The 142,879-nt window shown below is 45.7% G+C and overlaps 3 protein-coding genes across 11 annotated transcripts; 2 read left to right on the plus strand and 1 right to left on the minus strand.

Annotated features, from left to right (window-relative positions):
* The first annotated feature begins 1,310 nt into the window (after positions 1-1,310).
* Positions 1,311-48,333, plus strand: CASS4 (Cas scaffold protein family member 4). Of its 6 annotated transcripts, none has more exons than XM_064276236.1 (7): positions 1,311-1,899; positions 24,342-24,764; positions 31,005-31,106; positions 33,551-33,631; positions 34,985-36,298; positions 38,280-38,354; positions 43,875-48,333. In XM_064276236.1, exons 1-7 carry the CDS (start codon positions 1,864-1,866, stop codon positions 43,899-43,901), a joined length of 2,058 nt encoding a protein of 685 aa, XP_064132306.1. In that variant the 5' UTR covers positions 1,311-1,863; the 3' UTR covers positions 43,902-48,333. The 6 variants fall into 6 exon arrangements, with proteins under 6 accessions (XP_064132306.1, XP_064132302.1, XP_064132303.1 ...); XM_064276232.1 differs by lacking the exon at positions 43,875-48,333 and adding an exon at positions 42,126-43,394 and having other exon boundaries at positions 1,312-1,899; XM_064276235.1 differs by having other exon boundaries at positions 1,314-1,899; positions 38,277-38,354; positions 43,875-48,332.
* Positions 48,334-53,224: 4,891 nt separating this feature from the next.
* RTF2 (replication termination factor 2) lies at positions 53,225-107,708 on the plus strand. 4 transcript variants are annotated; one of them, XM_003419907.4, is made up of 10 exons: positions 53,225-53,363; positions 57,256-57,350; positions 58,826-58,919; positions 60,600-60,739; positions 63,365-63,443; positions 96,665-96,778; positions 99,182-99,236; positions 99,511-99,606; positions 101,217-101,433; positions 107,366-107,478. In XM_003419907.4, the coding sequence occupies exons 1-9, from the start codon at positions 53,295-53,297 to the stop codon at positions 101,393-101,395; spliced, it is 921 nt and encodes a 306-aa protein (XP_003419955.1). In that variant the 5' UTR covers positions 53,225-53,294; the 3' UTR covers positions 101,396-101,433; positions 107,366-107,478. The 4 variants fall into 4 exon arrangements, with proteins under 4 accessions (XP_003419955.1, XP_010597748.1, XP_064132314.1 ...); XM_010599446.3 differs by having other exon boundaries at positions 101,217-101,441; positions 107,366-107,477; XM_064276244.1 differs by lacking the exon at positions 107,366-107,478 and having other exon boundaries at positions 101,217-101,748.
* LOC104846833 (beta-1,3-galactosyl-O-glycosyl-glycoprotein beta-1,6-N-acetylglucosaminyltransferase 7) lies at positions 74,880-81,782 on the minus strand. Its single transcript, XM_010599472.3, has 3 exons — positions 80,343-81,782; positions 79,189-79,284; positions 74,880-75,695 (listed from the first exon to the last, which is right to left on the minus strand). Exons 1-3 carry the CDS (start codon positions 81,301-81,303, stop codon positions 75,469-75,471), a joined length of 1,284 nt encoding a protein of 427 aa, XP_010597774.1. The 5' UTR covers positions 81,304-81,782; the 3' UTR covers positions 74,880-75,468.
* Positions 107,709-142,879: the final 35,171 nt, after the last annotated feature.

A 142,879-nucleotide genomic window follows, 5' to 3' on the forward strand; every position in this document is an offset into this window, starting at 1 on the left:
TAGTTTGTGTTCATTGTCTGGGGTCATTTTTTCTTCCCTCTTAGCTACGGCACCTCAATTACTCGGCCCCGAAGTTAATTTCCAACCATGGTAAAAAACCAAACCAAACCAGTCGCTCTCACAGCAATCCCATATGTGCAGAGTAGAGCTGTACTCCATAGGGTTTTCAAGACTGACCTTTTGGAAGCAGGTTGCCAGGCCTTTCTTCTGAGATTCCTATGGGTGAACTCGAACCAACAACCTTTCGGTTAGTAGTTGAGCACTTAAAGGTTTTCACCACCCAGCAGCTCCCCCTAACATGACAGCATTTTAACATACGGATGTCTCAGCTGGAAGTCAGTCAGCGGTTCCATTCAGTACATACTTCCTGGTGCTCAGACTCCTGGGGACTTCACCTGAGACAGGCGGAAGATAAGACAGCAAGCGCTGTAATTGCAAGACTGAAAGCTAAGAGGAGACTGATCTTGCTAGAGAGGGAAATTGAGCCTGGCTGGGAAGGATGGATACGATTTTGTTTAAATGAAATAGAAATGCGAACGTGCCTAACAGAGGGTCTGTTACACTGTAAGAAACAAAACAAAAACAAACCCATTGCCATCGAGGCAATTCCAACTCATGGCGACCCTATATGTTACAGGGCAGAACTGCCCCATAGGGTTTTCTGGGCTGTCATCTCTACAGAAGCAGATCACCAGACCACTGGGTGGGTTCAAACCTCCAACCATTAAGTTAGTCAAGTGCAAACCATTTGTGCTACCTGGGCACCTTAGCGATACTAGGTCCTCTCTAAATGGTGTGTCTAAATTCTGGTAAAAGTAAAAAGACTTAGCAAGTCCTGGTGAACTGTACGAGCTAGGTGGAGTCTAAAGGACAGCCCACAGTTTGTGAGATTCAAGAGAGGGAACACAAGTCCACTGCTCAGCATAGCACCTGGTGCTGCGTCAGCGCTCAGAAAACACGAGTTAGCCATTAGGTACAGCGAGCAAAGAACAGAGGTCCAGAGCAGGGAGAACTGGGCAACCGAGCTGGATAGACGTGGTGGGAACTGCGTTGCTCTCCACATCCTACTTGACTGGCTTTTTTATCCTGGCTGTTGTCAGGCCAGTGTTGGTGAGCAGGAAGGAAGGAAGGAATGTTAACCAGTATCAGAAAGTTGAAGGAGCCCTGGTGGCCCAACAGTTAAGCGCTCAGCTGCTAACCAGAAGGTTGGTGGTTTGGACCCATCCGGTGCTCCATGGGAGAAATACTTGGTGATCTGCTCCGTAAAGATTATAGTCTTTAAAAAAAAAAAAAAAGATTATAGCCTACAAAACCCTCTGGGGCAGCTCTACTCTGTTGCATGGGGTCGCCATGAGTCAGAATCTACTCAACAGCACCCAATGAGAACATCAGAAAGTTGGCCTCTTGGCCTCTCCTCAGGGAAACGAGCTGGGTCTGTTCCGTGGGGAGCTGCTCACAGGGTCCGAGGGCTGAGCGTGCCGTGAGTTTTGACGCTCAGCTTTTCAAAATAGGAACTTCACCCTCTAAAGCAGAAGGGTGTTTTTTTTTTCTTCTTCTTCTCTTGTGGTTTCATAGCAAATGTGCGACATCCTCTACTTAAAGACCAAGCAGATGTCGGGCACTGAGGGGTGAGTGTGGCCGGGTTTCTGGTCCCCCTCCCTCAGCCCTTTCATTTCACCCGGTCATGCTTGACAGAAAGCCTGCCTGCTGGGAGAATGGCTCTGACAATCTCCCATGTGTTGTCAGATAACGCCATAGAAGTCCGCTTCTTAGAACCAGTCAGAGGCAGGCAGTGACACTGCAGAGCCGCCCCTGGGGCCGTGGTAGTCGGCGCACTCTCAGGAATCTGTTCACATCACCGGCATGAAAGGTGCCAGCATCCTGGACCGGCCGCCCATGGTGAGTGAGGGGCGTCCGAATGGGCGGGGGGCAAAGTCGTCACCCTTCGTGGGTTAAGTTTAGTTCTGGATTTCTAATGAGCTCAGGCATGAATACTAGTAACATCCAAGTGTGAGAGGGAACATTTTAAATGTCAGCTTATTGTTGTTAGGTGCTCTCCTGTCGATTCCAACTCCTGGCAACCTCATGGGACAGAGTAGAGCCATGCCAGAGGGTTTTCTTGGCGGTAATTTCTGTGGGGCTAGATCACCAGGTCTTTTTCCTGCTGAGCACCTGGTGGCTTTGAACTGACAACCTTCAGGTGAGCAGCCAAGCATTGAACTCTTATGCCACCAGGGCCCTTTTGGGTGTGGGAAATGTATGTGCTGCAAAGGTCCTTGCTAGTTTGATTTGGAGATGGGCGAAAATTACTTTCCAGTGGAACCCAGCTTGCCGGGATGACAGCACAATCCATCACGCTGTGTCCATTTGCCTTCCAACAAAAGAGCAAGACACGAGTCTCTGCGCTAGTCAGCCCTGGGTTCTTCTAGCTCTGAGGCCCGATGACACTCAGTCAGGGTCACTCCCCAGCATCTTCTGACTGACTTCTTGCTGTGCTTGCTTCTCAAGAGCCGAGCCCCGACCTGGGCTTCAGCCTCCAGCTTGAGTCCACAGTGGGCCATTTTCACAGTCATTTTTTATTGCTCTGTGGGAACAGAGCTGAAGCTTGAAAGAGTTGCTATTTAGAAAGCTGAAATGGCTACCCAAGAAAAAAATTATTCAGACACAAGGAAAGTGAAGCTTAAGGTTGATCTTTTTGATCTTGCTACACCTTCTTTAAATTTTAAGTAGAAGAAGAAAAAAGAAACGGAATAATTATGAAGTGAGGCGCCTGCTTACATGAATTAAATGCTATTTTTTATTAGAATAATAATAATAATAGAAGTCAGGATGGAATTTATGGCCAAGCAACAATGATGTCCTTTTTCATAGAGACTGTGTGTGTGAATATCTTACTTACCCTAGAATTTTGTCCAGAATTATTTATTTTGAAAATTTTCAAACCTTTGGAAAAATGGCAAAAAAATAATTTAGTAAACCCCTGTGTATCCTTCCCTGGACTCACTAGATTACTAGATTACTGCCATTTTGTCCCGTTTATGTGCACAGATTTGTATATGTTTAGACACAGGCACATACTACTTGGTGGTTGTTAAAGTATTTGAAAATGAATTGCAGGTATCATGACACTTCAGCCCTAAATATTAGCTCGTGTGTCTAAAAGGGCAAGGGCCTTCTAAATAACCACAGAGCCATTATCAGACCCGAGAAACATTAACACTGGTTTCATGTTGTCATCTAATATCCAGCCTACGTTCACATTTTCCCAGCTGCCCCCAAAATATCCTTGCCCACTTCTTTGGCTTGTATTTTTTTTTCCAACCCAGGATTCAGTTCAGGTTCACGCACGGCATTGCTTCTCAGGTCTTAACCATGGTTGTCACGTTGATTCCAACTCATAGAGACCCTATAGGATAGAATAGAACTACTTCATGGGGTTTCCAAGGCTGTCAGCTTTATGGGAGCAGGCTGCCACATCTTTCTCCCACAGAGCAGCTGGTGGGTTTGAACCACTGACCTTCTGGTTAGCAGTTAGAGCCCTTAACCACTGCACTACCAGGGCTCCTTTGTCAGATCTTAACCATAAAAAACCAAAAAGACCAAACTCAATGCCGTCAATTCGATTATGACTCATAGCGACCCTATAGGAGAGAGTAGAACTGCCCCATAGAGTTCCTAAGGCTATAAATCTTCATGCAAGCAGACTGCCACATCTTTCTCCCGTGGAGTGGCTGGTGGGTTTGTACTGCCTGCCGACCTTTGGGTTAGTAGCCAAGCACTTAACCACTGTACCACCAGGGCTCCTTTTTATACAATAGTAATTGAACAACTATTAAGCTCCTTGCCTTTTACTACTAGCCATACGTATTAGAATTTAGTTCCTATTAGCACAGTGGATCCAGCTCATTATTTTGCATGCCTACCTAATCGTTTAATTGCTTTTTAAACAACACAGGCTTCAGGGAGTCACAGTGTGTAAGCGGCCCTCAGCTTTGGTCCAGCCCTCACTTTCATACTTTCACACGGGGGCACCCCAGACCACCTCCTCTATGCTGAAGTCAGCCTTTGGACAGTAAACAGTGACTAGTCTTCCAAGCTCCTTCTTAGCGTTGCTCTTTCCAACATCAGCCCCATGTCAGTAGCGCGTCCGCTTTTGTACACAGCAGATTTTGTGGAATTGCCTGTTTTATTATGTTCTTCCCTAACTGTTTTATAAAACAAGAAGAAAGCAAAAAAATAAACATGTAATTAGTGAGAGGACACGCTGGCTTCAAATGGTACAATTGCAACAGACCTGGAAGTCATATGCACGGCAAAAATAGCAAACTCGACCTCTCGGTCATCCGCTTGTTGGACTCAAGCCAGCCGAATCCATGTTCCCACTCCAGAAATGCCAGAAAATTCGGTCTAAAAGACGAGCTGACTCAGTGATTTTTGTATATGTAAGTGCTTGTTTGGGATGTTTGGCAGGTTCAGAAATGCCTTATGTTTGGAAGTACAGTCTGCATTTACTGCAGTGGTTGATCTACCTGGGGGGCATTTCGTTGACTTCCAAGTGTGTGTGTGTGTGTTTGTGTCTCAGCCATTGAAGACGATACTGAAATTACCGTAACTTCACAGCAGTTTTCTCCCCCGTAACATTGTTTTCTCGTTTTGGTCAATGTCCAGGAATTGAAGAAGGTTTACTGAGTCAGATAAGTATTGGCATTTGTTTTCCATCATTTTCTGAGCTCTTCCGAAATTCTATTTTAAACCTGCTTTCCACGGTGTTCCCCCAACAATCTAGACTTTCTCCTTCTTATAAAGACAGCTGTGTGCTCACTTGGTTTTCCGAAAGGAGCTTTCAAACCAGTGTCATAATCACATCGTGGAGGGTGGACAACCCAGGCAGCCGACCCCACCAACATGTCTGTCAAACCAGCGTCATGATCACATTGTGGAGGGTGGACAACCCAGGCAGCCGACCCCACCAACATGTCTGTCAAACCAGCGTCATGATCACATCGTGGAGGGTGGACAACCCAGGCAGCCGACCCCACCAACATGTCTGTTTTAAGCACTTTTAATTTCAGATTCAGCCCCAGTTAAAAATCAAATCTCTTTTGGTCCACTTTCCTCTCAACTCAAAGTGAAATGGGTCTAGACTCACTCAAGGAGGTCAAGGTAAACACTTAGAATAAAAATTAAAACAAACAAACCTCTAACACCCCCAGCGCTGCTCAGAAGTCGCCCTGTCGCATGCTGTGGCGTGGCCTGCCTCGGCGCTCCCGGGCCCTGAAACTAGCTGAGACCACTTTCGTGAGAGAGCAGCAACTCCCAGCTCTCCTTGTACCGTTAGCGGCTCTGAGGTGGTAAAACAAGACGTTGTAAACCCAGTCTTTGTCCAGGCAGGGCAAGTGGGGTCCCATGCAGAAGGCTGACTGAGGTCACAGGCCTGCCTGGCCCAGCTCCCGCCAGCCTCCGGCCTCAGCCTCTTCCACATCTCCGCTTCTGTCCCCTGCCTTGGAGTGCCCCTCCCAGGCTGCCGCTACGGGGCCACCTGGGTTCTCTGCTCCAACACCTGGACTGCCTTGTCCACATGGCCTCCCCTTCCACACCCACCCCACCATTCTCCTCATTTGTCTTCCTTCACTTAGCAAACTCTGAAATGGTCTCGCCTTTGTCTGCACGCTTGCGGGTAGTCTGTCTCCTCCTCTAGAAAGTGGACCTGCGAGGGACAGACCTCTTCTTCCGAGCTGGTCTCCAGGGCCTGGAGTGGAGTGTGCATGAGATAGGTGCTCACTGAACGCTGTGTGAGTGACGGAGGTGGCAGCCATCAAATACAGCTCTTGCAACATCGCCCTGCTGCGAGGACCGGAACAGCACTTCCTACTTGTCAGATGTCTGGGAACAGAGGTTGTCCCTGACTCTCAGCTTCCAACCCTGCCTGGCCCCGACCTGACCTGCCGCTCAGCCTGGACTAGTGGAAACTGGCCTCTTGCTTCCCCCATGGTCGGGGTTGCCTTAAATTTGAGCCATTGGAATTGAAATCAAGGTCACAAAGACCTGTGGCCTCTCTCTGACCTTGGCCAGTAACTTCATCTCTTCACCTGCCTCACAAGGAAAAATGGCCCAGCCCCAACTCCCAATTTGAAACGCAACTCACTGTCCACTGCTTAGTCATTCACCCAACAAATAGTTATTGGGCTTGGGGGCTTCAGGTGATCAAGACAGAGCCGGCATTCCAGGGGAGTCAGTAAGACAGAGAGTGAGTAAATGGCCATGATTTCAGATGGTGATAATTGTCACAAAGGAAACAAAACAGGGTGATCTGACGGAGCAGACGGGAGAAAGAGCCTGTCTGTGGAGGTGACTTGTGAACAACAGGAAGGGCATTCCTGGCAAACGGAACAGCAAGTGCAAAGGCCCTGTGGTGGGAATGAATTAACCACAGCAGAGTATCAGTGGCAGCACTGGTGGTTCAGTGATAGAGTTCTCGCCTTCCACACAGGTGACCCAGGTTCTATTCCCAGCCAATGCACCTCGTGCACAGCCACCACCCATCCATCAGTGGAGGCTTACACAAGTTTCTAATCTAAAATGGATTAGGAAGAAAGGCCTGGCAATCTACTTCTGAAAAATGAACCAACATAAACCCTATGTATCACAACGGTCTGATCCGCAACTGATCCTGGGGATGGCACAGGACAAGGCAACATTTCATTCTGTTGTGTGTAGGGTCTGCTGACTTGACAGCAGCTAACAGCAAGAGTATCAGCAAAGAGGCCAGGGTGGTTGGAGCCAAGTAAATAAGGAGAGAGAGTGGTTGGGAATGAGATCTGAGAGGTGAGCAGGGTCCTGTTCACATAGGGCCTTGCAGGCATGTTGAGAGCTTGGAGGTGCATCCCCATTGCAAAGGGGAGCCACTGACCCATTGAAAGCAGGGAGGACATGAGCTGACCTGTTCTACAAAGATCACTCGGGCCACTGTGTGGCCTGGTGGGGAGGAGAAAGCAGAAGCAGGGAGAGGAGTTAGGAGACTCCAGTGTAGATGGCGGCGTTTTCCATTTTGGATGGTTCCATTCTGCTCTCAGTGGGCACAGAGAACAATCATCTGCTCTGTCTTTTGAAAGGAGCCCTGGTGGCGCCGTGGTTAAGAGCTAAGCTCCTAAGGAAAAGGCCAGCAGTTTGAATCCACCAGCCACTCCTTGGAAACTCTATAAAACTTCTGGTGTTTGAGACTATCCGGGCAAGGATCAGAAAGAACAGTGAATTAAGAACTAAATTGATTTTATTTAACTGCACGTGCTATGTTTGGTTCAGGGAGATACTATATCTTTCATTCATGCAACAAATATTGAGTGCCTACTATGTGCCAGAAGGAGCCCTGGTGATGGTCCTAGTGCTTGGCTACTAACTGAAAGGTCAGTGGTTCAAACCCACCCGGTGGCTCCTCAGAAGAAAAATCTGACCATCTGCCCCCATAAAGACTACAGCCTAGGAAACCCCATGCGGCTGTTCTACTCTGTCCCATTGGGTCTCTATGGATCGAAAACGACTTGATGGCACCCAACAACAACAACTATATGCCAGGCACTGTAATAAATGCCACAAAGGACAACAGTGTCTAGTTCCATTTCTCAATATTTAATACATTGTCATTCCAATTAACAAAAAAAGAAGTATCCCATTACATAGTCATTATTCTTTCCCCTGTTAAATAATCCTTATTCTTTTAACATTTATTTCACTAAAAAAAAAGCTAAATGGAACACCATCCCCATCCCCCCAAAATTCCAACGTCTGCTACAATTCCAGTCAAAGGAGAGTGGCCAACGTGATAATGGAATGGGGAAGCGGCCATAGCTACGTAACATGGCCATTTTGGAGCAGCGGTGACTAAGGGAGGAAATGACAAGGGCCCAGAGGGAAATAACTTAAAGGAGGAAGGTGGGAGGCTGGTAAAAAAAAAAAAAAAAAGATGCTGCTCAGGGTGATATTAGAATACTCCAACTTGAGTGCAAAAAGGGGAAATAGATTTTTTAGGAACTATTTCCAAATCTGTTGCTCATGAACCATTTGTTCAGGAGAAGGGTACTTTTGTATACACGCCCACGAGAAATCGAGTAAGACTAAGAAGAGTGTAAGAAGACCACTGTGTGCCGCCCTGTGCCCGGGGGGGCATCTTCCTGCCCTCTGCCTCTGGGGCTCTGCACTCTCTGAAGACTCTCCTCGGAGATGTGTGCAGACCACTAAAATGTCATTCACGGGCAAGTCTGGGCTCCTCATCTGCCATTCCAGAGAGAACTTCTCCATGACTTTATAAGTTAGTGGATGTGAAAACCCGTCGTCACTGAAACGATTCTAACTCGTAGCGACCCCATGTGTTACAGAGTAGAGCTGTGTTCCACAGGGTTTTCTTGGCTGTAATCTTTACAGAAGTACATCGCCAGGTCTTCCTTCCACAGCATCATTGGGTGGGTTTGAACTGCCAACATTTAGGTTATGTAGAGCACAAACCATTTGTGCCACCCAGGGACCTAGTAAATGTGAAATATCTTTCTTTTTCTTTAAATTGTAGTTCTTTCTCCTTGGAATCAAGAGCAGCTTTTGTTTGCTCCCTGTCTGCTAAGCACTGCCCAGGCAATCTGCCACTTGGGGGGCGAAAATAAGCTAAAGACAAAAAAGAGTCCCTCTCCTTGCAGGTGTTTGCTGTCTGGTTGACAAGGAATAAAGGATGCTTTGCGAAGTGCTTGCTTCAGTTTCAAAATTTAAACTCACCCCCTGCCCCCCGTTGAAAGGGAAATAAAAACACTAGAGTCCATTACTACAAGGGACATATCAAGTTGCTTCTCTCTCACATTGATGTTTCCCAAAGCGAGGGGATCAACAACCATTGGGAAGTAAGCAAGGCCATTATGTAAGACATGCTCTTTAACCTTCCTTCTAGAATCCCAAATATGGCTTGGGATGGACTTATCTGTTGCCCATTACTGACAACAAAAGGAATAAACCAAGTGAACTGGACTAAATGCCAAGAGAAGGAGAGGGGGGAAGATGGAATAACTGGGGGGTCCCTTGCCTTACTGCCATCTCTAAAAATGGCGCTGGAAGAAAACAGAGAATTCTGTGAACAAGCGTGAACCTTCCCTCACTTCCCTATGATCCCTTAAAACAGCTTGAGCTGGCTTTGGATTCTTCCTGATCATTCAGATGGAAAAACCACACACTTGCAGGGACCTTGACCGCTGGTATTCAAGGTGATTTTAGGCGGTACACAGAACATTTTCTTACATTATGTCCGTTATGTCTCCCAATGTCCATTAGTGAAAATTAAACTAGCATATTAAACCTGTAAATTCATAGGCAGTATTGCTTAGGGAAGGAGCCCTAGTGGTGCAGTGGTTAAAGCACTCAACTGCTGACCAAAAGGTCGACGATTCGAACCCACCAGCTGCTCCAAGGGAGAAAAATGTGGCAGTCTGCTTCCATAAAGATTACAGCATTGGAAATCCTATGGTGCAATTCCACTCTGTCCTGTAGAGTCGCTATGACTCGGAATCAACTCGACAGCAATGGGTTTATTGCTTAGGGTGAGTCTTTTTTTTTTTTTTTTTAATTGGCTCATTTTAGTATTTTACTTTAATTAAAAAAAAAATGTGGTACATGGATATGACAGAAATCACACAGTTGCTAGACACAGGAAGTTTGAGAAACACAGTCTTAGACAACACTTTCTCCTAATTGAAATTGGTATAATTGCATGTTGTTGTTGTTGGGTGTTGACGAATCGATGCCAACTCAAAGCCACCCATGTGACAGAGTAGAACTGCCCCCATAGGGTTTCCAAGGCTTAATCTTCACGGGAGCGGATCGCCAGGTCATTCTCCCACAGAGCCACTGATGGGTTTGAACTGCCGACCTTTCAGTTAGCAGCCGAGCACTTAACCATTGTGCCTCCTGGGCTCCTTACTAGAAGGCCTAGGAGGGCTTTATTGTTGCATTATTTCGATTCTGAGCATATAGATGAAGGAACCTCGTTCACCACTACGCTTACCCCAGCACACATCGTCAGACATGCAGAAGGTACTTGATAAATGATTGTTGAATTGATGAGTCACTAATAGTGCATTTTAGCAAGACTCCCATGAACCGAAACCCAAACCCGTTGCCATCACTTTAATTCCAACTCATGGTGACTCCATGTGTTACAGAGTAGAACTGAGCTACATAGGGTTTTCTTGGCTATCTTTACAGAAGGAGCTCTCCAGGCCTTTCTTCTGCGGCACTTCTGGGTGAGTTCATACTGCCAATCTTTTGGTTACTAGCCAAGCTCACACCGTTTTTGCCACCCAAGGGGTTGTTACAGCGAACAGAGAAGTATATTCAAGCCAAGACCTACACCTACTGGAAAACCACAGTATTCAGGCATCAGGGAAGGAAATTGGCACTGGGTAGCTTTGGAATTTTTTTCTGGCCACAGCCTCTTCCTCAAAGTCCCACTAGTAGGTCACGCCTTCTGCCGTTACAGAGGTCCCTGTAATGTGTGATTTTTTCATCTGAATGATTAGAAAGAATTCAGTGCTGGATCCGTCAGAGTCCAACATCATCATGGAGAAGTCAGTTACGATTTGTGCTTGTTCCAGAATCTTCCATCATCCAGGGGCATTTTTAGAGGTGTTAGGAAAACAAGGAATCACCCTATTTTGGGCGTTTTCTCTTTTTCTCTCATGCCCTCCTCATAGCCAAAGTTCACCAGGTCTATTCACCTTTTTGTCCATGATGGATTATAGATAAACCGCCCCCCATGGCTATTTGCATCCAGATAGATGGGAGGGGCTAGCGGAAATGGTGAGAGAATGCATTATGACACGGGTGTCCTTCCCCAGGGCTGCTGGCTTCCATCCAAATGCCTGGCGTGGACATCTGCAGAAAGCTGTGCCTGGACACAAGTGTTGTAGACCCCATACCTCATGGCACTCCAGCACAAACCGTGACAGAAAGCCTTCCCTCCCTCAGTGGCAGAAGCTGGTGTTTTCCAGGAGATGGAATAGCACACCTTTAAGAATAATTTCTTAAAGCATCAAGATGAAGGCGGGCATGAGTATCTGAGTTTCTGTCTTCTGACATCCATTTTCTGCAACCCTTTCATTTCTTGGGACTCGGAGTTAACTATAAAACTAAAAAGTTTTGTTACTTCCAAATTTTCCCATTACTAAAAAAAGTAGTAGGTATAGATGTTTTCCAAACAGCTATCACACCAGTGGAAATAACAGAGGGGTTTCATGCCCCAGGTTTGGAAGCAAAAAAGAGAGAATCCTTATTTTGTTTAAAAAGTTACATTCTACTCAATTAAGGCTTTTTTCTTAAGCTGAAGTATTGGGTATCTCGCTTTCAGTTAAACGATCTTGGATCATTTTCTACACATCCGAAGCCTTTCGTTCAAGAATTTTCAACTTTTTCAAAAGGAACAATGAGGCAGAAACTCATTTCCTAGTCTACTTGGCGAATCAGTATTAATCACAAAAAAGCAGCAGTTTTCCATCAGCACCTCTTGTTTAACTTTTTTTTTTTAAGCCAGCTCCAAGAGAAACAACTTTACATTAGAGGGTGATGCAAGAAACCACTCAGCTGTCACCTCCTTTAAAAGATTTTAACTATTTCTGGTAACAAAACACAGATTATCGAAGCAAAGCTGTCTCAAGTTTTTCAAACCTGCCAACAAATTCTCTCGCTACATTAGGCCTGACACATTAAACAATTGAACAGTACTTGCGAGTTCTGAGGGCAAGTTCTCGTTATGAAATATCTTTCCATTTTTGCTACTTTAAGCGACTCTCGGTTCCCCATCACTCATGGAATTTTAAATGTAAATGTGGCTGTGGAAAGCCACTGAAATTGAGGAGCCAAAGTCAAAGTAAAGAGAACAGCTCCTCTCCTGGAAAGGAGGAGAGAGAGAAGAAGGGACAAAAGAAGGGCAGACATGGGCTGGAGAAAACGAGGCCTGCCGGGAAAGGGAGAAAAAGGATGCAGACGAGGGAGGAAAGAAAGAGGAGGTGCATAGGCTGGCTGGCGCCCTTTCTGAGCTGGAGACCCCACAGGGAAGTGGCTATTCTTAGTGTCTTCCTCAGTGTCCCACATTTACAGTGGAACCTCTGAGAGCCAGAGCCCCACAGGACTGCCTTGTTTTTCCAGGTCTCGCAAGTTTTTCGCCTCAGACAGGGTGCAGTCTTAACACTTTTCTCTCGCTCATTTCATGGAAAATATTTGAATGTTGCTTTTCTGACAGGTTTCTGCCTTACATGGGTTCTGGCTTTTCCAGGTTTTACTGTACATCACACAGCTGGGGTGTCCTGCTACTGTGCTCCTAATTCTGGCTGTTGGTAACAAGTCCTGTTGGGGGGACCCTCCCCTCTAGTCACGACGTTTGCACACAGGACCCAAATCATTCAACTACCAACCAGCTGCATCTTGAGGCTGGAAGTCACTTCAAATGGTATCAAGGCCAGCTCCTGTCTCCTACTCTGCGTTCAGTAATCAGTTGCATCTAGTTGACTCCAACTCATGGAGACCCCATGTGTGTCAGAGTAGAACTGTGCTCCACAGGGTTGTCAAGGCTGGTTTTTTGGAAACAGATCACCATGCCTTTCTTCTGAGGTGCCTCTGGGTGGACTTGAACCTCCAGCCTTCCATTGAGCAGCCAAGCACGTTAACCATTTATACCACCCAAACCAAAAATCAAACCCATTGCTGTCGAGTCAAATCCAACACACAGCAACCCTATAGGACAGAGTATAACTGCCCCATAGGGTTTCCAAGGAGTGACTGGTGGATTCGAACCGCCGACCTTTTGGTTAGCAGCCTAACACTTAACCACTGCACCACTAGGGCTCCTTGGGGGGGGCATGAGCCTTTCCCAGTGGCTTGGAGACTCGTTAGATGCCTCCCTAACTTGCACAGGCCTGAGTCAGACAAACCCTTAGACCTTCCTCCAGCCCAGAGTTCTGTGATTCTTAGTGTACCTCCCATCAGGTCACGTTTAAATTAAAAAAGAGAGGTCTGCGTCTTCTGTGTGCGTACCACTGCGTCCCTGCTCTCAAGGGCTGGGAAGAGAGAAAGGCACACAAAATCAGTGTTTTCCCGAGCACTTTTTGGGATCTTCCATGCTGTCAACAACATAAGTCCTTAGATGTATGGGCAGTGGGTGCTGGTTTATGCTGTTAGTCATCCCTGAAGTTCATGGAGGGTTTCCCGGGATTCCAGACATGTTCCTTTGTGCAGCAAGCTGCTTTCTGACGAGATAAGGTAAGAGAGTCAGGCTCCCTTCTACCTGATCTATGAAGTGAGGACTGAGGACTTGAACAATCATGAAAAGTAGTTGCTTAAGTTCACCCAAGGAACCCTGGTGGCTCAGTGGTTAAGCGCTCGGCTGCTAACCAAAAGGTTGGCAGTTTGAACCCACCAGCCGCTCCTTGGGAGAACGACGTGGCAGTTTGCTTCTGTAAAGATGACAGCCTTGGAAACCCTATTAGGGCAGTTCCACTCTGTCCTATGGGGTCACTATGAGGAGGAACTGACTCGATGGCGATGGGTTTTAAGCTCACCCAGGCAGGAGTCATTCTCTCTCAACAGAACAGAATCCTTTTTTAAAAGTGGATTTTTATATTGAAAAAGCAAAACAGTTACACACGGTTTAAAAAAATTAAACCATACAAATCAACATGAACTGAAATTATGTTTTCTTCTCACCTCAAGTCTCCACAGGCTCCTCTTCTCCTGCCCAGAGGAGGGGTCCCAAACACTTGTATAATCTTCCAGAGAGATCCTATATTTATAAAAGCATACACGGGACATCCCATATACACAGTTTCTCATCTTGCTCTTTTTTAAAATTTAATACAGTATTTGGGGGATTGTCCACTTCAGCTCATATAAATGCCACCTTATCGTTTTTAATGGCTGTACCATATTCCATAACAAGGCTTAGTGACAGAATGGTCCCGCACTAGGCAGCTAACCAAAAGATTGGCGGTGTGAACCCACCCAGCAGCTCCATGGGAGAAAGACCTGGCGACCTGCTCCCATAAAGGTATGAGCTGAAGTCGACTTGACAGCATACAGCAACAACATGGTATTCCATGATACAAATGTGTCATTATTTGCCATTAATTACGGTATTTTATACAAATAACGCATACCTTCTAAGTCTGTTAGCCAGTTGTTCTTCCATTTAAAAAAAATTCACATAGCATGCTTACAGAAATACCTCAAGGTGGGGAGGGATCAGCTGGCAAACAAACATAGAAGGTGCAAGTTATTTGCATAAAAATACAGTACACTTAAGTTGTTCCCTGAATTTTCAGTGCACGATCTAATTGAGGGGAAAACCACACAACTTACCCAGTTTTCTATCCGTCTATCTGGAGGCATACTTTGTCATTCACCAGCCAAATATCCACTGAGATGCACACGCCATCTTTCGAAGGACTCTGGGCTAAGCAGTAACCTCGTCAGGTGGAAGGGCAGACTCTAGACCCAAAACTGCCTCTGGTTCATCTTAGCTCTGCCCCTTGCTTCCTTGCTTAGCGACCAGACCACTTACTCATCCTTTCTGTGTTTAGCTTCCTCAACTCTTAAATGAGATCTTAGTAGCAGTCTCTGCTTCATGTTGTACTTAGTAGCCATCGAGTTGGCTCTGACTCATGGTGACCTTGTGTACAACAGAAGGGGACGTTGCCTGGTCCTGTGCCATCGTCATGACCGCTGCTCTGCTCGAGCGCATCGTTGTGACTATTGTGTCAAGCCATCTCACTCAAGGTTTCCCTTGTTTTCGCTGACCCTCTACCAAACAGAATGTGCTTTTCTGGTGACTGATCTGTCTTGATAAAGTGATCAAAGTAATGGAGCTGAAGTCTCACCATCCTCGCTTTGAAGGAACGTTCTGGTTGTATTTCTTCTAGAACTGATTTGTTCATTCTTTTGGTTGTTATCGTTAGGTACCTTTGAGTCAATTTCAACTCATAGTGACCCCGTGTGACACAGTAGAACTGCCGCATAGGGTTTTCTAGGCTGTAATTTTTATGGGAGCAGATCACCAGGTCTTTCTCCCTCAGAAAGGCTGGGTGGGTTTGAACCACCAACCTTTCGGTTTGCAGCTGAGTGCTCAACCGTTGCACCACGAGGGCTCTTCTTTTGGTAGTCCATGATATATCCAATAATCTGCCAACACTACAGTTCGAATGCTTCACCAGGCTTCGCAGGACTATGAAGATCAAGTGAGATAATGCATGCAAATTACTTATCACGGTGCCTGCACAGAGTTCAAAACACATAAGCTAGCCATATTAGCTAGCGGGCACTGGCTAAACAGTAGGCAAAAAACCCAACGTGGTTCCTGGCTTCTTGGAGTGCCACTGGCCTACAAACTGACGGGTTCCGTTAAGGGTTACTGCGCATCTGAAAGCTTAAAGAGAATTTCTTTCTTTAATTACAGAAAAATAATATTAGCTAACACACACAGTCTGTAAGAAGTCTATGTTGTTATGTGGGTGGTTGCAAAGTGGGGACCCTTTCTAGATCATTCTTTTCTCCTCTGCCATGTTTCTTTTGAGAAAGACGTTACCCATCAAAACAATCTCACAAAAGAAGTCTAACGTAGATGCTTTGCTACTTCCTCAGGCCTCCCTCCTCCTCTCCCTCTTCTTCCCTTTTTGGAGAATGTGGGTGGGAAAAATGGAGGTGGTGAGGGGATTTTTCCTATGTTCTTAGAAATTTTCTTTCTTTTTTCCTTCACATATGTGCGTTAGAAAAATGATGGAAAATAAACACTCGAGAGCCAACAGATAACACTGTTCTCTCTGCTTTGATCTCTCCAAGCCTGTCTTTGTATTTACTTAATGTAAAGTCCTCCCAAAGACATTCATCTTTAAAGATGATCAAAGAGCCTCCTCCCCTCGGCTTCCACGCCTGACGTGCTGAGCGTGTGCCCAGCTCCCACATAGGGAATCCTAGAGAACAGTCCACTGATCACGAAGCACAAGTCCCTACGTGCAGGGAGCCTTTCAGGAGGACCAGGATTCATGTTTCCCATGCATCAAAGGCTTTGTCATATTTACAGCCTATGCTTTTAAAAAATGTGGTTTATGTATAGCGAATTATTTTCTCAAGGAGCCCTGCTGGTGCAACAGTTAAGTGCTCGACTACTAACTGACCCATCCAGTGGCTCTAGGGGAGAATGACCTGGAGATCTACTCCAGCAAAGATTACCAAAACCCATTGCCATGGAGTAGATTCCGATGCCTGGTAACCCTATAGGACAGAGTAGAGTTGCCCCGTAAGGTTTCCTAGGCTGTAATCTTTGTCGAGGAGCCCTGGTGGTACAGTGGTTAAAGTGCTCAGCTGCTAACCAGAAGGTCAGCAGTTTGAACCCACCAGTCTCTCCAGGGGAGAAATATGTGGCAGTCTGCTTCCGTAAAGATTTACAGCCTTGGAAACCCTACTCTGTCCTATAGAGTCAGTATGAGTTGGAATCAACTCAACCGTGGAGTGCCTGGTGGTTTCGAACTGCCAACCTTTTGGTTAGCAACCAAGTGCTTAACCACTGCACCACCAGGGCTCCTTCCAATAAAGATTATGACAAAGAAAACCCTGCGGGGGCAATTCTTCTCTGTAACACGGGTAGCTATGAGTCGGAATTGACTCAAAAGTAGAAACCAACAACAATTATTCCCTCATGCCCCTCAGAGGGGAAGTTTGAACAATTCCATCACCTTCCCTTTGAACTAACTAAGAATTCCTGAAAGTTAGAAGGGAAAAATGTTAAACACAGACATTTTCCAAGAAGGATTTTAGGGACAGGAACGCACCCTTCTGGTTGATGATGGAGCTGTACGGCTCTGTACAGAGCAGGGCCCAGTGACTACTCGCCTGTACTGGTTTCTCCCACCTCGGGATTCCTTCCACATTGGCGATCTCCATAAATTGTTTTGGGCATTTAATTATTTCCTGCCTGGCTGTGGCCTGGTGACCTCATGCTATGATTTACCTTTCCGAGGAGATTAATGATATTGCCTCGATGGAAATTGGTCCGTGACCTCTATGCTTCTATCCCCTGGCTACTTTTTTTTAGGAGTCCAAGAGTTTTGTTACTGTTTTGTTTTGCTGGGGAGGGGGGGTATAGGTGTGAAAGATAAAAGGAGGAGGAAGCAGGGTTGGGCCATGATGCTGATCTGACCCCTGTGAAAGGAAAGGAGGAAGGAAGCAGGGTAGGGCAAGGAGAGCCTCAAACTGGGATGCAGCTTGGACACAGTCTTAGGCAACCCAGGCGGGGGGCTTCAGGGCAAAGAGTGCCTTCTAGAGGAGCCTGCATTGTGCAGAATGCTCAGTAGGGAGGGGGCTCTAAGAGCCCAGCACTGGGCTGTACTCAGCAGCAGAGTGCTTCACTCGGCCCAAGGAGTACTATTTTAAAATCTGTCTGAAGTGAGCATCTTGGCCCAAGTAGACACATGAGACTATGTGGGCAGCTCCTGTCTGGAGGCGACATGAGAAGCCAGAGGGGGACAGGAGCTGGCTGAATGGAGAGGAGGAGTGTGCTGTCACATTAGGGGGAGAGCAGCTAGGGTTACATAGCAGGGCGTGTATAAGCTTTTGTATGAGAGACTGACTTGAATTGTAAACTTTCACTTAAAGCACAATTAAAAAAAAAAGTATATGACAGTACAGGCAAGCCTGGGACCACTTTCAGTTAAGTAAAATCAGGGGAGATTTTATGGAAGGACTTGCATTTTAAACTGGGCCTTAAAAAAAAGCTGCCTGAGCATGGCATGATCTCCACCACTCCCAAATATCTTATACCCAGCCCACCTCACTTATGTGTAATTTTGCTCAGTTCTTATAACCATTTATGTTTGCTACTCCTGCCCTGTAGATGCCCTTAAACCAGTTCCCTCTAAATTTACATGCATTTAGACTTAGAAGTCAGCAGATTACAGTAGGACATTGACTTCAACTTGGGGAGGCAATGTGGTACATTGGCAATAGCCAGCTTCCGAGTCAAACCAACCCAAGTTTGAGTCCCTCCTCCCCTACCTGCTACTGTGTGACCTTGGGCAGGTCATTTAACCTCTCCTAGTCTCAGGTGCCTCAGAGCTCCAAATTAGGGCCACCAGAGCAAGTAATGTCTCCTCCCATCGACCCCATACAGCTTTAACACTGAACTCTCCTCCCACCCACCCCATGCAGCTTTAACACTGAGCTTCTACAGCTTTGCCCTATCATGTCAACTGAAAAAAGATGAAAATGGAAAGTAAAGCAGAGGCAAGCTGGGCTGCTGGAGAGACGGAGTGGGTGCTGTCACTGAGGAACTCTACCCACCCTCTCAACCTAGAGAGGGGATTTCCATCCTAGTAATAGGGATCAAAAAATACCCCATTGGCGTCGAGTCATTTCTGACACAAAGCAGCCCTGGTTGCAGAGTGGTTAAGCACTTGGCTGCAAACCAAAAGATCGGGGTTCAAACCTACCAGCTGCTCCGTGGGAGAAAGACCTGGCAATCTGCTCCCATAAAGATTACAGCCGAGAAAACCCCATGGGGAAGTTTTACTCTGTCACATGGGGTCACTATTAGTTAAAACGGACTTGATGACACCCAACGACAATAGGGATCGTGGAGCTGCAGCAGGTGGCATTTCTACAGGGTCGTCGCAGCTGGTTTTGCTTAGACCCGTAATCAGTGATGACGGGTCCTTCGCCACTGCAGAGGAAAGGAAACACACAAGCCGAGCTTTCTCTGTCTCCTACTTACCTACCTGCCCATTCATAGTGAGACCCCCCTTCCTTCTCTGGTGGATATAATTCTGCTCTTCTTTCAAGGCCTACCCCAAAGTCTACACCACTCCTTTATCAACCTCTGTCTACCACCATCCCAAGTCCACCTCCACCTCGTCCAGCCATGAGCATTTCCCACCTGGCCTGGGCAACTGGCTTTGGTTTGCCTCTTTGGCTTCACATTTGACCCCTTCAATCTATTTTCCACCCAGCAACCAGATGTAAACAGATCTATGTCTAAATCAGGACCCAGACCCTGGGTTTACTTCTCTCCAGCCAGCCTGATCAGTTTTCAGTTCCTCCAACTCACCACACACTATGGGCAGGCACAAACACGCGCACACACGCACACACACACACACACTGGCCTTCACACGTTGTTCTTCCTCTGCCTGAGGGCTCTCTCCCACACTCTTGATCCAACTAACTCTTACCCCCAAGTCTCAGCCTCCACAGACACTTTCTCAGGGAAACATCCCTGAAGCCCTCTTCCTCCTTCACTTCCCAGCAAGACTCATAATTTCTCAGGACTTCCTGTGTTTGCAACACCATAGCACTTAGGACAAGTATAAGCCCTACATTTATTTCTGCAAATATTTGGCTGAAGTTTGTCTCCCCCACTAGAAAGGAAATGCCAGGAGGTCAGACACTGCTCTGTTCATCAGGGTATCTCCAGCAGATAAGTCGGTTCTCAATACAGTCTTTGTGAATGAATGAATGAATATATGAGTGAATGATTCCTCCAACTACAGCTACTTACTCCTTTCTCTGTGCTCCTACAGCTCATTGCTGATTGAATATAGATTGTCGTTGTTGGCAGCTGCTGCCAAGTGGCCCCCAAATCATGGTGACCCTGTGTACAACAGGATCAGACCGTTGTGATCCATAGGGTTTCCATTGGCTGATTTTTTTTTTTATTTTATTATGCTTTAGGTAAAAGTTTACAGCACAAATCAGTTTCTCATTCAAAAATTTATATAATTGGCTGGTTTTTGAAAGTAGATCACCAGGCCTTTCTTCCTAGTCTGTCTTAGTCTGGAAGTTCTGCTGAAACCTGTTCAGCATCCCAGCAACACACAAGCCTCCACTGACAGACAGGTGGTGGCTGCATATGAGGTGCACTGGCCGGGAATCGAACTGGGGTCTCCCGTGTGGAAGGTGAGAATTCTGCCACTGAACCATCAGTATCCACCTCCCCACCCCCGATCCCCTAATACAGATCAGCACACTGCATTCCAGCAATTGTTTAAAGGTTTCACCAACAAAGTTATCCCTATGATAAGCAGGCATTCCTTGTTCTTTGCCTTTGTTTCTCCAAGCTCCTCCCCCTTCTTCCTTCCAAATGCTTATTACTCTCTTACTTCCCTTCTCCTTGGAAACTCTGGTGGCATAGTGGTTAAGTGCTACAGCTGCTAACCAAAAGGTCAGCAGTTCACATCCACCAGGCGCTCCTTGGACACTCTACGGGGCAGTTCTACTCTGTCCTACAGGGTCACTATGAGTTGGAATCGACTGGATGGCAACGGGTCTGGCCGGCTGTTGTATGAAGATGGACATTTGGGTGAAATGGCCTTTTTGGACATTGCTTAAGGATCTCGCTTCCATTGTACCCAGAATCCAACTCCCTGCGTGCCCACCAGGAACAAAAATATGAACATATGCTGTTGTCTTTAAAGAGGTGAGCTCAGGCCCGGACGTGGAAGTGCACAGTGCCTGTCTGCTGCTGCTGCTGTTTCTCATTCTCCCCCGAGGCCAGCCCGTCCGTAAAAGCCTGACTTGCTCCAACTGGACTCCTTCAACATGCCTCGGGCTCATCCTCTCCAAGTCTTGCCATGATGAGGGAAAGGAGCCTAGTGATGAACTAGCTGCTGTGGATAGGATGGTCAGGGACAATCTCTCCAGGAGGTGACTCTTAGCTGAGACCTAAAGATGGGAAGGAGCCAGCCATGCAGAGATCTGGGGGGAAGAGCATCCCAGGCAGAAGCGACAGCAAAGGCAAAGGCCCTGAGGTGGGAGCTGGCTTAGCGCCTCTAAGGAAAGTGAGAAAGCCAATATGGCGGGAGTGAAATTAACGAGGGGCCTGAAGCCGCAGTGAAGAGCTTCGGTTTTACCTACATGCGGTTTCACACCATTGGAGGTCTTTCCAACAACAAGCCAACGCGATCTGACCCATGTGTGTAAAATATCATTCTGGCTGCTGTACGGAGATCACAGGGGGAAGGGTGCAAGAGTGGATGTGAGCAGACCAGTTAGAGCCCAGGTGAGCTTGGACAAGTCACTTGATTCCCCGATCCTCAGTTTCCTCATCTGTACAATGGGGATGAGAAAAGCTACCTCCAAGGCTTCTGAGGATTAAATGACATACTAGCTTCAGTGTACCCAACCCAAAACAGGCCCTATTCAATACTAGGTCATTGCTTTCCCATCCTTCTGGGTTGGAAATTCCCCCAAGACTTCCCATGTGCATTTGATTCTTCTTTTGTAAAACAAACTTTGATGGTCTCTGCTATGAAGACTCTTGAGACAGTCAAGGTTTACACAAGAATGTCCAGGGATGCTCCCTCTCGATTGTAATGAAATACCATAGCAAAGGGAATAGTGTAAAAGCAAAATATTTAGGATTTTCTCCTGCTGGGAGCTTACGTCCTTTGTAGGTGTGGGCAGCCACACCAAGAAAAACAGGACGCAAGTGCTAAGCAAACCTCTCTCAAGAATGAAGCCTGTTACGGTCCATCTTGGACAGCTTTGGGCACCCAAAGGGAAGGATGGCTATAAAGGCCCGTGCTCTCTGGGGAAATGTCTCTGCCATTCACAACAGGCAAATCCACCTGCTGAGCTGCTGCCACTTGGGTCACACCAGAGCAGCTGCCATATTGCAGCAGCTGCTCTTGCTCTGTCTGAAGACACTTGCTTATCTGATTTCTAGACAGATGCAAGCATATTTCAGATGACGAGCTTTTCCTCTTAAGACCACTTTCTTTTCCCTATGGCTTTTTATTTTATTTTTTGCTATTGTTGAGAATATACACAGAGAACATACACCAATTCAACCATTTCTACACGTACAATTCAGTGACACTGATTACATTTTTCAAGTTGTGCAACCATTCTCACCCTCCTTTTCTAAGTTTTTCTCCCCCACTAACATAGCCTCACTGCCCCATAAGTTTCCTATCTAGTCTTTTGAGTCGCTGAGGTCAATTCGATCCCATCTAAATAGTTCTTAAAAGAGCATAATGCTCAAGGCAGATATTCTTTACTAATCAAGCTAAACTATTGTTTGGTTTAACGAAGACTTCAGGAGATATTTTGGGTTTAAGGTTTAAAGATCATCTCAGGGCAATAGTTTTGGGGGTTCATCCAGCCATAATGACTCCAGAAAATCTGGATTCCATAAAAATGTGAAATTTTGTTCTGCATTTCCCCTATTTTGATCAGCATTCTTCTAGAGAATCTTTGATCAAAATGTATTCCATGGAAATTGTGGTGACTGGTCGAAGATGGTGTTTTCATTTTGCCTTTCCTCCCCAATGTAAATTGTTTAAATATAATTTCCGAAAGGCAAAATTGCGACTCTCATGCAAATATAAAATGAACGTATGTCAAAGATTTTATTCAACTGATTAAGTAAGGAGAGAATCAGTAACATGTTAAGATCAGTTCGAAAAGCATTTGAGGCCCCGGCATTTAGAGGCAATGTGATAAAAGAATATTAGGATGTGATGGCAGGGTTGGATGCAAAAGTAGCTAAAAGGCTACAGGATAATAAACCATAACTTTGGCGTTACCTCTTACCACTGAATGGAAATTATCTGCATCTTTACTGGGACAAAAATCTACAAATTAGAGTGTAATTTCACTAAGTCTTGACTTCTAATCAATAATCTCTAAGATTCTAAAACTCTATTCCCTCTGAATGCTCCATCTCTGCTGGAATCTCTGAGTTGGCCACCCACATGCATGTGAAACTGACTGTAAACACAATCAAGGGATAATCATTCAGTGTGAGACGACTCAGGCCTCGAGGTCCATCTTCTGGACAAATTGGTAGTCATTCTTACTGAAGGCCACTAAGAGGGTGGGCAGAGAGCCAAAGAAATTTTCCATGACCTTCTCACCCAACTCTAGAAATAGGAGCTCTTACTTTGGTGCTGGAGTCCCTGGGTGAATGTGCTCGGCTGCTCACCAAAAGGTTGGAGGTTCAGTTCTACCCAAAGGTACCTCGGAAGAAAGGCCTGGCAATCTACTTCTAAAAAATCAGCCACTGAAAACCCTATGGAGCACAGCTCTACTCTGACATACATGGGGCCATCATGAGTTGGAATCAACTCAACAGCACCTGGATTACCTAGATGCCGTGTGCCTTTTTACCTCCCAAGACTTGAAAATGGAGGTATTGCATTACTCACCTTTGTACCTGTACTCTATCCATCCATTAACCCAACAGGTACTTAATAAACATGTACTAGTGCTGCCCTGGGGATGCAGCAGAGAGCAAGGGAGGTGGGGGTCCTGCTCTCCTGGAACTTAGGTTCTAACCGGAGAGACAGACACCGAGTAGGTGATTGTCACTTAATGAAAGAATAGAAACGTGCTACTTACTGACATGGAAAGGTGTTGAACAAAAAAACAGGGGGAAGCAGTTGAGCCTGGGGGTGGATGTTGGGAATTCTTTTCTAAGGAAGTGATGTTTAAGATGAGCCTGGGAAGGCTAGTGGGATTTCACTGGGTGAAAGGTGGCCGACTGTTTGGGATAGAGGGAACAGCCTGTGAGGAGGACTCAGGCCCTCAGAAAGCATGGCGCTCCCAGAGGCTGATGAGGAAGCGATACCCATGAGGCCGAAGATGTAGGCGGGAGGAAACTCATACAGGGCCTCGAAGGTTTGGGCAGGGTTTGGGCTTCATCTAAAGTGTACTGGGGAGCTATGGAAGGGTTGTAGAGTGGAGTGAGTCTTCCCTGAGGTTGGGATATTTAGGCTGAGACTCCAAAGATGGGGTAAGAATATATCAGGCAGATAGTAGAGGCAAGGGCCTCTGGGCTGAAGGAAGGAAATGCAAGGCAGCTGTGAGTTTGCTCTAATATTTGTAACTGAGTAGTGTTGCTGTGGAGCCCCAGTGGGGCAGTGGTTAAGAGCTTGGCTGCTAACCAGAAGGTTGGCAGTTCAAATCCACCAACTAGCTCCTTGGAAACCCTATGGGGCAGTTCTACTCTGTCCTATAGGATCACTATTAGATGGAATTGACTTGACGGCAATGGGTTTGGTTTTTGGTCAGTGTTGGTGTGCAGTCCTTGAGTGGTGTGAACAGTTAACATGCTCAGCTGCTAACCTAAAAGTTGGAGGTTCGTGTCCACCTAGAGGCACCTCAGAAGAAAGGCTGGCAATCTACTGCTGAAAAATCAGCCATTGAAAACCCTACGGAACACACTTCTACTCTGACACGCATGGGGTCACCATGAGTTGTAGTCAACCAGACGAGAGCTCATTTTTGGTCGTTAACGATGGTAATAACAAAACCTCTTCTCCCCTCCCCCCCAGGCACTCTTGGCCAAGGCACTTTATGACAACCAACCCGACTGCGTTGACGAACTAGCATTCTGCAGGGGAGACATCTTGACCATTCTGGAGCAAAATGTGCCAGAAAGCGAGGGCTGGTGGAAGTGTGTGCTCCGCGGCAGGCAAGGCCTGGCCCCTGCCAACCGACTCCAAGTGCTCTCAGGAGCCCCTGCAGACAGGCCCTTCCCCCCTCTCCTGGGAGGCCCAGAAACAGCTCTGGCCAGCTCAGAGGAAGCCCACCAGATGGCCTCGCTGCTGTCCCCTCCACTTCCAGGCCCCGTATACGAGCACATGAGGAGCTGGGTTGAGGTCCCCCCACCATCCACTGCCCAAGTCTATGAATTCCCTGACCCACCTCCCAGCGCCAGAATTGTCTGTGAAAAGACTCCAAGCTTTCACAAAGAGGTAAGCATATTTCCAAATGAAATAGATGGGTCAAGGGCTATGGAAATATCTCCCAGTGGTGTCTACTGGGAGAGCCAAATATGCCAGACAGGAACCAGATCCCATTTGGGGTTGGTGTGATTGGGTGAGCTGTGTGCTTGACTGGGGCAGGGAGCCCAGTGGCCCCCATTTCAGTGGTCATTGTTGCTCTCAGCTCTCCGGTGAACCCTGGCTCTCCAAGGCACGCCACGCTTTGCAGGGAGCTGAAAGCTTGATGGAGCTGTGTGCTGTGGAGCAACACCAGGACTACAAGTGAAGGATGTTTTTGTTGTTGTTGCCGAGAACCTTCAAGTCAATTCGGACTCCCAGTGACCCTATAGGACAGAGTAGAGCTGCCCATAGGGTTTCCTAGGCTGTAATCTTTACAGGAGTCCTGGTGGTACAGTGGTTAAGAGTTCAGCTGCTAACCAAGAGGTTGGCAGTTTGAGTTCACCAGCTACTCCTAGGAAACCCTACAGGGCAGTTCTACTCTGTCCTATAGGGTCTCTATGAGTCAGAATCAACTTGACAGCAATGGGTTTGTTTTGTTTTAATCTACACAGGAGCAGATCACCAGGTCTTTTCTCCCTCAGAGCCATTGCGTAGGTTTGAACTGCCAACATTTCAGCCGAACACTTAACCATTGCACCTCCAGGGCTCCTATAGTGATGAACAAACCCACTGCCGTCAAGTCAATTCCAACTCATAGTGACTCTACAGGACAAAGCAGAACTGCCCTATAGGGTTTCCAAGGCTGTAATCTTTATGCAAGCAGACTACCACATCTTTCTCCCGCAGAGCAGCTGGTCAGATTTAAAATGTGTATTCCCTTGACCCAGAAATTGTAGTTCTAGAATTGCTACAGACAGGGGCAGGTTAGCCAGTAAGCAAGGTACGACGGGCTTACTTGTGTTTACTTCCTAATCTGTAGTGCAAAATTTCACATTGATTTGACCACATCTCTGGTCATTTATGTAACCAATATCCCAACAACAAACTCCTGTGCAGCTGGGGGATGGGGGCAGATATCTAAGGTAGTTATAAAGAGAGGCATTTAAATAAAAACTAACAACAGCAAAAAAAATTGTGTGTGTGTGTGTGCGTGTGTTCACACGTGGAGAAAGATCTAGAAGAACACACACCCAGCTGCTACCAGTGGTTACCCTTGGGAAGTGGCATTGGTTAAGGAGAATGTCAAAGGAGGAGTTAGGCAGGAACCTTTCCTTTTTTTCAGTCATATGTCCCCAGCACCCAGGGCTGTGCCTGGCATGGGGTACTCAATAAGTGGGTGAAGAACCAATAATAGGAAATCTGGCTGACTGTTATATTGAATATATATTACATCTATAATTTTTTTTAATACCAGTTTAAAGGAAAAGAAGCGCTCAGTAAATGCAGAAGGAAAACATTTTTGAAAGGAGAGGAATTAAGAGAAGAGAGGGGAAACGATGTGTCCTTTTCCCCAAAGCCCTGGCCTTCAGGAGGTGTTACGAATGCAGAACAGATTGCATGGCCTTCGCTCACTGCTGGCATTTCCTGCCATCAGACCCTTTGCTTTCCTCTGAAATGACACATCCCACCTGTCCACAGCACTGGGCAGAGGTCGTGCTAACATCTGTGTCCAGAGAAAGGCCGCTCCCCATGATGGAAGTGCTGTGGGGCCCCAGAACAGGCATCTAGCCCCTCGGGCCTCACGCCAACTTCCAAGGTTTCCTTCAAACAGGAAGGTGTTGATTCTTGAAACGATTTTGAGAACTTTAGATTGTCTAACTCCCTGTGCTGTGAGGCACAGAGCTAGACAGCTGTTACACAGAACAGCTGCCCCAATAAGGCGCTGCCTGCAAACACCAGAAGGAAGCCTGGTGAGTCTTCCGAAGGAGTCCAAAGGTGGACTTTTCTGGAACAACTGGCCCAGCTCGGAGCCCGCACGTACAGCGGCTGCCTGAGAAGCCAGCTGAAAGCCCAGGCTGGGCTGTTTCCTCCAAGAGCAACAAGCGACTTCAGTGGAATTGTTCTTTTAATTTGAATTTCTTTTTAAAACCATTTTTAAAAATGACGCTCATTTTCCCCTTCCCCTCAAAGGAAACCAGACACAATGTCTGCTGTTTGCTGTGTCTGCCTACCACTCAGCCCAGAGCCAGGCTCCTCCCAGGTGCCCAATAAGTAATTATTGAATACATGGAGGGACCGGATACAATGTGAGGCTTCATGACCTCGGACTGCCAGACTGACAACAGCAAGAAAGGAAAGATGAGAGACAACTATTGAAACTTCACTCAAGAACAGTCATACATTCGCTTTGACTTGTTCTTGACATGAAGTCCACAACCTGAGCCCTGCTGGTGAGGGGTGAGGCAGCGCACAGAAACCACAGCTGCCGGGGGAATTCAGAAACCAGGGGCTCTTTGCCGCTGGAGTGTGGTTTTTGAGGTGGCCAAAGTAAAACACCTGGGGAACTTTCCTGCCCTTTAGTCCTGCGTTAACTTCCGTCCGTGTCTCCCCTAGCTACATTCTTGCTTCCTCCTTACCCCACCTTTTTTTTTTTTTTTTTTTTCTTCTCTGTGTTGTGATCACTTAAAGCAAGAGATGTTGTTTGTGGCTTAGAAGTCAGGGGTCCTGCGTTCCAGGGCAGCCACAAATATGCAGTGACATTACATCCCTCTGCTTTTTCTTCCTCTGCATCATCAAAGGGGGAGTCCCTGGCTGGTGCAAACAGTAGATGTGCTCGGTTGCTAACCAGAAGGTTGGAGGTTCAAATCCACCACAGGCTCCTCAGAAGAAAGGCCTGGTGATCTGCTTCCAAAAGACCACAGCCATCGAAAACCCTCCAGAGTGCAGTTCTGCTCTGACACACATGGGGTCGCCAGGAGTTGGAATTGGTTTTTTTTCTACCTCTAGAAAAAGCCATGGTATTTTCAGTCACCTCATGTGCATGTGAAAGCTGGACAGTGAATAAGGGAGACCGAAGAAGAATAGATGTCTTTGAACTATGGTGTTGGTGAAGAATATTGAATATATCGTGGACTCCCAGAAGAGCAAACAAGTCCATCTTGGAAGAACTATAGCCAGAGTACTCCTTAGAAGGCAGGATGGTGAGACTTTGTCTCATGTAGATCGGACATGTTATCAGGAGGGATCAGTCCCTGCAGAAAGATATCATGCTTGGTAAAGTAGAGGGTCAGTGAAAGAGAGGAAGACCCTCACGGAGATGGATGGACACAGTGGCTGCAACAATTGTGAGGATGGCACAGGACTGGGCAGTGTTTTGTTCTGTTGTATACAGGGTCACTATGGGTCGAACTGACTTGAAGGCACATAATAATAATAATCATAATCATAGATTAAAAATCAAAACCAAACCCACTGCCATTGAGTAGATTCCGACTCACAGTGACCCTATAGGACACAGTAGAACTGCCCCCATAGGGTTTCTAAGGCTGTAATCTTTATGGAAGCAGACTGCCACATCTTTCTCCCTAGGAGCAGCTAGTGGGCTTGAATCCCAGAACTTTTAGTTATCAGCTGAGCACTTAACCACTGTGCCACCAAGGCTCCTCCCTCTAGATTAAAGGTAGCCCAAATTTAAACACAGAGAAGGTTGAAGCAAGTCACCTTCCTCCAGGTCTATAGCTAGAAAAGCCCTCTGTGGTCCTCCAAATTAAAAAAAACACTCTTCATTTTACAAATGAGGTCATTGGTTCCCAGTTAGGTGAAAAGACCCATCCAAGGTCACAGTGCTAGAACTGGAACTCAAGCTTCCTGTTTGCATCTGTGCAGATCCATCACTGTCACCCCCCATGACCGACCATGCCCTGAAGACACAGCCCTTTTCTCAGCCATCTTGGTATGGCCTTGGTCTTCACTTGGCAGCCTCTTGTGGCTGAAATGTCTTTTCTTTCCTGTGAAGTTTTTATGGACTATGACATTCAGGCCTTAGGGGCACAGCTCAGTGAACATCCGCAACACGAGCCCACCCGTGTCACCAGGATCCAGGTGAAGAAACACACAGCTAGCACCCTAGAAGCCCCCTCCTGCCTTCTCCCAGGCACTTCCCTCCCAGGGTAACCATTCTCTTGAGCTTTGTTTTACTTTTTTCTTCTAACTTCCTTAATGTAATATTGCTGACCTGACTGTCAAAAATAGGCATCTAAAGAGCATATTTGATATTGGTTTAAATTCAGAGAAGGGAGTCTTTTGTACCTCGAGTGACCAGGGACAGATTTCCTGATGAAATTGTTCTTGGACCCACTAGTTCTTCAACTGGAGTTTCCTTCTATCTCCCTAAACCTTTAAAAACCATGTTTCTAAAAAAATAGAAGGTTCCTTAATTGTTTGCCACCTTTAACCTACATTTTCCCAGAAACGTTGGGCATTTTTGAATGGGCTTCCTTCTACCTGAATTTCCTCTATAGTGGTAGGAAAGTCCCTTTACTCTCTGAAGGTGGTCTTGTGGCTGTGCGTGACCCAGAAAGTCACCTATAGACATAACTGGGTCTGAATTAACAGGGGCCCAGGAGACGATGGAACAGCGTTTGGAAAGGCTCTACAGTGGGAGAGCGTTTGGCGTGTTGGAATAAGTCGGACCGTGATGGAGGAACAGCATCACATGGGGCTGGAGGAGATGGTCAATGGCCAAAGACATGGCATCATGGCCCTGGAGGGTGGACAATGCATGGCCTGTGAAGGCTGATAGGGACCAAAACCAGTTGTCAAGTTGACTGCAACCCGTGTGTATCAGAGTAGAACTGTGCTCCGTAAGGTTTCGGATGGCTGATTTTTGGAAGTAAATAGCCAGGCCTTTCTTCCAAGGTGCTTCTGGTTGGACTTGAACCTCCAACATCTCAGTTAGCAGCCGAGGTGTTAACCGTTCGCACCACCTGGGGGACTTCAGCCTGTTAAGGAGTGTGGATTTAATACAAAGTACAATGGGGATCCATTGAAGAGTTTGTCCCAGACCAGTCAGCCTAAGGCCACCAGGGCCAGACCCACACTCTGACCAAGTCAGGTTCATTGTCCCACTGCAGTAGGGGACACTGCAAAGAGGAAAGTGCAGGATGTCTCACAAACAAAGAAAAGGGGGCGATATTTTGGGACTGGGGAAGGGTGGAGTTTCAGAGTTTGAAGCACTGTTTCCATTGGCTCAAAGCAAAGCAGGGCCGTAGATATAAAGGGCCAACATCAGGTCTGAAATGCAAAGTGGACCCAGGCTGTTGTGTCCTCAGGAACAACAAAGTTAGGAGAGATGAGGACTGTTGTATCCAAATACCCGCTATTTGAAGCCCCATACCAGGGCTGGGAATCAAGGCTGCTTCTCGACTCAGCGCCTCCAGGCAAGAGTACACGTTCAGTTCTTCCTGGTATAATTCGTCAGCGATGCTTCTGAGAAGTGTAGGAGTTTAGAGAAGGAGCCCTGGTGGTGCAATGGTTAAAGCACTTGGCTGTTAACTGAAAGGTCAGCGGTTCAAACCCACCAGCGGCTCCTCCAGAGAAAAGGCCTGGAGATCTGCTCCCATAAAGATTACAGCCAAGGAAACGCTATGGGGCTGTTGTATGTACGATGTCCTGTAGGGTCACTAGGAGTGGGAATCAGCTCGATGTTCCCCAACAGGAACTTAGAGAACGGAATTTCTTTGTGAGGAAGAAAGAAGTCGTCACTCAAAGAACAGGGTTGCATTGACACTCTGTAGCTGCAGCAAGTCCTTGGGAGAAATCTCCTTCCTGTCCACATTGCATCTGGCTTCATCTGTGTCCATTATTCCAGCCCAGCGAGTGGCCAGCGGGTTTTTACGGTCCGAGTCCACTTTTACTATCTCAAGCGGCGCACACTCCATCATCAGCCAAACACACAAGCACGAGCACTTCCCGCATGCCGTCCCAGGGCTGGGTCCTGGGGACACCGCTGCAAACAAGGGGTCCTGTCATGGGACTGGGTCCTGGGAATGCAGCAACGAACAAGGGGCCCCGTCATGGGGCTGGGTTCTGGCGACACCACCCCAAACAAGGGGCCCTAACCTGATCCTGGTGAAGTGCCACCTGGACTGCCCTTCCCTCATTGCCACAGATTTAAATCCAGACCCGGAAGTGAAGGGCCTGCCACTTAGCTAGGTTAGGCAGCAACCCCTCAGGAATGTCTGCCACTGTCTGTGTTGTATGAGATGATTCTAGGCACAGTTGTTATATCCACAGTGACATTTCCTTTCCCTTTTTTCTCTTCTCTCCAAGACTTTCCTCACACTTCCCAGACCCATGCAGTCCTCATTGTCAGCTCTGCCTTCCCAGGTGTATGACATACCTACCCAGAGCCGGATCCTCCCAGCCATTAAGGTGAGTCTCATTCCCAGACCGTGATCCACCCAGGCTCGTTGGCATCCAAGCCGCCCCCAGACATTACCTGTCCACTTTACTGGTAGGGGGCTGTCTGCTGGAGCTTCACCCCTCCTAGCTCCACAGGACTCACCGCCCCTTAGAGGCCATTTTGTAATCTCCTCTGTGCCCCCCGGGGCCCAGACCACCTCAGGAGAAAGATGCAAATACTTGATTTCTGAAATTTAAAAAATGTTACTTCTCACAATCACACACGTAAGGAACGTGCTTCTTAGTTCCGACAAATATACAAGACCAAGTGGGCAACTCCTGCCCAAAAGCAAGATGAGAACGCAGGAAGGGACAAGAACTGGACAAATGGTCATAGTGAACCCGAGGTGAAAAGGGGGAGAGTGCTGTCACATTGTGCGCATTGCAACCAATGTTACAAAACAATATATGTATAAATTTTTAAATGAGAAATTAACTTGAGCTGTAACCTTTCACCTAAAGCACAATGAAATTTAAAATTTGTTTTCACTTCTCATTTACAATAGATATTTTATATATGTATGGTATATACATAGGAGCCCTGGTGGTGCAGTGGTTAAGTGCTCAGCTGCTAACCAAAAGTCAGCAGTTAGAACCCACCAACTGCTCCAAGGGAGAAAGATAATGGCAGTCTGCTTCCGTAAAGATTTATAGCCTTGGAAACCCTGTCGGGCAGTTCTACTGTGTCCTATAGGGTCGCTATGAGTCAGTACCGACCCGACAGCAATGGGTTTGGTTTTGTTTGTTTGTTTCAGGGCACTTAGCAGCGTGTCCAGCCAAATGGAGTCTATCACCAAGTGTTAACTGGTGTGATCAAAAGTAGTGATGGAGGCAGGGCTGGCTACGTAATTTGCGAGTCTCAGTGTAAAATGAAAACGTGGGGCCACTTGTTCAAAACGGAGCCCTGACGATGCAAGGGTTAAGCTAATCAAAAGGTTGGGGTTTGAAAGCACCCAGCCACTCCACTGGAGAAAGACCTGGCAATCTCCTCCTGTAAAGATTGCAGCCAAGAAAACCCTACGGGCTTTCTGTCACATGGGGTCAGAATCGACTCGATGGCAATGGGTTTGGTATTGGTTTATGGTATGTGTGTGAGTGTGTGTTGTTGTTGTTAGGTGTCGATTCTGGCTCACAGCAACCCCATGTGTGCAGAGTAGGACTGCTCCATAGGGTTTTCAAGGCCTTTTGTAAGCAGATCCCCAGGACTGTCTCCCAAGGTGCCTCTGGGTTGGTTCGAACCAACAACCTTTCGGCTTGTAGTCGAGTGCTTATCCATTCATGCCACCCAGGGACACCTGTGTATATATGTGTATATATTAACAGACAGACACACACACATTTATTTGTTAAGTCTTGTATGTACCAACAAAAACCCATTGCCGTCAAGTCAATCCCAACTCACAGAGACCCTACAGGACAGAACAGAACTGCCCCATAGGGTTTCCAAGGAGTGGCTGGTAGAATCAAACTGCTCATCTTTTGGTTAGCAGCTGGGCTCTTAACCGCTGTGCCACCAGGGCTGCAAGATACATACCACAGGCTTAAAGCTGATCATATCTGGGGAGTGAGATTTTAGGCTTCTTTTCTTTTTTTAACTTAACTGTATGTAACTAGGAAACTCTGGTGGTATAGCAGTTTAGTGCTACAGCTGCTAACCAAAAGGTTGGCAGTTCAAATCCACCAGGCACTCCTTGGAAACTCTGTGGGGCAGTTCTACTCTGTAGGGTCACTATGAGTCTGAATCGACTCAACAGCAGTGGGTTGTTCTTTGTTTGGTATGTAGCTGGTACATCACATTCGTAAGACATGCATTACGTAGCCAGAAAACAACTTCGCTCACTTCTTAACCCATCAAAACTCCCCTGTGGCATTAAGCTCCCCTGCCCCTGTCCTCAGGCTAACTCACAGTAGGAAGAGAATCACTGTTTTAAACTCAGGCTCCAAACCAGCTGCTGTCAAGTCCATTCCAACTTATGGTGGCCCCATGTGTCTTAGAGTAGAACTGTGCTCCACAGGGTTTTCAATGGTACATTTTTTCAGAAGTAGATCAATAGACCTTTCTTCTGTGGTGCCTCTGGGTGGACTCAAACCTCCAACCTCTCCATGAGCAGCCAAGTGTGTTCACCCTTTGCACCACCCAGGGACCTGACTCGGGTGATTGCAGTCAGCTCTCTCTATAGTTTATCCTCCATCTCCAGTCAGGAAGGTGCGTTTTGAAAGCACAGAGTCTGCTGTTGAAAACACGTCCACTGCAGCATACACATCCCACCGTAAGAGCACAAGGACTGAGAGCCCTAAAATCTTCCACAATTTGTGTTTTCATTTGGAGAAAACATTGGAGTGGGGAGCATTTGTGACGTGCAGCCACCAAGCAGGAAAAATCCAAGTTGTTCTCCTTTGCGGTCTCTTCCCAGATGCCGGAAAAGCAGCAGTTATATGACATACCAGCCAGCCCTCAAAAGGCAGGACTGCAGGCTCTGGGCAGCCAAGCCAGTGTAAGTACGGAGAGGGCCTGAGACCCGATGCTAGGAGAACCTGACCATGCTCTGGGGAACTGAGTAGCTTGGTCAAAAATAGGAACACAACTCCCTCAAAGCAGAGACCTTATTTGAGGCCAAACCAGTTACCATTGAGTTGATGCTGACTCATGACGATCCCAAGTATGTCAGAGTAGAACTTTGCTCCATAGGGTTTTCAATGGCTGTGACCTTTCAGAAGTAGATTGCCAGGCCTTCCTTCTGAGACACCTCTGGGTGGACTCCAACCTTCAACCTTTCAGTTACCAGCCAAGTTAATAACCATTTGCACCACTCAGGGACTTCCTCATTTGAGGCAAAACCCCTTAATTCCAATGGTGTTCTGGAATAGAACTAGGTATGTGGTTTTGAATAAGACGTTCAACTTCTCAATGCCTCAGGGTCTTATTACAGGCTTCTTAGGAGTATTAAATGAGATAGTCCCTCCAAAGGATCTAGTACAGTGCCTGGCACAGAGCAAAAACTCAATAAACAGTAGATAATTTCTTCTTGTTATTGAATACTTCATCAACCCATTATGGTAAAGTAGGCTTTTCCTTGTACATAGGGGAAATATGTGTGGTTTGATTTGAAGTCTGTGTAATCCATGTTTATTATTGCATTCTACCACAAGTACACCCTAGTCTTATTGCTGTGTGCCTTGAAGTCAATTCTGACTCACAGGGACCCCACATGACAGCGTAGAACTGCCCCATAGGGTTTCCTGGGCTGTAATCTTTATGGGAGGAGACTGTCAGGTCTTTTCTCTCACGGAGCTGCTGGTGGGTTCAAGCCACCCACCTTTAGGTTAGCAGCTGAGCGCATAACCGTTGCACCACCAGGGCTCCTTTAAATAGCCTTAGGCCTGAGGTTACTCAGAAAGGCTTTACAAAAGAAGTGGCACTTCAGCTGAGTGTTGAGGCATGCCTATGAGTCGGTTCAATGAAAAGGAAAGGATTGGAAGGGCGCGAAGGGCACAGGGAGTCATTTGGGCAAAATTAAATTAAACAAGCACTCTGTGTCCAGGGAAAGGTGAGCAGCCAAGTGTCTGGATCTGCAAGGAGGCCAGTGGCGGATGTAGCAGGGGCAGGAGTGCTGGAAGTAGAGAGAAAAGAGGCTCAGGGAGGGTGGGGCTGGATTGTGAAGGGCCTTGAAGATAACGGCAATGGCGAGCACTGAAGAAGCTTCAGCAAGGGAGTGACAACTGAGTTTTTAAGAGGCACAGTGTCTGGCACTCAGTAGGTCCTCGGTATAACACGTTTGCTGTATAAGTCACGCAAGCCCTCTTTTTATCACGACTAAACTGGGCAGCTTGGTGTGGTTTCTCCACAGGAACACAGTGCTCCTCTGACATCACTGATGGCTGGAAGAGGCAGCTACAGCACATTACCAAACCCTCAGAAGGCAGAATGGATTTATGACACTCCGGTGTCTCCAGAAAAAGCCAGTGTGAGAAACACGCCTCTGAGCAGCTTGGGGGAAGAAACGAGGTCCCACTCTCTTCCCAGGCTTGTCCCCACTTTCCATGGTCCTTCCCTGGATAGCAGGGCAAGCTCCCTCAATCAACATACGTACAAAAATGTGTCCAGGCAGAAGAAACTCAGTCTTCCAGAAATTCCTGCTTATGGTCTTCAGGTACCTAGGGACACGGATGCCCTGGATGAGGGTGTCACCTACAAGGTTCCCTCAAGCTTTCGGATTCCCCGAGTGGAGCAGCAGAACACCCAGCCAAACATTTACGACATCCCTAAAGCGATGGCCAACATTCCTCCAGGTGTGAAAGAGCTGGAGAAAGCAGGCAGGGCCACCAAGACTTGCGTGGACCACAGCTCCTCATGGTTCTCTGGACAGGCCACATCCACGTCTCCTGAACTGGACTTGCCGTCCGTTTCCAGTTCTGACAGCAGCAGGGCCAGCGTGGTTTCTTCCTGCTCCACCATGTCCACAGATTCCTCCTCAAGCTCGTCCTCAGAGGAGTTGGCAAAGGAGCTCTCCATGGACCTGAACGTGGCCAAGGAGACAGTCACAGCCCTGCAGCACAAGGTGGCCAGAGCCGTGGCAGGCCTGATGCTCTTCGTAAGCAGGAATTGGAGATTTAGAGAGTATCTGGAGGCCAGCGTTGACTCTGTCCATAGGGCCGTGGACCACGTAGAAGAATCTTTAAGAGAATTTCTGGATTTTGCCCGAGGGATCCAGGAACTGGCCTGTCACCTCACTGACAGTAACCTTCAGGCCAGATTTAAGGATCAGCTCCAGACAATCTCCCGCTCCTATCAGACCCTGCTGGAAACAAAGGAAAGCCTGGATAGCTGCCATTGGTCCCTGGACGTTCTTGTGACGGACAAAGTGCAAAACAACCCAGATGACCTGGAGAGATTTGTCATGGCGGCACGGATGGTTCCAGAAGACATCAAGAGGTTTGCCTCCATGGTCATTGCCAACGGGAGGCTCCTTTTTAAGCAGAACTGTGAAAAGCAAGAGACCCTACAGTTGGCCCCAAATGCAGAATTTAAGCTTAAGAAATGCATCCAGCTTCCCCAGAGGGAAAATGAATCATACCAAAGGAGCACTCCTTTTAATAAACAAAGGGAAAATGACCACTTCCCTGAACTAGTGAAGAAAAACAAGACAAATGTCTGTGGACAGGTGAGTTCAGAGTCCCCGGTGGTGGAACAAGGGGGTTGCGGGTGTTACCTACAGTGGTTACCGCAGAGTTAGATGCTGAGAATCTTGCTGTGTGGGAGTTTGGGAGACCATGGTTCTGTATTCTAGGTGCAACCTATTAGCAAGTGAGATAAATAATATTAAGACAGGTTAAAAGAAACAAAAACAGTTGCCATCAACTTATTTTTGATTCATGGCGACCTCATGTATATCAGATTTTTTTTGTTGTTGTTGTTGGAGGTAGATCACCAGTCTTTTCTTCTGGGGCACCTCTGGGTGGACTCAAACCTTGAACCTTTTAGTTAGCAGCCAAGTGTGTTAACCGTTTGCACTGCCCAGGGACTCCATTAAGGTGGATACCAAAACCCAAAGCCAAGCCTGTTGCCATCGAGTTGATTCCGACTCATAGTGGCCCTATAGGACAGAGTGGAACTGCCCCATAGAGATTCCAGGGGGCACCCGGTAGATTCGAACTGCTGACCTTTTGGTTAGCAGCCATTACACTTAACCACTACACCACCAGGCTTTCCACCGAGCCATCAGGGTTTCCATTAAGGCAGATAGGTCAGCGTATCTGGAAATGTTTGGAGTTCTGGTTTACCTCTGGTGCTGGGAATTAGAAATGATTTCTAAAATACATTCTTTGAATAAATTTTTAAATCTCATCCTTAGGTTTCCTTACATTTTTGGAGGTCATAAATTTACTGGTAGTCAATGTGTTTCTAAGAATCAGAAGAGAAAGTGTAAGCACTCTTCCAATCTCTCATCAGCCTCCAGACTCTAGTTACCCTTAGACATTCCTTGCTGGCTGCATTCAGACGTTATAGAAAGAGAACCTTTACTTCAGGGATTGTGAGCCTCAAGAGGTAACTCGGAGGCTTGGTCTCTGTGTCAGAGAGACAAGATGGTGCCACAGGCCCCAATAAAAAGGCAGCCTTTCTCAGCCCCAGCCCTGGTGTTCGATGTAAATGCTTGGTGGAATAAGAGTGTGAACACATTCTAGAGAAGCTAGAAATGTGAGTTTTTTAGCTTCCCAATTTTTAAAGTGTGTGTGTGTGTGTGTGTGTGTATAGAGAAAGAGTGAGAGAGCCCTGAATTGACTCTATGGCAATGGGTTTGGTTTTGGTTTTTGGTGGCACAGTGGTTAAGAGCTTGGCTGATAACCAAAAGGTCGGCAGTTCAAATCCATGAGCCACTCCTTGGAAGCCCTATGGGGCAGTTCTGCTCTGTCCTATAGGGTCACTGTGAGTCAGAATTGACTCAACAACAACAGGTTTGGTGTTTATATGTGTGTGTGTGTGCACATGTATTTCTATGATTTTTTAAGATGCTACGTAGGCCATTATATTAGGCTATGTTGATAGGCAGCTACCAACAAGTTTGGGGTTGTCTGTCACCCAAAGTCTCCAGTGGTTGAAAAAAGGCATCAATAGGCAGAACCATTAACAAATATGTAAGGTGGAATGCTCAAGTTTTAAAGCGAACTTAAAGAGCTATAGGTTGTTGTGTGCCATTGAATCGATTCTGACCCATAGCAACCCTATAGGATGGGGTAGAACTGCTTCACAGGGCTTCTTCGGCTGAAATCTTTACGAGAGCAGATCGCCAGGTCTTTCTCCTGAGGAGCGGCTGGTGGGTTCAAACCAATGATTAGCTGCCGAGCACTTACCCGTTGTGCCACCAGGACTCCTTAAAGAGCTATACCAAAACCAAGCTTGTTGCCGACTCGTAGCTACCTGTAGGAGAGAGTAGAACTGCTCCATAGGATTTCCAAGGCTGTAATCTTACCAAAGCAGATCACCACATCTTTCTTCCGTGGAGCAGCTGGTGGGTTTGAACTGCCAACCTTCTGGTTAGCAGCTGAGCGTTTAACTGCTGTACCACCAGGGCTCCTTTAAAGAGCTATATAGTAGTATACAAAGCATTCGAGTTGGTAATTCAAAAGGTTTCTATTTTTCAGAAGTTACCCAACCTAGAAGAGAAAGAAAAGCACATCTCGAAACAAAGGGTAGATAAAAACAAAGACTTAAGAACAAAGGTAAGCGCCAACGGTCACTATCCAATAGCTCTGATTAAATTGCTTGATTCCTAGAGATGGCTCATCATGCTAAATTATCATGCTACAGCATTATCACCAAGGGGTCACCCACATAGGGGAGATGTGCTGTTTGCTTGTTCGTTTGTTTGTTTGTTTTCCTCTTTTAGCAGTAAAAGACGTTCTGGGGTCCTCAAGTCAGTGACCCTCAGAGTGTGGACCGTGAACCACTGAACCATCAGTGAGGTGATTCTAGGTGGCGGCTACCGCTAGTGTGTGGGGGGCATCCAGGTGGCAGCAAACAGCATTGGCTCTCACCCTTCTGACCTTCTCTTTTCATGCTTCTATTATCATTTTGGTTTGGGGTTTGTGCATCTTGAACACCTCTCTGATGCTTGGTGTTCTTTTTTTTTTTTTGTAAATCAAAGATGCTATCATTGTGCTCATTTTTTAAGGCAGATATTCTTTACTAGACAAGCTAAACTATTGTCTGGTTGTAAGTAGACTTTTGAGGGATGTTTTTGGTTTAAATTTTAAAGATTGTCTCAGGGCAGTGGTTTCAGGGGTTGAGCCAGCTTCCATGGCTCCAGAAAGTCTGGATCCCATGAGACTTTGAAGCTCTGTTCTGCATTTGCCCTTTTGATCAGGATCCTTCTATAGAGATCTTTGATCAAAACGTTCAGGAATGGTAGCCAGGCACCAAACAGTTCTCCTGGTCTCACGGCAAAGGAGGAAGTTGTTCACGGAGGCAATTAGCTACACATTCCATATCCTCCTCCTAGACCTGACTCTCCTTCTCCCTCTGTTGCTCCAGGCACATAGAGACCAATTGTCATGCCTTAGATGGCCACTTGCAAGCTTTTAAGACCCCAGGCACTACACAACAAAGTAGGAGGTACTACCTCCGGGTTCATTGTGCTTATTTTTATTGGTTACCTTATATTTGTGAGAAATGAATGTGATTTTCCATTTACTAATTACAAAAGTTTCTTTTAAAATTAATTTAAGTGAAAACAATGAGTCCATTTAAAGAAAAAGATTAAGCAAGTGGAAGTTTAAGAGGGAGGCGGAGAGGGCATAACATGTGAAGGTTGCCTGTGAATAGCTGAAGCCGTTCAACAACCTGGGTTACAGGAAGGGAGTACGGAAGGACAGAGATGTTGAATGACTTGGACAAGATCATGTGACTTCTCAGAGGCAACTCAGGATGAGACCCAAGCCTCCTGATGCTCAGTTCCCCAAACCCCAAATATTAAACGTTGGGCCTGCCATATTGCTGAGTCATGCTATTTTGTTCAACATAAAGTATACTTTAGACCAGTGGTTCTCACACTTATAAGACCAAAAAGCCTAACTAGCTGCAGTCGAGTCAATTTTGACTAATGGCGAGCCCACGGCTATAGATTAGAAATGCACACCATGGGGTCTTCAAGGCTGTGGCTTTCAGAAGCAGATCATCAGGCCTTTCTTTCAAGGCACCTCTGGTGAGTTCAAACCACCAACCTTTCAATTAGCAGCCAAGTGCTTAACGGTTTGCACCACGCAGAGACTCCTCAGCCACCTATTAAACTATTATTAAAACACAGATGGCTGGCACCACTCTGAGTTTCTGATTCGAGAGGTCTGTGGTGGGGCCTGAGAATTTTTACTTCTAACAACTTCCCAGGTGGTGCTGATATTGAAGCTGCTGGTCCAGAGGCCATACTTTGTGAACCACTGCCCTCGACTGACTGGGTATCTTAGTGTGGGGCAGAAAGCACTGTTGACCTTTTAGTGGGCACTTCTCCATTGTGTGGGATGCACTGGTTAGCACCCTTAGCCACCTGTCCACTGTCTCTGCTGCTCTCTTGTCAATGCGCTAAGCAAATATATCTCCACACATTTCCAACACGCCAGGTTGAGAACGATGGTACATTTTTTTACTTACCCGTAGTTAATATTTTCAAGCTGTTGTTGTTGTTAGGTGCCATCGAGTCGATTCCAACTCATAGCAACCCCATGTGACAGAGCAGGACTGCCCCGTAGGGTTTTCTTGGCTGTAATCTTTACGGGAGCAGATCGCCAGGTCTTTCTCCTGCGGAGCTGCTGGGTGAGTTCAAACCATCAACCGCTCTGGTTGGCAGCTGAGCGCCTAACCATTGTACCACCAGGCTCCTTATTTTCAAGCGAAGATACCAAATATTCCAAGATCTAGGTTAGTATTTCTACCCCAGGCAGTATTCATCTCGTCCCCTCTGCCCCCATAGAGTTCATCTCAAAAGACACCAGGATCTTTTCTTCATATTATAAAAATAATACTTTTTTTTTCATTTTCCAAATATTGAAAATTTAATTATGAATATACTTCTCCAAAGAACACTTTCCTCCTCCTTCTCTGACTCCACCTCCAACGCTATCATACCTGGGAACACAGCCTCTCCTGAAAGATCTCTGTTTTGTATCACACTTGTCCAAGTGCTCTTCAGGCTGTGAATTCTGAGATCACAGGTAGAAGAGAGAGTTATGCAGTTTAGTAGATGAGTGAGTTTCAGACTTAGCAGATTTGGCTTTGAACTCTAGATTTAATTCACTAATCAAATGAGCTTTTGGCAGTCACTTATCTTCTCCACCCTTTCATTTGCTCCTCTCTAAAATAACACAGGGGTTTCGATTGTTACCTGGAGTGGTCTCCACTCAGTTAGATGCTGAGAATCTTTCATAGTGTTTAGGCTCTTAGGAGACATTGGCTCCATGTTCCAGAAAATAAAATTCATGTAAGTGAAAATCTAGATGGAACCCATTAGCACGAAAGACAAATATTTTAATGTTAAGGCCAAGAGGTCAGCATATTTGGATTTCTTCTAGAAATTTTTGGAGTTTGGGCTCATCTCTGATACTAGAATTAGAAACGATTTTTCAGATATTTTTAAAGATGTTCTTTGAATACATTGTTAAATCTAACTATCTTTGCATTTTTAAAAGTTGTAAATTTAGTCATTGTGAATGTGATTTTTAGAGTGGGTTTTGTATGTTTTGTTGAGAGAACTGAATCAGTATGTACATGTATACACACACACATATATATACATGTATGTACACATAATACATATTAAAAAAAAAAAAAAAAACAGTGACGTCAAGTCGATTCTAACACATAGTAACCCTCTAAGACAGAGTAGAACTGCCCCATAGAGTTTCCAAGGAGTGCCTGGCGGATTCGAACTGCCAACCTCTTGGTTAGTAGCTGTAGCACTTAACCACTATGCCAGCAGGGTTTCCATTTATATATATAAATGTGTATATATATATTTATATATAAATAACCAAACCAGTTGTCTTTCAGCTCATGGTGACCCTATGTTTTTTAGAGTAGAACTGTGCTCTATAGGGTTTTTATGGCTGTAATATTTTGTAAGTAGATCGCAAGGCCTTTCTTCCGAGGCACCTCTCTGTGGATTTGACATATATATATGCTAAATATATTTTTGATACATATATCAAACCCATTGCCATCAAGTTGATTCTGACTCATGGCAACCCCATGTGTTTCAGAGTAAAACTGTGCTCCATAGGGTTTTTACAGCTGTGACCTTATGGAAGTAGATTGCCAGGCCTTTCTTGTGTACTTTGAAAACTTTAAAGTGCTAAGCAAATGTTGCAGTATTGGGCTTCCTAAACACAACTGTGCTTTTTCTTATAGACAGTCTTGCAAATTGAGCAAAAACAGGAAAAGAGAGGCAACCACGGGCTGCTGATTGAATCTCTTTCTTATCTATGTTTTCTGCCCTCGTCTAGAATCCCAGCACTCTTCTACCCCAACCTTTGAGTCTGCAGAATCCGGAGAAGAAAATCCACCTTTCTGAACACTGCCGGCTCTATTTTGGGGCTCTATTCAAAGCCATCAGCGTATTCACCAGCAGCCTCAGCAATAGCCAGCCCCCTGAGAACTTCATCACACAGAGCAAGCTGATCATTGTGATCGGGCAGAAGCTGGTGGACACTCTGTGCAAGGAGACCCAGGAGCGGGATGCACGCAATGAGATCCTGGGCTGTAGCAGCCACCTCTGCAGCTTGCTCAAGAACCTGGCCCTGGCCACCAAGGACGCCGTGCTTCAGTACCCCAGCCCCGAGGCCCTGCGGCACCTCCAGGCCGAGGCCGAGACACTGGAGCGACACACACGGCAACTCCGACAGGCCCTGGAATGAGATCTTCCCACCTCCCTCCTTCCCGTTAACCTCAGCCTCAGCTTCACGCCCATCACCTATTCCACTCTGCCCCATGGGACAAACCACGCTGGGGACACACCAACTGGCTACCACAGCCACTGTGCCCAAAGCCTGTATTACAAGTGACTAAGCAATCCCAGAGGAGCCCTGGTGGCCCAGTGCTTAAGCACTTGGCTGCTAATGGAAAGATCAGCTGTTCAAACCCATCCGCTACTCCGCAGGAGAAAGGTGTGGCAGTCTGCTTCTGTAAAGATATACAGCCTTGGAAACCCTATGGGGCAGTTCTACTCTGTCCTATAGGGTCGCTGTAAGTCAGAATCTACTCAATGGCAATGGGTTTAAGCAACCACAGGGCACTGACTTACCCACAGGAGTCAGGGAAGACAGCTGGGTATGAAGTAAGGACCCTGCTAAGTTTGCACAGTGTCAGTGTTTGAAGTGACTTTTCGGAAATCAATTTTTATCTTGGTGAAATGTGTGCACCTTTTCAATCCATTCAACAGTTATTCACTGAGCACCTACTACGTGTCGACTTCCAGGTGCTAGAGGTGGAGCAGTAAACCAGAGGTCCTGCCCTCATGGAGTTTACGGTCTAGTAGAGGAGACAGTCAGTAATGATGAAGAAATACATAAACAATATGCCAGCTGATGATAAATGCTAGGGAGAAAGTAACACAGAGGAAGGGGAAGAGGGCTTATTTTCAAATGATTCATTTCTGTTGCATCTGTTAGAAAACGTAATGCGTTTTTCATTGTGGATAGAATTAATTCTGTGATATTGGTATGAATTATGTACCTGTCTTGCATCAAAAAAAAAAAAAAGAGAAAGAAAGAAAACGTATATATATACCTAAAAAAATATACCTATGTATATGTATATATACAGTGAAACCTGTGAGAGCTGAAACTTGATAGAACTACCTTGTTTTTCCAGGTCTCGCAAGTTTTCTTGCATGGTACAGTCACCACTTTTCTATCACTCGTTTTAGTTGAAAATATTTGCGTTTTCCTTCTCTGACAGGTTTCCATGTTACACAGATTCCAGCTTTCACAGGTGTTACTGCATATATATATATATACACACACATACACACACACATATATATTATTTGCTATTTTATCATAACCTAGTTAAAGATGTATATTTACAACTTAATGTGTTTGTTGGGTTCCCTATTAATTTATTTTTGTACACTATACATTCCGTGTTGATAAATTCAGTATGCTCAATCAGACTGTTGTACTTCAACAGTCTCAAATCTTCTGTTACAGTTTATAATATTATTTAAATATAATTGGTTTCAACTTCATCTGCAGCACCCCTTTCTTTGGAAAAGACTTTGATCCACGTCACCCGTGTTCTGACGCTAAAGTAAGGCCTCCAGTGTTCACTTTTGTCATTCCAGCACTTCTCCCTGAAGCCTGCAGAGAGCTGCAGTAGAGGCCGAGTTCTGTGCACAGCTGGCAGGGGAAAAGCCAGCTGCCTGTGGTACCGCAGCCAGGAAGGTGCTGCATGGACAGGATGCCTCTCTCTGGGCACAGGTCTGGAAGTGGCACCGAGCTGCCCTCAAGTCAAATCACCTCCTCTTCCTCCCCTGACAGCTGTGCCTTTAGCTCAGCGTTGCTATGGTTACATCATCCCTTCACTTCAAGTGAAGGTCCACATCTCTGTGCTCATGTCAGCCACATAAACAGCTTTGCGGCCTGCAAGCGCCACCACACCTCAAATGGCACCAAGTCCAGCTCCCATCTGCTGCTCTGCATCGGGTCAGCCCTGACTCACAGCGGCCCCACGTGTGTCAGACTAGAACTGTGCCCCACAGGGCTTTCCTCAAATGGCACCAAGTCCAGCTCCCATCTGCTGCTCTGCTTCGGGTCAGCCCTGACTCACAGCGGCCCCACGTGTGTCAGACTAGAACTGTGCCCCACAGGGCTTTCCGTGGTGATTGTTCAGAAGTAGATCACCAGGCCTTTCTTCCAAGGGGGCTCTGGGTGGACTCAAACCGCTAACCTTTTGGTTGGCAGCTGAGTGTGTTAACCATTCACACCACCCAGGGACTCTTGCACTTGGTCCCTGAAACCCAAACACATTGCCATCGAGCCTATTCCAACTCATAACGACCCTGAAGGACAGAGTAGAGCTGCCCCACAGTGTTTCCAAGGCTGTGTATCTTTATAGAGACAGACTGCCACATCTTTCTCCCACTGCTGCACTTGGTAAGCACTTTTAAAATACGGTTATTTTTATTGTGTTAGTCTCAGGGTCCTTAAAAATGAATCCTCTCTCCATGAGGCTTGCTTCTCTATGATTGGACAGAGAGACCCTAAAAGACCACGTCCTTTGAATGGCTGTGGTCTGCATCAGTTAGAACTCCTTCTGTTACAAGTGATAGAAAACCATACCCAATCTATCTTCAGCAATAAAGAAAATTCATTGACTCAAGTATCTTAAACTAATCCAGAAGTAGACTGGTTTCTAGCCTGATTAGTTTCAGGGGCTCCAAGAGTGTCACAAAGACCATTTCTCTGTCACACTTTCTCTAGGTTGACACCTATGATTGCAAGGTGCTGTCCCAAGGTATGTCCTTTTGGGTTTATGTCCACAGAAGAAGAAAGAACAAGAGACTTCTCTCTGCAGGTGCCTGTCCCTGAAATTTCCATGATGGGCAGTGGCATGCAGTGCCCAGGCTGACCTAGACCTGAAATCTACCAGACATACAGACACACACTCTCCCATGTGTCCTGAGAGAGACAAAGGGATGGCTCCGTCAAGAACCGTGAACTGTCTCAGATTTTATGCTACTTCAGGCTAATAAGTGAGCTTGCCACAGTTTCATGGATGCTGATAGAAGACAAGAGATTCTGGGGTTGGAGACTAAGGACTCTTATTCCTCCCAGTGTAGCAAAGAGCTGGACCTTTGTCTTCACATCAGTTTCCCACGTCCAAGTCCCAGGGGGGCGATGCAGAGGTGGGCTCAGGTGGATCCTATGCTTATGTCAAAGCCAAGAGACCCAGCATAGGAAACTCCAATCTTTTATAAGGGGATTCAAGCAAACCTGACCAAATTTTGTCTCAGAGGGAAACATTATCTTTATTATATTGGATTGCAAACAAACCTGCCCTTCTGCTCTTGAGGGGTACTCTATCTCTGTCTTCCAAGGGTGTTTGCTTGCTACAAATGTTCTTGAAAAGACAGTCCAGAACAAAATCCTGTCAGTGCATCTGTTCAGCAGACAAGCAGAAATATGAGAAATCCATGGAGAACTGTCTCCCAACAGGATCCTCTAGCAAAAGTCTAGACTGTCGTTGGGAGAAGGAGGGATTGTTGCAGGGAGACGGACAATACATTTTTACTCCTCTGGGCACAATTATTTTTCGCATAATAATAGCCAACATTTATTGAGGGATTACTGCATGCTAGGTACTGTTCTAATGTTTTAGATGTTATAACTCAATCCTCCATTAGTAACCTGCTCTCTAAGAGATAATGAAGAGGTCCTATTGGTTTTAGAACTATACACACACACATATATACATATATATATACACACACATCATGTGTACATGTATACATTTGAAATGAGTTAAAACCAAGGACATTTATTCACAAAGTACAAAACCATTAGGTTTAAATTAATGAAAAATGCTGCTCTTAGCTAAATGTACTTCCTTCCTTTTTTGAAAGAGAGAGTTTATGGGAGGAGTTCCCTCTGATTAATTCAGTAAGACAATTACTTCTGAAAATGTTTAAAACATAGAATAAAACCTTTTTATTTATTTATTTATTTGCTTTTGGCTAAGCCCTTTTGTTTAAACGCTGGAGTTGTGTACCATTTCCTCCCAGTAAGGAAGAGGAAATGGTGGGTAGTACGGTGGTATGGTGGTGGTAGCAACTCGACCACAGTTAAGGTAAACTTCATCAGGAGGATGGTGGTGAGGAGCCTGTTTAACAGATCTTACAGGGTGACAAACCCAGGAGAGTCATGTTCCTGTTTGGTGGTTACTATTTTTTGACAAAACATCTTTTTCTTTTTTTTAACAAGATTTCTTTTTAAATTTTTTGTTTTTCCTGAATGTGCTCCGTGTCTCCAAATGTTACCCCTTTGTGTTTGCACTCACAACAAGGTGAAAAGATGCTATTCCCTTCTGCCTCTTTTTGTTTCGCCCATTCACTTAACAATATTTATTGATCTGCCAGCCTGTAGCTGATTGCTGGAGATGCTGCAGGGAACAGAACAAAGGCTCTGCCCTCATAGCGCCTTCATTCCAGCTGGAAGAGACAGGAAATCAGGGCTGGGACAGGGTGAGGAGAGTAAGGCACTCTCCTCAGATGCAAGATTTGAAGGGTCAGCAAAAAACTCAGCCATCAAGATAAATATTACCAAGATAATATTCTGATGCAATACTTCAGAAAAACAACATTAATGCAAAATGGAATCCAAACTTCCTGGAACCATGAAGGCTGGATGAACCCCCAAGACTACTGCCCTGAGATAATCTTTAAACCAAAAATATTCCATGAAAACAAAAAAGAGCAATGATGAATCTGCAAAGCATCTCACAACATGGATGAATCTGGAGGGCATTAGGCTGAGTGAAATAAATCAATCACAAAAGGGCAAATATATAAGACCACTACTATAAAAACTCATCATAAGGTTTACACACAAAAAGAAACAATTTTTGATGGTTACGAGGGAGGGGAGGAGTGGGAGGGAAAAGCACTAACTAGACAATAGATAAGTGGAAACTTTGGTGAAGAGTAAGACAGTACGCAACACTGGGAAAGCCAGCACAACTTGTGCAAAGCAAGGTTATGGAAGCTCCATAGACACATATGCAAACTCCCTGAGGGACCAAATTACTGGGCTGAGGGCTGTGTGGACCATGGTCTCGAGGAACATCTAACTCAACTGGTGTAACATAGTTTATAAAGAAAATGTTCTACATTCTACTTTGGTGAGAAGCGTCTGGGGTCTTAAAAGTTTGTGAGTGGCCTTCTAATATACTCCACTGATCTCACCCTGTCTGGAGCAAGGGAGAATGAAGAAAACCAAAGACATAAGAGAAAGATTAGTCCAAAGGACTAATGGATCACAACTACCACAGCCTCCACAAGACTGAGTCCAGCACAACTAGATGGTACCCAGCTACTAGCACCTCCTGCTCTGACAGGGATCACAATAGAGGGTCCCGGACAGAGCTGGAGAAAAATGTGAAACAAAATTCTAACTCACACACACACAAACACACACAAAACAGACTTACTGGTCTGATAGAGACTGGAGAAAACCCAAGAATACAGGCCCCGGGTACCCTTATAGGTCAATAATGAAGTCACTCCTGAGGTTCACCCTTCAGCCAAAGATTAGACAGGCCCACAAAACAAAATGTGACTAAATGGGCACACCAGCCCAGTGGAAAGACGAGAAGCCAGGAGGGGACAGGAAAACTGGTAATGGGGAACCGAAGGCCAAAAAGGGAAGTGTGTTGACATGTCGTGGGGTCGGCAACCAATGTCACAAAACAATGCATGTATTAATTGTTTAATGAGAAACTGTTTTGCTCTGTAAACTTTCATCTAAAGTAAGTATAATAAAAAAAAAAAAATTCCGAGATGTCTTCTTTAAACCAAGCAATAATTTAGCATAACTAGTAAAGAATGTCTGCCTTGAGCACTGTGTTCTTTTAATAACTATCTATACGGCATCAAAATGACAACAGCAACTCGAAAAGTTAGATAAGCAAGTTGGGAGGGCAGTGAGTTTTTGCTAATGGGGGAGGGACAATTCGGAAAGGGAGGGTGAGAACGGGCGCACAACTTGAATGCAATCAGTGCCACTGAACTGTACGTGGAGAGACTGTTGAATTGATGCATGTGCTCCTGTATATATTCTCAACGAAAACAAAAAATAAAATAAATTTTAAAAATTAATGTATAAAATACATGATGAACAAAATACAAAAATTAAATTTATAACAGAATGTATGGGAGTGATAAGAGCAATGAAGAAAGATGGAACAAGATGGGGGAATACTGTGATGGGGGAGGGGTGCTCTTTTCTATGGAGAAGTCAAGGGAAAGCCCTCTGAGGAGGGGACCCGGGAGAGTCGCTCAAGGGAGCTAGCCTGAGGAAGTTCGGGGGCAGAGTGTCCCCCAAGAGGAAAGGGCAAGGCAAAAGCCTGTGGAGCCATCAAGGCAGAGGAGGGAGGTCATGTGGCTGGAGCCAAGGAAGGGAGGAAAAAAATGGAGGACATGAACTGGGAGGAGTAGCCAGGGATCAATTCATATAAGGCCTTGTATGTCATTATGATGTGCGTTGGAGTCAATTCTGACTCACAGCAACCCCACATGACAGAGCAGAACTGCCCTGTAGGGTTTTCTAAACTGTAATCTTTACAAGAACAGATCGCCAGGTCTTTCTCCTGCAGAACTGCTGGGTGGGTTCAAACTGCCAACATTTCAGTTAGAATGAAGCACTTAACCGTTGTGCCACTGGGGTTCGTTAAAACGTTAAGGCCTTGCATATTCCTAAAATATTTTGTTTGAATATTTCCCAAAACGACAAATTAGAAGTCATTTTTGTCTTGAATTATCTCAGCAATTGCCACCATTTCCCCCTTTATTTTTAACCCTCTTTTTATGATAGTCTAAGTGTTAAATGATGTTGTACAATTCTTTATAAATCCTAACACAGTTTTTTTTTATGCTAACTCTTAAAATGAGTTACTCTGCATGTCAGATTTTTCCAGACAGAATTTTAAACTGTACCTATGGAAGAGCACATGAGCAGAGCTAACAGGAAATCTAGCCCTCAACAGTTCAGAAGTCTGAAATATGTCAGAATTATTCTGACAAACAGTAGACTACCCTGGGGAAGCATGTGAAGTACTGGTTCTTAGCCTGGGCTTCAGGAGGCTGTGAATGAATATGCGTGTGTTGGTGCAAACAGTTAAGCATGCAACTAACTGAAAGGTTGGCAGTTCAAAACCACCCAGAGGTGCCTCAGAGGAAAGGACAGGCAATCTGCATCTGGAAGGTCACACAGCCTTGATAACCCAATGGAGTGTAGTTCTACTCTGTACACACAGGGTCACTGTGAGTTGGAGCCAACTCAATGATGACAAGAATAATAACTGTAAAATTTTCTCTACGTCAACGGACATTTTTCTGGGGAGTAAATCCGTAGTTTTCATCAAATTCTCAAACAGCTCCGGTGACTCCAAAATGGTTAAGAAACACCGATTCTACTAGAAGGTGGTTGTTTTGGCTTTAATGATTTCTTTCCTTTCCCACCTCCTCAAACCCGCACCTCTACTACAGCCAAGCTGTCTCCTAGGATTCTTGTGAGCGAATATCCTTCATTAGTTCACACAACAAAGGCCAGTGGGAGGATGAAGCCAACAATAAAGACACCTGCTTCCCAGCGCAGCTGTGAGAACCAAATGGCTCAAATGCAACGAAAGCCCTGAACACTGCCTGCACACAGCCAGCCCTTCACGGAAACCAGCTGCTACTGATGATCCCAGGAAAGCATGCCAAAGTCTTAACTGTCTGAGGCACAGAGCAGCCTAGAGACTGATATTCTAAAAGAGGAAACCAAAGAGGAAGAGAGACAGAGGAAAAAAAAAAAAAAAATCCAGCTGCCCGAACACAGCTGGCACCACCAGGTCTCGTCAGCAACTTTTGGAGGTGAGGTTTGTAGCCAGATGGACCTCCATTGAGAAAGTGTCTCATCTTTCACTCACCCAGCTGGGTGACCCTGAGACAAGATCCCTGTGTGTCTGAGTCTTAGGGTTTTCATCTGTAAAGTAGAAGGCAATTATACCCATCTCTTGAGATTGATATGAGGACAAAGTAAGAGGATGCTCCCAATTTGCCAGTGCACGGTGGTGATTTAATAAAGAGCAGCTGTTTTTTCTCCCCAAATAAACTAGGTGAGGGACAGATTTACTTGCTAGAAAAGAGCACTGGTTTAAGAGTCTAAGTATCCTTGCATTTTTGCTATACTCTCTCTATCAGACAGAACCAATCCCAGAATCCATTCTAAGCTCTCACACTTACTAGCTATGTAACCTTGGACAAGTCATTTGACCTTTCCAGGACTTTGTTTCCTTCATCTGTAAAATGGGATACTAATAGTACTTAGTAAGGGGCCCTGGTGGTACAATGGTTAAAGTGCTCAGCTGTTAACCACAAAGTCAGTGGTTTAAATCCGCCAGTGGCTCCACAGGACAAAAGATCTGCTCACATAAAGATTACACCCTATGGGACAGTTCTACTCTGTCATGTATAGGCTTGCTATGAGTCAGAATTGACTCGACATCACACAACAACAACAGTACTTAGCAGTTTTAGGGTCCGCCAAAACTGGGGCCATCACCATATGAGTACTTTCTTTGTGTTTACTGGGTAAGTATGTATTAAGTGTTCTAAAGACTTTTCTAGGCCCTAAGTATGTTATTAGTTGCTGTCAATTCAGCCCTGACTTGTGGAGACCCCACGTGTATGGAGTAGTAGAATTGCACATGGGTTTTCAAGGCTGTGACCTTTCAGAAGCAGACTACCAGGACTGTTTTCCAAGGTGTCTATGGGTGGATGTAAACTGCCTTCCTTTTGGTTAGCAGTCAAGTGCTTCATCGTTTGCACCACCCAGTCACATTGATGAATGAAAAAATGTCCCTATCCTCATGGAGGTTACAACTTGTGTTACTGGCATTAAAATAAATCATAAGCCAATGAGAACCTCTGACTGATTAAAGGATTTATTCTTTTAATTTCCGTTAAATGCAGTAACAGGTAGCCCAAGCTTATAGTTGTTGGACTTTTCACACCCCTGTTTTCTTGGGGGCATACTGGGCAATTGTCACCAAGTGGGGAATGTTATGTTTTCACCTCTTTTATTGTTTCACTTAGGTAAAAAAAAATGAAAGTCCCATGGTAGCATCCGGTCATAAAGGTCTGCCTTATTTGCAGATTAGGAGTCCCTGGGTGGCGCAAATGGGTAAGTGCCCGGCTACTAAAAAAAGGTTATTGAGTCGAACCTACCCAGAGGTGCCTCAAAAGGAAGGCCTGGTGATCCGCTTCTGAAAAGCTGTAGCCACAAAAACCTTATAGAGTAGTTCTACTCTGTACACACGGGGTCACCATGAGTCGGAATCTACTCTGCCACAACTGGCTGGTTATTTGCAGACTAGTAGACACATTTTCCCTTAATATTTGTAATAAGGAACAGATAGAGAGAGGCTCAAGGGCAAGAGAGCAGCCAATCATGGACTTTAGCAGAGGTTTTGCAAGAGATATGTGTTCTCCTCATTGTAGATACAATACAGCCCATCTCTTGTGTAGGCTAATGCTATTCAGCTATATGCATCCTCTCCTAATGGGAGGCAGCTTTGCCTTTCCCTGAAGCATGCTGGGGATGAACCTGGGATGGACTCGGGCTAAGATACAAGGCCCAGAGTGATGTGACTGGGCCAGTTGCCAAGGCCAAAGAATGTCTTAGCAACAAGAAAGAAAAACATCTGGGCCTGGACGTGCAGTCTCTGGGAATGCTGGCTGCCCAAGGACTTGGGAGCAAAAACAATGAGCCTTAGCCCCAGCCAGAATGGCATATAAGCTTATGTCCCCTGCTAGGCAGTTGCAGAGTGCTAAACTGGTCCAGCCACCACCCTGGACCGTCCTGTAAGTAAGCTCCCCTGATAAACCATATGTCACAATCACTGGTCCCAGAGTCTTTCTTTGGTCTCTTAGAGATGCCAACGTTGGGTCCAGATGCTGCTAGGTTGTTACTCAACATCTTGGAAATGGCATGGAGACAGCTGTGAACCTTTTGTGAGAAAAACTTTAATACTATAATTATACCTGCTTCTTACTGGGGGAAAAAGTCATTCCATGGCAATATCAGAACGTTTGAGGGCCACCCTAGTGGCGCAGTGGTTAAGTGCTCGGATGCGAACCAACAGGTTGGCAGTTTGAATCCACCAGCACCTCCACGGGAGAAAGATGTGGCAGTCTGCTTCCATAAAGACTCACAGCCTTGGAAACTCTATGGGGCAGTTCTACTCTGTCCTATAAGGGTCACTATGAGTCAAAACCAATTCGATGGCAATGGGTTTGTTTTTTGTGTTGTTTTGTTTTGTTTTGTTTTGAAAGAGGATTTCACTCCCCTCAATCTCCTACAACATCATTTCACAGATTTGCTGTGACCAAAGGTGGCGCTCCATAGAGAAACGTTCCTTTGAAATACATGATGTGAACTGAATTAGTCGATTCTATTAATATGACTCATTCATCGTGCTGATAAGACGTGGCCCTTTTCCCCAAGGCGCCCACCTTCTAGGTAGGAGCCAGGTCCACACTCACACGAGGTTGGGGGTATGCGGCCATGGAGCGGTGGGCGCCCTGGCCGCCCTCTTGGAGCGTGGGCGAACGACTGTGATTAGGCAGCAGAAACCCAGGGCCGCCGGAAAGAGGAAGGGACAGGCCAGCCCCGCAGCGACCGTACTTGGCGCGAACATTCACCCCGGCTTTGGCTGCCCACGCCGCGGGGCCGCGCCCAGCTCACAGCAACGCTCTCCATGGCAACCGGAGCCTGGCAACAGCGCCACCACGCCCCGCTGCATCGCGACGGGTTGTACGTCACCGCGGCGCGCCGGAAGTTGTCGCCCTGTCGGCCGCGACCCCGGAAGTGCTGTTTGCGGGGTGTTGTGGCTGCTGGGAGTCCCAACTTGCGATGGGTTGCGACGGAGGAACTATCCCCAAGAGGCACGAATTGGTGAAGGGGCCCAAGAAGGTTGAGAAGGTCAGCGACTGGAGAACGATAGGGCGCGGGGGTTGTTGGGGAGTGCGGACGCCTCCAGGGCGCTACGGGGGGCACGAAGGGGGAGCCAGAGGGGTTATGCACGCAGCTGCGCTCATTTACCCCGTTCGGGAACCTCGAAATTAACAATAACTTAGGTCTCCGGTGGTGTAGTGGTTAAGAGCTCGGCTGCTAACCGAAAAGTCGGCAGTTCAGATCCACCAACCGCTCCTTGGAAACCCTTTGGAGCAGACCTAGTTTGTCCTGTAGGGTCGTTGTGAGTCGGAATCCACTCGACGGCAACGGGTTTGGTGGGTAATAATTACGTTTATCAAGTGCTTACATTTGCTAATCACCGCACAAGACGCTTAACATGAGGTGTCTCATGTAATCTTCACAACAGCTCCATAGGGTAGGCGCTGTCGTAAATCCTATCGTTCAGACATTGATACAGAAGCTTAGGAGGGAAAGGTTGGAAGCTATTAAGTGGCAGAGCCAGGATTAGACAGTCTGCAGTTAGTAACCGTCTTCCAAAAAATCTGTCTATTGAGGTTTTCGGGAAATCCAGGTGACGTAGTGGTTAAGAGCTATGGCTGCTAACCAGAAGGTTGGCAGTTCGAATCCATCAGGCGTTTCTTGAAAACCCTATGGGGCAGTTCTCTTCTGTCCTTTAGGGTCGCTATGAGTCGGAATTGACTCCAGGGCAACGGGTTTTGTTAAGCTTTTCATACACTAACTTCATTTCCACCGGATGTATATACCACCCGCATGTGCCAAGCACTGTATTAGGTACTTTACAGACTTTCTAATATTAAAAAATAAAAAGTTTTTCCAAACCTTCTCTTTTCCTGCCTTGAGATTTGGACCTTCTGTTATAAAGTTTCTTACCACCCGGTACACTGCGTTCATAGTTGATTAACGTCTGTCTCCCTGACTGGCGGGTAAGCCTTTGATGGCAGAGGCCGCCTTTTTATCTTTCACAGCTGCCATGGTTTTTGGCACAGTAAATATATTGAACAAATGAATGAGTAAAAAATCCCTCATCCTCACAAGAAATCGAGCAAATTATGTGTAATCATCTCCATGTTACTGCAGGGAAATTGAGTACAGGGAAGTTAATTAACATAACCAAACTCACAGCTTTTAGGTGGTGGAGCTGGGATTCCCATCCAGTTCTTCAGGATCCCAGAGTTAGCACTGGTAATCACTTTTTAATAATAGAAAGTTTGTAAAGTACCTAATACAGTGCTTGGCACATGTGAGTGGCACATATATTCTTAATTAAGCAGCCAGAGAAATCTTTTTAAATGGTAAATCACATATATGACTGCTGTATTCAAAGCACTCCAGTGGCTTCTCATCACATTGAGAATAAAATCCCACAAGGCCCTTTGTCATCAGACCCCTGCCTCTCTTTGCAACCTCACCTCCTGTCCTTCTCTAGCTTTTATTCTGTTCCAGTCACACAAGCCTTTTTGCTCAGCCTGGAGCATTAGTTCCTCAACCTGAAATGGTTCATTTCTTTATTTCATTCAGTTCATCTCAGTTCACTGGAGCTGAAATATTCCTCACTGTATCCTCTTCTGCTGCATGATTTTTCTTCGTAGTGCTTATCATGATATCTATTTTTTTTTTTTTTTTGTCATTCTCTCTCCCATGTGGACCAAACCAAACCAAAAACCTGTTGCCGTCAAGTTGATTCCGACTCCTAGGGACCCATGTGGACAGAGACCTTTTATGTCTTCGTCTGTAACCCCTACTATGTGTCTGGCACATAATTGTTGCTGTTAGGTGCTGTTGAGTCAATTCTGACTCCTAGCGACCCCGTGTAACAGAGTAGAGCTGCCCCATAGAGTTTTCTACGGTGTAATCTTTACAGGAGTAGATTGCCAATTCTTTCTTCTGTAGAGCTACTGGGTGGGTTTGAACTGCCGACTTTTCAGGTAGCAGCCGAGTGCTTAACTATTGAACCAGAAGGGCTCCCTAATAGACTCCTCATAAATGTGTGTTGTATGTAAGAGTGCATGGAAACCCAGAAGACTTCAGGTGGACCCTATAATTGTACCTACACAAGAGGATGAAGCGCTATGCCCTGTAATTGTACCTACACAAAAGGATGAAGGGCTGTGCCCTCTCACCTGACCTACATGTGCCTAGGCTAATTGCAGATAGTTTGCATGGATGGGAGCTTTTACCAAAAAGATATTCAGCTCAGTTTTAAGCTCAGGGCTGAAGAGGAGGAGATTAACAAAAGGCTTGGCAAGAAACAGGTGTCATAAGCTGGCAGAGAGGAAGGAAGAATGATCTGACAACTGGAAATAGGATGGCTTATCACCGTTCATTGAGCACATGTTTCTTGAGTGCTTACCATGTACCCTGTTCTAGGCGCCGGGGCTACAACAGCAAGCAGAGACAGAGTCTTGCCCTCATAGAGCTTCCATTTCTAATAGATATGGAACAACGTACGTAATCACTCATACGGCGTGTTTGGTCTGGCCCAAAATATTGCTCTAGTTTAAGACCTTGCCCTAAAAAGAAAAGAGACCCTGAGGAAAAATGTTTTTCAAAAGTTTTTTGGGGGAAGCAATTCTTAAATCTTTGCATAAGAGTAATTTATCACCTTTCTCCCAATCCCCAGCCCTCCCAACTGATTTGAATCAGTAGAGAACTATGCCTGAAGTAGGTGGGGGAGCCAGAAAGTGGGTCCTCGAGTTCCTGAATGTGGTTTTTTGAACCTGCAAAAAATGTAGTTGGTCTACCTGGTTTGTCGGCAGCCTCTCTTTAGGCTCTACCGTGTCCCTCTTTACAGTGTGGTTTTTGATAAAAGCCATTTCAACTGCCAGACTGGGGACTGAATAGAGAATCAGTTGTAGTAGTGTTTTTGATGTGGCAGCCTGCTTCCGTAAAGGTTTACAGCTTTGGAAACACTACGGGGCAGTTCTTCTCTGTCCTGTGGGGTCACTAGGAGTCAGAATTGACTTAGCAGCAACAGGTGTGACAGAGAGTAGTGATTTGGAAAAAAGAAGAAGCATGGTCTCTAGAGCCAGCCAGCCTAGGTGCTTTATTCCTTTGCTCTGTGACCTTGGGCAAGTGAGCTAACCTCTTGGTGCCTTGGTTTCCTCATCTACAAAGGTAAGAACACTAACTCCTTGGGTTTTTATGCAGATTCAGAAGGTTAAGGTGCAGAAACTGCTTAGCACATTGCCAGGCACATGGTAAGTACTTTAGCAGTTGTTGCTGCAAAAACGAAAACTTAAGGAGCTTTTCTCTTCCTGTCTTCTCCCAAATGTACCATCCTGTTACATTTATTCAGGCCTGGTGTTTTAGGAACGGGACATGAAATAGCATGTAGCTTAAAATGTCATTTGAGGGCTGTGGAAGGGCCTATCTCGATTTTCATAGCGTGGATAAAGGTTTGATGTGCACCCTACTGAACAATTTGCAGAAAACATTTTTGTTAAATTGACGATTTTATAAAGGATTTAGTCTCGTGCCGAACTTTTTAAAAAATGCTTATCTTTTCAGTTCTTAGTCTTTCAGTTCTGCTACAGCTCTGAGCCTTTCTCATCGTTAGACTGTGCTTTTTTTCCCCTGGGCAGCCTCCCTAATTTCTATTAAGACACAAATGTGAACATTTATAAATAGTTTGCATAAACAATTTAGTGCTTTGATGTAAACTGTTTCTTCGTACTTGTCATGTTTTAAACAGGCCTTTATTGGATATAATATCAATTACTTAGGGCTTAAAATTGCAGTTTCATGTATCCCTATCTTTGATTCGAAAAACGAAAGTCACTGCAGTGTAGTATTACTGAAGAAATCTTCACACGTGGATCTGTCAAGCCTGTGCCTTTCAGAGGTGGAAATTAACTGAAAGGAATTTTTCCCCCCTTAGGTTGACAAAGATGCAGAACTGGTGGCCCAGTGGAACTACTGCACTTTAAGTCAAGAAATATTGAGGCGACCGATAGTTGCCTGTGAACTTGGCAGGTATGTTTCATTTAGGCAATCAGAAAGAGCTGGTTAAGCGATTTTGAAGGCAATTTTAATGTGTAAATGCAGTTTTTGACTAATCAAATGTGAATTATCCCAGGCAAATTGGTGAAGCCTGGGTTAACATTGGAAACCCTGGTGGCATAGTGGTTAAGTGCTACAGTTGCTAACCAAAAGGTTGGCAGTTCAGATCTACCAGGCGCTCCTTGGAAACCCTATGGGGCAGTTCTGCTCTGTCCTATTTGGTCACTATGAGTCGGAATCAATCGACGGCAACAGGTTTGGTTTTTTGGGGGGTGGGGCGGGGGGTTAACATTCCTTGTCTCTAAGCATATTTCTGCACTTCCCTAATCGAGTTGACTCAGTGAACCCATGGGTTGAAAACTCAGGTGCCAGTAGGAGCTAAGTCATAAACGTAAATGGACAAAGGAGCCACGTGAGGCACAGTCCAGAATGGCAGCTGCCACCCAGCTCCAGACAGTTCCTGCTTTTGAAGAATGTGGGCCTAGTGTTCCCAGGTCTTCTGATTTTGTCTTGTTTTTTCAAGAAGAATTGAAAGTATGTACCTTTACATTAAATCTTCCAGTTTTTAAGCACTCGTTGAGGTCACATCCATCCTTCAGACTGGAGAATAGTTTCTTTCATTGTATGCTCTGGAAGTAGTTGAGACAGAGCGAAATTCACTTAATTTTTTATTTTTTAATTGTGGTAAAAATATGCACATCAAAACATTCTCCAATACAGCAGTTTCAGCATTTACAGTTCAGCGACGACACTGATTACTTTCTTCCCATTGGACAAGCGTTATCACTGTCCTTTTTAAAGTATTAACATAAAGTCAGTACACCCCAAGCAAAAGTTTCCCCTTGTCCCCTCTCTCCCACCCCTGTAACCATTATTAGTCTTTATGTATTTGCTTATTTCATGTGAGATCACACAGTCTTTTTGTGACTGACTTATTTCGCTCAGCGTGATGTTTTCAGGGTTCATCCATGTTGTGATATGCATCAGGACTTATTTCTCTTTATGGCAGAGTAATACTCCATTGTATGTGTAGATCATGTTTTGTTTATCCACTCATCTGTTGATAGACATTTTGGTTGTTTCCACCTTTTGGCTGTTGTGAATCGTGCTGCAGTGAACATCGATGGACAGGTTTCTGTTTGCATTTCTGCTTTCATTTCTTCTGGGTGTACACCAAGGATTGGGATTGCTCAGTCATGTGGTAGTTCTGTGCTCAGCTTTCTGGGGAGCCACCAAACTGTTTCCCACAGCGACTGTACCATTTTCCATTCCACCAGCAATGAATGAGAGCAACGTTGACTTTGCCATAACGCAGGGCATTTCTATTTCCAGATGTAAATGACTTTGGGTCATGGTCGACATTGCATCGGTTTTTTCTTCCTCCTTTGGTTTGGTTATTTGCAGGTTGATTGTTGCCGTCATGTTTTGATTAGTCCTTCTTGTTGCAGACTTTATAACAAGGATGCTGTCATTGAGTTTCTGTTGGACAAGTCTTCTGAAAAGGCTCTTGGGAAGGCAGCATCTCACATTAAAAGCATTAAGGTAAGACTCGTGATTCCAAAGTGTCCCAAGAGTGTCAGCAGTTGAGGCTTATTTTATATAATTTGTGTACATTAAAGACGGAACCCAGAAATCTGGGGTTCCAGCCCTGCTCAGCCGCCTAATGAAGATGGAATCTTCTGCAAGTCACTGAAATCTCAAGCCAGAAGTTTCTACACCTGTACTTTTGCATTGTAAAGCTGCTTTGATATAATAGGTGGGAAATTGCTTTGAAACTTCCTAACGTTCTATGTAAGTGTTGGGAGGCGTTGTTTTTTTTTCACTTGTAAGTCAGCTACTTGAATTTTTGATTTGGAAGACAGTTTCATAGAATTAGAGAATTTTAGAGGTACTTGTTGTTATGTGCTGATGAGTTAATTCTGATTCATAGAGACCCCATGTGATAGAGTAAAACTGTTTCATAGGGTTTCCCAGGCTGTTATCTTTGTGGGAGCAGATTGCCAGGTCTTTTCCCCCATGGAGCAGCTGGTGGATTCAAACCGCTGACCTTTCAGTTAGCAGCTGAGCAGTTAACCTTTGCACCACCAGAGCACCTTTAGAGGTTGGCTACCTCCTGCTGATTAGAAGCTCGATTGGCAGTTAAAGTTCTTTCATAAAAGTAGAAAAAAAATTTTAGTAAGTGAAGTTTATTGAAAGGACAAAGCGTTTTAAGTCTGGTCAATGGGAAAAATACTTAGAAGAGTATCGCGAAGAATTTGAGAACACCACGCCAGTCCAGCCCTCCATCTCCCAGGTGAAGTTGCTGCTGTGCGTGACTCACCTGAGCCACAGGGCTGCTTAGTAAAGTGCCTGAACCAGAACCCATATCCTCGGATTCTAGTCTAAGAGTGTGGGTTCTCGCTTCCCCCCCCCGCCCCCCCTTTTTTTTTTTGGTTTAAACTATATCAGACCTTCTGCCTGGATTCTTGGGCTAGTTACAGGATATAGGAGATGTTCGTTTCAGGCAAATTCAAAGTTCTTAAATGTAGCTCATGGTCGTCCTGTAGAAACAATCGTCCTGTAGAAACAATCGGTGATTTTAGTCACCGTTTCCTCACTAAGAAAAGCTCTGCATTAGCTCCACCCGTAAAGGAACTCCATCTTTCCCTGCTGACGAATACTGTCTGTAGGAAGGATCCACCTCCATGAGGTCGTCTATGGGCAGAGCTGATACAGAGCTTTTTCTTAGTGGGAAACTTTTCGTGTCAGAAGTTATTTCTCCCCTTCAGCCAAGGATTGGACAGGACCATAAAACAGAACGAGACAAAAGGGGCACACCAGCCTAGGGGCAAGGACTAGAAGGCAGGAGGGGACAGGAAAGCTGATAATAGGGTAGGGAACCCAAGGTCGAGAAAGGAGAGTGTTGACATGTCATGGGGCTGGTAACCAATGTCACAAAACAATATGCGTACCAATTGTTTAATGAGAAGCTAGTTTGTTCTGTGAACCTTCATCTAAGTACAGTAAAAAAAAAAGTAATGTAAAAGAAGTTGGTGGATTAAAAACATCTTGGTTTCTATCAGAACTTATAGTTCAATTTTATATCCATATCAATTGGTGACCAAGGAAAAGTAGCTAGGAATAAGAGGTTCGCTTGGGAGGGCACTCAAGTAACAATTCTCTGTTGACATAGGTGATCATTAAGGCAAAGGATGATCCACTTACATTGATGCTTTTTCACAGAATGTCACAGAACTAAAGCTTTCTGATAATCCTGCCTGGGAAGGGGACAAAGGAAACACCAAAGGTGACAAACATGATGACCTCCAGCGGGCACGTTTCATCTGCCCCGTCGTGGGCTTGGAGATGAATGGCCGGCACAGGTCAGTGACAGGCGGAGGGACAGATGACGTGGAAGTCTGCTTTAATAGCAGTGGGCTCATTAGGGTTTGTGAAGTGGCTTAGCAATCACATGGATTCTTACCGTGTCCCTTGGTTTGGGCAGCGCCTCAGGAAATGATGCCAAATTCAAGAGTGCATTCATTCCCCATCAGCCATTGGTGATATGACTTCTGAGCCCACTCAGCTCTTTGTTTTCTGTGGCCTCCTGTTCCTGAGAGCAAAAGAACCCAAAATAAAGCAGGCTTTTAAAAATCTCACGGGTGACAGTTAGAGAGGAGACCTGAGTGTGGTCATTGGATCATGCTTTCCTGTGGGAGAGGAAGCAAAGGACACATGTTCCACATCAGACAAATCCCATTTTCCTGCAACTGCTGGAAAGTGTATGATGGGAAGCAGTGGCATCGAGTCTGTGGTCCATCATTTGGCCAAGGGCCCAGCTGATAGTGACGACTTGCTCTGAATTTGTAGCTAACCAGCCCCGGGGTTGGAGCGCCAGAAACCTCACCATTGAGCTGGCTGTAGCAAATGTAAGTGACCTGTACGTTTTCCTCTTTGAGAAATAGAGTGTTGAGTGTGCAAGTGATCTGTTGTTATAGGATGGCTCCCACTCGGCAAGAGCTTTGTGCCCCTTCCCCGACTGCTCGAACTGGCTGTAGAAGTGTCTTTAGTAGCTGGTAGTCCACACTGCCCTCGAGAATCATGCATCTAACACCAAACCTGAACCCACTGCTGTCGAGTCGATTCTGACTCATAGTGACCCTACAGGACAGAGTAGAACTGCCCCATAGAGTTTCCAAGGAGTGCCTGGTGGATTTGAACTGCCAACCTTTTGGTTAGCAGCTGTAGCTCTTAACCGCTATGTCACCAGGGTTTCCGCATCTAACACAAGACGTACTAAAAGATTGCTTTGGTTTTTTTTTTACTATTTTCATTCATAAAAGGGGGGAAAAATCATCTCAACTAAGTAAAATCTTTTATTGGCTGTAAGCAGCCACATTTAATCTTCAGCGTTCTCGCAAATTTGTGGACACTGGTTTAAACCTGTCACCATCCAGTTCCGACTCATAGGACCGAGTAGAACTGAACCCTGGGGTTTCCAAAGCTATAATCTTTATGGAAACAGGTGCCACATCTTTCTCCCATGAAGCAGCTGGTGGGTTTGAACTGCCAGCGTTTTAGTTAGCAGCTCAGCGCTTAACCACTGCACTACCAGGGCTCCCTATACATTGATTTAGTAGGTGTATTTGGGCAGCTTGTCATGTGCCAGGCACTGTGGCCGACTACACCAGAGAGACTGACCGCCGTGCTCTGAATGGAGTGACTGAATAATGTAATGATTTATGGATTTGGAGAGGAGTAAAATTTAAGACTGAGGACCTTTTGCTTTTAAAGATTATGGCCTTCTGCAGATAATCTGAATTTAAACCATTTAGGGCTCTTTCTCAAACTTCAACATTTGGATCAAGCAGGAAATATTCTGGGGAACCAGATTCATGCTGCTTGACCTTGTCCCACTTCTTCCTTTGGAAAACCATGGTTCATCCCAAAAGAGGAAGTTAGCGGAAATGGACTCAACTATGGAGTCTTGAATAGGGGTTCCCTGTTGACGCTTGATCCAGTTGTGGCTTTCCCCAGGTTTTTCCCCCTTAATTTGCTGGTTAGTCTCCTCCCCTTTTCCTCTTCCCAGGTAATTGCACTTTGGATGCTTTGGGTTTGTCCACCTGCTATGTGTAGAGCCTTGGCACTAGAAAATAGTTTTGGATTGGTTTACTAGTAAAGTTCATGTATTAAAGAATTAAATACACAGAAAGAGAGAAATTGCTGATGCAGTAAATCCTTTGGACCTTTGTTTAAAAAAACAATTTGCTGATTTACCAGTAATTAGCGTCTAAGGAGCCGTGGTGGCACAGTGGTTAAGTAGTTAAGCACTAGGCTGCTAACCGAAAGGTTGGTGGTTCGAACCCACTAGCTGTTTCATGGGAGAAAGATGTGGCAATCTGCTTCGATAAAGTTTACAGCCTTGGAAACCCTATGGGACAGTTCTACTCTGTCGGGTAAGGTCACTGTCAGTCAAAACCTACTCAACAGCACTGGGTAGTAAGCGTTCATAAAAAGGGATTTGCTTTTGGTACTAAGCAACATTTAATGAATCTGGTACAGTGCTCCTAATTGAGTTTTTGTCAGGCTATTCTGCATCTATATTAAAAAAAAAAAAACTAATTGCTATGGAAGTCTAGTCCAACTCATACGGAACCTATAGGACAAAACTGCCCTATAGGGTTTCCAAGGCTGTAGTCTTTATGGAAGGAGACTGCCACATCACTCTCCCACGGAGCTGTTGGTAGGTGCCAATCATTGACCTTTCTGTTAGCAGCTGAGTGCTAAGCAGGGTTCCTGTGTCCACTGTAATCCCTGGGAGATTAGATTTTTTTCTACATACTTATTTTTTTTTTTCTTTAATGGAATCTAATGTAATGATTTTTAACTTTGTGGTTCTTGGCCTTTACATAAACTGAACAAATGTTAATTGATAATGTGGATCATTACTTGCAAATTATTTCTGAATTGTTGGTGACGTTGTGTTCCGTATTGGATTATCCCTCCAGGTTTTGCTTCCTGCGGTGCTGTGGCTGTGTTTTCTCTGAACGAGCCCTGAAAGAGATAAAAGCAGAAGTCTGCCACACAGTGAGTTCCTGACATTTGTCATTCGTGCTTTCTCAGTAGCTGAGGAAATCAGGTGGCTTCGGGTCCTTCCTCCAGTTGTCATTTAGACAACCTCCAGTTCTTCCTGAAACACACATCTAATAAGTTGTCTCTCTGTGGAAAACCCTTCTAGGGCTCTTCACTGCTGAGAGTCCAGACTCAGACTGCCTCTTGTGACATGACCCCTTCCTGCCAGTTCAGGTCTCCCTTGTGCCTCTGTCCACTCTACCCAGACCTGCCTGCCTGGAGGGTTCCTACTCCCCCCAGGAGACTTAGTTCCAGAGTCGCGACTTCCTCCCTGAAATCTGGCCGCCCAGTCTCCTTCCCTGGTCCCTGAACACCTTGTTATCTCACTCACCTCATGATAATGTAACTGTGTATTGATGTGTCTGTTTCCCCCACTGGACGGGGTTGCGGGCAGGGAGCCAGACTTGTTTGTCTCACTCTCTCCAGGGCTGCTTATCTCCAGGGCATTTAGCATACCCTCAGTAAGTGCTCTCAGTGTAGCCGAGAGCCTTTTCAGCTCTCTTGTAGGAAGTACTGGTGACATTGCTTGAACAGGTTTCTGCTGAAGCCAAGAACATTTGTATGCCTGCCACTCTGCTGGCCCTTGGAAAACCTGGCATTTAGCTTAACCCGGTGGATGCCAGCCAGCTCCTCCTTTCACCTGTGCAACTGCGTACATCTTATTAGGCCTTGCTATAGGGCTTCTATCTGTGGAGAACTAGTCTTTCATTTGGCAGCTTCTTTGAGTGTCTTTGATGGGCCAGGCCCTGTCCTGGGCATCTTAAGGTGGGTTATTATGGTGGACAAGACAGGGGAAGACCCTGCCTTCAGAGGACCCACATTCCAGCTGGGAAGACAGCCACTCACACGGTGAGCAAGGCAGCTTCAGATTGTGACCAAAGCTGGACACGGGGATGGGACGCGAGGGAGGCAGGCTGCTCTAGCCATGGCTGGCAAAGGCCTCTGGGAGTCAGGGTTTGAGCTGAAACCTGGAGGGTGCGCAGGAGCCAGCCATGGCCAGCATGTGCAAAAGCTCAGAAGTGATAAAGGACTTTGCTTGTTCAAGGGACAGGAAGTGGGGCCATGGGATTGAGGTTGAAGAGTTAGGTGGGGGTCGCCCCTTGCAGGGCTGGGTGGCCACACTGAGTCTTGTGCATTTTGTTCTGAGATCAGTGCGAGACCACGGGGCTGTCTGAAGCCAGACCTATGTGCATCTGTTAGAATGATCCCTCTGTACACTGAGCTGGACACAGAGGAGGGCACACTGGGTGGTGCCGTTTAGATGGGGTTCAGAGACAGGCAGAAGCTCGTCAGAGGTGGTGAGGTCAGCGCTTATCTCTGAGAAGAGCACTGGCTGTATGTAGCCTTTTGAGCGTCCTCTTCCTCTTGGCACAGTGCACCCAAGAATCGTCCGTGTGTGCACATCTGTAGTTTGCTCCTTTTATTGGCTGGGAGTGTCCCACTGTGAGGATGTGCCACACTGGTTCATTCGTTCCCCAGCTGAGGGCATTTAGGTTGCTCTCCGTTTGGGGCAGTTAGGAATAAACCCCTTGTAGAATTTGGAATCCATGTCGCTAAGCTTTTGAAAAAGAAATTCATAGAAAAATGTACTTGGGATTCAGTGTATGTCATTTATTCACCAGTATTTGTCATGTCTCCTGTACTAAAGACAATGTCACAAGTGTTCCCAGGGAGCATTCCTTGCCCTCAAGGCACCTGCAGTCTTGCAGGAATCATAACTTATGTGGAAAATTCTACTCCATGTTGTTATTGGAAGCCAGCTATCAAGTGGGTGGTAAGATGCTATTGGAGTTCATGGGCCAGAGGGCTTTCTTTGGTCTGTGCTGGTGAGAAGTGGCTTATGAAGGAGGAGCATTTGCCCTGGGTCTTGAAGGAAGGGTGTGATGCTCAGTCCCCGGATTGGGATGGGACTACTGGTGGGAGGGGTGCTGCTTTCGGCTGGTCCACAGACAGGGCAGGAACTGTCTGTACGAGACACCATGGAGTGAGACTGCTTCAGAGCTTCTGCTTGCTTCAGGGAGAAAGTCTCAGTTTGAGCCTAGCCTGGCTTTAATACCTCTCTGTTGTTGTTGTTATTGGGTGCTGTGGAGTTGATTCCCACTCATAGCAACCCCATGTGACAGAGTAGAGTTGCCCCATTGGGTTTTCTCAGCTGTAATCTGTGGGGAAGCAGATGGCCAGGTCTTTCTCCCAAGGAGGCACTGAGTGGGTTTGAACCACCAACCTTTTGGTTAGCAGCTGGGCACCACCAGGGCTCTTTAACAGCTCTTTAACACTCTCAAAGCTCCCAATGCAGAGTAGACCTTAACTCAGAGCTGGGGCAGGCGGGATCTAGCAAGACTTTGTTTTGTGTTCTCTGTTTTTATGGTTACTTTAAGGCAAAAATTTATCGTAGAAATGTTAACTTTTAAAGTAAATTTAAGTAGAAACAATGGGTAGATTGGAAGAAGAATATTAAGATAATACATTACAGGGGAATGCCTGAAATTTGTGAAATGCTGTCATAAGTGAGGGTGTGTATATTGGGAAGCAAGGGACAGGTGGGAGAGGAGGAGGAGAGGCATCAGCAGAGGGAAAGCCCCTGGCAGCCTTTTGGTGATAGAGGGTCAAGGTATAGTCAAGGCACCCAGCTGTCAGGACTCGGGTGGGGGTACAGGAGCAGGGAGAGAGGCCAGAGGTGAGTGTCCGACTGGGTTGTGGAAACCCGCGGGTGCCGTACAGGCACGTGAGTAGTTGCAGCGCAGATTAGGAAGCTACTGAAGACTCTGCAGCAGGAAAGCGCTTCCGGGACATAAATGGGTAGGCTACAGAGGATGAGCAGAGAGACGAGAGGCTGACCAACAGCAGGCCTGAGAAAAGGAGACTGTGTGAGAACCCTCGAAAGGAACGGAACCTCAGCGCCCAGGGCTCCTGCGGGGAAAGGAAGGAACAGTGTTGGAGTGTGTGCCTGTTTTAACAAGCAGCACGTAAGATGCTGGGTAGGTATTAAACACAGTTACGGGGACACTCAGGAAGTCTACGTGAGGGTGGAAAATGAAGCTGAGATTTATTCCAGAGACCAGTTGACCTAGATTAGCAGTTCCCAGACTAGGCTGCCCCTTAGAATCACCACTTGTTTCCATTCCCCACCTCAGATCCCCAGGAGCAGAATCTGCAGGGTTGGAGGAAAATCCCGTGGATTTCTAATGTCTAAAGGTTCCCAGATAATTCTAACAACCATGCTTGGCAGACTCACGGATTTAAATCCAGCTTTTTTCATAACCATAATGGCAGCTGTCTCTGACATTGGCGTGCAGTTGTCCTTTGCACTGGCTGACTTAAAACATCCCTGCTAGTGACCATGTTGACAGATGTGCAACAGAACAGAACTGTCTGCACAGATGAATGAATAATTTATTTTATAAGGACCAGCACAAAGCTGGTTGCTATGAGGCAGAGGTTAAAGATGTCCCAAATGTCCAACTCTTCCAAACTGCTGTCCCACTCCATCATCTCTAACGTCAACTCCCCGCCCCCCCCATACTCTCCCTCCCAGCTTTAGGCTCCATAATTTGCTGCAGGGTCTCACAGAACTCACAAACGGTGTCTTAGGGAAATGGCTCACACAGTTGTGGAGGCTGGCAAGTCCCAAATCCATGGGTCAGATGTCGGGCTGGAGGCTTTTTCTGACCCGCATGGCTGCAGGGGCTGACGAACCCAAACTGGCAGGTCAGGGTGCTGGCTCATGAGGCTGTGGAAGCTGGCGAATCCCAGAATCAGCAGGACAGAAGGCAGGCTGCTGACTCAAGCTCTGAGAAGCAGAGGTCAGGTGATCACGAACCAGATGCAGAATCCATACTAAGAAGGAGAGAACTTCCCCAGAGCATTCATGTGCGTTTGATGCAGACCACACCCTCAAGGAAACTCCCCCTTCTTAAGTCACACCCTTTAGTAAGATACATCAAGATACATCCCTAATCCTGCCACATTAACACAGCCACAGGCATAGAGTCTAGGATTCATTGCACATTGCAAAATGGAGGATAATTACATCAGATCACAAAGTGGAGGACAACCAACCACTGCTGGGAATCATGGCCTAGCCAAGTTGACACATAACCAAAACCATCATAGGTTCCATATACTTCATTTGCATAGCCCGGTTCAGTCACTGTGTGTGAGTCATAGAGACTATGGCTAGAAGGGCCATATTAAGTGATTCATTGCACCACGACTGAGTTTAGCACAGAAGGTGATTTTATTTCACAGAAATACAACATTGCAAGGGAACTCCAAGATCATTTTGCTGACTCTTGGGAACGTATGATGAAAGCTAGTAAACTTTTGAAATTCTATACCTTGAACAAGGAAAGAGCAGGAGGCAGAGGAAAGGGGAACAGCGCTACAGTTAGCGGGTTGCATGAGAGGAAGCAGAGACCAGGTGATAAACAGAAACCCTGGCTGCTCCGACCGCCTCGAGTAGAGGCTGCCTGGTTATCAAAAACTCCCACAGTTAAAACAGGATGCTCGATGTAATTCAAGCATGCCTCATTTTCTTAAAATTTTCTTTTAAATTTTTCTTAAAAATCAATTTCCTGCCAGAAGAACAAGATGATGAGTGCTTTTCACTTATATAATCTGCATACAAATTGCCTTTGCATAGCTCACCTAAATACTGTCCAGCTCAGAACATCATAGAGAATGGGACGGCCAGTGGTACGCTAGAGTGGGGATCATTCGTTCCTTCACACAACCGATGTTGAGAGCCTATTGTCTACCAGTCTTGGCTCGCACACCTGATCTGGCCTTGGGGCTGTCACAGCACCTCTCTGGGCTTTAGATTCTAGTATATAAAAAAAAATTCAGAAGGAATTATAGTAAATTCTCTGACAGCTTTCCTTCTGGATCTAAAATTACTAGCAGTAGTATTTTAAAATGAAGAAACAAATGATAAATTTCTATACTGTTATCAGAATTTAAACTCCTATTTCTAATGTAAAGTTTTTTAAGGTTTGGTAATACCAAATCCAGGTAGTCCCTGACTGAGCACGTATTTGAGTTATGATGAACCAAACTTAGGACTGTGTGGGCTGTTTTTTGTTTTATATCTTATCATTAGTAATATGTACTACATACAATGTTAAAATGTATCCGTAAGTTTATATGTAATGTTTCCAACCCCCGAAGACAAAGATCAGATTTATAAAGATCCTGATAATAAGAGGCAATAATAATGAAAATTAAAAAAAAAAATTTGACCTAGGTCAGAACCAGCTTACAGTGGAGCTGTCAGAACCAAACCACCTCGTAAGTCACGAACTACCTGTATGTCAGTCAGGGTTGGCTGGCTGCTGTAACAAAACCCCCCCAAATTTAAGTGGCTAATGCAGTAAAAGTTCCTGGTTGGGCAGCTTTCTTCCAAGGGTAAGTCTGGGGCCATTTTAAAGCTCCAGCCTCTTCTAAATTATGGGGTCCCCTCCATTCAGGTGGTGTAAACAGTTAGTGCACTCAGCTGCTAACCAAAAGATTGGAGGTTCAAGTCTGCCCTGAGGTGCCCTGAAAGAAAGGCCTGGCAATCTACTCTCAAAGCATCAGCCATTGAAAACCCTTTGGAGCACAGTTCTCATCTGACACACGTGGTGTTACCGTGAGACAGAATTGACTTGATGGCAGCTAATTTTTTTCTCCATTCAGTTGGCTCATGGGGAAATAGAAGAGCAGATGTGTCGTGGGTAATTTTTATGAACCAGGCCTGAAGTGATGCTCATCGCTTCTACTCACATCTCTTTGGCTGGAGCTCAGTCACATGGCCATGCCTAACTGCAAGGGAACCTGGGAGACGTAGTCCAGCTGAGTGCCCGGGAAAAGGGTTGAACAGTAGCCATTTCCTCCAAACTCTGCCAGAGTAGCCGTTTCCTCCAAACTCTGCCAAGAGGAAGAGAGAAATGCTGTGTATCATGGTTGTGAATTTCTCCATGAAGATGTGGATGACAGTGGAATAAAACCATCAATGTCAAATTAAAGCCTAAAACAAACTTTCATTTTTTAGTTTTTTTATTTGAACGTTAGATGTTAGTAACCTCGGTGGTACTCAGGGTATGTGTTTTCTCTGCTTTTCAGTCTGTAGTTCCACCCAGATTTGTTTTTTTCAGTTCACTAGAAGAGAGTAGAGGGTTTGAGACGGCTCTGTTCTGTGCTCTGAAACACATGGCATGCGCACTTGGTTTCAGTAAACAGAAGCCAAAGAGATGTAGTTGCTAGGCTTTTTTGTTTTCAGCCTAAACAAATCACTAGCCAGAAAAATAAATTGTATTCCCCACTGGATTCTTTGCCACTTGTCATAAGAAGAAACATGGTGGAGTAATTACCGGCTGAAGATAAGTGATGCTGTGTTCTTGGCTCAGTGAGCCAGACCTGCACTGCTGGCCTCACCTGGGAGGGATTTGGTGTTTTGTTTCTTTTTTAAGAAATGCAGAAGCTCAGGTCCTACACCAGACCTACTGAGTCAGAATCTGCATCTTTACAAGATCCCCAGGTGATTTTCTGCACAACCAAGTTTGAGAATCACTGGTTTGGATAATATTAGAGGTGTGATCAGTAGCATTTGACTTGTTAGCTTCTGGCTTCATTTATTCAGGCTTTATAGATAGGTGAGTGTAGGGTGTGGGTATTTCAAAGTCAAGAATGCGTATTCCTACTGATATGTTTAGTTCTTTTCTTGAAGAGGTTGGGGTAGGAATGGGGGAGGTTAACGGGTGAGGGGGGTGAATGTCTTTACAGGTGATCAGGTCAACAGCTAATTCTGATTCCAGGCTCTGGCCTCCTTTAGGGTATTTTGGTTTTCTCCCATCTTTATGGTCTTAGTGAATCTTAAGACTCAGGGAATCTCATTGTATACAGTACAGGCAGCCTTAAACTTTTACATGTAAGGAAAATCTAACAGAAAAATCAAACAGTAGACTTTATATGTTAGCAGGCAGGCTGTATTCCCAGAGAGCTAAAGACATTACCTTAAGATCCCTATTTGTACGTCACCTTTAAGATGCAGTCCTTAGCAGTGTGTTTCAGACCGTTTTTACGTGTGATTTAATTTTGTTCTTTTCCTTTACGATTGAACACAGTGAGAGAGACTCAGAGTAGAGAAAGCACCAGGTGGATTAAATGGATGAGGCCCTCCTTGTTGTTGGTTCTCATACTAACACGAGACGCTGCTCTGTCTTGGCCGACCTGGCCCTGTCACGTCACAGCGGCCGCTGCCTCTCAGCCCCGCTTCCTTGCACTTCCCCCAACACTCCACAGATAGGCACCAGGTTGTTCCTCTGATCTCGTGCTGCTTCAGTCCACCAGGCCTTTAAGTTACTTTTAATATTTTTGTTGGATCACCCTGTTACTGGAATTCTTTATTATTATTATTATTATTATTATTATTATTATTATTGTAATTATTATTACTCAGGTAGCTTATTCCATACCTCGGGGCAGGTATGCATTTCAATTGATCCTTCTTTAGTGTGAGGAAAGGGTGTGATAAGGGCCTGGCCTCTGGAGCCAGAGTTCTGGACCCAACTCCCAGCTCCACCCACCTGGCTCTGTGGTTTTGGGAGACTGCCATTGTCTCCCCATACCTCAGTTTCCTCATCTGTGAAAAGTGTCGACGCCATCCTGAGTGCTTCATCCACATTAGCCACCATCCCGGTGGGTAGGCCCTCTTGTTAGGCCACTTTCAGAGTGAATGAATGTGCTGTGAATAGACACTGGGTGAAATGAATGGAGGCATGTGTTTCAGATAATTGTCTTAGTTACCAAGTACTGCTATAACAGAAATACCACAAGTGAGTGGCTTTAACAAACAGAAATGTATTTTCTCATAGTTCAGAAGGCTGGAAGTCTGAATTCAGAGCACTGGCTCCAGGTAAAGCCTTTCTGTCTGTGTTGGCTCTGGAGAAAGGCCATTGTTGCTTCTGCTTCCTGGTGCCTTGAGATCTCCATGTGTCTTGGCATCTATCTTAGCCCAACTCTCTCTGTGCTCACTTGTTTAGTCTCTTTATAGCTCAAAAGGATTGACTCAAGACACACCCTGCATAGAGGTTAGGATTTACAACACACATTTTATGGGGACTTAATTCAGTCCATAACAGATACAGTCCAAAGACTTGAGCTTTTTTTTTTTTTCTTTTTTATCGGGTTTGCACTTAGCTGCTATTGAGTTGTTCTAAAATATAGGGGACAGAATTACGGTAAATTTGAGCGTTCTGAACAGCCCGTCAGAATGTGTACCTGCCGGGGACACTGCGTGTTTGGCTTCTCCTGTGTTTTAGCTACAACGATGTACAGAAAAGCAGTAGTGTGCAGCCAATCAGACCCCTGTGTGATAGTCTTTGACAGTCTCAACACTCCAGTGTGTGCTTTCATGACAACTAAATACCTCTAATCTACAATTCACTTAAATTCCGTGTGTGATCTCTGCCTCCAGAACTCATCTTCCTTCTCTTCAGCCTCGTGCTCTTCAAGGGTGATTTCATTGGCTCTGAGTGGGCTTTGATTTCATTTGTGTCTGAGAGGCTTCAGTTTACTGAGGCACTGACACTTTGCCTTCGAATTATACAGCTGTTTCTTTAGTTTCCTCTCCTGTGGTTCCTGGTCACCCTTTAGAGAGGGAAAGTATATGTAACTCCTCAGAAGAAAAAAGGTCATTGTTCTGGATTGAACTGTGTCCTTCCAAAATATGGATTTTAAATCCCAACCCCTATACCCGTGGATGTAATCCCATCCCAGAATAGGGTTTCTTTGTTATGTTAATGAGACCATATGGAGGGTGTGTCCTAAACCTGATGCCTTTTGAGATATAAAAAGAGCAGATTAGGCACAGAAGCAAGCAAAAACAAACGGGGGAAGATAGATGCCCTGTGAAGAGCACCAAGGAACCAAGGAACAGAAGCTAAAAGAAACAAAGATCTTCCCCCAGAGCCAACAGAGAGAAAGCCTTCCCCTAGAGCCGGTGCCCTGAATTTGGACTTCTAGCCTCCTAAACTTTGAGAAAATAAATTTCTGTTTAACTAAAGCACAATAAAAAAAAAATTTTTTTTTTCTATTTGCTAAATCTACGCACTTGTGGTATTTTTTTTTTTTTTTGTACTTTAGATGAAGGTTTACAGAACAAACTAGTTTCTCATCAAACACTTAATACACATATTGTCTTACAACGTTGATTAACAACCCCACGAGATGTTAGCACTTTCCCTTCACAACCTTGGGTTCCCCGTTACCAGCTTTCCTGTCCCTACTGCCTTCTAGTCCTTGCCCCTGGTCTAGCGTGCCCCTTTAGTCTCGCTTTGTTTTATGGGCCTGTCCAGTCTTTGGCTGAAGGGTGAACCTCAAGAGTGACCTCATTACTGAGCTGAAAGGGTGTCTGGGAGCCATACTCTCAGGGTTTCTCCAGTCTCTGTCAGGCCAGTAAGTCTGGTCTTTTTTTGTGAGTTATAATTTTGTTCTCCATTTTTCTCCAGCTCTGTCCGGGACCCTCTATTGTGATCCCTGTCAGAACAGTCAGTGGTGGTAGCTGGGCACCATCTAGTTGTGCTGGACTCAGCCTAGTGGAGGCCGTGGTAGATGTGGTCCATTAGTCCTTTGGACTAATCTTTCCCATGTATCTTTAGTTTTCTTTATTCTCCCTTGCTCCTGAAGCGGGGAGCACTTGTGGTATTTCTTTTATAGCAACACTGGGAAACTAAGACAGTCATGGACATTTAGAGGAGCCCTGGGCCAGTGAGTAGAGATAACCTAAACCATTTGTGTCTCAGACCTATGCAGTTAGCACAGTAGCTATCAGCCACATGTGACTATTTAAATTTAAATTAATTAGAATTTTCTTAATTAAATAAAAGCGAAGATTTACTTCATCAGTTGCACTAGCCGCCTTTCAGGGGGCTGACTCGTCCTGTGGCACTGGCTGGTGTTGAACAGCACAGATGTGGAACATTGCTGTCATCACAGAAAGTCTTCCCAGACAGCACTCACTACATGAGTAAACAGGCTTGACGCATTACCCATTGCCATCGAATCGATTCTGATTCATAGCGACCCTATAGGACAGGGTAGAACTGCCCCATATAGTTTCCAAGGAAGGCCTGGCATATTACAGGCTTAAGGCAACCTTTTTAAGAAGTGTTTCCAGAGGAAAATATTCTTTGTTACGAGGATGGCGAGGGAGGGAAAGGGGAATTCACTAACCAGGTAAACCAAAAAAAAAAAACCAAACCCACTGGCATTGAGTAGATGCCGACTCATGGCGACCCTATAGGGCAGAGTAGAACTGCCCCGTAGAGTTTCCAAGGAGCGCCTAGTGGATTCAAACTGCCAACCTTTTGGTTAGCAGCTGTAGCACGTAACCACTACGCCACCAGGGTTTCCACTAACCAGATAGTAGATGAGAATTACCTTAGGTGAAGGGAAGGAAAACACACAATACAGAGGAAGTCAGCATAACTGAACTAAATCAAAAGCTAAGTTTCCTGAATACAACCAAACACTTCGAGGGATAGAGTAGCAGGGTTGGGGGTCTGGGACCATGGTTTGGGGGAACATCTAGGTCAATTGGCAAAATAAAGTTTATTAAGAAAATGCTCTACATCCTACTGCGGTGAATGGTGTCTGGGGTCTTAAAAGCTAGCAAGCAGCTACCTAACATTCATCGATTGGTCCCAACTCACCTACAGCAAAGGAAAATGAAGAAGAGCAAAGACAAAAGGAAAATATGAGCCCAAGAAACAAAAAGGACTACATAAACCAGAGACTCCATCAGCCTGAGACCAGAAGAACTAGATGGTGCCCAGCTACCACCAGTGACTGCCCTGACAGGGAACACAACAGAGTCCCTGACAGAGCAAGAGAAAAGTGGGGTGCAGAGCTCAAATTCATGTAAAAAGACCAGACTTAGTCTGACTGACACTGGAGGAACCCCCGAAGACGTGGCCCCTGGACTCTCTGTCAACCTAGAACTAAGACCATTCCCAAAACCAACTCTTCAAAGAATAGACTGTATTGTAAAACATAAAATGATTCTTGTGAAGAGTGTGCTACTTAGTTCAAGTAGATACACAAGACTAAATGAGCAGCTCCTGTCCAGAGGTGAGATGAGAAGGCAGAAAGGAATAGGAGCTGGTTGAACGGACATGAAAAATATGGGGTGGAAAGGGGGAGTGTACTGTCACATTATAGGAATAGCAATTAGGGTCACATAAAAATGTGCGTATAAATTTCTGTATGAGAAACTAACGAGCTGTAAACTTTCACCTAAAGCACAATAAAAATAGTTTTTTTTAAAACAGCAAAAAAAAAGGAAATAGTGTTTCATGTCAACTCCAGAGTAACTTCATTTTACCCAAAAGAAATAGACTTGTTGCTGTTTTTCTGGGATTACCAGAACAACGTATTGTTCCTGAACCAAAGAGGACCATTTTAGAGAAGCATTTTCCGTTGCATTCCAAATTTATTTTTTATTCATGTCTCATATATACAATAATATACCAAACCTGTTGCTGTCGAGTCAATTCTGACTTATAGCAACGCTATAGGACAGAGTAGAACTGCCTCACTGGGTTTCCAAGGAGCAACTGGAAGATTCCAACTGCTAACATTTGTTTAGCAGCTGAGCTCTTAACCACTGTGCCAGCAGGGCTTCACATACAGGCCTTCGAAATAAGGTGCGTTCTTACTGCATCTTGACCCTGGATCTCCATCCAAGATCCAGGAAAGGTTTGGTTGGCGACAGCTGTTGGCTGAAGCATCGGCCTTCCCGCACACACCTATGTGCCACAAGTGGTAGCTGGAGTTCCTTCTCACTCTCTTTTATGCTTTCCTTGCCGCAGCTGTAAAAGTGCCCTGGAGTCACTGGCAAAGCATGATTTTCCCATCCTTTCTTCTCTGGTTAGACGTTCCCTTATTTCAAGTCAGGGCAACAAAGATATGCTTAAGAAAACAGACGCTCTGTGTAACTTCCAGCTCAGTGGTTCAGTTTCATGTTGAAGTGGGTGTTCTGGTGAAAGTGCCAGCGTGGGTCTGCAGGAGTGTCCGCCTGCCGTAGGACCTTAAGCCTGTGCCGCCTCTCCAGGCACGTAACCGCCAGGGGGTCTGTAGAGGACTCGAATTTGTGGGCAAACAGAGAAGGCGTTTGAATGATCCACGGCAGGTCTCCTGGTCCGTAGACACAGGTGTCTTGGTCATAACGACCTGCAAAGGGAAACACAAAAACTTAGCTGTCTTTGTTATACCACCGGTTTCCATTCACGCAAAAAAGTGCCTCCCGCTTCTCCTGTGTCATCTGTATGGCCTCTTTGCTTCATGAGGGTTTAAATTAAACATAATTTCCTTGATTGCTTTGACAGGGACTTTTATGTTGAGTTTAATTTACGATGGGGAGGGAAGTTGCCATTGTTTCTGTTAGTGATTTTTAAAACATACTATGGCTGCTGCACGCGAACGCTGTGGGGTTAGTGTTTGGCCGTGAGTACCGGAAGGCAAGAGGACACTCGTTTGTCACGTAAAGTCTAAATTCTGACAGCTTTAGTCTTTAGTTCCACGAACTTTTAAGCTTTCCTTAGTTTTGGGCAAGTCATAAGAATTGTATTGGTTTTAATAAATCATTGTTTCTCTTACTGGGTTTGCAGAGTGAGCTTTTGCTCCAAGGGTAGGTAGCTAGAAGGGGAATTGCAGTTGGGATCCAGTGCCGATTGGATTCCTTTGACAGGAACTCAGCAGCTCTGGTTATGCGCTGAGCACCGCGCTTCATCCTTGTCTGCTCTCTTTCAATCCTCACAACCACCCCAAGAGGTGGTTTCTCTCATCCACCTCTGCTTGAAACTGAGGAAACTGAGACTCAGAGAAGTGAAGTCTCAGCTTGTGTGGAAGGAGCTGGGTACCCCCACCGTTCTGTCGACCCCAGAGAACCTGGCCCACTCGCTGCCCTCCCCGCCACAAAAAAAACAAGCTACCCCATGTGTTACAGGGTAGAACTGCTCCATAGAGTTTTCTTGGCTATAATCTTGAAGGAAGCAGATTGCCAGGCCTTTCTCCTGCAGTGCTGCTGGGTGGGTTTGAACTGCCAACCTTTAGAGACCACTCTCCTCCCACACCCTGCAGCTCACACCAACCCAGTAATCCTACATGTACAGCTTACTTTATGGAAAAAAACTTTTTTAAAGGGGAGGAACTGCATGCACAAAATGCCCAGTGTTGTTTGTGAGACTGGTAAAAACGAGCAGCAACTTTCCCTATTGAGCAGACCTTCCTCTGTGTCAGAGGTTGTTGTACAAGAGGCTGCCATTATCGTCATTAAAAACTGTTAACTGACAGGCACTCCCAGTGCAGTGAGATCGAGTCTCCACGGAATGACGTTTAGCCGGTTAAAAATGATCAGTCTGAAGTCGAGCAGTGTGGAAAAACTTAGATCTAGGTGAAGAGAGAACCACAGTACCCCCTGGCTGGGGCAGAATTTATGTGCACGTGGATTCAGATGAGGAGGGAACACAAGCAAAGGCAAGGCTTCCTGGGCTGTGCAGATGCCGTTTGGGTGGTACAAGGGCAGCTAACTGTTGCTAACTCCACGGGGCAACTGTGGGCCTGCACTCACCCGGCGTGCTGGTGGCAGGCAGAGGCGCCTGGTTTTGAGACCCAGCATTGCCACTTCTGTGCCACTTCCTGGGACTTTGGGAGTGACCCCACTTCTCTGAGCCGGGGCTTCCTCATCTGTGAAGTGTGAGTAATGATAGTTCAGGAGGGCCTTGCCCACAGTCACCACAGCAGGGTTGGGACTCTGTCCTGTGCTGACTCTAAATGCTGGCAGAGATGACCTTGTTACCTTTTACTATTAGAACAGTTCGCACCTTGAAGCCAGCGATAGTAAGAACTTTCTGGAGTGTTTACTTTTACAGAATAATAAGATGTACGATAACTAGATTTCTTTTCAAACGTTATTTAAACCTGGTTTCAAAACGTTTGTCACTGTAAAAACTCTGACTTACAACTTCATCATTGGTAGCAGCAGCCCTTCACGACTTCTTAGTCCGTCCGCACACCTCGGGGTGTACGCTTTCAGGAAGAAGATGAGCCCCCTCCTTTTCTGATCACTTGTCTCATCGTCCTGGCAACCCCGGCATGTGTGTGACAATACCTGCTTTGTAAGAAGGTGAAGATGCCTGCTAGCTAGTGTTTAACTATCCCCTTCCTACTGTGTGAATAGCTACCTGAGTGGATCACATCTGCCTTTCTTAAAAGACTTCACTAGAAAACTGTTCCAGCCACCTGAGCTGGTTCTTGTTGGAGGAGGGCAGCTGGAACTACTAGTGTGTGAACTATTCTCCTATCTCATTTTACATTTCTTATTTGTCTACAACCTGTTTACTTTAGGTCAGTCTTTTAAATGGCTTGAAAATTGGGTCACCCTGTCTTACTTTGCATATCCAGTCTATTCAGAGCTGCGGACTGTACTCAAGTGCAGTGTGCAAATAGGTCATTGTATCTCTGTGCCGTCATTCCTGCAGGTGGATAGCAACCTGCAGGAAGCCAGGAATGGCAGGGGCCTGACCCTTGAAGGGTGATGCTCGGAATAAAAAACCCCAACCCATGGCCGTGGAGTCGATTCTGACTCATAACGACCGTATAGGACAGAGTAGAGCTGCCCAGTAGGGTTTCCAGGGCTTTAAATCTTTATGGGAGCAGACTGCCACATCTTTCTCCTGAGGAGCGATTGGTGGGTTCAAACCGCTGACCTTTTGGTTAACAGCTGAGCACTTAACCATTGCACCACCAGGGCTCCTGATGGTCAGAGTGGTTTGGCTCCAGTCTCCCTGCACTGTCAGGCGCCCTCCGTGGTCCCTCCCTGGGGCGCCCCCAGAGCACATGCACAGGCTGCTGGGCTGACTCCCAGAGGGAAAGGGCGTCTCAGCTCAGGTGGTTTGACCGCGAGGACTGCCTTTGCCAGATGTTCTCCCTAAACTGAAGGAGCTTAATTAAACCAGCAGCTCCAGGTTCTGATGTCACACTATTCAGTACCCGTATATAACTGAGAGTAGGCTGGCAGATATACCTTTGCAAAAATTAAAGCTGTCATTAAGAAATTCGGATTTCTTTTAGGGGGTGTGTAGGCAGAGCAGCTGTGAGGACCACCGCTCTGGAGCAGGCAGAGGGAGCTTTTCCTAGAGAGAGCCAGAGACTAAATAGTTTTGGCTTTACAGCCCAGAAAGTCTCTGCCCTTTGTTGATAGAGACAATACTGTAAACGAATAGCTGTGGCTGTGTTTCCATAAAATTTGATTTACACAAATAAGTGACGTGTAGCCCACAGGCATTAGTTTGCTGGGCCCAGCTCTGGAGCATATACCCTGTGTTACTCGGTTTTGTATTCTGATAGATGGGAGAGACACGACACTCATTTCTAATAAATGTTTAAATATTTTAAAACTTTAAAAATTGCATCCCTGCTGTGTGTGTTCACCTTGTGAAAATTTATCAACCTGTATACTTAGGATTTGTGCACTTTTCTGTATGGATATTCTTCAATAAAAAGTTTTTTTTTTAAATTAACACCACTGCTAATCAGATAATCACTAATTCCAGATTACTTTAAACTATTGCATGGTAGTCAGTCTTCTCCCTGCGTTATTGGGGCAGCAATTGCGTAGTTTTTGTACAAGGTGAAGGTTTTGTTGTGGCAGTTTTTGTTTTACCTTTGCACCCATCGTGAGCATTTCCCTCCTCGTGTTTCCATTTAATGGCGTGAACATGTCCTTCCCAGCCAGCATTTGGTGTGGCTCCTGGAGCATCTAAGGGGAAAACAGAGCAAGTAGACAGGGTGGACTTCAGGTTCCCAGTTCTAGAACAAGAGCTTCTGTGCTGTGACTTCCACCTCCTCTAGATGGGGGGATCGGAGTGAGTCATGGTGGTCTTCTATTTAACTGAGAAAGATGGCTGGAAAAGCCCCACCTTGTCCAAAATGTTTAGGTCATTATTGTCTGATAAAAGGCTACAGCTGTGGGAGAGTGTGGGGCGTCCACATTGGCAGTGGTGTTGGGTTTGACCAAGGTCTTGAATTTCCATCTTTGTATTTAGATTTCATTTCTCATCCCTTTCTCCGCCCCTTGCAATTTACTTGATGTTTACAGAGTGCTTTTCATGATTAGATGTTTTTTGGATTGTGTTTTCTCCGTTACTGCCCTCTGAGGTGATTTGAAAATAGGATTATCAAGGGATATGAGAGATTGTAAAATGTTATTAGCAAATTTCTGCTAGATTCATTGTTAATACTGTTAGCTGGACTGACTAGTTTGTTGTTCAAGCTTGAAGCCATGTTCCTTACAGGAGCCAGTCAGCCTTACACAAGAGATATTTAATTCCACTTAATTAAGCCCATCGAATTTCCCCCTACCTCTCAGAGAGCTATCTGAGGGATCATATTTGCAACAAAGATGACTAGTTCTACATGGTATCATTTCCATTCTTAAAGAGCCCTTCGCACAATGGCTAACACCAGCGGGTATCCAGGAATATTAAGTAAATGAATAAATGAAGAACTTTCCAAAAATGGGTGCTTAGAATTTGCGGAAAGCACAATCTGAGGAGTTGCAGCACACTAGCAGTTCTCTATGGACAGGGAACAGACACAGCCAGGCTGGTGCGGGAACAGGACTTTCAGCTAACTTCAGAACACTACAGGACCAGAGAGCCTCCTTTGTACTCCCCAAGAGGAAGGTTTTGCAAAACGAAGCGAAAATTACAAAGCCATAGAAAAATAGCTGTAACCAAAAGAAGCCTTCGTTGCGAGTAAAACTACCATTGTTGCTTCTGACCTGAAGGGACACCCATGTTTCTGGATTGTTCTTACCTTTTACACGGTTCAGGGTCACCCAGTAATGTCGCTCTGGGCTGTGGACATCTTTGCACCACCGAAGCAGGTCTTTTGCTCGGATGTCAGTTAGGACAAACTCGACAAACTTCCTTGTCAGTACATAGTAAGCACTTCCGAAATAGATTGTCAGGTTATGGGGTGGTTCCTCTTTGAATCTTTTATTTGGAGATACGTAGATGTTTGTTTCAGGGGTGAACCTGGAGAAACTTTGATTTGTGCTGGATTTAGCACTCGGTGGCTGGATTACTCCAGGAGTGATATTTTTACCATTCCATTTGCTTCTGAGGTAGTATATGATTTCTTTGTTGGTTTTGATGGGAAAATCCTGTCCGCAAAGATTAACGACATAGTTCCATTGAAATTTGGAATGGACTAGGTCTTTCATGCAGTTAATATCTGCGTGCAGTCTTGTAAAGCCAGCAGAAGCCACCTTTGATGAAATAAAAATGTTTTCAAAACAGTTGACCAGAGTTTGCACGGCAGTCTTATACTTCTTCAGGGCCTTCTCATCAACGTGAATACAGTAAACATTTTGAGGTACGTAAATAGCTCTGAGAAGCCGCACAAACAGGGCCAGCTCCTTGTGAATGGTTATAATGTATGCCAAGGAGAAATTACCCTCTTCTGCAGACAGGGGTCTGGTGATGAAACGTAACCCCTCAGAAATCCTGGAGCAGTTTCCCGGGGCGTGTAAGTGAGCGAGTATTTCAGATCGATGAGGGTTTTTACAAAATTTTGCAATTTGAGGGGCCGCCGCTTTTCCTTCAAATAAAGCTGAGCACAGTTCATCTGGGTAAAAGCCACATTCCACTACGACTGGGTAGCTGGGTTCCTCCTCTGGCTCCTCGGGAGTTGGATTCCTTAAATACAGAAAAACGAAGATGCAGATGGCAGTGCACACGAAAAGTCCAGACTTGGTGGGTCGCAGCTGGCTCATGTTTCGTGCTCCAAAGGCCTGCTTATTACCATAGTTTGGAATGTTTCCCTTTTAGCTTCCTAAAAGAACAACAGATAGAGTTTAGGGCATTGTAACTTTTCCCCAAAGCTTCATTGAGATATAATTGAAGTATACTGAAGTATATATATTTAAAGTGTATAATTTGTTTGGTTTTGTTATAAGTATACACCATCACCACAATCAAGAAAACAGACATTTCCCTCACCCTCACAAGTTTTCTTATACCCCTTTTAATCCACCCCTCCTTCTACCCCAGTCTCTGGACAACCAGATAAGCTGTAGATTAGTTTGCATTTTCTGTAATTTTATATAAATGGAATCATGCAGGATGTATTTTTTGCCTAGCCTTTTTTTTTTTTAACTCGGGATGATGATTTATTCATCCACATCCTTGCATTTATCACCAATTTGTCCCTTTTTATTACTGAGTAGCAGTCTGTCCCGTGGACATGCCACGATTTGTTTATCCATTCATCTGTCGACGGACATTTCGGTTGTTTCCAGTTTGGGATATTACAAAGAAAGATGCCATAAACGCTGGTGTACAAGTCACCGTATGGACATATGCATTTGCTTCTCTTGGGTAAATACCTAGGAGTGAAATGGCCAGGTCGTGTATAGATGGATGTTTAACTTTTTAAGAAACTGCCAAAGCGTTTTCCACAGTGGTTGTACCATTTTACCTTCCCACCAGCAATGTGTGAGAGTTCGTTAACTCCATATCCTCACCGACACTTGGTGAATTTTTTTTTTATTTTAGCCATTCCAATAGGTGTATAGCGGTAATTCATTGTGATTTTATGTTACATTTCCCTACTGACTAATGATATTGAGCATATTTTCATGTGGTATTGCTCTTATCTAGGCAGATACAAAAAAAAATTTTAAATGTTCATTTTGGACGTAGACACTGTCCCGCATCATTCATAACTCATTTTATACCACTATTCTGTGTTACGTTATGAGAACAAATTGTTCCAATAAAGAAAGTGACAAGAGAGATTTTGTGATTATACACTTCTTGTTATTGTTGTTGTTAGGTGCCTTGGAGTCGGTTCCGACTCATAGCAACCCCATGTACAACGGAACAAAACACTGCCTGGTCCTGCACCATCCTTGCAATCGTTACTATGCTTGACCCCATTGTTGCAGCCACTCTGTCGGTCCACCTCGTTGAGGGTCTTCCTATTTTCTGCTGACCCTGTACTTAACCAAGCATAATGGCCTTCTCCAGGGACTGATCTCTCCTGATAACATGTCCGAAGTATATAAGATGTAGTCTCACCATCCTTGCTTCTAAGGAGCATTCTGGTTGTATTTCTTCCAAGACAGATTTGCTGTTCTTTTGGCAGTCCATGGTATATTCAATATTCTTCACCAACACCACAATTCAGAGGCATCAGTTCTTCTTCTGTTTTCCTTATTGTTCACCTCTCACATGCATATGAGGCGATTGAAAACACCATGGCTTGGGTCAGGCGCACCTTAGTCTTCAAGGTGACATCTTTGCTTCTCAACACTTTAAAGAGGTTGCAGCAGATTTGCCCAGTTCAGTGCGTCTTTTGATTTCTTGACTGCTGCCTCTGTGGGTGTTGATTGTGGATCCAAGTAAAATGAAATCCTTGACAACTTCAGTCTTTTCTCCATTTATCATGATGTTGCTCACTGGTCCAGTTGTGAGGATTTTTCTTTATGTTGAGGTGCAATCCATACTGAAGGCTGTGGTCTTTGATCTTCATAAGTAAGTGCTTCAAGTCCCCTTCACTTTCAGCAAGCAAGGTTGTGTCATCTGCATAATGCAGGTTGTTAATGAGTCTTCCTCCAATCCTGATGCCCCGTTCTTCTCCATGTAGTCCAGTTTCTCGGATTATTTGCTCAGCATACGTATTGAATAGGTATGGTAAAAGGATACACCCCTGATGCACACCTTTCCTGACTTTAAACCACACAGTATCCATTTGTTGCGTTCAAATGACTGCCTCTTGATCTATGTACAGGTTACTCATGAGCACAATTAAGTGTTTATATACAATTGTTAATACAACTAAGTGATTATACACTTAAGCTTGTTGAAATTAGTTTATGAATTGTTTTTGGAAAAGGCTACTTCGATTAAAAACGAGACACTTTTATCTAATAAAGTTAGTAGGTGCCTGTCTTGAGCTATACAGAGGTACATGAGTAGCAAAAATGACCAAAAGTATTTTTATTTTTTTATTATTATTATTACATACAAGGACCATCCTTTGGAATTTAGGGAAGAAAAATTGATCAGGTAAAACATCAGGCTTATGTTTTTAGGACTTTTTTTTCCCCCGTTTATGAATCCTGACTTTTGGTTTCCGTGAAAAGATCACATCTTATGGGCTGCTCCTACTTTCTGGCCTTAAAAAGCCCATGTACTTCTGACCGGTTTTACCTCTGACTTGACGGTAGCCCTGTGCCTTCCGTGCCATTACTACAAAGGCTGTTTGGATAAAGCGGTAACTGAACAGCCCTTTGCGTTATCTTTGTTTCTTAAACTTCGAGCCAGTAAACTACAGATGCCGTTTGTGGATTTTTAAAATGTTTTTATTTTCTTTGTACATTTCCTTCTGCTCCCTGCCCCCTGCCCCATGCTTTGAAAGTAAAAAACATCCACTCCCCAAATATGCCAGGTTACAGCGTTTTAAAGCTGGTTCAGTAAATGTTGATGACCTCAAGCATAAAACCTAATAATTCAATTATAAGGGTATTTTTATAAATTACGTAATACTTCGTTTTGATGAACACAGAACCATCATTATAATTAACCCCAAAACCAAACCCATTGCCATCGAGTCGATTCCAACTCATAGCAACCCTATAATTAGCACGTTTTATATCTGGTCTCTAAAATAACCAAAAAAGCCTATCATAAAAGTAGAAGTTCAGTAGGAAGGAAACATCTTAAAATGAAGTGAAACTAAAACTTTTAGCTACTTCTTTGTAAGAATTCCGATTACAGGTCAACTGCCGTATCTTGTTACATCTTTTTCTGTAGTATATAGCTTTAGTATAAAAAGCCAAAACCAAATCGGTCCCATCGAGTCAATTCCGACTCATAACGACCCTATAGGACAGAGCAGAACTGCCCCATAGAGTTTCCAGGGAGCACCTGGTGGGTTCAAACTGCCTACATTCTGATTAGCAGCCGTAGCACTTAACCACTACGCCACCAGTTTCTCCCAGCTTTAGTATAGGAAGGAGTTTTGGGAGCTTTTTGTTTATCTTGGTTTTTGTTTCTAAACTTATCATCAAAGTAAAAGATTCCACTCCTATCAGAAAAAGAAGTTAGTCCCACTTCGCTGACAAATTGCACCACATGTAAGCTTAGCCCCAGGCAGAGCCTAAGAAATTGGGTATTTGTAGTGGTTTATAATAATTAAATGAAGACAAGTCCCCTGTGTACTCACTGTCCTTCAGGGCACTGCACAGGCTAAGTGTCTCCCTCCCTTGTGTAGAGGCAGGCACAGGGACTTGCTTAGGTGTTCAGCTGTCACCCTTGTACTTCTAGCTCTGCTAGTCCAGCTTTCACAGGTGCCCGGCCAGCTCTTCCTTCCGACTCAGCTTCACTGAGACTCAGAAGCAGATGCGGGCTAGGATGTCATCACGCAGAGTGGGAGCTTGTGTGGCCAGCAGCTCAGCTTTCTGCCATTGTCTCACCCTGAGTGTTTGCAGGCAGGCAGGTCAGGTGTGTAAAAGAAGCCTTTGGAGTCTCCATGGCTGTTGGTTATAGATAGCTCTTGCCATTGCTTTAGGGTAACATCTACCTGATAATATGGAAATTCCCAGAAGAAGAAAGCCTTTGGGACCCGGCAGTTTTTCCCTTAAAATAGTGATGAGCCCCATTTTCAGTTTTGGAGATATGTCCTCTCCTGAGTTCTTGGTGAGTTCTGTTTGCTTCTGTGTAATGTGAGGTCAACGTTTTTGGCCCTCATAAAACTGTACTTATTAAACTTTTAAATTTGGATCACTAAATTGATTTCCAAGAAATTTAAGTGCTGTTTCCAAGTGTGGATAATATGCAGCTCAGAAGTGCAGTTCTGACTGATTTTTGAGCCATTTTTTTCTCCATAGGAAGTTGTATTTAAAATATTTATTTTAAAGGCTTTAGAAAGAAGTCACAGTCATCCTGAGTTTTATGGAGCAGGTGAGCAAGTTGTTTGCCCAAAACAGGCCCATTTCTACCATCCCAAAGTTCTGTTTCTTCATGTTTTACTAAAAATCACAAATGATTTCTAGCAAGTTATTAAAATGTGACTTTTCCTTTGTGAGAGCATTTTAAGGCTTTTTCCGTGTACTTTTTAAGTTATCTTTCCCAGGCATTATATATTTTTGTGATCCTTTAGCCTTTTCAGTTGAATTTGAAACCACCCAGCTATGCCGCAGTAGAAAGGCCTGGCAATCTGCTTCCATAAAGATACACCCAAGAAAACCCTGTGGAGCAGTTCTGCTCTGCAACACGTGGGGTCAGTATGAATCAGAACTGACTTGATGGCAACAGGCTTGGTTTTTGGTTAGTCCTGGGTTTCATATCTGCAGCCCTTTGATGGGTGGCTTTGTTTTAAAAAATACACACGCATACATGCACACACATAAATAGTGTATCGTAGAATTAAATAGCTTCCAAACGATGGGTAATGTTTTTAAGATTATATGCAATTTACTGGAATTTATGACTTCTGAGAGGTATAGAACATCTTGTAATAGAAATAATTATCAAAGTTAGGGTTAGGGATAGTGTTTTACATGGTTTCCCCTTGACATGATGATAGAATATTTACAGTAACAGAAATCACTTCTCATACTTTACAGAATGGGAATGTTTTTGCCCAGACATAAAATATTCCCAAGGAGTTGTTTCAGAACACATTACTCTTGCTAATTAGAGCCAGCAAGTATGTTTTTCCTCTTTTCTTCTTCTGAATCATGCTACAGTCCCCCTCTCTCTGTCCCCAACAAGCCTTAACAACCAAAACTAAAAGTCAGCAGTATAGGTTTGGTGTCATGTGTTACCACTAGAGCACCTTATTTAAGGAGGGTCATTTTGAATTTTTTTAAATGATGGAATTTAATTTGTTATGAAGACTTTGCGGGGAGAGGTTGGCAGCATCCCAGAAAAACTACCACCCTTTGCTGAATCGTATACATTGTCCTAGAAAAGGGAATTCCTGTGGGTGGATAGAGAATGGATAGGCGTCTTTAAAGGTGAACATAAAATATTTTGCTTTATATTCTAGAACATCACCGTTTTAGAACATTAACACTAGTTTAAGCAAAATAAACAATATATTTAATACCCAAAGAAAGTTTTTCAGAGCCTTAACTTAAAAAAAAAAAATGAAACTCATTATTGCATTTTACCTTATACCAAAAACAAAACAAAACCCAGCTGTCGTCAATTTGATTCCATCTCATAGCAACCCCATAGGACAGAGTAGAACTCTACCCCGTAGGGTTTCCAAGGAGCAGCTGGTGGATTTGAACTGCCGATGTTTCCATTAGCAGTTAAGCACTTTAACCATGTGCCACCAGGGCTCCTATTTACCTTATAAAAAAAGCCTAATATTTAGTTTATAGGAGCTCTGGTGACACAGTGGTTAAGCACTCGGCGGCAAACTGAAAGATTAGCAGTCAAAAAAACGCAGCCAGCAACCAACTCCATGGAAGAAAGACCTGTTAATCTCCTCCCGTAAAGATTACAGCTTAGAAAATCCTATGGAGAAGTTCTCCATCACATGAGGTCACTATGAGTTGCAAAGTGACTCGATGGCACCTCAGTAACATTTAGTTTAGAGGCTAAGGAAATGGGCTTTGCCTCAGGGGCCCCTGTGTTAGACTCACAATCCCGCCATTTACTAGTTGGATTATCTTGGACTGGTAACAGAACCTCCCCAAGTCTCCGTTTCCTCAACTGCAGATGGGGTGTAAGGTAGTACCTATCTCGAAGGGGCAGGGAGGTAACACAGGAGCCGCTGGATGGGTCGCGTGGGGCCTGGCTCCAAGGAGGTGCTCGGTGCTCTGCCAGCCATCTGAGCTCACTGACCCCCACCCCATCACTGTGACCCCAGACCGTGAATTGTCAGGGTTCTCTCCATTTCCTGTTGCTGTTGGGTGCCGTCAAGTTGATCCTGACTCACAGTGACCCCGTGTGACCAAGTAAAACTGCCCCATGGGGTTTTCTAGGCTGTGATCTTGATGAGAGCATAAGCTGTCCCTAAAAAGTCACTGTAGCCACAGCAGTGAAAATTGTGCATCCGTTATTTTTGTTACTTCTGGGCTCAGGATGATGTCCAAGGCACCCTAAAAGTTAGTTTTTCTTGAACTATTTGAGGTTATAATTTTATTGGGGCTGATTTTGAATTCAAAGACTCTCCAAACTCGTTGCTATCTTGTCAATTCCAACTCGTAATGACCTTACAGGACAGAGTAGAACTGCCCCATAGGGTTTCCAAGGCTGTCACCTTTTCAGAAACAGACTGGCACATCTTTCTACCATGGAGTGGCTGGTGAGTTTGAACTGCCAACCTTTTGGTTAGCAGCTGAGTGCTCAACCACTGCACCACCAGGGCTCATACAAATAGTAATTGAACAACTGTTAAGCTCCACTAAAAATACATGGGTATCACAACATACCGATTCCTAAAATGTGTGTAAATATATTTGTAGCTCTTTTTAAAGAGGAAAACTATTTTAGGATATCCACTCAAAACAACCATAACAAGCATAACATTTTTTTTTTTAATTAATGGCACAAAAGGAGAACCGAGGACTTGGACCTGGCTTAGTTATTACATCTTGTGTGAGGAACTAGCAGATGGTGGCATTTTAAAAATCTACTTGATCTCATCCTTTGAAAATATTCCGCTTTTCATTTCTTGGGTTAAACAGAAAATGAGGACTGTTTTTGAGGGAAATAGATGCCTGCGACCTCCGCTTTCAAAATGTTACTGATACCCCAGTCCTTCCACTTTAAAACCATACAAGGGCCAAAGAAGACCATTTTTTATTTCCAAATGAACACCTGCTTAGCCTGTGCCACTCAGGATCCCAGGAGTTAATGAAACACTTACCAAACGATGTTTCTCAGGCTCTGTGGGTGGGGATCTTGGCAGAGACCACCCAGCCTGGCTCTTCTATCAGTTGCCCCTGTTTCAGCGGATCCGGCTTAACTCACATGGACAGAGTTGCTCAGCAGGTTTTGCTGCCCTTTGGTCCCTGGAGAATTTTATTCTTGTTGATTCTGACTGGAGACTGAAAAATCATTGATGCGTTTACTTCTTTGAGTGTTTCTTCAGGACTGGGTCACCACCTTAAAAAGCACAAGGAGACGACAGAAAACTGACAAAGCAGAGTAATTGCTGTGTTCTGAAAACTTCTGGGTGAAACCTTGAGCAGTTGTAGGTCAGATTCTGGAAGTGATTTCAGAGATAGGAGGCAAACTTTAGTTATCGGATCCCTTTTCGTTAAAGGGATAGAGTCATTTAAAAATCTTGTTTACTTCTTAAGTAGCATTCAGAAAAATGTAGGTGTTTCAGCGTGGCTCTCAAGAGAGCCTTAATTCAGGGACGCAGATAACCTGTGCCCTTTCCGTCTCTGTAGCTCCACCAAGGGGTGAGTTTGTGCCGTAGCGTGTCGCCAAGGTGGAGTCTTCCTGCTCCACCTTTGGGAGACTCTGCTCTTTTATTATTCTCTACTTTTGGATACTTTTCCGCTTCACATTCTTCCCTTTTCTGATTTTAAAGATTCTCTCACTTGCTGTACTCTCTTTAGTATTAACATAGACAGATCTATTATTTTCACTACATTTAAAAAAAGAATAAAGAGAAATGAAGTCCTGAGCTACTACATGGATGAACCTTGAAAACATTATGCTGAGCAAGATAAGTCAGACACAGAAGGGCACATGTGATCTGATCCCACTTACGTGAAATATCTGGAGCAGGCAAGTGTTTCGAGTCAAAAGCTTGTTAGTGGTTCTCAAGTGCAGGCAGGAGGGAGGGGAAAAGGGGCCTCGGTGGACACACTTCCCATTTAGCAAAGATGTTTTTTTTCCTCATATTATGCAGTGTGATGAGCATGGTGTTGTAGGGAGTGTGGATTTTATACAGCCTTTGGGGCGCTGTTTAGCTTTAAATTTTCATTTCTCTGTCTTGGTTTGGAACCTTTCCTTAGGCTCTGTTCTCATTCACCCATTCAGCAGTTGTTCAGTGAGCATCCCTGTGTGCCGAACTCTGGTCCGAACACTGGCCATGGTCTGAGTGATGAAGACAAGAGTCCGCCCTCTCAGGGCTTACAGTCCAGTGGAGGAAACACGTGATTTCCAAAGTCAATACACACGCTGTCCATACGGGATCAAAGTGACAACAGCAACCCGAAGGGTTGGATAGGAACCTGGGGGCCAGTGCGTGTATGTTAGTGGGGAAGATCACTCAGAGAAGGGTGAGAATGGCTGCACAGCTGCAGAATGTAGTCAGTGTCACTGAAATCCACATGTAGAAATGGTTGAACTGGTGTATGTCTTGCTATGTGTAGTCTCAACAACAACAAATAAAGAAGAATTTTTTTTAAGTCAATACAGACGCACAGGCGTGCATTCATTGACTCTAAGCCATGAAGTACTACTCAGGAACAAGGTTCTGTGATGGAGCATAACCGCATCTCGGAGTGGGATGCGTGGTTCAGAGATGCGTGCAGTCGAGCTCGTTGCAAACATTATTGCAAGAACAGTGGTTGAGGAGCCCCTGTTGCAGCTCTTGATGTGATACAAGTATACAGGGATGGTAGCATGTCACTCATAATTCTTCCGTTAGGGCACAGTCCTTACTGGTCGTCGTCTTTTTTTTTTTAATACTTTTTTAAAAAGTAAACATGCTGAGGTCATACTAATACACAATTACTGTTCTGCTTTTTCCTTTGAACATATGAAAAGCATTTCCTGAATTATCAAAATCTCTAAAATCACTGCATACAATTCCTTTTTAGGAATGTATTATCATTTATTTACCCATGCCCCCCAGTTTTTTGTTTGTTTGAGTTAAAATTCATAACAGAAAGCAAAATATAGAGTAAACACACCATTTCAGCACGCAGCAACAGAACACATAATGGAAAGCATTGGCAGGAAAATGCAGGTTTGTTTTTATGTTTATTTTATTTTTTTACTTTTTGTACCTATTACTTTTATAGTCAAAATGAGTGGAGGGGGTTAGTGATGAAGAAGAGTATCTCTTGTTGTTGTTGTTGGAAATATACACAGCGAAACATACACCAATTCAATGGTTTCTACACGTACAATTTAGTGACATTGATTACATTCTTCGAGTTGTATAACAATTTTTACCCTCTTTTTCCAAATTGTTTCTCCCCCTTTAACATAAACTTACCGCCCCCTAAGCTTCCTTTCTAACCTCTCCAGTTGCTGTTGTCAGTTTGATCCTACATAGATAGTTCTTTAAAAGAACGCAGTGCTAAGCTTAGACATTCTTTACTAATTAAGCTCAAGAGTTGTTTGGTTTAAAGAAAACTTGAGGGGATATTTTTAATTTAAGGTTTAAAGATTATCTCAGGGCAATAGTTTTAGGGATTCATCTAGCCTCAGTGGCCCCAGAAAGTCTGGATTCTATGAGAATTTGAAATTCTGTTCTGCATTTTTACCCCTTTTGATCAGTTTTCTTCTATAGAATCTTTGATCAGAACGTTCAGTAATGGTTGGCGCTGCCCTACCTTTCGAAAGCGCCCTCTGACCTTCACCCACAGAGGACAACTCCAGTTGACAGTTAACATTTGCAGGCGGATCCCTGCTTGCTGCACTTGTGTCTGTGACTCTTCAGGGACCAGCCACTGCACTCAGGTTCCCTGGGGTCAGGCTTGTACCAGGACGAGTGACAGGGCCAGTCCCCAGGGGCAGCCCTACTGAGGCCTGAGCAAGCGAGGCTGTCAAAGGTGTGGGTTTGGCATTAACAGATCTTGTGAACTTTTGAAAGAGCAAGGTATCTCGATTTGTCCTGAAAAAAAAAACACACACACAACTTTTTATTGTCAGTGACTGATTCAACTTTAAAGGTACAGCAACTCTGGGCAGGTCAGACTCAACACAACGGGATTGCAGGATAGAGTCCACAGCCTCTAACCAATCACATCAAGAGGAAAGACTACTGCGTCCTGACACTGGGGAGGGGAGCAGCGAGGAATGGTGGAAAGGAACAGCAGCCAGAAGCCCAGCAGAAAAAGGCGGAGAGTGCAGGACCAACGAGGGAACAAAAGCTTGACTGCTTGCTGCCTCTTGGTTGTATGCTCAGGAGGGTTATTTATGCCGTAGCCTCAGCCCCAGGCCCCACTGGGCCCTATCTGCCACCTGATTCTGTTCCTGCAGATTCTTTTTCATTCCTTCTCCAAGGGAGAGACCCTCAGGGGAAGACGGTACCTAAACTACCCATAGTGGGGCGCTCCCCCAGGGATTGCACCCTGCAGAGCGAGCTGTTCCTTCTCCTGTACCCAGCTCGCTGCAGTGACAGCTGAAAACAAACTCTTTTCTAGTGAGGTGTCTTCCTTGGGCATCCCCCTTCCACTATTCAGATGTGACTCCTCTGTGGCACCTACTGCAGGAATTTGCGGGCATAGGAAGTTCTCTTCAGCCGTGAACATTTACAGGTCAGACCTAGAAGAAGAGCTGGTTTTGCCCTGAAACAGTCACTTTTGAAGACAGGGACCACAATAAAATACCCAAGCAGGGTGGGGGATTGAAGAGCCTCTTTTGCTTCTCTTCTCCATTGTTGTCGTTAGCCACTGTGGAGTAGGCCCCCAGCTCTTGTGACCTCATGCATGCTGGAGTGAAGACTTGCCCAGTCCTGTGCCATCCCCATGATCGGTTTCAGATCAGACCATTGTGATCTGGAAGATTTTCATTGGCTGATTTTCAGAACTAGATCACCAGGCCTTTCTTCCTAGTCCATCTTAGTCTGGAAGCTCTGCTGAAACCTGTTCAGCATCAGAGCAACACACAGTCCTCTCCTGACGGGTGGTGACTGCTCATGAGGTGCGTTGGCCAGGAATTGAAACTGGGTCTCCCACATGGGAGGTGAGAATTCTACTCCTGAACCACTAATACCCTCTTCCATTAGCAGACATTTATGGACACCTTCTGTATGTTGGAAGGTGCTAGAAAATCTTCAGCAACTTTTAGGCAAAGAACATTTCCATGTCTTCTTGTGATCAAATGCTTTTTTCTAAAAGAGATTCTGGGCACAGTGGGTAAAGTCACTGCTCCAGTTATTCAGAGAACTTGTTCTTTTTATATGGATGCCTGCCATAATGTTGGTCAAAGGCAGTATCTGATGGAGTGACTAAATACTTCAGTTCGTAACAGACTGTATTTGGCTTTTTCTTTTTTTTGTGTGTTAGTGATCTTTATTTTTTTATTGTGCTTTAGGTGAAAGTTTACAGCTCAAGTTAATTTCTCATTGAAAAATTTGTATCTATATTGTTTTATGACATTGGTTACAATCCCCACAATGCTGACAGCAAGGTCCCCGTTTCCACCCTAGGTTCCCTGTGTTCATTTGGCCAGTTCTGTCCCTTCCTGCCTTCTTGTCCAGCTTTTGGACAGGAGCTGCCCATTTGGTTTCTTATATGTTTGGCATATTTTTAAAATATTTATGACTAAAACATTTAATCCGGTTACTTTTTATAGGAATCAGGAAGAAAAAGCTTTGTTAGCTGATCCACTTGTGTGTAGTTGTTAAAAAGCCATCTTAGCCACAGAAATCAAAACAGTATGATACTGACAGACGTTGTTGTTGTTGTGAGCCATGGAGGTAGTTGTGACTCATAGCAACCCTATAGGACAGAGTAGAATTGCCCCCATAGGGTTTCCAAGGAGTGGCTGATGGATTCTAACTGCTGACTTTTTGGTTAGCAGCCTGAGCTCTTAACCACTTCATACCAGGGCTCCTGGTAGTGGCATAACGGTTGCCATGTAGATTAATAGAATTGAGAGTGTAGAAATAAACTCTTATATTTATGATCATTTGATTTGCAACAAGAATTCCAAGACAATTCAGTGAAGGAAGCATAGGCTTTTCAACAAATGGTGTTGGGACAACTAGGCATCCACGTGTAAAAGAATGAATTTGGAGCCCTACCTCACACCATACACAAGACTTAATTCAAAGTGGGTGACTTTGAGTTAAATGTAAAACCCAACTGTAAGAGCTAAATCCATAAAACTCCTAGGAGAGAACACAGGAGTAAATCCTCGTGGTCTTAGGTTAGGCAATGGTTTATTAGTTACAACACCAAAAGTACAAACGATGAAAGGGAAGATTGATAAATTGCACTTCATGAAAATTAAAATCTTTGTGCTTCAAAGGACACAGTCAAGAAAGTAAGAACACAACCCACAGAATGATAGAAAATCTTTGCAGAATCAAATATCTGATAAGGGTCTAGTATCTGGAGTACTTTCGTTGCTCAGTATCTGTCTTAGTCATCTAGTGCTGCTATAACAGAAATACAAGCGGATGGCTTTAACAAAGAGAAATTTATGCTCTCACAGTCCAGTAGGTTAGAAGTCCAAATTCATGGCGTCGGCTCCAGGGGAACGTTTTCTGTCTCTGTCAGCTCTAGAGGAAGGTCCTAGTCCTCAGTCTTCCACGGTCGAGGAGCTTCTCAGGTGCAGGGACCCCGAGTGCAAAGGATGTGCTTGGCTCCTGGTGCTGCTTTTTTGGTGGTATGAGGTCCCCAGCTCTCCGCTTGCTTCCCTTTCCTTTTATCTCTTGGGAGATAAAAGGTGGTGCAGACCATACCCCAGGGAAACTCCCTTCTGGATCAGGGAGGTGACCTGCGTAATCCTTTTAACCACAGCCGTAGATTATGATTTATAACACATAACCCAGTGCACATAGGAAAATCACAAAATAGAGGACCAACTACACATGGCCTAACCAAGATGACACATATTTTGGGGGGACACAATTCAATCCATTACAGATTCCGAGGGGAAGTGGTTCCAGGAGCCCCCACAGACACCAAAATCCGCACATGCCCGAGTCCATTATATAAAATGGTGTCGTCTTTGCATATAATCTACGTATATCCCCCCATATGCTTAAAATCGTCTCTGGGTTACTTATAATGCCTGATACGATGTAAATACTATGTAAGTAGTTGTTACACTGTGTTGTTCAGGGAATAATGACAAGAAAAAAAGTCTACATGTTCAGTACAGACACATCCATCTGAAAAAAACGGCTTGGGGAGGGGGGTGTCTTACCTCTAACTTCACAAGGGGGAAGGAAAACCAAGATCAGCAGCCCAAGGCTGATTCCCGTGAGGTGTAGATGAGACATGCCTCCTCTGTCAGCCGTCTTTACCAACTTTGACACCAACCGTCCCTCACACAGCACTCTCTACTTCTTTGCTGGGTTTGATAATTCATCACAATGGCCACACAGAACTCACAGACAATACTCAGCATTATGGGGTTTATTAGGGAAGTAACAGTTACAATTAAGGCTCAGGGACCCTCAGGATACAAGTCTTCCATCAGGACAGCCTCTTCCCAGCTGTTGCACTCAGGCATGCCTCTCCTGGCCCTCATGCCATCTCCTGCTGTTGGGTCTCTGCTGCTGGGTTTCTCCTGCCTGTCTCTCCTTGCTCAGTGGTGGTGGGCTCCTCCTCTCTGCTCTGGAATTGGCTTTCTTTTAAGCCAAAACTGACCAGTCTCCTTGGTAGGCCATAATTACCTATCACACAATCACCTGGGTGGGAGTTACAAAACCATGGCTAGAAAGGCCACACACAAAAGTAAGTAATCTACCACACCATCATAGGCCTGACTGTGTAGAGCACCTCAGCAACAACAGAACATTTGTTATTTCAAATATTTTCCATCCGAGGTTAGTTGAATCTGTGGATATGGAGGGCCATCTGTATATAAACAGCCCTTACAACTTGACAAGAAAAAGACCAGTTTAAAAATGGACAAAGGATCTGAATAGACATTTCACAACAAATATACAAATAGCCAAAAAGCACATGAGAAGACAATCAACATCATTAATAATTAGGAAAGTACAAATAAAAACTTCATTGACATATGACTTCATAGCTACTCGGATGGGCGTCATCAAAACGACAGTAACAAGTGCCGACTTGGATGTGGAGAAACTTGAACCCTCATGCATTTCTGGTGGGAATGTAAAATGGTGCAGCCTCTTTGGAAAGCAGTTTGGCAGTTCCTCAAAAAAGGTAAAAGTAGGGTTGCTGTGTGACCCCGCAATTTCACCACTAGGTATCAACCCAGGAGAAGTGAAAATATCTGTCCACACAAAGACTTGTACGCGAATCTTTATAGCCACATTAGTCACAGTGGGCAGAAACTGGAAACAACTTAAATGCCTATCACTAATGAATAGGTGAATAAAATGTGGTTTATCTATACAAAGAATACTATTCATCATGAAAAAAGAATAAAGTCCTGACGTATGCTATACAGCATGGATGAACCTTGAAAATATTTTGCTTATTGAAAGAAGCTAGCCACGGAAGACCACGTACTATATGGTTCCATTTATTTGAAATGTCTGGAAGAAGCAAATCCTCATCTACGGGGAGCACATTAGTGATTGCCAGGGGCTGAGGGGTGGGGGGACTGAGGAGTGACTGCTAATGGCCCCAGGGCTTCATTTGGGGGTGATGAAAATATTCTAAAATTATACGGTGGTGATGCACAATTCTGTAAATATACTAAAAACCATTGAATTGTATACTCTAAACAGTGAGCTTTATAATACATAAATTATATCTCAGTAAAGCTGTTTTTTCAAAGGCATATTAGGTGTAATTGTGAATGCTGACCTAGCCATCCTTTTTAGAGCCCACTCTTAGCATTCCGTGTTCTACGGAAGCGTTGCACTATGGTAAGAGATGCAGCCTGATTTCAGCACCACGGCCCCCTCCCAGTAGGAAAGCAGGGCCTCAGCATAAAACACACTGTTTGCACAGCCTAGGCACAGGGAGCTGACACCAGCTAGGAAATGGTGGGAACCCTCCCAGAGTCCAGGCTCTCAGATGCCAGCCAAGGACCAGCCCTGCAGACAGGCCCCTCTGAAGGAAGCCTCCTCAGGCCAGCTGTGCTGACTCCTTTCTGTGCACAGGGACTCCCAGAACCAGGAAGTGGCTCAGCCAGGGAAGACAGAGAGACCCTTAGGAGTTTACCCAGAGCTGGAGGGGTAGTGGGTGGGGCTGGGGGGACAACCTGAGGGGCAGTGGCCCTGTCCATATGGTGATCTGCCTTTTCTCTTGTCACCCTCTCCAGTGTGGGGCTGCCTTCCAGGAGGACGATGTCATCGTGCTCAATGGCACCAAGGAGGATGTGGAGCTGCTGAAGACCAGGATGGAGGAAAGAAGACTAAGAGCCAAGCTGGGAAAGGTACTGGGAGCCTTCGCTCCTACAGCAACGCCTCGGGTTCTGCCTGACCCCCTCCTCTGTCCCAGAGCTGGTCTCAGAGCACTGGCTTGTGTTAAAGTCAGGCTCAGGGTAGACGTGGGAGAAAGCTTGATGTGATCAGAACAAGGTGAAAGAAGGCTTGAAGCTTAGAAAAGGCATGTCACTATCCTAAGGACACAAAATTGTGGGGAGAGAGGAACCCCGCCTTTATACAGGTGGGTGTCTAGCAGAGTCAGGCAAAGTGAGAGTGTTATGGTATGTTTTTTACCTCATGTAGAAGAAGGTGCAGGACGTTGTTACTCTGTGATAACATCACTCACGGCCTGAGGCGTGAAGGAGAGGATGCTGGAGCTCGTGCTAACAGTTGCTGTTGGGTTGCTGGAGGTCCGGGGTTGCTGGAAGGAGCCCGATCCAGTCGCATGTTCTCCTTTTATCTTTTTGCTGAGGTAGAAAAGAAAGAGCGTGGTAGCCGTGTAATTCAGGGAATTGTGCTCAACTTGGTAGCAGATGCCAGCAGGACTGTTCTGTGGGGCAGCGCTGTAAGATACTATAAAGAGCTTTCTTGAGAACAAGTCATTTATGTACTGCGGGAAAGTTAAAAAGCAAACGTATACAAGTGCGTTCATTCTTCGTGGGCTTCCTGAATCACTGTACTTTCGCTACCTTAAGAGCAAAAAGCAAAAAAAAAAAAAAAAAAAGCTCAAGGTATTCTTGGCAAAGGGCAGTTTGCAAAGAGGATCTGCCTGTTCTTCATTGTGACCATTGGTCCTGCTCACCTTTAAAACCAAGCAATAGTTTAGCTTGACTAGTAAGAGTATCTGCCCCATGCATTGTGCTCTTTTAAAAACTGTCTATACGGGATCAAATTGACAACAGCAGCTTGAAAGATTAGGTGGGAAGCTTAGGGGACAGTGGGTTTATGTTTATGGGGAGGACCAGCTCAGAAAAGGAGAGCGAGAGTGGCCGTCAGCTCGGAGAAGGAGAGCGAGAGTGGCCGTACAGCAGGAAGGCTGTCATCAGTGTCACTGACGTGTGCCTGCGGAACTGTCGAACTGGTGTATGTTTTGCATTTGTATTCTCAACAACAAAGTAAATAAGCTTTAAAAAAAAAAACAACAGAAGGGCAGAATTGTAGGTATTTTAAAGGAAATCTGCTGTAGAGCTCATGTAATCCTTACTTAGCTACTTTGCTTTAGTGAGTTTTCTCCTCTGTCCCAGGCTTCTTGCCAAGGTACTCAGAGCCCAGTGGAAATAGCCTGCCCCTCTTGGTGCAGAATACTCACCGGAGCCTCGGGAAGTGCCTCTTAGATACCGCTACCCGGATACCAAAATATTTCCCAAATACGCCCGCAGCTAGAAGCAGCACGCCCGTCTCCTGCCCCTCCATCCTGTCCCTGCTACTTCACACAACCTCAGCTGTGAAATAAAGCGGTCTCCATTTTTTGAAGGGCTCGTTACTTCCCTCCCCTTCCACATTTAATGCGTGCCCTGCGTGTGTGAAATGAACAGAGGGATTTTATGTTTTACACAAGCAGCGTAAACCACATTGCAGCTCGCACAAGTTCAGGACCATCGCCTGAGCAAGGAGCAGGCCTCTCCGGTGTTTTCTAGTGAAGGGGGCCCTCCAAAATAATCTGGCCGTGTGTCTCTACCGCCACCTTTTGGATTCTGAGGAAAATGACATTTTAAAGTAAATTCTCTGAATGACCGTCAGCATAGTCATCGTTTGTGTGACTCAATCATTGCTGGCACAGCTGTGTAATTTTAGGGTGGTTAGTTTCTTTTATTTTTGCTGACAAAAGCGACAGGATTCTAGTACCTGAATTTAAGAATTCTAACAAGAGTATCTATGCAAAGTTGAGAATTAGCTAAGGTTAAAAAAAAAAAAAAAGGTTAAGGTATTCATTAGTATAATGAATGTAGTCAAATAGATAAATATCAAAACAGTTGTCCACGCTGAAGAAGAGTTACTGGAACGGGTAAGATTCAGTGCTGCTTGGATTCAGTGTGCGCACCTTTACTTCACGTTGCTGTTACTCATTTAACTGCTGTTATGTGAGCAGTCACCATGGTCAGTGACTGTTATCACTGAAACCTGTCGCCTTCGTTTAAAATGTGTGAGAGTATGACTTTGGGAATGTACGTGTAAAGCTAAGCTAGATCTCTACAGACCTGTTCTTGTGAGAGGCTAGGGTGCATCACTGGCAGCAAGGCACAGGTGAAGATCTAGGGTTGGTGGAGTGTAAACGTCTTCTCGGGAAGGAGTGATGTCTGTGTGAACTCCATCAGCCTGAGACAGGGCTGCTCACAGGGTGGCGAGCAGCCAGACTGACTGGACATGTAGTGGACTCCCAGCAGTCCTGTGACTTCCTCTTTTCTTTACAGAAAGCAAAGAAACCCAAAGCAACAGAGTCCGTCTCAAAGCCAGATGTCCCTGAAGGTAAGACTCTGAAAAAAAAAAAAAAAAACATTGCCATCAAGTCGATTCCGATCCATAGAGACCCTATAGAACAGAGTAGAACTGCTGCATAGTGTTTCCAAGGAGCACCTGGTGGATTCAAACTGCCAGCCTTTTGGTTAGCAGCCGTATCTCTTAACCACTATGCCACCAGTGTTTCCAGACTCTGAAAGAGGTACTGATTGTAGGAAAACAAGATTGTATGGCTGTTTACTGAGTTCATGCTTTTGTTTTCCTTGCTTTGTCCCTTTCACAGAATCTGCAGGGCCGTCAAATGTTAAGACAAGGAAGCCTGAGGAAGCCAGCCTTGATTCTAGAGAGAAGAAAACTAACCCAGCTCCCAAGAGCACAGGTGGGTCCTGCCAAGACCGAAGTGAGCTGTCTGGAAAGCTGGAAACCAAATGGCTTCCTCCTCACTTTCTTGATAAAGTTCTCTGATGCCCCCAAAATTTTCATTCTGACAAAGTCCAGTTTGTGTCTTTTATCTTTGGTAGCTTGGGCTTTTGTATCGTGACTAAGAATCCATTGTCATAAAAAGGTCTTGAAGCTTTACCCCTGTGTTTCCTTCCAAGGGTCGTATGGTTTTAGTTCATATATTTAGGGCATTGATCTATGTTAATTTTCGTGTATGTTTCATTCTTTTGCACAGGGAGATCCAGTTGTCCCGACATCATTTTTTTTTTTTTTTTTAAGCACTTTTTTTGAAGAGGCTGTTATCCCCATTGGATAGGCTTAGCACCCTTGTCAAGAAGCAATTGGCCGTAGATGTGTGGGTTTATTTCTGGCATCTCAGTTTGATTCCATTGTTCTGTGTGTCTGTATGTATAACTGTACCACACTGTTTCGATTGTTGTCGCTTTGTTGTATGTTTTGAAATTGGGGAGGCCCAGGGTATTTGGCAGGAGCATTCCTGATTTCCGTAAGGTTGGGGTTTGTAGGTGCACCCACATGGTACTTAGAGTCCCTCCCCTCAGCTGCCTGTTGGCCACCCGTCAAAGAGCAGTTTGGTGTAAAATCCAGAATTCAGTGCATTTCTTCTGAAGTTCACTCTCTTTAATTCAAAGAAAACAATATTTATTTCCCAAAAGAAAAACATAGATTCCTTAGGTAAAAGAGTGTGTTTAGTAACCTTGTATTATAAATAGTATCCAAAGTTGATAAAAGGAGCCCTGGTGGTGCAGTGGTTACAGTGCTTAGTTGCTAACTGAAAGGTTGGTGGTTCGAACCCAGCAGCTGCTCCTAGGGAGAAAGATGTCGCAGTATGCTTCCATAAAGGTTTACACCCCTGGAAACCCTGTGAAGCCCTTCTGCTCTGCCCTATAGGGTCACTATGAGCCGAAATCGACTTGATCGCAACAAGTTTTACAGTGGTTGAGCAAGTAGGAGACTGCCGGGTCCCTAGCCCCGCTGTGCACTGAGGCGCCTTCTGACCTGGGTTTGCCGCTCAGCCTCTTGGTGCCTCCCTTTTCTCCTCTGTGGAACAGGGTTCCTCAGGCCCAGCTCAGGAGGAGTGTCTAATTGAAGATATTCACACGCTGGGAACGGGGCCCAGCACATAAAAAGTACAAGTAAATGCGGAGCAGGCCTGGTGGTGCAGTGTTTAGTGCTCAGCTGCTAACTGAGAGGTTGGTGGTTTGAACCCACCAGCAGCTCCGCAGGAGAAAGACCTGGCGACCTGCTTCCGTAAAGATCCCAGCCTCGGAAACACCGTGTGGGGCAGTTCTGCTCTGTCACGTAAGGTTGCTATGAAGCAGAATTGACTCGAGGTCACCCAACAACAAAGTGACTAGTATTTTAACAATACATTTCAATAAAGCGGATTTGTCTTTTGCTAAGAGTTGGCACCAGAGATTATGTACTTTGACATTCATCCCAAGAAAGCTGGATGGAAATGCCTTTTGAGAAGGGGATGTCTGGAATATTTGTCCCAACCTCATAGCTCTTGGCTTTTCGTTTTTCCAGCAACAAATGGGAGCACTTCTGGAAAAGTCGGAAAGCCTCTGTGCGGAACCACAAAGAGATCCATTGCCGACAGCGAAGAATCCGAAGCCTACAAGTCCCTCTTCACTACTCACAGCTCCGCCAAGCGCCCCAAGGAGGAGACTGCCCACTGGGTCACCCACACCTCCTACTGCTTCTGAAGTGCCCAGCAAGGCGGCCATGGCTCCTACCCCAGAAGGTGGGAAGGTGGGCAGGTCATTGTAATCGTGGTGATACCTGTGTCGGCTGGTATGGCCCCATTTGCATGGTGTTGAAAGTCGTCCTCACAAACCCTGGAGCTGGCCACGGTCCCTCCTGCCCAGGAGGATGCCGTGGGTTCTAGTAGCGTGCTGGGGGTTGGCTGGGCACACACTCCTGCGACTCTCCCGCCCGCCTGCCTGCCTTGATGCTCGCTTCCAGCCAGAGGTGCACTTGGCCTTCCCATGGCTGAGGAAGCTGGTGGTGTTGGCTGCACTTTTCATGCTTGAAATCATTAAAAACTCCAGATTGCTCAGTTGTATGGGTTTTGCTGCCAACAGTAAATTAAATAGACCAAGTGAAACTGGGCTTTAGGAAGCGTGAGCTCCAACTGCACAGTGCCTGCTGGAGTCACACTGCTATACCCACCCAGGGAGGAACCGGAGCCTTGTTTGGGTGGGAGCCAGGGGAGTCTCCCTGGTTGTATCAGAGAAGAGGCTTAGCTGGGCACTCACTGCCTTAGTCTCCTAGTGCTGCTGGAGCAGAAGAAATAACACCAGCGGGTGGCTTTAAAGAACAGAAATTCATTTTCTCAGACTAGGGTTCAAGTCTGAATTCATATGTGGCTCTAGGGGGAGGACTTTCTTGTCTGTTCAGCATCTAGTAGCTGGCAGTCCTCAGCATTCCTGGGCTTCATCTGCATCCATCATTGCCATCAGATAGCATCTGTCTTCACCTCGTATGTGCTTGCTTCTGTCTGTCTGTGCTGCTTCTGACAGCCCAAAGCGGCGAGGTACAGGACGCACCCTGCACGGGTACGGCTTCATTAGCGTACAAAACCCTGTTCCGTATCGGAATTACATCGACAGGTGTGGGGGTTAGGATCCCAACGTATACTTAGAAGGGGCATAATTTAATCCCTAACAGGCACATAACAGTTTACTACAAAAATAAATCTGCCTTTTCTGTCACTGGTTTACATATATATATAATTTTTTTTTTTTCCTTCTACTTCCCACTAAATGTTTTGGTAAGGAAATTGCAGCCATTGCATGAGTAGGTAAGAGTAATTCCATGATGTCATATGAATCCCACCTTTTCTCCCCCTCAGCAGGAGGTGAAAGGGGAACTTGGACATAAAGATGGTGCGTTTTGTCTACCCGTAATGTGTGTTAAGTGAGTAGTGACTGAAACGTCCTGAGACTGCTAGCTAAGAACCAAAGGAGCCAGGCCCCAGCACTGCTGCTGCAGACGGCTGTGTCCTGGAGATGGCTGGCTGGTTCTCTTCCCCCAGCTCAGGGCCCTGACTTCCCTTAAAAAGTAGGAAAAGGAGCTGGGAGGGAATATCCGAGGGCAGGGGCACAAGCAGGAGGGTCCAGGGTCAGAGAAGCTGCATAGAATTCCAAGGCGAGGCTGACAGGCGGCCCCTTCTAGACCGTCCTCTGCCCTGTGGTTCTTTGCTGCGGGGTAATGGCAAGATCCAGTCCGGAGGACACCTTGACTTTATGAACATGGAGGAGAAGCGTTTAAATCAGAATTATACCAGCACTGATAAACCTTTGCTCTGGGCTTTTCCAGAAGAAGCCTGCATCAGCCATTCTCCTTCCCTGAGTAACATTCTCTACAGCCCATATAAGCTATTTTCTGGTGGTGGTTTTCTTCTTTTTCATTTTGTTATCTTCCTCACAATCGGTTCTTTTTTTTAGTTTGGTTACAATTATTTTTGTCCCGATCAGTTCTTCTCTGTTTTAATTTTATAAAGAAAACTTGACTAATCAATCCTTTTAGTAAAGTTTTACTGATTACAGCTTCTGCCATTCTGACTTATCTTAATCCATCAGTTTATTCTGCATTGATTATTCTGGCCATGCCTAATTTTCCCAGTGTCCTTGGTGTCAAAGCTCCAGCACCTCAGATACCTGCTTCCCCTCAAGACCACATCTAGATGCTCCGCATACCTCTGTCCTGGCTTGGCACTCTCTCCCGCCATGGCCGTCGCCCCATGTCCTCACACCACTGCCCTCTGGTCACCGTGCTGCCTCCCTGCCCCTGCCTGTTTCCGACTGAGGGAACTGTTGGCCAAAGAAGGGCTTCCTCCAATGCTTCCTGTCCAGCCTTTCAGAGGCCCAAGGGAACTACCAGACGAGCACAGCAAGGGCCTGGCATTCACTTGAAGGAGGGTGGTGTGTGAGAGCTGTGTCCTGCATGAGTGCTCCTATGAGTCCTCCCACACCTCAGGCAGCACCCAGCCTGCGCCTCACCCAGCACCTCGACCAGTGCCTTGCCTGGCGCCCAACCCTCACCTCACCCGGTGCCCAGCCCGCTTCTCTCCTGGTGCCCAGCCTGCTCCTTACCCAGTGCCCAGCCCATGCCTCACTCAGTGCCTCATCCAGTGCCCAGTCCATGCCTCACCCAGTGCCCAGCTGAGCCCCACTCGGTGCCCAGTCTGCTCCTCACCTGGTGCCCAGCCCAGTGCTCTGACACAAAGGCCCAGGAAGCAACCTAATAATCATAACTACCTTACCTACCCCACGTGGCATGTTCGCACATGATGTGCTTTATCTCATGGGACTCAGCGACCCAGCAAGGCCATTACTGTCATCTCCACTTGATAGGCAAGACAGCTGAGGCTCCAAGCGGTGAGGAAAATTCCACAAGACACAGGTCTGTCTGATGGTGGAAATGGCATATAGTCAGGACCCTATGCCGTCTCTGATACATGCTTGCCAAGTGGAAGAAGCCACACAGTTGCTGGGCCAAGGCTCCAGGGGCTGGACTGAGAGGACAGAGGAAGACTGACAAGCTCCTTCTCCTGCTCCGTTTCCGGACTAGGACCCACGCTTCACTCCTTCTGTGGTGAGGAGGTGGGAGGAGAGAATGGAGAGGGTCAAGGAATGCTCCAGTAGTCTACGCACCTGTCCCTGCCCTGACTTCCAAGAGAGGAACGTCCCCCCAAAATTAACCCGAAGACTGTCCCTCAACCCCATGAGCCTTTTACTACCTTTTGACCCAGAGAAAGAATTTCAGCTCAGGCCCTCCCTAGGAATGCCTACTTTCCCGCTGCTTTAGACTTCAGACTTCTGAACATGATGCGAAAAGGAAATGGAACGGCTGCCATTGAACGCACACACGGAGGTGTTCCAGATGACGAGAGCCATGTGTGACAAAACACTGTGCACTTCTCATCTGGGGTCACCCATATAAATCGGGACCATCTGTCCCTACTGCATCTTACCCTAACCACCAAATGTCAGTGTACCACTGAGGATCACTGGGGAAAACACAGGCCACGCACCCACATGGGGCACCTCAGAACGCTCAGCACTTGTCCCTGAGCACCTGGGTCTGACCTTCCCGCAGGGGCCTGTGATGCTGATCGGGAGGCAGGGCACAGAAAACGTCATGATTTTAAGGACAAGCCTCCAACTGAAGGTCACAGGGCAGAACCACCAGCCCGTGGCCACAGACATTGGGGCATCTGCCTCTCAAGCAGGCAGCTCTGCAGTCACTGCCCTCGATGATGGTGGGTGGACTTACCAGTGCCTATTTTCTAATAAACCCTTTGGACCTTCTTTGATCCCACTTCTGCCCAGAGAGTCTCCTGCCGGGAGTCCTCCAGCCCCTGCAGCGACCTTCCAATGACGGTGACCCGTGCACATGGGTGAACAGTCTGCGCAGCACAACTCAACACCCTCTTCTCCCCTTTTCATTCCAAGAAGTCTTACAGAACCTCTTTGTCACTCCCGAGGTGCAACTTACATTTAGCACAGTTTTATTCCTAGTGAATAAGTCTGTGACTCAGATCCTTCGTTAGGAGGATGGTTGTACTCGTGAGCCCAGGGAGCGAGGACAAGCCTTGTGTTCCGTTAGCCAAATCTACTGGCCAGTGGGTCCTGACATTATTCCTGGCATCAGCCTCAGCCGTCACACAGGCTGTGTCCTCCTGGTCTCTAGTCTTCACATATGCGTGTACTTCAGCCCTCTCCCCATTTCACCCAGCCACTCCTAGCCATCCTTCAGATGCTCTTCACATCTCTGGATACCTGACTAGATCAGTCCCCTTGGTATGTGCTTTCAAGCTCTGTTCTTACCAGTTTTAACACAAGGATTGCATGCTGAGGTAAGGTCAAGAGTGTGAGGCAGTAGGGAGTGGTGGGGACTGTGGAGAGAAAGGCACACTAGAGGGGAAGTTCCTGCTTGGCCCTGGCAGACAGCTGCCTTATGAGAGGGTGGGCCAGTGTTACCAGATCTTCCAAATCTTCAAAGAAAGCCAGAAACTTGTATTTTTTTTTTTAAAATGAAGCCCCCACCCCGGACATTTAAATGTTGGCAAATATTTTGTAAAACATTGTAGGCCAGACAAAACACATCTGTGGCCTCTAGCCTATAACCTCTGGTTTCATTTGTTGCCCTCTCGACCCAGCAGCCCAGGGACACATGCCTTGTCTCCTCTGCTCCCTACGATGTCTGGGTCAAACAAATGAACCATGGAGACAGATGCCAGAAAGGGGAAGGCATCCCACCCCCATTCCTGCCCTCTCTTTTATCGCCTGTTGGAAATTTCTCTTAACTCCCCTTAAGTCCTCCTCCTGGGCCACCGCCATAGGACTCTCCACCCGGAAGTGTCACAATGGCCAGAGCAGCCTCCAGCTCAGGGCCCTCTGTGACATCACCCACGGCCCAGCCTCAGGTGCCCAGTCTCCCAGTTACGAGGGCAAACCAGCCCACCATGAGCAACTTCCTGCCCTATCTCTGCTCACCATGCAGACGCTGAAATGGTTCCTGTTCTTGCCTCTGTGCTTCTCCTGTGGCTATGCCTTTATGTTTTCTTCTCTGAGAGAGAAAGTCAAAGAACCCCAGGGGAAGGTGCCTTGTGGGGGGCACTTTCGGATTAGGCAGAATCTGCCAGAGCACGCCCAAGGCTGGCTTGGGAGCAAGTGGCTCTGGCTCTTTTTTGTTGTTGTGCTGTATGTGATACTAAAGTTTCGAGGCGATAGTGAGAAGAGTAAGGTAAGGATGGCGCCTTTTTTCAAACCCCATTGCTTCAGGGTCAGAAATCTCAGACTCGAAACGAATCTTCAAGTCAGTATAGGTAGGACTGTTAACTATCATGGATTTGGATAGAAAATACTATCTCAAAGTCCTGGGCAAAGTTGGCCAGTTCATTTCCTGACGTTTCTGTAGTGCAGACAATAATTCCCAAATCCACAGAGAGGTTGGGACTAGGGGTTGAAGATGACCTTCTGTTCATTGGGTGGGTAAATAAGACCCTGGCTCATTATATATCTGTGAAGTGAGTTCTTCCAAATTGAGGTTGAATTCAAGACCTTGATGTGTTTCAGGTCAAAATTATTCATAGAACCAGATTCACTGTCCCTGATTTTTTTATTTCCTTACCATTTGACCTACCGCAAGATGTTGAACCAAATGGAAATGGAGTCGTATATCCAAATAATGGGAATATGAAGCCCCTAGTAAAGGGATAAAGGCGTAAAATAGCATCTTGTCCCCAAAGAGGCTGAACAACCCTTTCAGTTAGAGGGGGGAAGGTTGAACGATGTGGCAGCATGTTCTCAGGACACCCCATAGTACTGTGCCCACACTGACTAGAGCAGGAAGCCGCAGATGTTTTCTGTAAAGGGCCAGATAGTAAATATTTTCAGCTTTGCAAGCCATAGGGTCTCTGTTACAGCCACTCAGCTTTGCCGTTATAACATGAAAACAGCTATCCACAATATGTAAATGAATGAGCATGGCTGTGTTCCAATAAAACTTTATTTACAAAAATAGGTGGTGGGTCGGGCTTGCCCATAGTTTGCCGATCACTGGACTAAAGCAATGTTAGAGGCATCTTAGACGAACCCAGACTACCAAACTCTGTCAAAACTGGCAAAGTCAATGGTATCACTCACGCTGAATATCTTTCTTGACAGGATCAGAATCTTCCCAGCCTTCGAGGCTGTTCATTTCGCTCTCCACTAAAGAAAAATCAAAATGCTTCCCCCAACAAAGACTATGCGTTCAATACCTTAACCCAACTCGAGATGGACCTTGTGAAGTTTGTGTCCAGGGTGCGGAATCTTAAAGTCATCATGGCAACTGGCAGTAACCTCAGGCTTCAAAATGCAGAGCTGCCTGCAGACCCCCACAATAACATTACAATATATGAAATATGGGGAGAAGAAGACTCTGACTGAAAGGATTTGTGTGTCAGAGGAGGACAGAAGAGTGAAGTGTTGACAAACTATGCAAATTAATAAAATGATTCTGAAGAAACCTTCCTTTTTTCCTTTTTTCTTTCTAATAGAAGTAAAAATGACTGTGACACTAGTACCCTCTGCAGTTTTTGTTTTGTTTCTGCCTTTCTCCCTTCCTCTGGGTCTTCGAGTGGTGAGAAGCGTGTGGAAAACTACACAGAAGCTTACCATTCCTGACCATGGTGCAGCTGCCCAAGTAGGATGATAAGGCATGGGCATTTGGGCATATCATCTTTTATAAAACTCTTGTTTTCTTATAGTAGTCATTTGTACAAAAGAAGTTGATTTTATCCGTATGACTTAACATTACAAAGGACAACTCTATAGGTTTAAGTGATAAAATTAGGTGGTGTCGGGGAGGCTCTAGAACTCATCTGATTCTTTTACCACTAGAAACGTCCATGCGTTCCATCTCATGGATTCCATGGATTGACTTTTTGTTCTGCCAGACTGGGAGTTCCACACACATCTAATTGGGCTGAGAAAAATGGAGAAACAATTCTTATTTCAATGTAATTGGAATGCACAATTCTTTATAATAGTTATTAAAATATTTTGGTTTGTCAGTATGGCTAATGGAAATAAAGGTATGCTGCTCAAGGCTGTTAAGTTGGCGTGCTGACCCCTGGGGCCATCTTCCCAGGGCCTGCCCTGAGGACCATTAATCTAATCCAGACCAAGCTGATAGTTTAGCCGATGATGCAGGTATAGGCCTGGAGAGAGAAGTTAGCTGTGGGAGACCACGGAGAATCCCTTAATTCCACTTCAGTCCAAACTTCCATGTGCCTGAGAGAAGTCCTGAATCTCCAGCACCTTCCTTCCCAACCACAAAGAGTTAACTTGGATTATTTGAGCAAAGCCTTCAGGATCTCTCCTACGTCTGTGGGTCTGTGGTCTTCTCCGTCTGCAGGAGTGTAGCCTGCTCAGATGAAAGGTGCCTTTCCCTTCCTCTCGTCTTTGTTACTCTGTCTTGGAAAAGGGTCCAAGGGTTCACTTTATTTTTTTGTCTTCTCAACTATCAGAATAGGGATAAATGGGTGGAACTGAGGTTACTCCTTTTTGCCTCTTGTACCCTCGGGTGTTTTCAAGCGAGTGGAACTCTGAGTTGTTACTTTCACAGCACATCCTGAAGAGATCAGGTAAGCAAAAAAACGACTTGGTTTTAACGTGTGCCCTCAACATGGGGCACGTTTCAGATTGTCTCCATTTAACCAGTAGTGACGTAGGCCTGGGCTTGGCAAACTATGTCTCTTGGGCCAAATCCAGTCCACCACCCATTTTCCTACAGCTCACGAGCTAGTAATGGCTTTTACATTTTTAAATGGTTGGAAAAAATCAAAAGAAGAGTGATGTTTCACAGTGCATGAAAATTGTAAAAAAAAAAAAATTCAGATTTCAGTGTCCATAAATAAATTTTGATTGGAACGTAACCACACCTGTCATTTACATGTGGTCTACGTTTGCTTTCACACTGCAGGGAGAGTTGAGTCGTTATGACCTCTGTAGCCTACCATAAACCAAAACCAAACCTGCTGCCAGTGAGTCGATTCCGACTCACAGCAACCCTATAGGACAGAGTAGAACTGCCCCATGTGATTTCTGAGCAGCACCTGGTGGCTTCAAACTGCCGACCTTTTGGTTAGCAGCGTAGTTCTTAACCACTACACCACCAGGGTTTCCTCTGCAGCCCCCAGAGCCAAAAATATTTACTCCCCGGCCCTTTACAGGAAAAGCCTGTCCACCTCTGACTTAACACTAATCCTATTTACTTACGTGTTAACACCCAGGAAGAGTGTTCTTTAGGAGCAGATGTGTTTAGCTGAAATCATCACGAACACCCTATTTATCTAATAGACAAGAAGGTAGCTTTTACACATGATACCTTTGGGACTGAAGATGGCATCACCAAAGAGCAAAACCTCAGGATTCCTTACAGCATGTTGACCAAGGAAATGAAATAGAACAAAATCCGCTGTACCTTGGATCTAGCAATTCCCTGAAACACGGTGCTCCCAAATCTTAGACCTGGCCCAATACAAAACTTTGCAGACCACAGTTTTGCTTAGAAAATAGCGTTTCCTTTTCCCAGGATGACTGTTCTGTGAAATGCCCCGAATGTAAATTTAGGAGCTGTATCTTAACAAAGCTATTCTGCTGTTACTGCACAAACTCTGAGTTCTAATGTTAGCACAGCCTGTGGTTTGAAAAGAGAAGGTGACAAGGACATAACATTGCTGGGTGGCTGCAGGTCCTAAGCTGATGTGTGACCCCAGCAGGCTCCCCCAGGGTGGTTGGCAGAATTCATTTCCTTGCCATAGGATTCACAGTGGCAGCTTCAGAGCCAGCAGGGAGAGGAAGGCCCTAGACCGAGTCGGTTGGCAGGACAGTCTTATGTGACAGTGAGTGGTGTAATCACACAGTGATGTCCATCACCTCTGCCGTATTCTGTGGTTAGAAGCGAGCCACTCAAGGGGAGAGGATTACACCAGGATATGAACACCAGGAATGAAACCCAAAGGGAGAGAGAGGCAGACTCATCAGGGGTGATGGGGGACTTCACCGAGAGGTCAACATAGAAACCGGATGGGGACGGTTGGTGTGACGACATGACATAGTCACCTGCAAGGCCTTTCTCCTGTCTTCAGCACACAGTGCTGGGTAGAATTTTGAGGCGACCTCAGTGACTCAGCCGCCACATGACCCATCCTGGAGTGTAGGCGGGGCCCATGAATAGGATGCAGTAGTGGCTCCCGTGATTGCACTGTGTCACAGGAGACCATCAGAGCAGGCCGAGAGACCCTGTGGCCTTGAAGAAGTAACCTGTCATATTGGGAGATGGGATGTCACGTGGAGGACATGGGGCCGCCTCTGGGAGCGGAGGGCGGTCGCCAGTCACAGCCAGCCAGGCAACTAGCTCTTAGTGATATGTCAGCCTGCCAACAACCAGGGAGTGTGGAGCGGGACCTGAGCCCCAGACGACATCATAGCCCGTGACACCTTGATTGCAGCCTGGGGAGACCCTGAGCAGAGACCCCGCTAGCCCATACATCGCCTCCTGACCCCCGGGACTGTGAGATAATACCTGTATCACATTAAGCCACTGGGTTTGTGGTCATTTGTCCCATAGCCGTAGAAAACGGATCCAGCGTACACGCACACGGAGGTTTTTTTAAGAAAGGGCGAATGTTTGTTTGGCTTGCAGTTACCGGAGATTGCCACTAGGTGGCAGACAAAACCCATCACAGAGCAGCGAGCACAAGTTCCCCAAAGATTGTGCTTCAAGGTCCTTGAAAACAACAGTCTAAGCTGACCTACTAGTAATCATAATTTTTTTATTACTAATAAAAAGAACGTACCTAGTACTAGCAGTGGCAGAAATATTCTTTCCATCAACAGCATTTGTCGTTTGATGATTCACTCACTCTTTCAGCAGGTGTTTATTCTTTGCATTGTTCTAGGCACTGGGGATGAGGCCAGGATTTTAAAAGCGAAATAGACACTCTGCCCCCTAGGGCTTGCACTGTACTGGGGAGACAGACGGTAAACAAGTACGTAAGTCAAATATACAGTGTGTAAGTTCGGCGGTTTGAACCCACCCAGCGGCTCCACGGGAAAAAGACTGGCGATCTGCTCCTGTAAAGACCACAGCCTAGAAAACCCTGTGGGGCGGTTCTACTGTGTCACATGGGGTCGCTATGAGTCAGAATTGACTCGATGGCACCTAGCAACAACAACAAGGTGGGGATAAGTGCTACGAAGAAGATAAAGCAAGGGAGGGGTCTAGGAAGGGTGCATCTGTGTGTGCGTGGGTGTGTGCGCGCGTCTGTGTGTCTGCGTGGCCAGTGGAGCAGCTGGTTTGCAGTTTTAAATAGTGTGGTCATGGACTTACTCCCTTACAAGTAGCTAATTAAGGGAGTAAGCCACAGAACAAGCTGGGAGAAGAATATGGAAGGCAGCAGGGGCAGAAAGTGCAAAGGCCCTGAGGCAGGAGCATGCCTGGCTCAATGGAGAAACAGCCAGGGGGTGAGTGTACTCAGAGCCCCCTTTGAGTGAGGAGAAAATGAGATCAGAGAGGCGGAATGGGGTTTGGATCACGGAGGACCCTGTAAGCTACCAGAGGACTTCGGGCTTTTCCTCTGAGTGATAAGAGCGGTGGACAATGGATTAGATCTCTCAGCCGCCCCGGGGAGGGCTCTACCCACACCCTGCTCCCCAAATCCACACTGCTCCCATTTACCAGGTACACCTTGATGGGCACCATGGGTCAGACAGACTCCGGAAAATGGACAGACCAGTGCCCACAGCACACACGGGGAAAGACTGAATGGACCGGCAGGACTACTGGTGTCTCCAGGGGAAAACCGGGCCTTGTGCCGGCACCTTCAGGCGAACTGCAGCTTTCCTTGTCTCGGAGCTGCTTGATAGTTCTGTACATTGCAGAGCCCTCAGGATAGCGTAAATCTTTCTTGTTCATAAAAACCCAAATGACTTGTGCCAAGTGACACGCATGTCTGTAAACTCTCGTCAGCATCCTACCTGCCTGTGTCAGCGCTTCTTCAAATTTGCCTTTGAAGCCGCTGGAACATCTTGCTGGTTCCCTCATTAACTTAAGAGTTAAATAAACTCTCTGACACGTAGTCGTTTTATATTGTATATGCGTCATGATTATACCCGCTTTTAAATTTTTTCATTTAACTGGACCAGTTGAGACTAGAGGACTCCCTGAGACTATGGCCCTGAGATACTCTTTAAACCTTGAACTGAAATTCTCCCCTGAGGTCATCTTTTAGCTAAATAACAGATTGGCTCACAAAATAAAGAATATCACCCGTGAGTACTATACTCCTTTAAAATAGCATCGATACGAGACCAAACAGTCAGCAATGACCTTAAAGCAAAGATGAGAAGGTAAGGGGGCAGGGAAACCAGAGACTGGAAGCAGAACAACCAGAATGGCAGTAACAAGAATGCTGACACATTGTGAAGAATGTAGCCAATGTCACTGAACAATCTGTGTAGAAATTGTTGAATGGGAACCTAATTTGCTGTGTAAACTTTCACAATAAGCCCGTTGCCGTCCAGTCAATTCCAACTCACAGGGACCCTGTAAGGACTGAGTAGAACTGCCTCATAGGATTTCCAAGGAGCAACTGGTGGATCCAAACTGCCGACCTTTTGGTTAGCAGCCAAACACTTAACCACTGTGCCACCAGGGCTCCAACTTTCATAGTAGACATAATAAAATACTATTTTAAAAGTTGGGTTTTTTTCCATTTAAGTTACTCGGACTGAGTAACCATGTGGAAATAAAGGCACCTCAAGCAGTTTACTCTGGGAGATAAATTAGATCTGCTCCAGGTTGAGAAGCCCATAAAAAGGACAGATGGTTAAGAGGTAGGGGCAGCAACTGGTGGACTGACACAGGAGCTGAGGCCCTGGTGCTGCAGCGCGACATTCTCCAGGCGTCGCAGGTACCCAGCCATCACCCAGGGGTGGTGACCGTGACCATGCAGAGAAGTGGACACATTGGAGAGAGCTTTGGGAGGCAGATACACTGGGTGCAAAATTGGAGACTTCAAGGTCTCTGAGGGCAGCACCATGGGCTCCCGGTGCTTGGCGTAAGAGGCAGAGTTGTGGCTCAAAGTCTGGCTACATAGGAGCATCCTTCAAATATCCAATGTCTTTTTCTACCATGGCCAACCCTGTTACCTCCTGGAGCTCACCTTCCCCACCACTCCTCTTCTCTCCCTTTCTCCTCCCTCTGCCCACCCCCGAGACCCGTTGCTCTCTCTTCGTGGAGCTGAGGTCTCTGGGGAGAGGGCTTACCCAGACCCCAAGTTCACTCTGGTGGCACTGTTAGTAAACAGCCATGCCTCGGTTGGACAAACAGGAATTTGGGCTTAGAAAGACCATGGAGGCTCAGTCCACCCAGATTTCCTGAGAAGAAACTTCTAGATTCCTGGATCCTGCGGAGAGACCACAAGGCTGCTCATTACCTTCCCAACTGTGTGTCAGCTAAGATATCAGCCAGATGGTTCTGGAATGTTTGTCTCTCACTTGGACTAATGGGCAGTCAGTAGCCACCTCACCTGACTCCATTATCCCAGAAACACCCTCTCCCACCCAGTCATTCTTCAGTAAGTCATTTATCTGTTCATCACTCAGCCGGTATTTAGTAAGCTGTTTTTTACTGTGTCTGAGGCTCAGCTGTGAGCGCTGAGGGTACAATCGTGAGTAAAAGCAAACGTGACTCTCGCCCTCCCCGAGTTACATCTAGTGGGGGTGAGATGGTAGGAATCAAATGTATGATTACAACGTGAAAAGCACTGCAAAGGATGATGTGAGATGCCATGGGAGTGCGGCCCAGCGGCATCTGACCAGGTCAAGATGTGGAGGAAGGCTTCCCAAAGGAAGAGGCGCTTGAGGCAAGACCTGAGAGAGGCTGAGGGATTGGCCTAGTCGATGCTGCCTGGACTTCAGTCATCGCTGTAAAACTCCCATGAATTTTGCCATCTCCTGACTCAATGGCAACGGCATGGCAACGGCAAGGAGAACTCCAGGAAATTCCTCTTCCTGGAAGATAGCACTGAATCAATCAAACAGCTTACGTGTGAAGACTAACAGCTGGCTCCTTAAGACTTGCTTTAAGATCCTGGCCTCACAGGGCTCACCATTCCAAAGCTATTATGTCATAAGCTCTGCCCAATCCCAGCCAGTTTCCCCCTTGCAAGACCCACTTCAAAATCACGCAGACCAGGCCCTAAAACTGTAAGTATCTCACCCGGGAACCCCACTCCTAAAACCCTGTCACGGCCACGACCTCCTTACTTCAGTTAAGTCCAAATAAACGCAGCTTTCCTGGTGAAATAAACGTCAACACTAAGTCCCACCAACCTGATTATTTACCTAATAAAAAAAAATACTTTACCTTAAATCAACTTCCTTTTTAAAAAATGTCAGTAAATTTGTTTTAAAAGAAAACTGTGTGTATCACCACCACATTTAGATAATCAGAGCCAACTGAAATTCGTCAACATATAAGAATGAAAAATAAGCCTGTAACTCTTTGATTTTTTTTTTTTTTTTTTTTGAAGTTAGCTCATTAAAAAAAACAATTAGAAGAACGTGTGCGTTGAAGGAGGAAGTTGGGGACGGGAAACAGCCATCCCCCCTCGTGGAACAGCCCTTCCCATGGCTCTCCAGCCATTTAACTCTTAGCACATGGAAGGCTTAGCTGCGATATCGCCTTGACTTCAGGAAGTTTCTGGCAACTCAGCTCTCCCCACAGCATACACCCGTGTTTGTACTAGAAGGTCCTCTATAACAGCCAAGATGCTTTGGGCTGCCAGAATCAGAAACGCAACTAGAAGTCACATCATATAACTTGAAACTGGAAGGTAAGATGTCTCCAAACCAAAAAAAACCCCATTGCCATTGAGTTGATTCTGACTCATCGCAACCCCGTGTGTTACAGAGTAGAACTGAGCTCCACAGGGCTTTTTTTTTTTTTTTTTTTTTTGCTGTAATCTTTAAGGAAATGAATCGATAGGCCTTTCTTGGTGGGTTTGAACTGCCAACCTTTAGGTTAACCCATTGTCGTCAAGTTGATTTCGACTCATAGCAACCCTATAGGACAGAGTACAACTGATTCATAGGATTTCCAAGGAGTGCCTAGTGGATTTGAACCGCTGACGTTTTGGTTAGCAGCCTTAACTCTTAAGCACTACACCATCGGGGTTTCTAACCTTTAGGTTAGTCAACCACGAACTGCTTGCGCCATGCAGGGAGGGTGAGAGAATGTGTTAGAAAATGTGGACAATGGACAGGACATTCAGCCCCCCCGTCCCACCCCACCTGCAGCCTGGGCTTAGTACACTTACCTCATCTGATAGTGATTCATCTCAGAACTATGTACCGATTCATCCCAGAAATATGTACTAATAAATGTTTGTTGGATACCCTGCTAGGCATGGGGGTGACAGAGGTGATCAGATCCTACCAGCTCTAACTGTGAGGCTGACTGATTGGGGGGGGACAGACCGTGACACAGGCACATAAATATACACCAGAAAACTCAGACAGGTTATGCGCTATGAAGAAAATACACCCAGAAAGAGGGGCCTTTTGAGCAAGCTGGTCAGGGAAGACCTGTGTGAAGAGGAATACTTTGGGACAGAGACCTGAATGAGGTGAGGGCCCAGCTGTGGGAGGAACTCACCAAGCAGGTGGAAAAGCAAGTGCAAAGGCCTGAAGCTCTCCTAGAATCCTGCTCCTTTTTTCGGTGTGCCCCCGTCCCTCCTTCATTACACATTCATTAGTGTTATACTTGATCCCTATCTGGCTCCCTCCTTGGGGGAGGTGCTCCATGAGAACGGAACCCACCACCGTGGGGTCTCCAACACCAAGCTCAGGCAGTGCCTGGCCGAAAGTAAATGCTTAATAAATGAGGTCATCATAATTCTTCTGGAATAGAAATCTGGTCACGTGAATTCTCATCTCACCATTAACCCAGCAACTCAATGCATTTTGTAAACGGAGCTAGGAGTCACATACCGTAAAATTCATTCTCTTAGAGTGTAGAGTTCAGTGGATTTGAGTACATTCACGGAGATGAGCAACCATCACCATCATTTAATTTTACAACATTTTCATCATCCCCAAAAGAAGCCCTGTACCATTAGCCATCATTGCCCACCCCCTTCTCTCCCACCCACTCCTAGCACTAGACAGCCCCTACTATCTACCTCTGTTATTGTTAGGTGCCATCAAGTCGGTTCTGACTTACAGCAACCCTGTGTACAACAGAAAAAAAGCACTGCCCAGTCCTGCGCCAGCCTCAAGATCGTTGTTATACTTGATTCCATTGTTGCAACCACTGTGTCAATCTATCTCGTTGAAGGTCTTCCTCTTTTTTGCTGTTGCTCTAACTTACCAAAAGCTTGATGTCATTCTCCAGGGACTGATTCCTCTTGATAACACGTCCAAAGTACGTAAGACAAGTCTTGCCGTCCTTTCTTCCAAGTATTCTGTCTTTACTTCTTCCAAGACAGATTTGTTTGTTCTTCTGGCGGTCCATGGTATATTCAATATTCTTCATCAACTCCATAATTCAAAGGGATCAATTCTTCTTCGGTCTTCCTTATTCATCGTCCAGCTTTCACATGCACACAATGTGATTGAAAACACCATGCCTTGGATCAGGTGCACCTTAGTCTTAAAAGTAACATCTTTGCTCTTCAACACTTGGAAGAGGTCCTTTGCAGCAGATTTGCCCAATGCAATGCGTCTTTTGATTTCTTGACTGCTGCTTCCATGGGCGTTGATTGTGGATACAAGTAAAATGCAATCCTTGACAACTTCAATCTTTTCTCCATTTATCATGATGTTGCTTATTGGTCTAGTTGTGAGGACTTTTGCTTTCTTTATGTTAAAGTCCAGTCCATACTGAAGGCTGTGGTCTTTGATCTTCATCACTAAGTGCTTTAAGTCCTCTTCACTTTCAGCAGGCAAGGTTGTGTCATCTATATATCGCAGGTTGTTAATAAATCTTCCTCCAATCCCGATGCTTCGTTCTTCTTCGTATAGCCCAACTTCTAGGATTATTTGCTCAGCATACAGATTGAATAGGTATGGTGAAAGGATGCAACCCTGATGCAACCTTTCCTGACTGTAAATCCCTCAGTATCCCCTTGTTCTGTCCGAATGATTGCCTCTTGATCTATGTACAGGTTCCTCATGAGCACGATTAAAACCAAAACCAAAAGCAAACCCGGTGCTGTCAAGTCAATTCTGACCCATAGTGCTCTGGAATTCCCATTCTTCACAGTGTTATCCATAACTTTGTAGTCATACAATATGTGGCCTTTTGTGACTGTGTCCTTTTACTTCACATAATAATGTTTTCCAGGTTCATGTCCGTGTTGTATCGTGTATCAGTACTTCACTCCTGCTTTCGGCAGAGTAACATTCCTTTGTATGGATATACCGCATTTTCTGCATCCACTCATCAGTTTATGGGCATTTGCGTTGTTGCCAGTTGTTGATAATTATGAATGATGTTGCAATGAACATTTGTGTGCAAGCTTTTGTGTGGACATCTGTTTTCAATGGAAACCCTGGTGGGGTAGTGGTTAAGTGCTACAGCTGCTAACCAAGGGATTGGCAGTTCCAATCTACCTGGCCCTCCTTGGAAACTGCATGGGGCAGTTCTACTCTGTCCTATAGGGTCGCTATGAGTCGGAATCGACTCGACGGCAATGGGTAGGTTATGTTTTCAGTTTGCTAAACTCAATTCATTTAGGCTGTTGTTATGCCAGAGTTTGGATGTGCCGCAACCTAACCAGTTCCCTATTGACAGGCATCTCGTTTTTTTTAATGTTTTGTTATTATCAGCACGTACGGTTTGTGTTTCCCTCTATCAGCAGGGCTTGCTGATCTCAACTGCAAACCACCATCTGCCAGTGTTTGGGTTTATTCTACAGTTAGCAAACACTGCAGGTACATCCAGCCAGAGACACTGAAAACAGAATGCGGGAATGGCAGACACTGGGACTCAGTTCAGAATTTCTAAGTACAGTTATGTGATGACTCATCCCATTTAAATTCCAAGCTGTCTAATGGGCCATCTGGTCCATCAGAATATGAACGGCTTTACCCAGCAACCTGGAAAAATGCCAAAGAGGAAGACAAAAGCATTTTTACCCACTGAAGAGTAAGCCCCAGGGGAAAGTAAGCAAGCCGAGTGTTAGCTCCTTGAGGACAAGAATGTTGATGAATGAAAAAACTGCCTAATGTCCGGGCCTATTTTTCTGTCAAATCTTCCCTTTTTGCCTTTTTTTCCATTACAAAAGCAATGCAACCAAAAGCTCAAGGACCAAAGGAGGGAAGAGGGGAAAGATAAATTGGGCTTCATGAAAATGAAATGACAACCCACATTTTGGGTGAAAATATTTGCAAATCATGTATCTGCTAAGGGTCTAGTATCCAGAATATGAAGGAGCCCTGTGAGCTCAATGGTTAAGCGCTTGACTGCTAACTGAAAGGTTGATGGTTCAAACTCACCCAACGGCTCTGAGGGAAAAAGACCCAATAATCTGTTCCCATGAAGATTACAGCCTAGGAAGCCCTATGGGGAAGCTCTACTCTGTCGCATGGGGTCACTATGAGTCGGAATAGAATCGACAGCACCTAACAACAACAGCCCAGAATATAAAGAACACTTAAAACTCAACAAACAAAAGACAAACAACTTGATTTAAAAATGGGCAAAAGATTTGAATAGACATTTCTCCAAAGCTATACGACCTGGCAATAAGCACACGAAAAGATGCTCAACATCACTAGTCATTAGGAAAAGGCAAAATGAAACCCCAATGAGATACCACTTCAAACCCACGTCACCAAACAATTTGTGTATTAACTCTTTAATGAGAAACTAATTTGCTCACTAAACTTTCCCCTAAAGCACAATTAAAAAAGAGTGAGAGCTACCAGTTCACACCCACTAAAATGGCGATACCAAAAACAGAAAATAACAAGTGTAGGCAAGAATGTGGAGAAGCTGGAAAGAATTCGGAACCCTCCTCCATTGCTGATGGAATGTAAAACGGTGCAGCCACTCTTGAAAACAGTTTGTAAGTTGCTCAAAAAGTTAAATATAGAGTTGCTGTATGATCCAGCAATTCCACTCCTAGGTATATTATGCCCAATATAACTGAAAACGTATATCCGCATAAAAACTTGTACATGAACATTCATAGCAGCATTACTCATGAAAATAGCCAAAAAGCAGAAACAGCTCTAATCCCCATCAGTGAATGAATGGGTAAACCCTTTGTGGTCTATCCATACAATGGACTGCTGTTTGGCTACAAAAAGAGATGAAGTACTGATACATGCTACACTATTGAAGATACTTGAAAACATTAAAGTAAGTGAGAGGGGCCAGACACAAAAGACCACGTATTGATATTGTATGATTCCATTTATATGAACTGCCCAGAATAGGAAAAGTCACAGAGGCGGAAAGCAGATTGTTTAGTGGCCGTCGAGTCAATTCAGACTAGAGCTGCTCCATAGGGTTGTCATGGCTACAACCTTTCAGAAGCAGATGGCCAGGCCTGTCTTTTGAGGAGCCTCTGAGTCGATTCGAACTGCAAGCCTTTGGGCTTGTAGTCAAGCACTTAGCCATTTGCACCACCCAAGGCCTCCTGGAAAGCAGGTCAGTGGTTGCCTAGGTCCTGGGGTGAGGGAGGAATGGCTAATGGATACAGAGTTCATTTGTGGGCTGAAGAAAATGTTCTGGAATGAGATAGTGATGATGCACAACCCTGTGAACATCCTAAAAAACACTGAATGAGTTTTATGGTATCCCATTAACCCGTACTGTCGAGCCGACTCTGCCTCCAAATGCCTCTGTAGGACAGAGTAGAACTGCCCCATAGAGTTTCCAAGGATGTAATCTTTATAGAAGCAGACTGCCACATCTTTCTCTCGTGGAGCTGCTGGTGAATTTGAAACGCTGACCTTTTGCTTAGTAGCTGAGCACTAAACCACTGCACCCCCAGGGCTCCTGGAGTTTTATGGTATGTGAATTAAATCTCAATTTTTCAAAAAAAGGCAGTGAGGGTTTATGGCCTCCACCCCTATCCAGGCAATCAGAAAATACAAACAAGAAGAAATAAACATTCATAATTTCAGCTCCAGAATAGCCTTACCATATGTTCTTCCATCCTGGTGCCTTACTGGTGACGATGATGGTTATGCTGAAGAGGACAATGATGACGATGATGGAGTAGCATATGCACAGGGTTACGAATCCAAGCACCAGTGCTTCACTCCTCACAGCGAGGTCCTGGGACCAGCAGCTTCAGCGTCACCTGGGAGCTGTTAGAATGCAGGACTCACACTCCTCTGAGAGCTGCTGAGCCAGGCTGTATTCTCACAAGCTCTCCAGAACATTCGTATGCACATTATAAATTGAGAGACACTACCCTTGGCAAGGAAACCCTGGTGGCATAGTGGTTAAGAGCTATGGCTGCTAACCAAAATGTCAGCAGTTTGAATCCACCAGGGGCTCCTTGGAAACTCTATGGGGCACTTCTACTCTGTCCTACAGGGCCGCTATGAGTTGGTAATCGACTCGATGACAGTGAGTTCGGGTTCGGTTGAGTTACCCTAGGCGATGGAAACCCTGGTGGTGCAGTGGTTAAGAGCTACGACCACTGACCAAAAAGTCTGCAGTTCGAATCCACCAAGTGCTCCTAGGAAACCTTATGGGGCGGTTCTACTCTGTTTTATAGGGTTTCTATGAGTCGGAATTGGTGGCAATGGGTTTTGGACACTAGGCAATGGTCTTCAAAAGAGAGAATAAAACCTCTTCCAACGCCCACCCCATCACCAGAATTACTTCCTACACAAGTAGGAAAATCGCACTTTCCAAATCCAACTCCAGTGTTGAGTGCTTAATGTAAGAATTTTTGGGCTACAGATCTCAGGCATCAAAATGCTATTTTTCCAGAAAGAGGATGTGAAGATTTGAGTTCAAATCCCAGCTCAGACACCTCCCAGCTGTGTGACACAGGAGAGGTGACTACAGGTCTCTGGGAGTTTAGTTCCTCCTCTTAAGAAGGGACTCATGCTGGTGCCCACCTGGTGTTGCTGAATCTTCTCTGCCTATCTGGCCCACAACTGAAGAATGAGTGATTGGAAATGGACCTGTGTCCCACCAATGCAGACTAAGAGAGACCCTCAAGGTGACTCCTTCACACTAAGAAAACCCTCGCATGGGCTTCTGGGGAATGAGGGCCTCGAGAGTGGAGGAAGAAGAAAGTTCTCATAATTTCCAGGTAGGAAAAACCCTTTGGCATGGCCATAAAAGTCTGTGTTCCTTGTGGTTCTCCGAGTCAGCTGGCCACACTTATCTTTCTCAGAATCTTTCATTTGAAAAGGAGGTGTTGGGACAGGTGGTGGAAATGGGTGCGTTAGGGCGTGGCCGGGGAGCTGAGGCCAGAAGAGCCACAGTCCTCGGCAAACCCAATCCAAAAGCTTGCTGGTTCCACCAAGATGCACGCCTCCCAGCAATTTTAACAGCTACGGGGAGGGAGGTCCCATCCCAGATCACCTCTCCCAGTGCTGATGCCGACGCTGATAATCCTGTCTGCTCAGCCTTCTATTTTCACTTGGGAAAAAGTGTCCCTGGGTGGCGCAAGTGATTTGCACTCGACCACCCACCAAATGGTTGGCGATTCGAACCCACCCAGCAGCACGGCCAAAGAAAAGCCTGCAGATCTGTTTCCAGAAAGATTACAGCCAAGAAAACCCTATGGAGCACAAGTTCTACTCCATAACACATGGGGTCTCCATGAGTTGGGATCAAATGGCAATGGGGTTTTATATCCTCTTTCCTGGCAAAGGAAATTCTTATCTGCCCATCTGGTCAAGATTTTAATTTTATTTATTCATTTTACAGCTATTTAATTCCACCGCCTCCAAGAAAAAAAAAGTCTGATTGGGGTTTTAATTGGAATTGTACTGAATATATCTCGTACTTTCCGGATATTTGACTTTTTCTTACTCAAGGACATGGCAAGGCCTCCTTTGTGTCTATTTTGTGTAATGTCCTCCAATAAGATTTTATCACTTCCCTCACAAAGTCCCTCTGCCTTTCTTATTTAACTGATTTCTAAGCATTTCATAGTTTCCGTGAGCATTTTGAAGGAGTCCTGGTGGCGCAGTGGTTGAGGGCTCGGCTGCTAACTGAAAGGTTGGAAGTTCGAACCCACCAGTCACTCTGCGGAAGAAAGATGTGGCAGTCTGCTTCTGTAAAGATTACAGCCTTGGGAACCCTATGGGGCAGCTCTACTCTTTCCTATGGCGTCACTCCGAGTCGGAATCAGCTTGACTTGGCAATGGGTTTGGTTTTGGTGAAACTTTTTACTTCTTATGAGTGACCGAAAGTATCCAGAAACATCACTATTGGTTTAAGAAACACTCTCCAGGGTCCGGATTTGGGTGAGTATTGTGAGTGAAAGGTTTTTCTTATTTCCATTCCTGGTGTTATGGCTAGAGTGCAGGGTAACTGTTGCTTTTTGGATACTTACCTTGAACCCAGCCATCTAATCAAAATTTCTTATGTATTCTAAGTTTTTTTAAAAGAAATAATACTATATTATGGGTTTTCTAGGTGCACAATCTTATAAACAGGGAAATGATTCAATGTTGCACCTTGGAATATTCTCCAGCAAACAGAGAACAATTGCCATATGATTGTGCTAAAGGATTTTAAAGAAAATAGCCCCTCCCTGTTTAAACTTAACTCTTAACACTTGGCAGAAACTAAAAACTCCTGATAAAGACAGTTCTGGGAATCGTTTACATGATTAGATAGGCCAGAGCTAGCCTGTAGAATGCGGACACGCAAATTTAGTAAACCAATTCAGGTGGCCTCCTGCTGATCAAGTGAGTGATAGCCCATGGCTTTAAATTTATCTTTTGGGACCTCCCATAACAGTTTGTACTGTATATAAACTGATTACGATCCTCATGTGACCAGTTCATCTCTTCAGAGGAGCGCTCCCTGTTCAAGAACAGTTTTTTTCCACTCAATAAAATCTTTTAACTCTAACTGACTTATTGATCAGACTTTTTCTTTCAACAGTGAAAAAAGCAAGATGCCAAAAAGAATGGCTAGCATCTTCCCAATTTTTGAAAAGCAATGAAAAAGGCAATATGTGTACACACAGGGTTGTATATTTATAGATAACTTTATGTTCCTAGAGAAAAATTTGGAGAATTACATTGAGGACATGGGCCGTGTGTCAGTGTGGGAATTAATATGGGGGGAGGGGAAGGAGCGAAGGAAGCCGCTGAGCAGAAGAAGCAAAAAGACTCTACTGAAAAAATCTGAAATCGTGTGACAGGGTCACATGTATGCATTTCTGTAATACCTATTGCCGTTGAGTCAAGTCCGACCCCTAGCAACCCTATAGGACAGAGTAGAACTGCCCCACGTGGTTTCCAAGGAGCACCTGGTGGATTCCAACTGCAGACCTTTTGGTTAGCAGCCATTACTGTTAACCACTACGCTACCAGGGCTCCACATTTATGTAATAATATATGCAGATATATGTATTTGTGTGTATGCAGTCAGAGAAATTTAAAATAACTTCAAAATCAACACAAAACAAGCAAACAAGTGCAACTTTAGTTGTGGGTCCCTGTGGGCCAGGCCTTGGCTGGGTTCTGGAAAGGCCAAGATGGGGAAAACACAGTGGGCTCCTTGAAGGCAGGGATGAGTGGACTTGGGGAAGCCCCAGGGGAAGGAAGTCTCCTGAAGGGAAGTTGAGGCTGTGTTTCCAGAGGAAAAAAAAAAAAACCCAAACTTGTTGCCATCTAGTTGATTCCAACTCATAGCAGAGGAAAGGTGAATGGAAAGGGGAAAATGGAAACACCAGACATCGTTTCTAGGGGAACGTGAACTGAAAGGCTGGAGTCATGGGGGAGAGGTTGAGGAGTGGGGGGGCCAGGACCTCGAAGCCAGGCCAAGCCACCTCAGGTAGTTGGGCTTGAGCATAGGGTGCTGCAGGAGACTTAAGCCAACATTCTCGCAGCTCTTCTGGTTTTAAGACCCAGAGAGAACAAGTCACTGGCCGAGGGTCTGTGGTCTTCTGTTTCCAAATCTAGGCCTTTTCCCCTGAAAGGCTCCCTGGCCTGGGGTGGAGCCCAGGGGCTCACTTGCCTGTGGTTTCCATCTTTGAGGAGAGCTGGACCGTCTCATCGTGGTGCCAATGGAAGATTGGGGACTTCAGAGACTGCTCCTTCTGAGTCCCTGCCCTCAATGAGCTTGTAACCTCCCCCCCACCAGGACACTCAGGTAGCAAAAGTGTTCTGTACCTAGCCAGAAATAGTAAATATTGTCTATTTTTCAGGCCATACAGCTTGCCACAACCTCTCAGCCCTGCCGTTGCCGGAAGCAGCCATTGCCAGAACATGAAGGGCTTTATTTACCAAAACAGACAGCGAATTTGACCTGTGGCCATAATTTGCCAGCTCCTGAATTAGCTCATCAATCGGCCCAAAGATGTTGGGCAGGATGTGTTGAGTCCAATACCGTTCTATCTATAATTGTAACAACAGTAACAAAATCATCGTAATAGCTAACACCTATCAAACGCCCACTAGCTTCCAGGCACCATGTTAAGTGCTTAACACAAATCTATTACAGGAATCTCTTGGCCTGTGTGGTAGACCCAAAAATGGTCCCCAAAAGACACCCACATCAAACCCCCACAACCCAGGGATGTGACCTAATTGGAATAAAAGGGTCTTTGCAGATGTAATTGAGGGTCTTGAGATGAGATCATCCTGAATTGTCCACCTGGGCCCTACATCCAGTGACAAGTCACCTTAGACACATGGAGGAAGACAGCCACACAGAAGGTGGCAATATGCCTACGGAGACAGAGGCTGGACTGATGTGGCCACAAGGCAAGGAACACCTTGAGCCAGCAGAAGCTGGAAGAAGCAAGTAGTGTAGGCCTGCCAACACCTTCATTTCAGACTGCTGACACCCCAGAAGTGTGAAAGAATAAATTCTGTTGTTCTAAGCCCCCTCCCCACTCCCAGTTAGTGGGGTCTGTTATGGCAGCCCCAGGACACCAATGCAGGTATAGACCCAGGTTTCCCTTGGTCATGGGTACGATGGCGATTTTGAAGGACGTGAGCATCGTGGTAGCAGGATGGAACCTTTGTGCTCCAGGAAGTGAGACTCAGGAGCCTCTGACTTTTGGTGAGTTGGCATTATTCCGGGCCAGGTAGTACTGGGACTCTAATTCTCAAACGTTCTGAAATTTTTCTGAAAGTCACATTAAATAAGTTCCTTGAAATTGTATATAGGACTGAGCACCTATCTTCTTTGTCCCGTTAGGGCATCTGGCTAAGCAAGAAGTAGTTGCCGTTGACCCCACATTGCTGTGTTACCTCTTCCCCATTGTATACCAGTGGTCGGTAAACAACCGCAAGCACATGGGCCAAACCCAGCTGGCATGTTTTTTAAAATAAAGTTTTATTTGCACACAGTCAAGCCCATTAATTTACTTGTCCGTGACTTGCATTTGTGCTACAAGAGCAGAGCTGAGTAGCTGGGACAGTGACCCTATAGGCCAGCCCTCGAAGCCTAAAATAGGTACTATCTGGCCCTGAGTGGTGACTCTTGTCGCATAATCTAAACATCTTTTTGAGTCAGTAAATACCTGTCATACTACCGTTTTAACGACTGCATTTTGCTACCATGATCATATCTGGGTTATCAGGCCCCCATTGCTTCCCTTAAGCCAAAGTTTCCAAAGCTGCTCTCCTAAGGAGATTCGTTTCCCAGGCAAAAGGTCTTGAAACTGAGTTGGCCAAGGGACAACACCTTCTGAATTGGGGAAGCAATAGGAAGAGTGTCCCCAAAGCCCTGACTGCCCTCTCTCCCAGCCCAGCCCTTGTCTCCAGGTTCCGAGAGGCTGAAAATTGGGCATTTTCAAAGTTATTTCCCTCCCGACCCAGCTCTTGTGATTTTGCAACCCCATCAATTAGGCCACTGGCTGAGGAATCCCGCTGGCCCCTTCCTGAGAAGATCCAGGACAGTTTCTTCTGTTCCTGGTAAACTACTCCCATCTACAAGAAACTATTTTTCGGTTATTTGAAACCAGCTCCTTGAAAACCTTTTTTTTTTTTCCCTCCTTAATTATAGTTTACAGTTGGCCTTATGAGGCAAAGGATTCCTCCCTTGCCCGGGGCCATGACACACCAAGCCTAGCTGGGGGGTCTCAAGGCGGGCTGGGGGTCTCCTGCTGAGTCAATGGAGGATTCCAGACCCAGGCTGGAACCAGTTTTTCTAGTTTCCTGGCACTCACCAGATTTGTCTCTGCTGTTTGCTTTTCTTAGGTAGAAACCCTACCTGGGTTTGCAAATAACATGGTGCTTTTTGTGGCCGAGGATACCTGGTTGGAGGGTGTGTGTGTAGGGAAGTCAATTGTTTGGAAAGTGTTGCCTCTTGGGCTTTTCTTTATTTATAAAAGAGGAATTAGAGTCTTTCCGCCCTAAAACCTTGGACTTCTGCCAACTTTCCCTGGTAGCGTTTTCACTTGGTAAGTATGAGCTTTTCTCCTGATCCAGGAAAGAGTTTCTTGAACCAATAGTGGAGCTTCTGGATTAGTTCTGGTCACTCACAGCAAGTAAAAAGTTCCACCAAAACCAAACCCCTTGCCGTCAAGTCGATTCTGAATCATAGCGACCCTGTAGGACAGAGCAGAACTGCCCCGTGGGGTTTGTAAAGGTGTAATCTTTATGGAAGCAGACTGCCACATCTTTCTCCCATGGAGCAGCTGGGGGATTCGCACAACCAACCTTTCACTTAGCAGCCAACCAAGAGCTTAACCACTGTGTCACCAGGGTGCCTTAAAAAGTTTCAAGCCTGGTTATATGAGCCCCTGCATCCCAAATGTCAACGTCATCTCCCAGCCACCCTGCAGACATATTGGTGATGCCAGAAAAAAATCGAGGAAATCAGCATGCTAAATCCTGGAGTTGGGAGTATTAACCGGAAATCTTTTAAAATAATGTTTGAAATTTTTTTTCTTGTTATGAAATGAAACATGGTCATAAGAGAATAAATGAGAAAACATATGCTGGGAAACAAACTAGCCATAGCCACCCATCCGCGTTCCTGGAGGTAACTGGGATAGCACTGCGGGAGAAGCTTTTCTGGTCCGTGTTAATATATAAAGAATCCAGTTGCCAACAAGCAGATTCCAACTCATGTTGACCCCATGTGTGTCCAAGCAGAACTGTGCTCCATGGGGTTTTCAGTGGTTGATTTTTCAGAAGGAGATCACCAAGTCTTTCTTTCTAGGCACCTCTGAATTGACTCGAACCTCCAACCTTTCAGTTAGCAGCCGAGTGTGTTAACTTTTTTTTTTTTTTTTTAGTGTTAACTGTTTGCCGCACACAGGGACTCCATTTATATATAACACTCACTCTAGGTGCCCAGAATCCTTGGGTGGCCCAAATGATTAAACACTCAACTAGTGACCAAAAGGTTGGTGGTTAGAATCCACCCAGAGGCACCTCGGGAGAAAGGCCTGGTGATTTGTTTCCAAACTGCCACAGCCTTGAAAACCCTACGGAGCAGAGTTCTGTCTACTCTGCACACATGGGCTCACCGTGAGTCAGAATTGACTCCATGGCAACCATTGTTTTTTTATAGGGTGCCTACTCATGTTCATTTATTTTCTTCTCCTTTCCTAACAGACCCGTTTTTTTGTTTGTTTGGGTTTGTTTTTTGTTTTTTTGGCATCCACTTTCTACAGGTACTTCGGGGGGTGGATCCTAATTAATCCGAGATCAAATCAATCATGGTGGCGCCATTCCGCTCCTATGATGGGCTGAGGGCTGAGCAGGGGATACAATTAGGGGCAAAGAGATGAGGAGGGAGATATCTGCTGAGGGCCTTCTGGGAAAAGCTTCCCTCCTCTACATGATTAGGAGAAGGAGCCGCGTCCTTCTGCTGTTCTCGAGGAGGCTGGAGATGACAATGCCCCGAGCCACAGTGGCCATCTTGCCATCGGTCTGAGAAGGAAGTAGACACAGGAAGGAGATAGAACTCAGAGAACCATAGAAAGGGTGTAGAAGCCTGGTGCCTCACGTCTGCAGCTTGCTCTGCCTCCAAACTTCTTCTTACATGAAAGAATAAAAAAAAAACGAATACATTTCTTAATTTTAAGCCAATTCCTCTGGGATTCTGTTGCCTGTAATCAAAAGCATCGTAGCTGAACAACTAACACTCTCTGTGTGTATATTGTTGAAGCCCATCAACCAAATCCCACTAGGAACATATCTGTGGTCAAATAAAAATAGGTTTATGGGTCTTGCTACAGAGAGTGGAAAAGGACCCGGAGGGACCTGTGGTGGTGACAGGAAGGAGGAGTATGGGGGGTTGGACCTCGTGCTGGGAGATTATGAGAGAGACCAGGGAAGTGAGGCAGTTCTGGACTCGACACTGTCAAGAAGCTGGAAAATTAAGTGATGAAATAGTTTAGTAATTTGTACAGTGAAACTTATAAGAACCGGAACTCAACCAAAAGGTTGGCAGTTCAAACCCACTAGCTGCTACGCTGGAGAAAGATGTGGCAGTCTGCTTCCGTAAAGATTACAGCCTTGGAAACCCAGTGGGACAGTTCTGCTGTGTCCTACAGGGTCACTGTCAATAGGAATCGGCAGCAGTGGGTTTTTACGGACCTTTAAAAAACACCACAAAGTGAGTGGCTTAAAATGACAGAGATGTATTGCCTCACAGTCCTGTAGGCCTAAGTCTGAGATCAGGGTGTCATGCAGGATCTCTCTGAAGACCAGGGCCAAGGCAAGGAGGGGCTGGGGCAGCAATCTGCTTGCAATGTAGGGGACTTGTCTGGAAGCTGAGTCTTCTTAGAAAGACACTCTTTTTTATTCAGATTGTGTGCTTCTTTGGGGTGGCTTGTTATGGGAGTCCTGATGGTGATGAAGAGGTGGGGAGATAACCCCCAATAATAATAGCTAATCGCTACACAGCACTGACAATGTATTCTGTGTGCTTTGTAAGTATGAACTCATTTAAACCTCATGCCAACCCTATGAAGTAGGTCGTTTTTAGGGAAGGTTTTTAATTACTGATCCAATCTCTTCACTTTTTATACATCTATTGTGATTCCTTATTTCTTCATGAGTCAATGGAGGGAGTTTATGTGTTTCAAGAAACTTGTTCATTTCCTTTAATTATCTAAGTGGTTGGCATGAGGTCGGTCCTTTTAGTATCTCCATTTTACAGATGAGGAAACCATGGTACCTGGGGCTTAAGCAACCTTTCCAAGACCCCACAACTAGCAAGTGGCAAGGCTGGGATTACCTAACCATTGTACTTTCCTACCTCCCTTTGCCTTCAGAGAGACTCTGGCTCTGGATCTGCAGTTCACTAGCTGGACAAGAGTCCCTGGGTGATGCAGGTGGTTAAGCGTTCAGCTGTTACCTAAAAGTTGGCAGTTCAGGTCTACCCAGAGACACCTTGGAAGAAAATCCTGGTGATCTACTTCTGAAAGATCACAGCCATTTAAAAACCCTGTGGAGCACACTTCTACTCTAACACACATGGGGCGCCATGAGTGGGTGTCAACTCAACAGCAGCTGGTTGGGGGTTAGAACGATTTGCGGCCTTTGCCCAAACTCCCACTGATGTGCGTGGGGTTGCCACAAGTCAAAATCTCAACACCAGCTGGTTCTGGTTTAGCTGGGCAAGCTCGGGCAGCTCCCTTCTTGGAACCTTGGCTCCCTCACCTGCGGAATGAGGGTAGTTCAGAGTTGTCTGGAAGCATTTAAAGCACCCCACTTGGGGGCCCACTAGAAGGAAGCTGTGGTCGTTGTTGCTGACAGAGCTTGCCTCAAGCCCTCATTGATGGGAGCAGCATTGTCCCTGGACTTTGCTGTTGATGCAACTCAAGCTGAGCTGTGGCCCCAGCGCTTGAGTATCCACTGATGGAGAAAATAAGTCACTAAGGAATCTTCTTCTTTTGCTCCCCTTTCTTCCTTTCAGCTCTCCCTTCCTTTACCTTTAAATGCCTAAAGCCAGTTGGTACCTGTCATGGATTGAATTGTGTCCCCCCAAAAAATCTGTCAACTTGGCTAGGTCGTGATTCCCTTGTATGATGATTGTCCACCGTTTTATCTTCTGACGTGATCTCCCTGTGTGTTGTAAATCCTATCACTATGATGTAATGAGATGGATTAGCGGCAGTTATATTGTTGAGGTCTACGAGATTAGTGTCTTAAACCAATCTCTTTTGAGATATAAAAGACAGAAGCGAGCAGAAAGACTGGGACCTCATACTACCAAGAAAGCAGTGCCAGAAGCAGAGCGTGTCCTTTGGACCTGAGGTTCCTGCCCTGAGATGCTCCCAGGCCAAGGGAAGAACGATGACAAGGACCTTCCTCCAGGGCTGACAGAGAAAAAGCCTTCCCTGGAGCCAGCGCCTAGAATTCGGACTTCTAGCCTACTGAGCTGTGAAAGAATAAAATTCTCTTTGTTAAAGACATCCACTTGTGGTATTTCTGTTATAGCAGCACTAGATGACTAAGACAAACCTTTTTGTAAGTAGCTAAATAGGCAAGACAGGCAGCACGGTCACAGCTGGCACTGGGCAGGCAGGATTAGGGGAGGATTAAGGCCCTTTGTCAATGTCTCATCTCCTTGCTGCAGAGACAAGACCTGCAGTGTTACTGGAGAATGCCCTGGGTAACAGCTCTTTCTCCAGGGCTTTACTTGGCTTCCCTCCACCTGGGTGGAGCTCCCACTGGGCGCAACCTTCACAGGGAAGGGAGAGCAAGCAGGCTGCCAGCATGAGGCAGGTGAGCCAGGGTATTTGCATCAGGCTGGGTTTCTGTTTCAGGGCCAAGACGACTCACTCTTGCGCCAGGTACTTCAGACTTCGGAGACAAGCCACGTCACGCCCAGAGCCTTTTGCTCCCCAATTCCAGTGCCCAAGGGTGCAGCATGGAGTCACCCCAATCTTCTCCTCCCTTTGTGTTCCTGTCCTCCCTTCATTTCTCCTGGCTTATGGAGGAAACGGTCCAACCTGCTCTTACCTAAAGCCACTCCTCCTTCTCTTCCCCAGGTCCCCACCCTTCTGGGTCTTCTCAAGGACTTCATCTGTCTAATTATCATCCCCCTCTCCTGAGTCACCCATCTCTCCCTCTCCCGGCTTCTTAGCAGCATACAGACATGCTCCCATATTCAAACAAAAACAAAGACCCTTTTGACCTTTGCATCCTTCTCCAGCTGCCACCCCATTTCCCTGCTCCCCTTCAAAGACAAGCTGCCCAGAGAGCTGTCCACACTCAATCCCCATCCAGTTTCAGCCCACTGTGGTCTGACTTTGAATTCACTCTCATCAAGGTCACCAGCAACCTCCCTGTTGCACAATACGACAGACATGTCCATGTCCTCATGTGATGGGTCTTCTTAGCCAAGTTGATGCAGCTGACTGCTGCCTTGTTCCTGCAACCCTCTCTTCCCTTCTGTGACATGCTCCTGGTTCTCCTACCTCCTCCCTGGCTGCACCTTCTCCTCTTCATTATTGGCTTCTCTTCTTATTGTCCTCTAAATGTTGACTCTCATGGGTGATCTCATCCCCTGCCATGGCTCTCAAGGCGATCTAGAGGCCAACAGCCAGCAACAACCCACTGCCGTCAAGTTGATCCCAACTCATGGCGACTCCGTGTGTTTCGGAGTAGAACTGTGCTCCGTAGGGGTTTTCAGTGGCTGTGATCTTTTGAAGGAGCCCTGGTGGTGCAGTGGTTAAGAGCTCAGCTGCTAACCAAAAGGTTGGCAGTTCAAATCCACCAGCCACTCCTTGAAAATCCTATGGGGCAGTTCTACTCTGTTCTATATAGCAGATACACAAGAGTCAGAATCGACTCGATGGCAGTGGGTTTAGTTTTGGGGTGATCTTTTGGAAGTAGATCACCAGGCCTTTCTTCCAAGGTGCCTCTGGGTGGATCCGAACTGCCAACCTTAGTAGCAGTTAGTAGTAGCCAAGCAGTTAACCGTTTGTGCCACTGGATGAGAGGCTGAGAATACCCACATCTACAGCTCTGTGGGCCCCTGTGTCCCGTTATCTCTTGACACCCCAATTTGGGTGTCTGTTAGGCATTCCACACCTAAAGTCTCCAAAACAGAATTTCCCATGGCCCTTCCACCACCTGTGTACTCCCCAGTCTTCCTTCCCCAGCATGGGAGATGGTATCGGGGTTCACCCAGTGGCTCAGGCTATCACCTTTAATCCTGTCCTTCCCCTCCCTACACCCTCACATCCAGTCAGCCACCAACAGGTGTCAGTCAGCTGCTGGCTGTCCCTCAGTTCCACCTACTTGCTCCATCCTCACATCACCACTGAGGCCAGGCCACCTCCTCCTCCGACCTGGACACGGTAACAACTGCCTGAGGCATTTTCAAGCCTCTTTTCTTACACTGCTGCTGTGGAGAGCATTCTAAAATGAAAACTGAACCAGGTTGGTCCGTTGCTTCAAACCATCATGATAACGGAGAAAGGGCAATTTGGGAAAGGAGGCTGAGAATGGTTACACAGCTTGAAGAATGTAATCGATGGATTGAATTTATTGAATTGCTGTATATTTTATTGTGTATATCTTCAACAACAGCAAAATAAAATAAATTATTAAAAATAAGCAAAAAAACCCAGAGCAACCAGACCAGAAATAATGAGAATGTTCCAGCATTGTGAGGAATGTAACCAGTGTCACTGAACAACCGGTGTAGAAATTGTCGAGTGGGAATCTAAACTAGTGTGTAAACTTCCACTGAAAACACAGAAAAATAGTATTTAAAAAAACACACGCACGTTTAATGCTTCCTGGCTTGGTGCATCACTGGAGGAATCACGCTTGGTAAACTAGAGGGTTGGTGAAAAAGAAGAAGACCCTCAATGAGATGGATTGACACAGTGGCTGCAGTAATGGGCTCAAACATAGCAACGATTGTGAGGATGGCGCAGGACCAGGCAGTGCTTGGTTCTGTTGTACATGGGGTCACTATGAGTCGGAACCAACTTGACAGCACCTAACAGCAACAACGTTGCTCTTAAAAGAGTCTCTGGGAGGCACATGTGGTTAAGTGTTCGACAAAAAGTTGGTGGTTCGAACCCACCCAGAGGTGCCTTGGAAGACAGGCCTGGCAATCTGCTTCCGAAAGTCCACCGCCTCAAAAACCCTGTGGAGCAGTTCTACTCTGCACATGAGGTCACAACAACAGCATTGGTCTTAAGATAAAGTTCTTAACTCAGTTTACACAGCCCCTCATAGCCTGGCCCTCCCTGCCTCTGCTGCTTCCAGGGGCCCCTCCCCATGATGCACTCCAGGCCCCAGACCAGTAGCTACTGGCCCTATCAGTTCCTGGGATGTCATCTTCCCCTTCGGGGCTTTGCACTAGTGTGCCTTCCTGGGGGTACCCTCCACTACCCTGGCCACCCCCCCCAACACACACACACACTCTGGCTAAATCCTACTTTCCCTTCTCTCCTTGACTTAGGTCTCTTCCTCCAGGAAGCCTTTCCTGACCATCCCCCAAAAGAAAAGGAAATCCAATCAGTTGAAAACACTGCGTCCTGGTTCCTTTTCTTCCTTTCCTAGGAGGGATGGGGGAAGCTGTGTTTGCATAACAAGCACATGATGTCTACTTTTGCCATTGTTACACACTAGTATAAAAGGGAGAAGGATGGCACACACACAGCAATAAATATGTAAACAGTATGGCTGTTGCTAGTTGCTGTGGAATCAATTCCCACTCGTGGCAACCCCATGTATGCAGAGCAGAACTCCTCCACAGGGTTGTTTGTTTGTTTTGATTTTAAATAATATTTTATTATGTTTTCAGTGAAGGTTTACACAACAGTTTAGGTCCCCACTCACCCATGTCTACACAAGTTGTTCAGTGACCCCGGTTACATTCTTCACAATGTGTGAACATTCTCATTTTAGTTCTCGTTGTTCCGTTTCTATTAACGTACCTTCCCTGCCCCCTTACCTTCTCATCTTTGTTTTAAAGTTGGGCTATTTGTCGTTTTTTAAAGGAGCGCAGTACTGATGAGTGATATTTATTATTTTGTGGGCCAATTTATTGTTAAATAGAAGGTGACCTCAGGGATTACCTTCAGTTCAAGGTATGAAAAGTATCTCAGGATAATAGTCTCAGGGAGTCCTCTGTCTGTAGGGTTTTCAAGGCTATGACCTTTCAGAAACACGTTGCCAGATCTTTCTTCTGATCTGCCTCTGGGTGGGTTCGAACCACCAACCTTTTGGCTAGTAGTTGAGCGCTTAGCCATTGGTGCCGCCCACAGACTCCTATATAAACAACAGAAAAAACACAAATCTTTAGCTATGTGACCAATGTGGTCAGCCGATTGGGACAGATTATCAGAAAATGAGATAAAAGCAGAGACTTGCTTAATAAAAAATACACTTTGTTCACATGAATAGATACTCAACTGGGTTTTATAGAAAATGGAATTTCAGGTTTCTTTCCTTCCCGACGGTTGGTCTATTATTCCAACGATAGATTATGGAATTGGCTCTTTCCTTTAACATATCAAATCATAACACTCTCATCGTGGCATTTTAAGCACATCCGGCTAATTTTGTTTACGTTATTATTCTTATTTGGGGGACTTGAGAGCACTGATGGGGTTTTGTTGCTATTGTTGTTAGTTACCGTCAAGTCCATCCTGACTCACTGCGACCCCATGTGTTATACAGCAGAATTGCACTGTGGGTTTTCTTGGCTGTAAACCTCAGGGAGGCAGATTGAGAGGCCTTTTCTTCCATGGTGGCTACAGCCTATTCTTGACCCTCCTTGCGTCACTATTAGTTGGATCCCAAGTGTTTGGCACATAGTAGGGGTTGGATCAAGGAGCCCTGGTGGCACGATTGTTAAACGCTCAGCTGCTAACCGAAAGGTTGGTGGTTCAAACCCACCCAGCAGCTCTGTGGGAGAAAGACCTGGCGATTTGCTCCCGTAAAGATTACAGTCAAGAAAGCCCTATGGGGCAGTTTTGCTCTGCGCAAATGGGGTCACTATTGGTCGAAAATCGATCAGCTTGACGGCACCCAACAACAACAAGAGTTGGAACAATATTTGAGAAATGAATGAATGAAATCGCTCTTAAAACAGAGTTGCAGGTGGCACAGGATTTGCCTCCACTGGTTAATTTCATCAGCAAGCACAAGATCGGGCTTGTCTCTGACTCTCAGAATCATGGAATGAAGGGATGGGAGGCTCCTGGAGCGTCCCTGGCCCAACCCCCTAATCTATCCGATGAGCCATTCATTGCTCAGCCTCTGTCATCAGACAGCCAGTTGGCTGACTGTGGCGGGCAGCTCCTGCATCTCTGCTTCCAGCCCACGCCTGGGTCACCACGCATGGGGCAGTCAGTTCTAGGGACTCAATGCTGCAGAGGCTCCCAGCCTTCCTATCCAAGGTTCCAAGGTCTGACCCAAACTACCCCCACATCAGTTGTGGGCCTGAGGAAGGTCTGAGCAGCAATGAAGACTGACTTTCAAACATTCACAGAGAAGCCCCAAAGTTGTGATACAGGAGTTACTCGGCCCAACTGCTACAGGGCAAGTCTTCCCGGCTCAGGGTGAAGCCCTGCCTAGGTTTTTACCTTCTTCTGACCAAGAATGACCAGGAGAGGCTCAGAGGTTCCACATGAACAAAGGTTTATTAGTGATAGAACGTAAAAGGCTCGCAAGGGAGACAGGGATAGGGGTTCCCACCTCCGCTAGCCTCCAGTCTGTCACTGAACAAAGGATACCCTTGGGCTTATAAAAGTTTTTAAGCTGGGCGAGGGCGGGGGAGGCATTATCTTTATTCATTAGATGGGTGGAGATTTCCAGGAGAAGAGGGGGCATTATGAAAATCAAATGCGTGCGCAGTTAGAATTCAAGGTGGACTTCTTCGCAGAGGTTCCTGGGACCGAGATGGAGTCTGTCACAAAGGCTGCCAGGATGTCAAACAGGACTTATTCTGGGATGTTGTACATGCGTGATGCCTCTGGATCTTGGTTCGAGCCCCAGAGAGGCGTTCATGTTTGTCTCATGTGGAAGGTCATCCACAGGCCACGTTGATCTTTACTGCTCATGCTCTGCACCTGGTGAAGCCTTGAAAAACAACTTGGGAGGATTATAAGTAATTTATAGCTGGTCGAGCAAACAAGGCTTTGAAATGTAGCCCCTTATCTTGTCTAAGCACCTAGTTTGTTAATTACAAGAAGTTCTCGGGTGCCAGCAGTAAAAGCTATATGGTGGTCTGCACTTAGGTTTAGATTTAATTATAGCTGGTCGAGCACACAGGGCCTTGAAATGTAGCTCTTATTTAATTCAGCCACCCCGATCTCTTCCCTGTCTCACAACTAGAGAGATGAGAGGTCCTGTGGACCTGTGAACAGCAAAGCCGCCCTTCACTGGGCCATGGGGGAAAGGGGACAGAAGCCACATCAGACCTAGCCTTGCCGATTTTATTCTCAGTAGAGTGAGAAGCCCTTAGGGACTTACCATATCACCTGATCTGAAAAAAAACTGTTTTTTTTTTTTTTAGGAGCATTACAAATCTCTGCAGAACCAGACCCAGGACTTTCTAAAGAGAAAATTATATCAGCTCAACCCTTTGCTTAAAACCATTTAATGCTCCCTAAAAAAAAAAAATCTATTGCCATCAATCAGGTAGATTCTAACTCATAGTAACCCTATAGGACAGAGTAGAACTATCCCATGAGGATTTCAAGGCTGTGGTGGTGCAGTGGTTAAGAGCACAGGCTGCTAACCAAAAAGGTTGGCAGTTGGAATCCACCAGCCAATTCTTGGAAACCCTATGGGGCAGTTCTACTCTGTCACATGGGGTCGCTATGAGTCAGAATCCACCCAAGGGCACCCCAAAACCACAACGTTGCTCTTAAAGGACTCCCTGGGTGATGCAAGCAATTAAGCACTCACCGACTGCCTGAAAGGTTGGCACTTTGAACCCATTCAGGGTAAGTATAGGCTGGGGTGCTAAGACACACTCAGGGCGCCGAATGAACTTTCCCCCCAAGTTAATGCCTCTGAGCACGGGCCTGGCATCAGCTCGCCATCTTGTGGGCACACTTGGAGACTGCACACTTCCGGTCCTAGTTCCCAGGCTTCCATTCCGTGATGGAGCCAGAGCGTGGACCCAGATCCCAAGTCCCACCAGATCCGGGTCTGAAGGCCTAAGTTCAAGCCCTGGTTCGGCCACTCCCAGTCATATGACCAATGCAGGAGGCTCGGGTTCCCTATTTGACTCATGGGGACAATGTGGCCCTCATTGCCCAGGGTAGAGATCAGATGAGAAACGAAGTCAAGGCAAGCGCATTGTAACCTGTCTGCAGGGGGTTGATGGGTACTGAACACTTCCCTTCTATGATACCCTTGGACAAAAAGCCCAGGTGGCCTGGAGTTTTAGCCCTGGAAGGGATTGTGGAGGTGACTGGGGAGAGGAAGTAACCGGACGTAGAAGCCAGGGCTTTTCAATTCTCTGATTGCAGGAGGCGGGGCTTGGTCCTCCGGGGTTCAGCAATGTTATAAGTCTCTAGCTCCTGGCGAGGGTTGGGAAGTGGGGGGCTGAGGTCCCAGGCGGGCACCCCGGAATGGGGCCAGTGATGCCGGAAGTCAGTCTCTGTGGAGGCCAGCATCTTCTTCCTGCTGATGAAAAGGCACCTGGAGACCTCGGGAGGGGGCTGGGTGCTCCAGGCAGCCACAGGTGAGCCGAGTGTCAGGTATTTTGTGGCGATCTTGCCCACCACCTGCTCATGTTACAGAAGGGGAAACCGAGTGGCAAGAGAGAAAGGGCCTGGGCCCAGGTCACTCTGCCTAGCAAACCGTGTGGCCTAGGTCGTGGACATCTGTTTACTTCTGACCAAAGAGCCCATTTTCTCGGAGGGAACACCTAACTATACCCTTCCTAAACTCATTATCTTATTTTATCTTCCCAGCAGCCTTGCAAATAGGGTTGTTCCCATTTTGCAGGTGAGGAAACTGAGGCTAAGGGGATGAGGTGATGCACGCAAAGCTATTAATTGGCAGGGTCCACATTTGAACCCATCTCAGCTGGACTCAGTAAACCGGGTTCATAGGCACTCGGGGGACGGCTTCATGGGCGCTCTAAGCTCTGAGTTAAGAAAAAAAAAAAAGAGTTAAGAAGGAAGTGGTGAGGAGGGACTTATGTTCTTAGGAGGGCCGCCTTCTCTATTCCTTCAGAGCTTCCCTGTGCCCTGGAGCGAACCCATTACCGACGCTTACTCATCGTTTTTTGAAACGTGAAACGGAACATACAAAATGGCGGCTTCTGCCTCCCACAGGGTTTGTTTAAGCTTCTGGCTAACTCTGTGCCTCGGCACATGGTGCTCAAAGAAAGGTCCTATCTTCCAGTTCCCCACTACTTCCCCCAGGGTGACCCCACCCCGCCCCCTGCTGTGCTCTAGGTTGGGGCAACGAAGCCCTCACAATGACTCAGAAGTGATGAAGGAACCAGGAAGGCATCGGCTGACCCTTTTACCCCCTCGTCAGTACACCGGTGGGAGGAAGAGTAGGGACATCCCTTGCTGGAAATACCCCAGCTCGCAGGGGTAGGATGGCAACACCCAGCACTTAATGGAGAACAGTCTGTCCTCACAGAAGAAGGGGGCTGGGGCTGGGGCCGTCCCGAGATGTAGGCCCAAACCACACTCAGCCGCTTCACAGGCCAACTTTGTCCTGAGTGTGCAACCCGGACACACCGATGGCGGTTCACACAGCCTGGGCCTCGGTCATCCCTGGTGCACTGTGGACTGGAGGGTGCCCGTTTGAATCTGTTGCCTTGAAAGTCTTTCTCACTCAGCCTGGAGGGGGAAAACCGAAGGAATCCTTCCGCAGGGGACAGATGGAGCGGAATCGCGTCTCACTGGATGAGCAGATGGAGAGATGATGAATTCGATGCTTTCTTTTTGGTCCTCAGAGCCTCCTGGGTCCTTGGACCCAAAAGCAAACCAAACCGGTTGCTGTGGAGTCCATTCTGACTCGTGGCAATCCCACCTGTTACAGAGTGGGTATGCTCCCTAGCATTTTCTTGGCCATAATTTTAACGGAAGCAGATCGCCAGGCCTTTCTTATGCAGGACTGCTGAGTGGGTTCAAACCATCAACCTTGAGGTTAGTTGTAAAGTGCAGGCCATTTGCAGTGCCCGCGGTCCCCTCCTTGGAAGCAGGATCATCTTTTAGCTCCCACAGGGCCTCACACCCTTCCTACAATTTTTTTAAACTCTCAGGTCCAACTGGAGATCTTTGTAGGACCGAGACATTCAGACTCTTTTTATTAACCATGTGAAAATGCACCCACTGCACATACCAAAAATAATTTCTTTGCTGTAAATTAAAAAAAAAAAAATTTTTTTTAATAATTTTTATAACTGGGCTTTGCCAGGAACAAATTGTTCGCTTTGCACTTGTGATTCAGACTTTATTATCTTTACATGTAACACTATATAAAGAAAAACAGAAAAATCCTATGTTTGGAAATTTAGGACAGACTGAAATAATCCACAAAAGATGAAATCAGAGCATAAATGGGAAAATATTTAAAAGCGAGTGACAATGAAAAGTCTCCGTAGTCAAACATGTGAAATGCAGCTAAAGCAGAACCCGTTGCTGTCGAGTCTATCCTGACTCATAGCGCCCCCGCAGGACAGAGTAGAACTACCCCACAGGGCTTCCAAGGAGTGGCTGGTGGATTCCAACTGCCCACCTTTTGGTTAGCAGACAAGAGCTTAACCACTTCGCCAGCAGGGCTCCTTTTGCAAGAAAATAGATGGCCTTAAATGCCTATCTAATAAGGAAGAAAGACAGAAAATTAATGAACTAAATGTCCAGATCAAGAAATTTGAAAAAGAACACCAGAGTAAACCCAAACAAAGTGGAAGAAAGAGAATGATAAAATCAATAGCAGGAATTAATAACAGTCAACTCAGAGGGTCAAAAAACCCAAAAGTTGGCTCTTAGAAAATAAAGAGATAAAACTCTGCTTAGATTACCTGTGGAGAAAAGAGAATGTATAAATGTTAGGACTACAAAGAGGCGCACTATAGATATAGCACAGGAACCCTGATGGCACAACGGTCATGCACTCGGCTGCTAATCAAAAGGTCTAGGGTTTGAACCCACCAGCCCGTCTTTGAGAGAAAAGACCCAGCAATCTGTTCCCATAAAGATTCCAGCCTAGAACTGAAAGGACCCCAGAGGTAATGACCCTGGGACTGTCTGTTAGCCCAAAACTAAAACCATTCCCAAAGCCAACTCCTCAGGCAAAGATTAGACTGGACTATAAGACAGGAAATGACACAGGTGTGGAGTGCGCTTCTTAGCTCAAGTAGACACAGGAGACTGTGTGGGCAGCTCCTGTCTGGAGGCGAGATGGGAAGGCAGAGGGGGACAGGAGCTGGTGGAATGGACACGGGAAATACAGGGTGGAGAGGAGGAATGTGCTGTCACGTTGTAGGGAGAGTTTTTTTTTTTTTTTTTTTTTAATAATTTTTATTGTGCTTTAAGTGAAAGTTTACAAATCAAGTCAGTCTGTCACATATAAGCTTATATACACCTTACTGCATACTCCCACTTACTCTCCCCCTAATGAGTCAGCCTGCTCCCTCCTTCCAGTCTCTCCTTTCATGACAATTTTGCCAGTTTCTAACCCACTTGTAGGGAGAGTTTTTATATAAAAAACTGACTTGAATTGTAAATTTTCACGTAGAGCAGGATAAAAAAAAAGAAAACAATAAAAGATTTCAGCCTGGAAAAACCTGAGTACCCAAATTACTTGAGAGGAAGCCATTAGACCTATGTCATTGAATTCAATCAGTAGTTTACAATCCAGCAACCCAGGGTTTAACAATCCTTCCAGGTGATTCTGATGTCCATTAGCATCTGAGGACCAGCGTTCTAGTTCTAGAGTTTTGGAAGAACACCCATCTGGATCTGCAGGTTAATCCCAGCAGGGGAGTGGAAGGAACTTTTCTGAGGCACAGCAGGAATTCCGGCTCTTTCCTGCGCTGACAGGGTGCCCGTTGTCATCCCTGCAGGGGACCAGCATTCTCCATCCATTGCGGGCTCCTGGGGATCCAGCCAATGGTGATGTCCTGAAGGTTCCAGTCAATACTTCCCATTGTAAATCTCAGCTTTCTTTATTTTCTTCATTTTTCCAAATGGGACTTAATGTGATTTATTGGATAACTGCTTCTTCTTTCACTGATATGAAAATAATACCTTTTCTCAGATACCTGGTGACATAGTAGTTAAGAGCTACGGCTGCTAACCAAACGGTTGGCAATTAGAGTCTACCAGCCACTCCTTGAAAACCCTATGAGGCAGTTCTACTCTGTCCTATAGGGTGGCTGTGAGTTGGAATTGACTCGACTGCAGTGAGTTTGGTTTTTTTTTTTTTTTTGGTATCATATACCAAACCCCCAACTGTATTTAGGTTTTTCATCCCTCTTCTATGAGATTTTTTTGTTTTTACCTTTGAACTAGGGCCATATTCTTTAGTTGTTTGAGAAAATATTCTTTTCAGAATAATGTTAAAAGTGTTGCTATTTCAACAGTGTTAGACACCATGGGGACAGCACACAGAGTAACTGCCACCACCCCCAATCCTACTCCCCTGAGTCTGGGTCCCAGTTAGGATTCTCTGCGGGATCAGGAAGCTGGAGCCCAGCCTGGGTGCCAGCATTTCAGAGGCAGCCGGACCCAGTCAGGAGACCAGCAAAGGAAGATTCTGGGTGGGCCTGACCCTTCTTTTGGGGACAGGACAACCTCCATGGTGGTGGTGGGGGAGGGTTTGAATAAATGACCACCCCTTCTTCGTCCCTGCTCTGCAGCGTGCTGGGTGCCTGGGTGTGCTGGGTACTGGGTGCTGGGTGTGCTGAGTGCTGGGTGTGTTGGGTGCTTGGGTGTGCTGGGTGCCTGCTTGTGCAGGGTATTGTGTGCTGGGTGCCTGGGTGTGCTAGGTGCTGTGTGCCTGCTTGCCTGCTCGTTCTGGGTGCCTGGTTGCCTCTTCGTGCTGGGTGCTAGGTGTCTGCTCTGCTGTTCCAGGCTCAGACATTTTTTCAACACATTGCAGAATCTGTCTCCTGGGTGGCTGGGAAGGCAGATGATCCTCGTTTTAGGAAGTAAGCGTTGATGACCTAGACTAAGGGAGGTGCCATGTCTGAAAGCTAGAAGAACCCCTGAGAACTGAGAGGAAGGTGGGCCCATGGGGCTTCAGCCCTTCCCAGACCAGAAGCTCAGCACGTTCTGGGTCCAGACCCCCGAGGAAAAGCTGATGAAAGTGCTGATCCCCCTCAGGAGGAAAAAGCACATGCGCTCAGGGATACGAGGTCACATGGTGCCAAGACCTCGCCAGCCTCCGGAAGTCTGCTCACCCAAGTCTTCAGGTTAGAAATTCTTCGTAGAGACAGGGTGATGTGCACGTGCATGCATGCAACTGTTTGTGGGTGTATGCATGTATGCGTACGTATGTGTGAGCGTGAGTGTGCACGTGTGTGTAGAGGGATGGGTCGGTGGGGGG

Source organism: Loxodonta africana, chromosome 24 (assembly GCF_030014295.1).
Source record: "Loxodonta africana isolate mLoxAfr1 chromosome 24, mLoxAfr1.hap2, whole genome shotgun sequence".
Classification (NCBI taxonomy): Eukaryota; Metazoa; Chordata; class Mammalia; order Proboscidea; family Elephantidae; genus Loxodonta; species Loxodonta africana.

What these genes read in the sequence shown, in the direction of transcription:
- LOC104846833 (XM_010599472.3), bottom strand. Translation starts at nt 81,303, where the DNA reads ATGAGCCAGCTGCGACCCACCAAGTCTGGACTTTTCGTGTGCACTGCC. An exon ending in GACCCTGAACCGTGTAAAAG is followed by an intron (nt 79,285 to 80,342) that starts GTAAGAACAATC and finishes TTTTCCCCTTAG; the next exon opens with ATGCTCCAGGAGCCACACCA. An exon ending in TGCTCACGATGGGTGCAAAG is followed by an intron (nt 75,696 to 79,188) that starts GTAAAACAAAAA and finishes TTCCCTTTGCAG; the next exon opens with GTCGTTATGACCAAGACACC.
- CASS4 (XM_064276231.1), top strand. Translation starts at nt 1,864, where the DNA reads ATGAAAGGTGCCAGCATCCTGGACCGGCCGCCCATG. An exon ending in TCCTGGACCGGCCGCCCATG is followed by an intron (nt 1,900 to 24,341) that starts GTGAGTGAGGGG and finishes CCTCCCCCCCAG; the next exon opens with GCACTCTTGGCCAAGGCACT. An exon ending in CTCCAAGCTTTCACAAAGAG is followed by an intron (nt 24,765 to 31,004) that starts GTAAGCATATTT and finishes CTTCTCTCCAAG; the next exon opens with ACTTTCCTCACACTTCCCAG.
- RTF2 (XM_003419907.4), top strand. Translation starts at nt 53,295, where the DNA reads ATGGGTTGCGACGGAGGAACTATCCCCAAGAGGCACGAATTGGTGAAG. An exon ending in AAGCAGAAGTCTGCCACACA is followed by an intron (nt 63,444 to 96,664) that starts GTGAGTTCCTGA and finishes CACCCTCTCCAG; the next exon opens with TGTGGGGCTGCCTTCCAGGA. An exon ending in AAAGCCAGATGTCCCTGAAG is followed by an intron (nt 99,237 to 99,510) that starts GTAAGACTCTGA and finishes TCCCTTTCACAG; the next exon opens with AATCTGCAGGGCCGTCAAAT.